Below are 144179 nucleotides of genomic sequence, written 5' to 3'. Positions count from 1 at the left end.
GTGCTTTGATTTTGCCATTTGATTAGGAACTTTCCGTTTTGAATTTTCCTCACAGTTCAGAATTGTTGTGATTTTACTTTTAATAACCTATTTGAACACTCAAATGGTTACATTTACTTCTGCAGCAAGATTCCTTTAACAGAACATTAAATCGTCAAAATTGAGACCTAAACTTTACCCCTTGAAACTGTTGTATTTATATTCATGTACAAATCAAGAAAGCACACCCCGAAAGGACTTATATTCTAAGAATTGCTTCTGTACTGAAACTGTACATAAAGGTCTTACCAACATATCACACAAACTTAACACAACCAATGATCCAAGAAAATTAAGACGTGAAAGATGGACATGTACAAGGTGAAGTGATTCTATACAACACATATAGATAGATATTGTAACTTAAACTGAGTATTCGGGCAATCAGGAAAAGTTGTTTATCAATGACAGTTTAAAAAGGGTAAACGTAGAGAAAAACTGGCCAGACAGTATTGTACACTCAAATCTGAATCAGTTGGCATTTAGCTTATAATGCCACATTAATTAACATTTGGAAATATAAAAATGTTTGTTTGTTTTGTGTGTGTTTTTTTTTCCATATCTTTTATTCTATTAATTTTTTTTGGGGGGGGCATATATAATCAGTAAATTGAAAATAAACAAGAATGTGTCTAAAGTACACGGATGCCCAACTTGCACTATCCTTTTCCATGTTCCATGGACCGTGAAATTGGGTAATAATCTAATTTGGCATTAAAATAAGAAAGCTTATACTATAGGGAACATGTGAACTAAGTTTCAAGTTGATTGGACTTCAATTTTATCAAAAACTACCTTGACCAAAAACTTTAACCTGAAATTCCCACTTTCATTTTCTATGTTCAGTGGACTGTGAAATTGGGGTCAAAAGTCTAATTTGGCTTTAAAATTAGAAAGATCATATCATAAGCAACAAGTGTATTAAGTTTCAAGTTGATTAGACTTCAGCTTCATCAAAAACTACCTTGACCAAAAACTTTAACCTGAAATGGGACAGACGGACAAACGAACAGAGCCACAGATCAGAAAACATAATGCCCCTCTACTATTGTAGGTGGGGGCATAATAAAATGAATTTGTAATGTGCTTGACCTATAAACTTCCAAACCATTTTGAAAATATAACAATTTTATTTTTGAAATGTACATGATCAATGATATACACTGCTCTTACAAAATTACATCTCAATGTATGTGGAATATCACAACCATTTATAGATGTTAAATATTGAGTGAATTTTGTCTATGCAATGAATATTCATTCAAGTTCTTGTCCAATCATATCAGATCTTTATGCGTCTGCTACGATGCTTTGACAGGTGACGTCTGCATTGGTTCTACAACAGCTTTATTTGATTGGTCGTTACTGGCATCACCTGTCTTGTTTGGCTTCTGTTTGATTGGTTTACTGAGTATTTCATAATGATAGCCTTCCTCAAATAATGGATCTTCAGGTGAGATTTCATCTATGACATACCTGTAAATTTCAAACACAATGTATGCATAAAGATTGTTTATTTTGTAACGTACCTGTAAAATTATAGAACAATAAGAATTAAGGTTATTTACCTTGTTACTTTCCTGTTAAATCATGACACAATACTGTAATTTCAGAAAGTTTTTTTCAACGTTCTCCCCATTATCATGAAAATTTATGTGGGATGGTTTTTTCACAAAACTTAAAAGTTGCATTATAATTTTATATGTAACATTTCCTACAATAGTTAAAAAATAAATAATCATTAAAGGTTGTTTACTTACTTCATTGTGCTTTAAAAAAAAACCTTAGCCATTTTGTCATGTTGAAATGTTTCAAGAAACACGACCCACTTTGACATGTTAAATAAGCCCATTTGTCATGTTTAAATGTTGTTGACTTACTTCATTGTGTTTTTAAAGAAACCCTGAGCCACTTTGTTATGTTTAAATGTTGTTAACATCACCTTTGTCATCTCTGTTCTGAAAAAATAAGAATAACAAATATCAATACAGGTTAATGAATCTTAGAAAGTAAGGAGCCTGATTAAATAGGAAATAATTCATAATTTAAAAACAATTGGGTAAAGTTACTCTGCAACAATATCATTGAACAATGAAAGCCCTTAGATGAGATACGGCCAAACACTTCCTTCAGTTTAAATACCATAGCTTATTAATTGCTCTTTTTCAAGGCAACTTTTGTGACTTTAGCTTATGACATCATTGTGTTGTCCTACTTGACTGTAAAAAAATGTTCTCGATTCTTGAGCTGCAAGATATAGATAATTGTCACAATAAAAGGTTAAAGCCAACTGAATTTGTTTTGTCATTTAGGGCCTTTCATTGCTGTATATGGGGTATGGGCTTTGCTCATTGTTGAAGGTCATAGTTACCTATAATTGTTAACTTATGTGTCATTTTTGTCACTTGTAGATAGTTGTCTCATTTGCAATGATACCACATCTTCTTTTTTTATATTACAAAATAGAGATAATAAATATTTCATTGTTAAAGGTGTTTACACTGCATCAAGACATACTAATTATGATGCCTATACCAAGTCATAAACAATATGTAATGCCCAATATTGCCATGCAATGCAATCAAAAAAGATGTATGGTATACTTGAATGACAAAAAAAACTAAAGACATATAAATGTGAATATATTATTTTCAGCAATAGACATAAGTTGTATTTGTATTTAAACTTATTTCTATTTCTATCAAATCTGCATTGTCCTAAGTCCTTTTAAACTAATTTTACTTGAAAATGTTTCCATAGCCTAAAAGTAACAAATACATAGTGAATTTCTCAATACTAACATTATTTAAAGGTAGACAACTCTGAGAATATTGACTCGTGAGAGAAAACTTTTAGAAAATATAAAATTCAAAACAAATATTTTCTAGATGCTTGTTTTTACAAACTCAAACAGCTCTTGGTTTCTTGTCACATTCTAATACTTATACTTACTGATATGCCATTAATTCTAATATCTGTACAATAAATTTCCCTATGCCTTTTCTTCTGACATCATCTATAACTTGGATTTCATAGCTGAAAACATGAGATTCAATTATTAGTATATCATGTATAAACATGTGCATGCTCCTTTAATAGAGAAAAAAAGAAATGTGCTTGTTGAGAAAAAAAAAAGATACTTATGGGCAAAACCCTGCTAAAGGACACATCATTAAGTATTTTTTACCATTCATAATAATTTAGTGTCTAGCTGTACATTAATGAAAAATTCACATGCATTCACCTTAATTACTAAGGGACAAATCCTTCTATTGTTTATGCACAAGTCATATGCCATTAACAATTTAAGATGCTGGAAATGTTTTATGAGAGGTTCTTTTTGATAACATGATTGATTGATTTATAAATTGATTGGTGTTTAACACCACTTTGAGCACTATTGTGCTATTTCATAGCTGTCAGTTGTATTGGTTGAGGATGAGGAAGTCGTAGTACCTGAAGAGAACCACCAAACTGTGTAAGGAAAATGGCAATCCTAGTCTGGAAGATTGGAATCGAGAGTTCCTATGCAGAAAGAACCTCATTCAAGTCATTGCAAGTCTAAATTAAGCTTACTCAAGTAAGAAATGTAGGACTAATAAATCATATTTTGAATAAAATTGAGAATGGAAATGGGGAATGTGTCAAAGAGACAACAACCCGACCAAATAAAAAACAACAGCAGAAGGTCACCAACAGGTCTTCAATGTAGCGAGAAATTCCCACACCCTGAGGCGTCCTTCATGAATAGTATACATTATCCTACATATCCTACATAGATACATAAACAGTAGGCCCAAATTAAAATTAGAATTGTTTGATGTTGTCTACCTTCCACCTTGCTTTTAGGGAACTTGCATTTAATTGTAGCCTGGGATTAAATTTCAGGTTGAAGTACCAGAATTAATTTGAGTTATTCGTCTATTTTGTCATGTGCCAAGTCCAATAACTCTAGAAAGACAATATTGATCCTGATTTTGCAATTAATTGTTGCAAAAAAAGGTTTAGGTGAATCTGAGTTATTGTACAAAGTGTTGACATACATGCATAAAAACTAAATTATATCAGATATGTCCCAAATCAGACAGGCATATACAAAAATAAACTGACAGTATTAGTTCTTACCAATATAGAACTTCTTCATCAATTTCTATATCAAATCTAAAATGTGTAAATGCTACAGGTTTATTACTAGAATCTCTTGCTATCAGATACAGAGCTTTGTCTTCTGTCATTTCTTCTTTCTTGTCCTTATCTTTCCATCCCCATTCACTGTCTTCATATCTGTAAAGAAAGCACAACTTCAGATCAATTGTGGAAATACTCTCGAGCACTTTCCAAGATATAATTGGAGGATTCTTTTGTGCATAAACAATATATGCACCAGTAATACTTATTCTGATTTTTTTGATTTTTTATATCTTTTTCTTAAGTTTCATGTGCTGTCAACTATTCAATGGGGTGCAAATTAAATGTACAAGAGTTGTAATTTGCAGAAAACTTGATTACATTCAAGGCCAACTATTCCATGAATAAGTCATTTGACAATTCGTCCATGTTTTTTTGAAGATCTTGTTATGTTGATTATCTTTGCTATTTGCCATCTAGCACCTATAATTTCAATACTGGAATTCAACTTAAAATGAAAATTTCTAGGGGTACCAACAAAGAAATTGTTTGGTAGATTTTCTGAACATTTTTAAGGTAGATAGAAATTAACCTAATCTATCATATTTAACCGAGCCATGTAAAAACTTTTTCATAAATGATTTGGTTTCAAATATTTGCAATGAAAGATAAAGATGGATGCCAAGTGCTGGTAATAGACAGAATATTATGAAAGCTATATATTTTTTTTTTTGGTCTGCAGTTCAATTTGATTGGATAATAGTCCTTGGTGGAAGATTGACATGACAGAGTCTAAGGAAGATGTAGTGTAAAATAACTTACAATGTTTGCATATTTTTCTTTGTGAGGTCATATGCCCATTGTATTTCTTCTTCACTCATATCGGTTATACGTTTAAACTCAATGGTCAAACTCAATCTGAAAAAAGAAGGTATAATATAATAAATGACCATAACTACCATGACTACAGTGGAAGCAGATTGTGTTGGAATATATCTGAGGAGTTGAATCCTGGATAAGCCAAATACTTTCATTGGCCTTGCTAGGTTTGACTGAACATTATGGTTATTCTTAGTATTCCTAAATATATACCATTTAAAACAAATATTATTAAAATCTTTTTTTTTTTTTTTTTCAAAAGCAGTTTGCAGGAAAATCTGTTCATTTATTCAAAAAACAAGAATACTAGTAGAAATTTTATTTTCAACTGTTTTTGTATACACAGGAATGAAAGGACAAATGAACTCCCGATATTTCTTTTTATTTCTCATTAGGCCAAAAAAAAATATATGTCTGTTTCCTGCTTCCAAGGCCAAAAAATCAGGGTCGGTAGGTCGGGATTTCTTTTTTTTTTTTTTTTTTTTTTTTTTTTTTTTTTTTTTTTTTTTTTTTTTTTTTTTTTTTTTTTTTTTTTTTTTTTGCACTTCCTGTCAGATTTGCAGTCGGTTATATGTCATGTTTGGTTAGGGTCCTGTACCCCTAAATGATTTAATCCCTTTAAAGAAGCTTTAATTGAATAATCCTTCAAGTGCTGACATTTTTTTAACTCGATTATTGTGGCACATTTGTGCTGGGAGCAGCCATTTTTGTTTGGGCATAGTAAAATACGGATCTGGTTTGGACCGGAACCGATTTTTTTCCGGACCGGAACCGATTTTTTTCCGGATTTGAATAAAAAGATTTAGGGTCGAGGGGTTTGAGTTAGGGTCGGTCGGGAAACAGGAAACAGACATATATTTTTTTTTGGCCTTATGAATATAAACAACTGTATTATACATTATATAATTTTCTTTGGAACACTGGCAAAATTTTACTCATTATCAAAGAAAATGGAGTCAATTAAAATTTGGAGTTTCTATGGATTTTATATTTTGTTAGTTTGAATATTCATGCAGGTAAACAATTGTATATTAAATCTTGTTTTTTTTGGGGTATAAATTGTTCAAGTAGCCGGTTTGATTATTTTTCTTTGTAAATGTATGAGTAAAATATAATGTATGCGACATCCCTTCTTAAAATTTCTGAGTTATGAAAAAAAATAAACAAGAATATGTCCAAAGTACAAGGATGCCCCACTTGCACTATTATTTTCCATGTTTCATGGACCGTAAAATTGGATAAAAATCTAATTTGCCATTAAAATTAGAAAGATTATACTATAGGGAACATATGTAATAAGTTATAAGTTGATTAGACTTCCAATTTCATCAAAAACTACCTTGACCAAAAACTTTAACCTGTAACTCCCACGTTTAATTTTCTATGTTTAGTGGACCATGAAATTGTGGTCAAAAGTCTTATTTGACTTTAAAATTAGAAAGATCATATCATAAGTGTACTAAGTTTCAAGTTGATTGCAGGATGACCGGGCGCACAGACGGACGAAGGAACGGACAGACAAAGGAACGGACGAACGAAGCCACAGACCAGAAACCTAATGCCCCTCTACTATCAAAGGTGGGGCATAAAAAAACAAGTTGAGTTCAAAATAAAGACAACAAGTTGTTGGCAAAACTGTGACATGGAATAAGACATTAAAATGAGGCTGAAAACTATCTAAATTGTAAAACAGAAATAAGAAATAAACTTTTGGTGGCTTAATTAAATAGATTAAACATAAATGTGATGCACAAAGTAATGTCTTCAAAAGAAAATTTGTAAGGGTTCCTCGGAACCCAGTGTCTCGCTTACTTTTGCTGTAAATCGCAGGCTCAACAAAAAATGAGGAAAAAAATAAATAAAAAAATTCCTCTTGATACTATCTTTTGATTGTAAGAAGCTTCAAGTTTGGTAAAAATCTAGGATAGTTAATGAATCTATTTAATGTTTGAAAACTGCCGACTGTATGTAATGTTAACTGGAAGAAAATCTAAGTCCATTTAAAAGTAAAATACAGAAAAAACGGAGTTATCTTTTTACAATATTTACTTCTGGATACTATCTTATGGTCATAAATAAGCTTCTGTCCAAGTTTGGTACAAACCCAGGACAGTTTAAGAAAGTTATTAAAATTTAAAAAACTTTAACCACAGAGTGAATGTAATGTTTCCCCGCAGAAAAACTAAGTCCATTTAAAAGTATAATACGGAAAAAATGGATTTATTTTTTTACAAAATTTACTTCTGAATACTATCTTATGATCATAAACAAGCTTCTGTCAAAATTTGGTTCAGACCAAGGATAGTTTAAGAAAGTTATTAAATTCTAAAAACTTTAACCACAGAGTGAATGTAATGTTTCCCCGCAGAAAAAACTAAGTCCATTTATAAGTAAAATACGGAAAAAATGGAATTTTATTTTTACAAAATTTACTTCCGGATACTATCTTATGATCATAAACAAGCTTCTGTCCAAGTTTGGTAGAAATCCAGTATAGTTTAAGAAAGTTATTAAAATTTCAAAAACTTTAACCATAACCACAGAGTGAATATATATTTGTGGACGCCGCCGACGGAAAGTAGGATCGCTTAGTCTCGCTTTTTCGACTAAAGTCGAAGGCTCGACAAAAATAATACAAATCTTTTAGATTAATAAATTTACCCATTTCGTTCAAATTTTCTGAATGGTTTCACAAAATCCATAGGGTCTGGCACCTGAATTAGAAAACAAATATATTTATAAAAACAATTTTATGAATGTAAGAACTACTATAAGATAAAATGTTAAACAACTGAAAAATTCATTTCTAAATTTGGTGTATAAATATTTACATACGCTTAGAGTTATTAGGGATTTCATACATATATATCTTATAATTTTGCGCCTTTTCTCTTGTCAAGAAAAAATCACTGAACAGAAAAACTCATATATTTTGCATTCATAATATGTTTTTGAAAAGAATTATCTCTGTTTCTGATTGAACACTTTTGTATTTGTATATTTCCTACCATTTATTCAGAGCTTTGGAGATTATGATGTACAAAATTGACGTACTTTATAATTTATCTGATGAGTGTAATTTCTCATCTCACATTGCTTTTTGTTTTATTTACCAATCATTAAAACAATCTTTATGTGGATGAACAAAGTGAAAGAGACCATGGTAAAAGGTAATTTGACACCTACACGATATACCTGGTAACTTGAAATTGAGCACACTCTCTCCAAAAACATTAACCAGATGCTTCGCAGGGCGTAGCTTTATACGACCGCAGAGGTTGAACCCTGAACGGTTGGGGCAAGTATGGACACAACATTCAAGCTGGATTCAGCTCTAAATTTGGATTGTGATTAAATAGTTGACACAGCATAGGTTTCTGACACAGAATGAATGTGTTCTAATGAACTTAAAATTGTTGTTTTCTCTTAGAGCAATTCACTATGCTGTTCAATATTAATCCTCTCAAAATAATGTTTGAAGAAATTTTCTTTTTATTTATGAAATTTCAAATGGGAAAAATTGAACCCAATTTTTTAATCACATCCCCCTTTCCCTTATTCCAAAACCAGTGATCGGGAAGGACGTGCGCCCTGCGCCTATAGCGCATATTCACCAGAAATGGCGCATAGAGTGACAAATGTAAGCGCCCACATGGCGCAGGATATTTTTCACATCGTTTCGAAACGTTTAGATATCGTCAAATAGTTTTCCGATCGTGTTCCGTGCCGCCATGTGTGTGTACACAACTGTATAATGTTCCTCCAATCATAGGAGCACCCATATATTTTTAGGACGTCTCGGGTGTTTTCCTATGGTAATAGAACCATGCCGTTTAACGTCTCGGGTGTTTTCCTATGGTAATAATAGAACCATGCGGTTTAACTGATAACCCAAAAAACGCAATAAACCATCATTCATGATATATTTTTTTATAAACAACTTAACATTTGTGAAATTTGGCTATTACAGACGAGATTAAACCCTAATAATAATCTTTTAATTTAGTTAAGCTTGCTATTATTTCGATTGAAAACCCCTGATTCGAAGCCTTTTTATGAATATAGTTTTTGTCTCCATAAAAGGCGCTTAACTGTCCTTGTCATTTTTTGGTCTTTGGCTCGTTTTGACATTTTGTAAACATGACTTCAGTGAATTATTGTTTTGTTCTATCAATTAATGGTACTCTCTACTGTTATTCTTGTCATCTTGATGAAGTAATAATAATAATACAAGAAGTGCAGAGGACGTTCCTGAAATGTCCTCTAATACGGAACATCTGGAATGAGTATGGTATCGACGAAGACCCAAATTTAATGTTAAAAAAAATATGAACATGAACAAGCCAAGGCAACAGTAACAGTTTATACATTGTAAATAAAGGTTTATCTTTAATATTGTCCGTTTTGGAAGAAGTTATTGTATATATTCATTGAAATTACAGAATCACAGGAACAATATTATTTAAAATCATAAAGGTAAACTTGTACCAACACCTCTTTTCCAAAACATGAGAAAATAATGATACTTTTATTTTTTTACAGAAGTCAATTCAAATGGCCCACTCATTTGACAACATGGCCCCATATTTTTTAAAATGGCCCATTGAATTTATTTTTGAGGGGCCCTGGGCCCATAGTGGAAAAAACCTTCCAGATCACTGCAAAACTAATCTCAATTAAAATATTCTAATGGAGTTTGCAACAATAACTACTCATTTAAATACATCATAAAATAAACTGTAAATAAAATGTAAACCAGATGCTCCGCAGGGCGTAGCTTTATACGACCGCAGAGGTTGAACCCTGAACGGTTGGGGCAAGTATGAACACAACATTCAAGCTGGATTCAGCTTTAAATTTGGATTGTGATTAAATAATTGACACAGCATAGATTTCTGACACAGAATGAATGTGTTCTAATGAAATTGAAATTTTTGTTTTCTCTTAGAGCAATTCACTATGCTGTTGAATATTATTCCTCTCAAAAAAATGTTTGAAGAAATTTTCTTTTTATTTATGAAATTTCAAATGAGAAAATTGAACCCAATTTTTTAATCACATCCCCCTTTCCCTTATTCCAAAACTAATCTCAATTAAAATTTCTAATGGAGTTTGCAACAATTACTACTCATTTAAATACATCATAAAATATTAAGATGTAAAAAAACTGCTTGTTATCACTGAATGGTAAAGATTATTTTAATTTATCAGTTGGTAGTAAAAAGTGAATATACATTGTATATTGTATATATAACAAAGATATAAGTTGATTCTGGACAAAGAAAGATAACTCCAAATAAAAAAATTTCTTACAATTAGATATTTCTTGCTTACTATTCTGGACAAAGAAAGATAACTCTAATTAAAAACAAAATTGCTATTTCACAATATTTTGCAATAAGATATTTCTTGCCATTGCACAATACTGTGCAATTGAAAAGACTTGCTATTGCACAAAACTTAATATAATAATTTTAAATCCTGATTTGGACCAACTTGAAAACTGGGCCCATAATCAAAAATCTAAGTACATGTTTGGATTCAGCATATCAAAGAACCCCAAGATTTCAATTTTTGTTAAAATCAAACTAAGTTTAATTTTGGACCCTTTGGACTTTAATGTAGACCAATTTGAAAACAAGACCAAAAATGAGGAATCTACATACACAGTTAGATTTGGCATATCAAAGAACCCCATTTATTCAATTTTTGATGAAATCAAACAAAGTTTAATTTTGGACCCCGATTTGGACTAACTTGAAAACTGGGCTGATAATCAAGAATCTAAGTAATTTTTAGATTCAACATATCAAAGAACCCAACCGATTAATTTTTTGTCAAAATCAAACAAAGTTTAATTTTGGACCCTTTGGACCTTAATGTAGACCAATTTGAAAACGGGACCAAAAGTTAAAAATCTACATACACAGTTAGATTCGGTATATCAAAGAACCCTAATTATTCAATTTTGATGAAATCAAACAAAGTTTAATTTTGGACCCTTTGGGCCCCTTGTTCCTAAACTGTTGGGACCAAAACTCCCAAAATCATTACCAACCTTACTTTTATGGTCATAAACCTTGTGTTTAAATTTCATAGATTTCTATTTACTTATACTAAAGTTATGGTGCGAAAACCAAGAAAAATGCTTATTTGGGTCCCTTTTTGGCCCCTAATACCTAAACTGTTGGGACCTAAACTCCCAAAATCAATACCAACCTTCCTTTTGTGGTCATAAACATTGTGTTTAAATTTCATTATTTTCTATTTACTTAAACTAAAGTTATGGTGCGAAAACCAAGAATAATGCTTATTTGGGCCCTTTTTTGGCCCCTTATTCCTACACTGTTGAAACCAAAACTCCCAAAATCAATCCCAACCTTTCTTTTGTGGTCATAAACCTTGTGTCAAAATTTCATAGATTTCTATTAACTTAAACTAAAGTTATAGTGCGAAGACCAAGAAAATGCTTATTTGGGCCCTTTTTGGCCCCTAATTCCTAAAATGTTGGGACCAAAACTCCCAAAATCAATACCAACCTTCCTTTTGTGGTCATAAACCTTGTGATAAAATTTTATAGATTTCTATTCACTTTTACTAAAGTTAGAGTGCGAAAACTAAAAGTATTCGGACAACGACGACGACGACGCCAACATGATAGCAATATACGACGAAATTTTTTTCAAAATTTGCGGTCGTATAAAAAGGGGTTTACAGTCTAATAATTCAAGTATCAAATCATAGAAGAAAGTAACCTTTCGACCCAAACATGCAGTCTTCAACAATGGATCCTAAATTTCCTATAGTATTTATACAATTTGTAAATAAATTTAATAAATTCAGGATTTTCCAAATTCTATATTATTATCTATATATGTATGTTACTTACTTTATTTGCTTTATCAACTTTTGCCCTTGACACCACCATTTTTGCTGATTCCTGAAAGAAAATCATTATATTACATTGTACAGGAAAATAAAACAATAAGGCCATGGAAAATTAATTGTTGGTTTCCCATAGCATGGGAAAATTTAAAAGACCCAGCAGGTAGAGGAAACCATCATTTATTTTTCCATGGCCTAACAAACATTTCTATACAGATGATTCACTTTCATTTTAAAAAATTATGTTGTGGCTGAAGGCCCTTTTGAAAATCAATTTAACTGCACATCTATATATATGCATTATCTGTGATTTCAGAATTTTTCCTATCACATCTATGTAAAAGTTCTAATTAGCATGGTAAGCATCAAATCTACTGATACAGAAAGGACAACATTTCCGTAAAACCAGATGTTTTTGGCTAAAAAAAATATTATATATTTATTATATGATTATATCAAATATTTATTTCAACATAATTCTGTAAATGAAAAGGTTAAGATATAAGAAAGTTACCTCTTTTCTCTGTTTCTTCTTTTCTTTTGACTTATCTGATTTTCTCTGAAAAAAAATCTTAATATTTTTGACATTGATAAACTCAGCAACAAAATAAAAGCACCACCTACATTATTTTTTTCCATGGCCTAATCTAAGTGAACATTCCTTATTCCTGATATTTCATTTTACAACTTGCAAGAATAGAGTTCACCTTTTGCAGTTTTTCTTCTAAATTAAAAGATATGGCATAATAGAGATGAAAACCTGGCAAAATGACTGTATATCAGAAAAGACAATAACAGACTAACACCCCATAAAACATTGTTAAAAAGCCAATTAAAAAAAAAAAGTGCCATGAAGGTAGCTTACACAGTGCAGGATCCTATTGTTTATATATGCATCTGGTTGGCAAGTTTGAATGAGATACATTGTACATGTCAATTTTTACACAACCAAAGTTCTTGTAACCTATTTTACCATCGTGTACCAAATATTTGTTTAGCATGACTGTTTTATTTATCAGGTTCTATTGAAAACTGAAATTGTTTTACATTTTGAAATTGATCTACTTATATTTTTCTTAAATGTTTTTTTTTAAAGCATCATTTATACTAGGTCTTCAATTGTTCATTTTTTTTTACCCTTGATGTAAATTAAGAATATATAGAACATCATCTCAAGCTTGAACGATCCAAATAATATTGGAAAAGAAAATAAGTTTCTGAATTTTTGTATCCAACATGCATGACATGCTAGTTTTTTAAAAAGTGTAAACATAATGAACACTTTCCTTCTCCTCTTGAGTTTTTGGTTAAGACTTCAGTTACAAATGTAGTTAAGTATGAGTTAGCAAAGCTATGTTGGCGGGCTGCCCTGTCATATGTTTGCCCAAATATTTATGACATCTTGGAAGGCTATATTGTGTACCTGGGTTCCTTTGTGCAGAAAAAATATCCATTCATGACATCTCAATTATTTAGACGATCCTAGTCTATGTGTAACTGTAAGCTTAGTCTTTTTTTTTAATAATAATAGTGTATCTTGACTAAAATTGCTAAATAATTACATGAAAAAGATATGGATACCACTTACACTGGCAGACCTATTTGGCAAATCACCGCGATTTTTGTAAAATATTCGGTGTTTTTTGGCCAATCTCCGCGGAACGGATAATAAATAGAGGTTCATCGTAGATTTTCCGTTTTACAGAATATTTTGCGGTTCTCCGGAGATTTTCCGTGTCTCAGGGAATTATCCGTTTGTCCGATAAAACGGGTGTGTATTGAGTCATTGATAGAACCAGTGATGCGTGAGTGACGGTTATTAAAAGGTCGGTTGTATAATCCGTTATGCGTGAGCGACGTTCAATCATTAATTGATCGTTGTATTATCCGTTAAGTGTGAGGGACGGTTGTATTGAGGTACAGATTGTAATATATGTAGAAGTTTACAGAACTATCATTAATCGATTGAGATATACGGAATTTTCAAAAATTTATCACATAATGTTTCTGTAAATTTAGAGAGAAACAGATTATATATTTCTCGGGGTTAAAGGTTTACTTTTATGATTGAAAAATACATGTGTATGTCTGAGGCCGAAGATCATTTAAACTTCATTGGCAAATAGGAATTTTTAAAACGATCTTGATCACCTGCTGATCCATTAATCTTTCAGAATGAAATGCACATTTATACCTCTTGGGGTTGAAGGCATATATTAGCAACATTAACAATATGCTACGATGAGATAATGACAAGTTGCGAATTTTAGTCCGAATGTGTATATATATGAGCATATGGACATACATTCATCTTTATAATTAATCAGTTCATCTGTCATTTGTTTTATTAAATAACTTTTCAATTGTGGTATAAATACAATTTTATCATTGTGTAAGACGATTTTAGAATAATGCTTTCATCGTAAATACTTCAGAAATTATAATTGATTCAAGAACCGTTTATTGGAACAAAAATAAAATGAACGGCCTATAGGAAGTTCTAACCTTAGTTGATATCAGGGGTCAATTGGTATAGCAGTATGTAACGTAATACAACGATCGTCGATGCATAATATGCATATGTATGTATATAGTATGCATGCAACTGGATTTCGACAACTCGTGGGTCGTCTTTTAGACAAAGAAGTTCCATTTTAAAGATATGAAAGTACGTCAATGCACGTCTTGTAAACTAATCTGTTACTTTTTGAAATATAAATAAGTTATATTTAAAAGATTGAATAGTTATTTCACACGTATTAAAGTTCTTCTGTCATCATTACTGTTTTTCAATTATTTTTTGAGAGTTCGATCTTAAAACTAAGTTCGTCCTGGCATTTATGGAATATTTGCCACTGGAAGTTAAACAACCAACAATCAATCATCTTATTCCAAATTTAAAATATGCCTGAGCGATAATATTGTTTTAAATTTTAATGTGAAAGACAGTTTCTCCATTTATAAGAAGGCACTTCCAGGTCTAAATTTAAGTGTATCTACATTCCGGGACTGAGATATATTTACTATACTAGCAAAAAAAAAGAAAAGAAAAGAAATGATGATACGTTTTTTTTTTAATAATTAAATAATTAACGTTAAAAATATATGTAATTAACTTGATCTAAAACTTGACCTCGCTCATGATAGAGAATGTTAAAAATCAATTGTGTCGACTGCACGGGATTTTCCAACGGCGGGAAATACCCTGTAACTATAAACACAGGTGATGTTATATACTGACCGATTGTGGAATGTCAATTCAGGGTTAAAGTGATGTGTAATGATTGACATTATTGTGCGCTTGAAAGTTGAGGCTCTAGTAGGTTCATTTCAATTGATAATCGAAAATCTAAAATCATTTTTTTTTCAAATCAACGATGAAGTTTTGGATATTATGGAAGGGATTTTTTTAAGGACAACGGAGGTACCTTAAAAGTCTATAGGAAAATATACAAATAAAATAATATAAAACAATTTCGAAGGTCACAACTTGTATCTTATAAATCAATGATAAAGCGACTTCATCAGTATTAACAGTTATAAGATTGCAATCAGATGACTTTTAATTTTGTTTGTGTTTCAGGACTGGGAGTGTATAAGATTACCTTATATTACATTGTATTTACAAATGTTTGTTTATATTGCTTGACCCTTATGGGTGTAATTTTGCAATAAAGATTAAAAATATATACTTAGGATGTTCAATTCTCAGCATTGTTTCTGGTCTGTCTGTTCGTTTGTTCGTTGGTCCATCTGTCAACGTATATTTGTTCCACCTAACAGAAGTTCCAGTGGAAACTTTATTATAAACAATGTCATAATACCTGTACCTGTTGGAACAAATATTCTATACTATTTATTCCGTTAGGAACATCTACTGTAATATTTATTCCTGTGGAAATAATATTCCAGAATAGTTTTTCCATTCGGAACTTATATTATGAAGGAACTTCTATTCCGTGACACGTCTGTCCCGCGTCAGGTTGAAGTTTTTGGTCGAGGTAGTGTTTGATGAAGTTGATATCCAATCAACAATGATCAATTTTAAACTTAGTACACATGTTCACAATGATATGATCTTTCTAAATTTAATGCCAAATTAGAATTACCTCATTTCCTCAGTCCACTCAGGGACCTTCTATACTAAGTAAAGAAAGTCCCAGGTCTGTTAAACATAGAAAATGATAGTGCGGATTGGGCATCCGTGTATACTAGTGACACATTCTTTTTTTTAATTTATTAAACTTGTTTTCAGTGGCAGATCCAGATTTTTTTATACATAAGGAGAGGGGAGACTAACTGATAATTTCATGAGAGGACCAGCTCCAGTCATTCCTAAGTGATTCCCTATATAATCAATATTTATTTTTCAACAAAAGGGGGCGGACACCGTGTCATTCCCCCTTTATAGCCGACTGAGAAACTCAAAGGGCTGTTTAGGCAGTCAATGTCGTCAAAAACTTCTATGTGTTGTATAGCCAGTCATTGAGTCAGTGTCGTTAAAAACTTCCATGTATATCAATCAATCAAATCAAGACTATTAAAAACTCCCATCAACCCCATTCCCCACTAAATCCGGCTCTGGTTCTATTAATTTCATTACTTCTTCAGCATACTAGTATCGGGAGCATGTGAGTATGGTAGCACTCCGTAGATAGGTCTGTAGTTTTGCATGTATGACACTAACAGTTGGCCTAACGTATTAGAAGGCCAGGGTTGGAAGGTTATTAAACATGCTGTGGCTCAATTGTAACTATATTTTCTGTGAAGTGCTACCTAAGCCGTGGCCTGGTGAACCCTACCAATTTTTTCAAAGGATTTTCCAATAGCACATCGAAACACTTCCAGCATTCTATATTTTTTTCACCAAAAAAATTGTACCTCAGCATAATACAGGTCATGAGGTACATTTGTTTGATGAGGGGGTTTCAATTACTGTTTAATTTCCTGTTACTATGAATTTTCTGGATTTTTTTTTCATCAGATTTGCCCTGTTGTCTTTTCTTTTAACTCCGTGTAAACCCTCACACGCGATGTTTACAGAATTATTTGTTTGAAAAATTAAATTTGTTGTATTGCCGCTTTTTTATCAAAATAATATTTAGTTAGCTTTATTAGTGCCTTTTCAAAGTCCAAGCATTGAACATTGCAAACACATATATAGATATTTTCAAATGAATTAGAAAATATCTTCCCAAATCGACAGAACGTACAGAGAGATATTTGCCACTGGTCTTTACCCAGTTAACGATTCACTCTTAAATGCATTTCTCAAAAAAACGATGGGAAACAGAATCAAAGCGCGAAAGCGCTGTAAAGGCAGTTAGTTACAGGTTGTGTGTTTTTCTAGTCCAGTTATATCATTATCTTCCATAGAACAGAGGTGGTTTGTAGAATTTAAGATTTAGAGTTCTTTTGTACCTAGTTCACCTATATCTATAGTCTACTGTTTACAGTATATTTTTTGTGCCTCGCCATGAAATGCATTTTTAGCCATGGCCTTGTCAGTTTGCTTTAAATTTATGAGTTTGACTGTCCCTTTGGTGTCTTTCGTCCCTCTTCTTTAGACATAAAAGAACTTTTCCTTTTCAATATAAATAGACTATTTTTAATTATTGATTGTATACGCATATTCTATGACTCCCATAAAAAATAGTTCACAAAGATTGACTAGTCTCTGTACTGTGTGTATAGCAAGAACATCAAGTAAAATGTAACATAATGGTAAATGTACATAGTAAGATGTCAACTTTTTTGATGACCATACCTGCCAACTGTCAGTATTTGCAGAGTATTTCCCCCATCGAGCTCCAGGCTCCCAAATGGAAATTTTGTATGAGCAATTTTGTGGACTATTTAAAGAAAACAATTAATTCAACAATGGCTATAAGCGTGTTAATGCAAGAAGAAGCCAAAAACCACATTAGAATATATTTGAAGGGAATCCATGACAATCGCCCCATTAGCAAATAGCCCCACTTTTTCACTAACTCGCCCCACTTTAAAAAAAAACTGCCCCAACCTGGATTACCAAATCGCCCCACTTGTGAACTGTGATAAATCCTGTTAATATTACTCCTGCCAACTCGCCCCACCTAATAGAAAACGTTAATATCTAGATAAATATATTATTAACCAGAAAGAATTTAGTAATGCCAACTTGCCCCACTTATGTAAAAAGGTGTTATACCGTTGTATATAAGTTAAATTCTGTTAATATTACTCCTGCCAACTGGTCCCACCTAATGGAAATCGGTGAAATCTAGATAAATATATTATTAACCAGGATGAATTTAGTAAGGGAGCTACCATTTGATTTTTATGGGGGGGCTAGGATGAAAAATTTTGTCCTGCTTTTTTTTTTAGTTGTAATCTCTGTCCTGCCTTTTTATTTTTTACTCTATTCGGTCCTGCCTTTTTTTTTACTAGTTTATCCTGACTTTTTTTACACAAATTGTCATCCTGCCTTTTTTTTTTTACCAAGTTGCTCATCCTGCCTTTTTTTTTTACTCAAAACTCCTATCCTGCCTTTTTTTTTCAAATTTCATCCTAGCTCCCCCATAAAAATCAAATTGTAGCTCCCTAATGCCAACTCGCCCCACGTATGGAAAAAGATGTTATCCCATTGAATATAAGTTCAATTCCTTATATCGCCTTATGATACAATTAACAGGTTTCTTTTCAATTGTTATGCAAATAACTAAGCTTCAAAACTTACATTTATTCTTCAACAATCAGGTTTTTATTAGAATTATAATTTCAGTATATATCAATAATAGTAATTAAATTAATTTTCGGTTTGTTTGTTTTCTGTGTAGATTAGTTTTCATAAAAGTGGTGCGAGTTTTTATTTTTAATTATTTATATATATATTAATCTAAAAATTACCGTTTTTTTATAAGTAGGGCGAGTTGGCAGGAGTAATATTAAACAGGGTTCTCGCTAAGGCAAGTCCATGAGTCCTGGACTCATCCAAATCTGTCTGGACTCACCATTTTCAAAATGGGTGAGTCCACAAATACATCAATATTGAAATATTTTGTATAAACTGAACACAGTTACCATGACTCACCGTGGCCAAAAATGACGAGTCCCTGGACTCGCCTTCAAAAATCCTTAGCGAGAACCCTGATTTAACATGATTTAACCAATTTCACATGTGGGGCGAGTTGGCAGGAGTAATATTTAACATGATTTAACCAATTTCACATGTGGGGCGATTTGATAAATCAGTTTGTGGTGTTTTTTTAAAATGTGGGGCGACTTGTCCTGCTTCCATTTGAAGGCCCCCTTGAAGGTTTTGTATGACTATATGAACCATCTTTCACGTAAAACCCCCATGTGCATTTTGAAAAGTTGGCAGATATGTTTCTAACTCCAGGCAAAATCTACCGGTATGAATGAAAAAAAAGTTTCAATTAAGGCTCTGTGGCCATAACAGCTGTCTCATTAGCATTTCAACCACTTCCCATATTTGCAATTAAAACAATAGAAGAAAATTATTCAACGCAAAAACAAAACTTACTTTGTAAATATGAAATTCTCTTTACGGTATTAGTTTTTCTCATTGTTTGAGATTGTACAGTAGTACCTGTAACTGCTTATACCTATTTCTTATTCACTTTTGCTTGATAAACTCACTAAATATCATATACATTGTACCATATGTATTTTTATATGCATTCCAATAACATGAACAATTGTAATTCAATTCTATATACCAAAGCAAAATGAACTGCACCACTTTCATTCACTAGTATGCATCTTTTGGCAAAATACAAGTTCTTAGATGACACAATTAATATAATATATATTTATTGATAAAAAAATAAAATTTAGTATACAACTCTTTAACAGGTATAAAAAAAAGCACAGCTGTGTCATAAATTGTGAAATCTGTGCTGAAAACATAGACATTGATGGTATTTGAGTAATTCCATATGTGAAGCTCAACATTAGCTCGTCAGTTGGTGGTGGACAGTTATAGTTCCTTTCTGCAGGCTAGGATGAATGACTTTTCAGGAAAACCAATTTCACAAATCAAAACTTTCCTCTAGATTTCTCCTACAATAATCATCCAGTTTAGTTCTTTTGTTTTAATTGGACACCATCCTGATTTTTAATTTTGCAAACCATTCAGTCTCTTGCTTGCAAATGGTGCAAGAAAATAGGATGGGTATGGCAGTAGACAAGTCTCTTTAAAGTGGGTTTGTGCCCTGAAAAAAAGTTTTATAACTTAAGTTTAATTGAAACTTGTGCAACACATATACCTAAATAACTATATAACATAGAAGAGAGCATCATTCGTGTCAATGTTTTGTTCCTGTTTACATTGTCATTGATATTTTTTCAGAAAGCCTGAGGCATAGCTCATGAATTCCTGTCATTAGACATTACATCCTAAATTAACATAATTACTGCTAGAATAATTATCTGTATGATATACGTACACTATCATTGTACAGCCCAAGTCTTCAGTATATATAATTGTTGCATTCATTCACTCCTGTGTTCAGTCGTTCGAAAATATTTAAACATCAACAAATGAACTTTAATAAGGACAAGAAAACACTAGAAAAGATACGTACGCAGCAGTTAGTAATCATCAAAAATCTGATGGATAACTGGATACCATAAGAAGAAGTACATACAACCCGTGTTTAAGTGTATTTGAAAGAGAAATAAATCTGGTTAAACGATGTAAAAAGGAGAAATATATCTGGTTAAACGATGTACGTATAAAGGAGGAAAAAATTGTAGATATTGCATTACGATGCGTTCTACCTAATAGCACGTGGATATGTTTACATATTATTTAGACTTGACCCAGTATGACCCGTACCTTGTAGGTCACCGCCGTCGTTTAACTGTTTAAACACTTGACTACAGTCGTGTATAAGCTAGACAATAAAAAGCTTAAGCCTGTACTATTTGTGTGAAGTAAATGTGTTTGTTCTGTACATTTAAATTGTTTTACCTGATAACAAGGACGTATATCTATCCGTTTCCTTCTCAATTCACTTTGTCAAATTCTTCGAGCTTCTTCAAAACATACGTATTACTGCGCCGGAAGTGAAAAAAATATGAGAAATCCTCGTAAAATAATGCTATTTTCAATTTTGTTGAATCCATTTTGTTATTTTATTATACAAAGATAAAAAAAAAGTTACGATTAATTATGAATTTGCATATCATTATACGGAACGTTTATGGACTATTTTTTAAGTCGGTCATTTTGGCGTGAAATCATGTACACATACACACGTAGATTGGCTGGTACCCGAATGTAATGTTACACATCAAATATATTAAATAGCTAATACCCGGAACGTAGTACAGGGAACCAGGATAATAAGTAGACAACATACATAACTAATACCGAAATTGAAAACGCTTTACGGATTCTCGTTCATAAACCGAATTCCGCTTTGAATTATAGAAGATGCAATATTAATCATGTTCAGTCGACTTTTCATTGTTATATCAACGTCTGAACTAATTAAAGAATCTTTATATGTCAGATAACACTTGAAATTGACCCGACCTCTTTCCTCACGGAATATACAAATAATGATAGTTTGTAGTCAGGTTGACTGCTTATAATGCAAAATACACACTAATAGCAAGTTCTACATAACGAACAATACACACTGATCGTTTCTTTAGTCCCCAATGTAAATGAAAGAAACAAGAACCATATCATACCATAAAAAGAAGAGGAGAAATTCGAACATTTCCGGATCTATTTCTGGCCAAAAGACCCCCAGCAAAGATTGAGTATGAAAAGATGAACCTCATGACTTAAAAGTCAGGCCTTAAAGCACTGCCTTTAAAAAAACCAGACTATATCTTTTGGATAAACAGCCAAGGACATTCCCAGACATGAATATAACTGCATGGACCATCGCTTACAAGTTTTGTGACAGAACAGACTTACAACTTTACTATAGTACATGTACAGTGCTTAGAACTGTCTCATAATTTTACTCCAGTTTACATAGTGCATTCTTTTATGTTTTATGATAACAGAACTGTGTTTTATCAAGGTTTATCATAACTCGTATGGTTTTATGATAACTGATTTCTGAGGAATATGTTTAATACTGCAAACTTTATTTAAAGATACGTTTTTTCCAATTGGCGCTAAAGAAAAGCACCATATGAATATTCATGAACCTACAACGATTGCTCAAAATCGTTATTTAAAAATCCTGTTTGTGAGATGTAGATTCATTTCAATACCGAAATTTCGTCTATATATTAAGTTTCACAAGTGTATAACACGGAGAAGCTATCAGAAGGTACATTACTCCCATTTTGTTTGGGTGTGAACCATCGATGTTTACAGCAATATCAAAGAATAAGTTGATGATGGTAGAAAGAACTATGGGCGTCATGTGGCAAATATTACATGCATATCGGACCATGAGTTGTCAATCTGTATGACAAGATTTCCAATACAACCATATTATTGAGAAGGAATGTTTACATGCTATTCTCTCGTACTAGTATTACAGGGTTCTTGTGTCGTTCACCTTAGACACACATCTTTTTAACGATGTTTAAAAAAAGACAGAACCAATTTAATGTCATATATCCCTATTTTTTAATATAACTATAAAATACCCCTATTTAGCGGACAAGCAGTTTATTCTTGTTTCTGTTATTGAATATTGAATACCAAGAAGGAAAATAAATCCCGAAATTAATTTGAAACTTTGATACTCAATAGTTTTCCAGCAAAATATTCACATCCCTTGGGGATAATTAGTGTTTGTCCAGTGGCATAAATAACATGCATGTCGGAACAGGAAATTTGGCATAATGTACTTTCAGAACCATGTTCACATCATTGCACATTAGGCAGCAACCATTTGATTTTCGGGGGGGGGGGCTATGTTTTTTTTTCTGTACAAACTTTTTTTTTCGCCTGTGGCGAAAAACAAACTATTTTTTTCGCGACAAGTCGAAAACAATTTTTTCTTTCAATTTTAGCATTACATATAGTGGCAGCTGAGGGTGTAACAAGCAATTTATATAATTTTGAATTGCAACTATCTATAGTTCCGTAACTTTCTATCAAGGCGTATAAAAGAATGGTCTATAAGTGCGTATATTTTTGTTAAATCAATATTTCTTGTATGTTTCAAACTGTCCTTCACTTTTGAGAACGAGTACTTACATTTCCCCAAATTTACCCTTGGAAAAAATGTGAAAACAGATTTTTATTTTATCAAATCTTTTTTTTTTTGGAATTATTTAGATTTTTATAAATAATATCCTTTACACCAGAAATGTAATTTATAAACAAGCTTATGCGTTTAGTAATGACTAGTATATCGGACACGCAAGACAGAGATTTATACTATACACCTGATAGTTCAAAATGGAAAGTTTCAAGTTATCGGTCGTATACACTGATCAATACCCTTAGAAGTGAAGCGATGCATGAACTTGCAAGTCCGACAGGAAATCGCTTGAATACCTGAACGTGTCACCTCACAATACATTTGGGAGTAATACCTTTAGCCATGCTGGTGATCAGACCAGGGAAGTTACGAATATTATTACATAAAAGAATTATGAACAAATTAGATTTTCGAAAACAATTTTCACGGAACACTTATTTACGCTCATTTATGACTTTGAACTATGACTTTTTCACCAATTCCCATATAAACAGTTAAAAACGACAGACCTTGGTAATACCACGGTATAGCTGACTTATATTAAACCAAATTTCAGAAATCCTTGTATTGTAGTTCCTGAGAAAAATTTTCAACTTGGCTATCATGTGTAAAATCAATCAAGTGTTCGGTAAACAGGAAGTTGTTGAGTGATTTATCTGAAAACGCATCAAGTACAAAGTATAACTGACTTATATCAAGCCTGAAACCAAATTTCAGAAATCCTGGTAGTGTAGTTCCTGACAAAAAATATTCATGGGACGGACGGACTGACTGACAGACTGACGGACGGATGGACTGACGGACTGACGGAAGGAAGGACAGACAGAGGTAAAACAGTATACCCCCTTTTTTTCAAAGCGGGGGTATAATTAAATATCTTACAATGCAAAGCTAGTTATTTGCGATGTTCGATGATGCGTAGCTGCATGGTAGATTACTACGTGTATTCTGAGACTACTATAACACATACTATATGTGTTATAGTTGTCTCAGGTGTATTAGATCATTTTGATTATCTTTGAATTCACTAACACGTGGCTGTTGACACATTACACACAATATACTTAAAATACCTGGGGCAATTTACACTTCTGGTTTATTGTCCCTTTAACCAGCCAGTGTATCTGTGTATGATGTATTTATCTACTGTGCAAGGGTTGTGTAACCAGTCAAGGTAGTTAAATGTATCTCTAGCTCCATTGACAGACTCCCATAATATATTCGAAAGCGGATCCCGAATTTTGAAAAAAAAAAGAATGTGGAAGGACGTAAAGACAACATTACAAATTGGACTTGTGTACATGCAACATTCAATCTATTTCTTGTGTGACAGTTTACTGACTGTCAAACCCGTGTTCAATTTATTATTTTGATATGGTTCCATCATTCGAAAATAAGTTATTAAAATCTCAGTAGGCTAAAAAAAAACTACTGGATTTTACCCACAGAGTGCAACAAACACAGGTCACGGAAATGGTCTCTACTACTTCAAACTTTGGCAATCTAAAATAAAATCTTATCAGTCAATTTCATAGTATCACTATTTCATGTAAGAGCAGAAGACAGTGCCTTGAAGATAGCTGAGTAAAATAAATATTTTTTAAACAAGATGTATGTAGGGAGCTCTATTTTAACCAACCCGCGCATGAACAGATTCATTTATTCTTGTATTTACTTCCTGAATGACACGACTCTAGAAATGTTTGCCCCTGGACATCAATTTAAAAATTAAATAGAATCAGACAGTCATGCTCGAGCAAATAACATTGAGAACGGAACTTTATAGCAAGATATATACTATAGTGTATACAGATTGTATTTGAACACACACGAGGGTCTTGAATATTGTCTTATAGTTGTAAGTAATTTTTCTGTAGTCTTCATATTTTTCCCCACTATTCTATATTCTTTGTTTTCTTGGTGTCTATTTTATTTACTTTTTTGGCCCTTTGTTGTGCACTTTTTGTCCATATATATTCTCTCTTCTTCTATATAAATCCTATTCAAACCCTTATAAACATACACCATCAAAATGTTCAACTCAAAACCCCAGTTGACTTGTCATCCATGGAGTTTTTCTCAACCGTTGAGAATATAACAAAATCTAAAAGAGTCCGTTTAAAAAAAAGGTGTGGTGTGATTGCCAATGAGAAAAACTCTGGATAAGAGACCATATGCCACAGAAATTAACAACTATACATGTAGGTCACCGTACGGCCTTCAACAATGAGCACAGCCCATACTGCATAGTCGTCTATAAAAGGAGAAAAAGTCTAGGAGTCCATTACTGATATCATATATAATGATATTACATATATATATGATTAATGTATCACGTATACGTCTGATGCTTAATTGTTGGCTCTGCTGGAAGGCAAAATATTTAGCTCTTTACTGACTAGTATTTAACAACTGAAACTAGATAAGTTATGAAAATCAAGGAATCTATACATGATATAACAGCAAATTTGAACGGAACCAAAACGCAAATTAGTAAAATAATAAGTATACAACTTGCATTTCAGCATTTTAATATTGGTAATTATTAATGATGTAATGCGTAAATAAGTTATCCTACACAGTGGAACAAATAGGAAGCCAAAGTACGTTAATGTCTGGATTAATCTTCTGCAAAAACAATGTCATTTTGTTTATTTTATCTGGTTAAATCTTCTGACATCAGACTCGGACTTCTTTAGAACTGAATTTTAAATGTGCGTATTGTTATGCGTTTACTTTTCTACATTGGCTAGAGGTAAAAGGGGGGGTTGAGATCTCATAAACATGTTTAACCCCGCCGCATTTTCCCGCCTGTCCCAAGTCAGGAGCCTCTGGCCTTTGTTAGTCTTGTATTATTCTAATTTTAGTTTCTTGTGTACAATTTGGAAATTAGTATGGCGTTCATATTTGTTTAGGGGCCAGCTGAAGGACGCCTTCGGGCGCGGGAGTTTCTCGCTACATTGAAGACCCGTTGGTGACCTTCTGCTGCTGTTTTTCTATGGTCGGGTTGCTATCTCTTTGACACATTCCCCATTTCCATTTTCAATTTTATTTCAATAAACTGACTTAAATAAAATTTAAGCAAGTTAAACTGTAAGCTTGCCGCCGTTGATACCCCTGCCGAAATATTTCGGTTCACAGGAAGTTGTTGAGAAATGAATCTGAAAACGCACCACACGGTACAACCCTGTAACCAAATTGATAGATACAAAAAAAGATAGATACACAAACAAATTTACTTAAATAAATGTTTAATTTACATGTAATGTATGACGTACTTAAAATCATCTTTGTGTAAAGAAACGTTTGAATTGGCTGATCTTTTTGTAAAGCATGCTATTTTGACGGTTACGGATTCAGACTCATTAACACTGGCAGACCTATTTGGCAAATCACCGCGATTTTTGTAAAATATTCGGTGTTTTTTGGCCAATCTCCGCGGAACGGATAATAAATAGAGGTTCATCGTAGATTTTCCGTTTTACAGAATATTTTGCGGTTCTCCGGAGATTTTCCGTGTCTCAGGGAATTATCCGTTTGTCCGATAAAACGGGTGTGTATTGAGTCATTGATAGAACCAGTGATGCGTGAGTGACGGTTATTAAAAGGTCGGTTGTATAATCCGTTATGCGTGAGCGACGTTCAATCATTAATTGATCGTTGTATTATCCGTTAAGTGTGAGGGACGGTTGTATTGAGGTACAGATTGTAATATATGTAGAAGTTTACAGAACTATCATTAATCGATTGAGATATACGGAATTTTCAAAAATTTATCACATAATGTTTCTGTAAATTTAGAGAGAAACAGATTATATATTTCTCGGGGTTAAAGGTTTACTTTTATGATTGAAAAATACATGTGTATGTCTGAGGCCGAAGATCATTTAAACTTCATTGGCAAATAGGAATTTTTAAAACGATCTTGATCACCTGCTGATCCATTAATCTTTCAGAATGAAATGCACATTTATACCTCTTGGGGTTGAAGGCATATATTAGCAACATTAACAATATGCTACGATGAGATAATGACAAGTTGCGAATTTTAGTCCGAATGTGTATATATATGAGCATATGGACATACATTCATCTTTATAATTAATCAGTTCATCTGTCATTTGTTTTATTAAATAACTTTTCAATTGTGGTATAAATACAATTTTATCATTGTGTAAGACGATTTTAGAATAATGCTTTCATCGTAAATACTTCAGAAATTATAATTGATTCAAGAACCGTTTATTGGAACAAAAATAAAATGAACGGCCTATAGGAAGTTCTAACCTTAGTTGATATCAGGGGTCAATTGGTATAGCAGTATGTAACGTAATACAACGATCGTCGATGCATAATATGCATATGTATGTATATAGTATGCATGCAACTGGATTTCGACAACTCGTGGGTCGTCTTTTAGACAAAGAAGTTCCATTTTAAAGATATGAAAGTACGTCAATGCACGTCTTGTAAACTAATCTGTTACTTTTTGAAATATAAATAAGTTATATTTAAAAGATTGAATAGTTATTTCACACGTATTAAAGTTCTTCTGTCATCATTACTGTTTTTCAATTATTTTTTGAGAGTTCGATCTTAAAACTAAGTTCGTCCTGGCATTTATGGAATATTTGCCACTGGAAGTTAAACAACCAACAATCAATCATCTTATTCCAAATTTAAAATATGCCTGAGCGATAATATTGTTTTAAATTTTAATGTGAAAGACAGTTTCTCCATTTATAAGAAGGCACTTCCAGGTCTAAATTTAAGTGTATCTACATTCCGGGACTGAGATATATTTACTATACTAGCAAAAAAAAAGAAAAGAAAAGAAATGATGATACGTTTTTTTTTTAATAATTAAATAATTAACGTTAAAAATATATGTAATTAACTTGATCTAAAACTTGACCTCGCTCATGATAGAGAATGTTAAAAATCAATTGTGTCGACTGCACGGGATTTTCCAACGGCGGGAAATACCCTGTAACTATAAACACAGGTGATGTTATATACTGACCGATTGTGGAATGTCAATTCAGGGTTAAAGTGATGTGTAATGATTGACATTATTGTGCGCTTGAAAGTTGAGGCTCTAGTAGGTTCATTTCAATTGATAATCGAAAATCTAAAATCATTTTTTTTTCAAATCAACGATGAAGTTTTGGATATTATGGAAGGGATTTTTTTAAGGACAACGGAGGTACCTTAAAAGTCTATAGGAAAATATACAAATAAAATAATATAAAACAATTTCGAAGGTCACAACTTGTATCTTATAAATCAATGATAAAGCGACTTCATCAGTATTAACAGTTATAAGATTGCAATCAGATGACTTTTAATTTTGTTTGTGTTTCAGGACTGGGAGTGTATAAGATTACCTTATATTACATTGTATTTACAAATGTTTGTTTATATTGCTTGACCCTTATGGGTGTAATTTTGCAATAAAGATTAAAAATATATACTTAGGATGTTCAATTCTCAGCATTGTTTCTGGTCTGTCTGTTCGTTTGTTCGTTGGTCCATCTGTCAACGTATATTTGTTCCACCTAACAGAAGTTCCAGTGGAAACTTTATTATAAACAATGTCATAATACCTGTACCTGTTGGAACAAATATTCTATACTATTTATTCCGTTAGGAACATCTACTGTAATATTTATTCCTGTGGAAATAATATTCCAGAATAGTTTTTCCATTCGGAACTTATATTATGAAGGAACTTCTATTCCGTGACACGTCTGTCCCGCGTCAGGTTGAAGTTTTTGGTCGAGGTAGTGTTTGATGAAGTTGATATCCAATCAACAATGATCAATTTTAAACTTAGTACACATGTTCACAATGATATGATCTTTCTAAATTTAATGCCAAATTAGAATTACCTCATTTCCTCAGTCCACTCAGGGACCTTCTATACTAAGTAAAGAAAGTCCCAGGTCTGTTAAACATAGAAAATGATAGTGCGGATTGGGCATCCGTGTATACTAGTGACACATTCTTTTTTTTAATTTATTAAACTTGTTTTCAGTGGCAGATCCAGATTTTTTTATACATAAGGAGAGGGGAGACTAACTGATAATTTCATGAGAGGACCAGCTCCAGTCATTCCTAAGTGATTCCCTATATAATCAATATTTATTTTTCAACAAAAGGGGGCGGACACCGTGTCATTCCCCCTTTATAGCCGACTGAGAAACTCAAAGGGCTGTTTAGGCAGTCAATGTCGTCAAAAACTTCTATGTGTTGTATAGCCAGTCATTGAGTCAGTGTCGTTAAAAACTTCCATGTATATCAATCAATCAAATCAAGACTATTAAAAACTCCCATCAACCCCATTCCCCACTAAATCCGGCTCTGGTTCTATTAATTTCATTACTTCTTCAGCATACTAGTATCGGGAGCATGTGAGTATGGTAGCACTCCGTAGATAGGTCTGTAGTTTTGCATGTATGACACTAACAGTTGGCCTAACGTATTAGAAGGCCAGGGTTGGAAGGTTATTAAACATGCTGTGGCTCAATTGTAACTATATTTTCTGTGAAGTGCTACCTAAGCCGTGGCCTGGTGAACCCTACCAATTTTTTCAAAGGATTTTCCAATAGCACATCGAAACACTTCCAGCATTCTATATTTTTTTCACCAAAAAAATTGTACCTCAGCATAATACAGGTCATGAGGTACATTTGTTTGATGAGGGGGTTTCAATTACTGTTTAATTTCCTGTTACTATGAATTTTCTGGATTTTTTTTTCATCAGATTTGCCCTGTTGTCTTTTCTTTTAACTCCGTGTAAACCCTCACACGCGATGTTTACAGAATTATTTGTTTGAAAAATTAAATTTGTTGTATTGCCGCTTTTTTATCAAAATAATATTTAGTTAGCTTTATTAGTGCCTTTTCAAAGTCCAAGCATTGAACATTGCAAACACATATATAGATATTTTCAAATGAATTAGAAAATATCTTCCCAAATCGACAGAACGTACAGAGAGATATTTGCCACTGGTCTTTACCCAGTTAACGATTCACTCTTAAATGCATTTCTCAAAAAAACGATGGGAAACAGAAAAAAACCAGACTATATCTTTTGGATAAACAGCCAAGGACATTCCCAGACATGAATATAACTGCATGGACCATCGCTTACAAGTTTTGTGACAGAACAGACTTACAACTTTACTATAGTACATGTACAGTGCTTAGAACTGTCTCATAATTTTACTCCAGTTTACATAGTGCATTCTTTTATGTTTTATGATAACAGAACTGTGTTTTATCAAGGTTTATCATAACTCGTATGGTTTTATGATAACTGATTTCTGAGGAATATGTTTAATACTGCAAACTTTATTTAAAGATACGTTTTTTCCAATTGGCGCTAAAGAAAAGCACCATATGAATATTCATGAACCTACAACGATTGCTCAAAATCGTTATTTAAAAATCCTGTTTGTGAGATGTAGATTCATTTCAATACCGAAATTTCGTCTATATATTAAGTTTCACAAGTGTATAACACGGAGAAGCTATCAGAAGGTACATTACTCCCATTTTGTTTGGGTGTGAACCATCGATGTTTACAGCAATATCAAAGAATAAGTTGATGATGGTAGAAAGAACTATGGGCGTCATGTGGCAAATATTACATGCATATCGGACCATGAGTTGTCAATCTGTATGACAAGATTTCCAATACAACCATATTATTGAGAAGGAATGTTTACATGCTATTCTCTCGTACTAGTATTACAGGGTTCTTGTGTCGTTCACCTTAGACACACATCTTTTTAACGATGTTTAAAAAAAGACAGAACCAATTTAATGTCATATATCCCTATTTTTTAATATAACTATAAAATACCCCTATTTAGCGGACAAGCAGTTTATTCTTGTTTCTGTTATTGAATATTGAATACCAAGAAGGAAAATAAATCCCGAAATTAATTTGAAACTTTGATACTCAATAGTTTTCCAGCAAAATATTCACATCCCTTGGGGATAATTAGTGTTTGTCCAGTGGCATAAATAACATGCATGTCGGAACAGGAAATTTGGCATAATGTACTTTCAGAACCATGTTCACATCATTGCACATTAGGCAGCAACCATTTGATTTTCGGGGGGGGGGGCTATGTTTTTTTTTCTGTACAAACTTTTTTTTTCGCCTGTGGCGAAAAACAAACTATTTTTTTCGCGACAAGTCGAAAACAATTTTTTCTTTCAATTTTAGCATTACATATAGTGGCAGCTGAGGGTGTAACAAGCAATTTATATAATTTTGAATTGCAACTATCTATAGTTCCGTAACTTTCTATCAAGGCGTATAAAAGAATGGTCTATAAGTGCGTATATTTTTGTTAAATCAATATTTCTTGTATGTTTCAAACTGTCCTTCACTTTTGAGAACGAGTACTTACATTTCCCCAAATTTACCCTTGGAAAAAATGTGAAAACAGATTTTTATTTTATCAAATCTTTTTTTTTTTGGAATTATTTAGATTTTTATAAATAATATCCTTTACACCAGAAATGTAATTTATAAACAAGCTTATGCGTTTAGTAATGACTAGTATATCGGACACGCAAGACAGAGATTTATACTATACACCTGATAGTTCAAAATGGAAAGTTTCAAGTTATCGGTCGTATACACTGATCAATACCCTTAGAAGTGAAGCGATGCATGAACTTGCAAGTCCGACAGGAAATCGCTTGAATACCTGAACGTGTCACCTCACAATACATTTGGGAGTAATACCTTTAGCCATGCTGGTGATCAGACCAGGGAAGTTACGAATATTATTACATAAAAGAATTATGAACAAATTAGATTTTCGAAAACAATTTTCACGGAACACTTATTTACGCTCATTTATGACTTTGAACTATGACTTTTTCACCAATTCCCATATAAACAGTTAAAAACGACAGACCTTGGTAATACCACGGTATAGCTGACTTATATTAAACCAAATTTCAGAAATCCTTGTATTGTAGTTCCTGAGAAAAATTTTCAACTTGGCTATCATGTGTAAAATCAATCAAGTGTTCGGTAAACAGGAAGTTGTTGAGTGATTTATCTGAAAACGCATCAAGTACAAAGTATAACTGACTTATATCAAGCCTGAAACCAAATTTCAGAAATCCTGGTAGTGTAGTTCCTGACAAAAAATATTCATGGGACGGACGGACTGACTGACAGACTGACGGACGGATGGACTGACGGACTGACGGAAGGAAGGACAGACAGAGGTAAAACAGTATACCCCCTTTTTTTCAAAGCGGGGGTATAATTAAATATCTTACAATGCAAAGCTAGTTATTTGCGATGTTCGATGATGCGTAGCTGCATGGTAGATTACTACGTGTATTCTGAGACTACTATAACACATACTATATGTGTTATAGTTGTCTCAGGTGTATTAGATCATTTTGATTATCTTTGAATTCACTAACACGTGGCTGTTGACACATTACACACAATATACTTAAAATACCTGGGGCAATTTACACTTCTGGTTTATTGTCCCTTTAACCAGCCAGTGTATCTGTGTATGATGTATTTATCTACTGTGCAAGGGTTGTGTAACCAGTCAAGGTAGTTAAATGTATCTCTAGCTCCATTGACAGACTCCCATAATATATTCGAAAGCGGATCCCGAATTTTGAAAAAAAAAAGAATGTGGAAGGACGTAAAGACAACATTACAAATTGGACTTGTGTACATGCAACATTCAATCTATTTCTTGTGTGACAGTTTACTGACTGTCAAACCCGTGTTCAATTTATTATTTTGATATGGTTCCATCATTCGAAAATAAGTTATTAAAATCTCAGTAGGCTAAAAAAAAACTACTGGATTTTACCCACAGAGTGCAACAAACACAGGTCACGGAAATGGTCTCTACTACTTCAAACTTTGGCAATCTAAAATAAAATCTTATCAGTCAATTTCATAGTATCACTATTTCATGTAAGAGCAGAAGACAGTGCCTTGAAGATAGCTGAGTAAAATAAATATTTTTTAAACAAGATGTATGTAGGGAGCTCTATTTTAACCAACCCGCGCATGAACAGATTCATTTATTCTTGTATTTACTTCCTGAATGACACGACTCTAGAAATGTTTGCCCCTGGACATCAATTTAAAAATTAAATAGAATCAGACAGTCATGCTCGAGCAAATAACATTGAGAACGGAACTTTATAGCAAGATATATACTATAGTGTATACAGATTGTATTTGAACACACACGAGGGTCTTGAATATTGTCTTATAGTTGTAAGTAATTTTTCTGTAGTCTTCATATTTTTCCCCACTATTCTATATTCTTTGTTTTCTTGGTGTCTATTTTATTTACTTTTTTGGCCCTTTGTTGTGCACTTTTTGTCCATATATATTCTCTCTTCTTCTATATAAATCCTATTCAAACCCTTATAAACATACACCATCAAAATGTTCAACTCAAAACCCCAGTTGACTTGTCATCCATGGAGTTTTTCTCAACCGTTGAGAATATAACAAAATCTAAAAGAGTCCGTTTAAAAAAAAGGTGTGGTGTGATTGCCAATGAGAAAAACTCTGGATAAGAGACCATATGCCACAGAAATTAACAACTATACATGTAGGTCACCGTACGGCCTTCAACAATGAGCACAGCCCATACTGCATAGTCGTCTATAAAAGGAGAAAAAGTCTAGGAGTCCATTACTGATATCATATATAATGATATTACATATATATATGATTAATGTATCACGTATACGTCTGATGCTTAATTGTTGGCTCTGCTGGAAGGCAAAATATTTAGCTCTTTACTGACTAGTATTTAACAACTGAAACTAGATAAGTTATGAAAATCAAGGAATCTATACATGATATAACAGCAAATTTGAACGGAACCAAAACGCAAATTAGTAAAATAATAAGTATACAACTTGCATTTCAGCATTTTAATATTGGTAATTATTAATGATGTAATGCGTAAATAAGTTATCCTACACAGTGGAACAAATAGGAAGCCAAAGTACGTTAATGTCTGGATTAATCTTCTGCAAAAACAATGTCATTTTGTTTATTTTATCTGGTTAAATCTTCTGACATCAGACTCGGACTTCTTTAGAACTGAATTTTAAATGTGCGTATTGTTATGCGTTTACTTTTCTACATTGGCTAGAGGTAAAAGGGGGGGTTGAGATCTCATAAACATGTTTAACCCCGCCGCATTTTCCCGCCTGTCCCAAGTCAGGAGCCTCTGGCCTTTGTTAGTCTTGTATTATTCTAATTTTAGTTTCTTGTGTACAATTTGGAAATTAGTATGGCGTTCATATTTGTTTAGGGGCCAGCTGAAGGACGCCTTCGGGCGCGGGAGTTTCTCGCTACATTGAAGACCCGTTGGTGACCTTCTGCTGCTGTTTTTCTATGGTCGGGTTGCTATCTCTTTGACACATTCCCCATTTCCATTTTCAATTTTATTTCAATAAACTGACTTAAATAAAATTTAAGCAAGTTAAACTGTAAGCTTGCCGCCGTTGATACCCCTGCCGAAATATTTCGGTTCACAGGAAGTTGTTGAGAAATGAATCTGAAAACGCACCACACGGTACAACCCTGTAACCAAATTGATAGATACAAAAAAAGATAGATACACAAACAAATTTACTTAAATAAATGTTTAATTTACATGTAATGTATGACGTACTTAAAATCATCTTTGTGTAAAGAAACGTTTGAATTGGCTGATCTTTTTGTAAAGCATGCTATTTTGACGGTTACGGATTCAGACTCATTAAAGATGCATTTCTTTCTAACACAAAATATGCAAACGGCTAAGCTCGCACATGTTTTGATCATTTCTTTCAAACATACGTTTGCAAAGTTTACATAAACTTTGACAAACTATGCAAACGCTAAAAATGCTTCTGCAGTTTGTCGTTTGTTAGTACAAACGCTCCATTTGTCTCTAACTTCAACCTGATTAAACGAAGTATTCAAGTTGTTTCTACGTTTGTAAAAAAGTCTGATTACCAACAACATGTGCATGCATTATTGAAAATTCAAACAGGGTCATTAAAGATTTATCAAACGATGTATTTGTTTCTACTCGTGTATCGTTTAGAAAACAGTAACACACGCGACACAACGTTTACAAAATTCTTGTTAGAAAGAAATGCGGCCTGAGAAAAATCTTATTAGAATCACAAGAATTTCTGACAGGTCGTAAAATAAACTTCCCATCACTTTATTCTTTTCACATGTCAATTTTAAAAAAAATAAATTCGCAACGATGTCATAATTGAAAGCACGAGGAAGGCTGACCAAAATGTTCAACTTGCGGCTAGTGATTGACAGGTATGATTATATCTTGGGGCTCTTGTGGGGAGCGTGGTGTTGGACGGAAAAAAGATTTCCAGTATTCATATATATATAAATGTCGATCTGATGTGGAAAATTGGGAGGTTTTTTTTAATAGCACAAAGAAAAAGACGTTAGAAGAGTAACAATGTGTAACTATAAACGAATTACTCGTTTATAATCTATGAGACTGATCAGATCGAAGTTTGATAAAAAAAAAAAAAAAAAAAAAAAGCATTCAATATCAAACCTTGGAATAAACATGTTCAATGTATACCTGCAAATATGTCTGAATAAATTATATTGTGTATTTAAATTATCTCCATTGAATACAATATAATTTATTAAATGTATCTATGATATCCTCCATAAATAAATATCTATACAGGTAAAGTTAAATTCGGATCAACAGATTGAGTTATGACCTTCCGCTTGTCCATGTTGTATTGCAAAAATATCACAGCAGGTGTTACTCACACTAGACAAGTGTCAAATCAGTATGACATTATGTCGGATTACGGCATCTGCAGTAATTAAGACCCTGTTTTTACTGTTTTTACAGGAACTGATTTATCTTAACATGACAATAAAGAAGAATTTTGTAAGGTGAACATATTTGTAGTATTGCAAAGTTACCACGTGCATTTTCCTGTTCATTGGTCACATTTAAATAGATTATTCTTTATTGAACTAAATTCGATATTTAAATTGCAAGTAACTTTAATATCAAAACCACCGATTTTTATTTCTCGACTGAAAAGGGTAATAAGACGGTTATTTTTATCTGACTGTAAACAGTGTATATAATCACAACGATCTATTAATAACCGCTGCTCACAGATAACGGATTATACAACGATCTATTAATAACCGTCGCTCACGCATCACTGGTTCTATCACTGACTCAATACACACCAGTTTAATCGGACAAACGGATAATTCCCTGAGACACGGAAAATCTCCGGAGAACCGCAAACTATTCTGTAAAACGGAAAATTTACGATAAACCCCTATTTTTTATCCGTTCCGCGGAGATTTGCCAAAAATCGCGGTCATTTGCCAAATAGGTCTACCAGTGTAAAGATGCATTTCTTTCTAACACAAAATATGCAAACGGCTAAGCTCGCACATGTTTTGATCATTTCTTTCAAACATACGTTTGCAAAGTTTACATAAACTTTGACAAACTATGCAAACGCTAAAAATGCTTCTGCAGTTTGTCGTTTGTTAGTACAAACGCTCCATTTGTCTCTAACTTCAACCTGATTAAACGAAGTATTCAAGTTGTTTCTACGTTTGTAAAAAAGTCTGATTACCAACAACATGTGCATGCATTATTGAAAATTCAAACAGGGTCATTAAAGATTTATCAAACGATGTATTTGTTTCTACTCGTGTATCGTTTAGAAAACAGTAACACACGCGACACAACGTTTACAAAATTCTTGTTAGAAAGAAATGCGGCCTGAGAAAAATCTTATTAGAATCACAAGAATTTCTGACAGGTCGTAAAATAAACTTCCCATCACTTTATTCTTTTCACATGTCAATTTTAAAAAAAATAAATTCGCAACGATGTCATAATTGAAAGCACGAGGAAGGCTGACCAAAATGTTCAACTTGCGGCTAGTGATTGACAGGTATGATTATATCTTGGGGCTCTTGTGGGGAGCGTGGTGTTGGACGGAAAAAAGATTTCCAGTATTCATATATATATAAATGTCGATCTGATGTGGAAAATTGGGAGGTTTTTTTTAATAGCACAAAGAAAAAGACGTTAGAAGAGTAACAATGTGTAACTATAAACGAATTACTCGTTTATAATCTATGAGACTGATCAGATCGAAGTTTGATAAAAAAAAAAAAAAAAAAAAAAAGCATTCAATATCAAACCTTGGAATAAACATGTTCAATGTATACCTGCAAATATGTCTGAATAAATTATATTGTGTATTTAAATTATCTCCATTGAATACAATATAATTTATTAAATGTATCTATGATATCCTCCATAAATAAATATCTATACAGGTAAAGTTAAATTCGGATCAACAGATTGAGTTATGACCTTCCGCTTGTCCATGTTGTATTGCAAAAATATCACAGCAGGTGTTACTCACACTAGACAAGTGTCAAATCAGTATGACATTATGTCGGATTACGGCATCTGCAGTAATTAAGACCCTGTTTTTACTGTTTTTACAGGAACTGATTTATCTTAACATGACAATAAAGAAGAATTTTGTAAGGTGAACATATTTGTAGTATTGCAAAGTTACCACGTGCATTTTCCTGTTCATTGGTCACATTTAAATAGATTATTCTTTATTGAACTAAATTCGATATTTAAATTGCAAGTAACTTTAATATCAAAACCACCGATTTTTATTTCTCGACTGAAAAGGGTAATAAGACGGTTATTTTTATCTGACTGTAAACAGTGTATATAATCACAACGATCTATTAATAACCGCTGCTCACAGATAACGGATTATACAACGATCTATTAATAACCGTCGCTCACGCATCACTGGTTCTATCACTGACTCAATACACACCAGTTTAATCGGACAAACGGATAATTCCCTGAGACACGGAAAATCTCCGGAGAACCGCAAACTATTTTGTAAAACGGAAAATTTACGATAAACCCCTATTTTTTATCCGTTCCGCGGAGATTTGCCAAAAATCGCGGTCATTTGCCAAATAGGTCTACCAGTGTTACCTGTAAGAGGGTCTACCTAATATTTTTAAGAAGGGAACCTTACACCTGGGTCAAGTATAATAGAGGGGGATAGGACCTTTATCGAGACTACGGGATCGGGTGTTTTTAAGCTCGGGATTTCGGGATTGATCCTTTCAGGATCCGGGAATTGTTGTTTTCGAATTTCGGGACGTCGGGATTTACTTTATTTAAATTCGGGACCTCGGGATTTCGTGTTTTAAAGCCCGGGATTTCGGGATCAGGACCCCTCCTATCCCCCCGCATAATAGTACTAGTCCAAGCCTAAACATGCGATGGCTGAATAGAAGAAAACCTATTTTTTTGTTTCACTTTGGGTGTCCACACTTTCTACTTCTAGTGCTACAAGGAAGAAGAATGAACTGTTTTCAAAGAAGCCAACATTATTGCATATCAAAAAAGTGTGAAACAAAAATAATTACTAAACTTACACCCATTTTTTAGCGTGTTACAAAGTTTGTAAACTGGCACTGTGATTTCCCGCAAATTTTGTTGTACAAGGGGAGATAATATTCCCTTTTCTAGTATCCGGAACAAAACTGGAAATAAGCAAGGTTTTTTTCCACGGAATTCGAGGAGGTTTTTATCATTTTTTTTTACAGATTTTATTAAGTCTTGAACGGCCAAGGCATCATAGTTTCGCGCTTATACTATGCTATAAATATTTTGTCAAATTTGAAAATTTCCCTGCTTTTAATAAAGTTCAGTTTCATCAGATAAAATGTTCTTATAATATACTTAGTCATAGATGTCAAACCCAAATCAGTCTATGGGTATTACACGTCTATAACTTAGTCAACATGTAGATTTTTCACTATGTTTTTTCTTCTTAAAAAAAAATGTTCAAAATTACCCAATGATTTTGTAATAAAATATGAGATGATAGATTTTTATATATATTTTTTGGAAAATAAGAAAAAAACTGAAAATGTTTCGTCGCTGACTTCAGATGTTCTCTTGCTACAAGTCACTGAGAAAAAAACTTGATAAGATTTTTTTTTTAAACCAATGATTTGTATAGTATATACAATTCCTTGTAAAAGAAACCTTTATAAAATATTCACTTTAATAGTAAATCAATCTAATTAAAATATTGATCTCTGATTACGTTATACTACATGTGAGCTCATATGTAGTATAACGTAATCAGAGATCAATATTTTTTTTTAAATTAGATTGATAGTAAATGACTTATGGTTAAAAAATGATACAAACACTGAACCACAAATATTTGTCATTTCTAGTGAATCACAATTAAAGACGAAGAAAAGATCATTGATTATCAAAGAGTTACGGTCAATTTCTCTTGTATGCGTTTCGCTGTGCGGAACATGATCATTATAAGCTGGACATATCAAAATAGAAAATAGGAGAAGTTAAAGTTATTGGAATTTTGTATCATACAGATTCAGTACATAGTTCGTCATATCAAGTTCAACAATTGAACAGACATATTGTCATAATATTCAAATGTTCTGAAACATTTCTTGAAATTGGATTTATTCTAATACATATCAAAAATTGTCAAATGTCACAAGTTATGGAAAAAAATTGCATCTGCAGGTTTTTTTTATGTACAGAATTTGTTAACGATACTGTCCTCAAATATGTCACCATCTATCAAATTCGCTATCTTCATATTAGATCATATTAACTTCATAATTTTGTTATCTGTTTATTGCTATATGTGTTTCTTTATTCTACATTGGCTAGTATAGCTATAGGGTAGGGTTGAACAAGATCTCACAAAACATGTTTAACCCGTCTTATTTTTGCGCTTGTCCCAAGTCAGAAGCCTCTGATTTTGAAATTCATGTTAGTCTTGTATGGTTTTTGATTTAAAATTGAGAATGGAAATGGGGAATGTGTCAAAGAGACAACAACCCGACCAAATAAAAAAACAACAGCAGAAGGTCACCAACAGGTCTTCAATGTAGCGAGAAATTCCCGCACCCGGAGGCGTCCTTCAGCTGGCCCCTAAACAAATATATACTAGTTCAGTGATAATGAACGCCATACTAATTTCCAAATTGTACACAAAAACTAGAATTAAAATAATACAAGACTAACAAAGGCCAGAGGCTCCTGACTTGGGACAGGCGCAAAAATGCGGCGGGGTTAAACATGTTTGTGAGTAAACGCATAACAATACGCACATTAAAATTCAGTTCAAGAGAAGTCCGAGACTGATGTCAGAAGATGTAACCAAAGAAAATAAACAAAATGACAATAATACATAAATAACAATAGACTACTAGCAGTTAACTGACATGCCAGCTCCAGACTTCAATTTAACTGACTGAAAGATTATGATTACATCATATGAACATCAGGCACAATCCTTCCCGTTAGGGGTTTAGTATCATACCATCATAACATATACGAGAAGAACATAACCCGTGCCATGCCAACAACTGTTTTTAGAACAAATGTGTTTAGTTCCGACGCAAAGACCTTATCAGTGACTCAATATTAACGCCAAAATATGCAATCTTTAATGACTTGACAACAGTATCGTAATTATATCCCTTCAAAGTCTATTCAAAGGTTTTGTAAGTTTATGAGGTGAATACTGACACCGTTGTGCTTTATAAAGAATATTTCCATAAAAAATGGGATGTTAAATACCTGAACGTATAAGAAGTCTGCATGTTGAGCTATATTTACGAATGATGTCTTTATACCGATGATAAAATTTAGTAAATGTTTTGACTAGTTTGTGATATCGAAAACCCTGGTGTAATAATTTTTCAGTAATACATAAATTTCTCTCGTTAAAATCTAAAACATTGTTACATACACGAACGAATCGTACAAGTTGATATATATAAACACCGTAAGATGGTGACAAGGGAACGTCACCATCTAAAAACGGATAATTAACGATAGGAAATGAAAAATCTTCCTTTTTATCATAAATTTTAGTATTCAGCTTTCCGTTAGTGATATAGATGTCAAGATCGAGGAGAGGGCAGTGGTCATTGTTAGCATTAGCTTTATTTAAAGTAAGTTCACCAGGATAAATTTCATTAATATACATACTGAAGTCGTCATTATTGAAAGCCAAAATGTCATCCAAATATCTAAAAGTATTATTAAATTTGTTTATTAGATGTTGTTTTGATGGGTCTTTGCTTATTTTTGTCATAAATTGTAACTCATAACAATACAAAAAGAGGTCCGCGATAAGTGGTGCACAGTTAGTCCCCATTGGAATTCCGATAATCTGACGATATACGGAATCCCCAAAGCGAACAAAAATGTTATCTAGTAAAAATTCAAGGGCATATATATTATCAAAGCATGTCCAATTAACATAGTTTTTTTGTTTATTGCTACTAAAAAATTACCTAAAAGAGTTTGAACATATATATTCACATTCTGATTTTTTGAATGCCCACTTAATTAGGTGTGTGAATTTTTTCTTAATGAGAATGTGAGGCAATGTGGTATACAGGGTAGAAAAATCAAAACTTTGAACAGATTCAAAATCACCAATATAAGCATGCAATTTATCAAGTACTTCCAACGAGTTCTTGACACTCCAAAAGTAATTTATTCCACTATTTTCGAAGGCCTTATTTGAACAATTTATTATAAGGTTTTTAATTGTACCAAGTGTGCTGGTAAGAAGAATAGACAATTTAGTAGTTGAACAATGGCTTGAAGACGAAATAAATCTATATTTGTAAGGGGTTTTGTGTAGCTTCGGAAGCCAATACATAGTTGGGACTTTCATTGTATTTGGCTCTGCTTGTAAAGCGGTGGCTAAAAGTTACAGATTTCGTTTTCTGAAAATGGAGTCAGTTGGAATGTTGGTGAATTGGTGATTTCCTTTTTCAGAATCTCAGTTCATTTATATGTTTTGGAGTTTAGTGTGACGTCCATTTTCAATGAAATAGTACACAATTTTATAAAGGTGCCAGCTGAGGTGAGGACCACATCTGGGTGCGGGATTTTCTCTTAAAGTTTGTGTTGGAGACCCATTGGTGGCCTTCGGCTGTTAATTGTCACTCTTTGGTCGGGTGGTTGTCTCTTTGACATATTTCCGATTCCTATTCCCAATATTATTAGAAATAAGCCGTGCTGTGCGTTTAGATAAAGATTAAGTGAAACTTTTACATACGGGAAACACAATCTTGTTAAAACCCCGAGCTCTCATAGCTACCGTTTTCTGGTATGTCGCGTGAACAAGAGCGTCGAGAAATCGTTTGGGATTAGATTGGTGGTAACATTTCTTTATCAACACTTTGTTTGATCCAAAAATTAGTGCAACAAATCTTATGAACCGAAAACTGGTGCGGCTTTATATGCACATCGATTCCAAAGTTACTAATCTACTTCTTGAGCCAAGTTCTGCATTTGGGAAATGATCAATAAATTTAAGCACTCCATGCATATCCGATTCAAATTAATCCCTTTAACCGTTTATTAACACTTGTTCATTTAAGTATTTTGTAATTAATGTGTGCAAGATATTAGATAAAAAGAACAATTCTTTTATCCAGTTGTCATCGCCAGTCTTTTAACTAGCCTTGTTGGTGGTAACAAGTGTTTTTGAGATATGTGCTATAGCCATGGGGAGGGGAAAAAATCGAATGCAAAGGTTGATGGACACAATGAAATGGTCAAGGTAAGCTAAAAAAATATTTGCGAATCTGCTTTTTAATTAATTCAATATTAAGAAGTATGTCCGCTGAAAAAAAAATTCGTCTAACTGACAATCTGACTGTGATCTCGAAAACTAGTTTAACTGAGTCATATGTCATTTACATGTCCTAAGTTCTGGACTTCTTAAGTGGCCACCTTTGCAGTATTTGTGTGCAAATGTCATTTAAGCATTTGATATTGATGACATATCAACATTGTCAAATATATAAACAAAAGATACATCGGGTTTTTTTACTGAACGATTTAGAGCTCGATATATTGTTTATATACGAGGGCCCTCATGGGGTTTTTGATTATGTGATTACTTGGCCGTTTTTTTAATGATTATTTGATTATTAAGCCAAATATTTCATGATTATTTGATTACCTAGGACTGTATTTTTAGTTTATGATTATTTGATTACTAAAGATAAGCAAATATCTAATGATTATGTGATTATATTGGCAAAAAAAATGGTGATTATGTGATTACTAGCCCCCCCCCCCCCCCCCATGAGGGGCCTCATATACACATGCCTATTACTGAAGCACAGACACTTAATTGTCTCTGAAAAGCATACCAATAAAAGTTATATTAAAGTAATGTATATAGGTATTGAAGACCCTATGTTGACCTCTATAGATGCTAAATGACTTTTTTGTTCTTGTATCATGTCTTCTGTCGTCTCTATATTAACTGTACATACTTATCAACTGACGTTTAAAGCAGGAATGCTAACTGTCGCTTCCGATGCTTATGTAGTCAAGTTTAGTTTATTCTGTAGTGTTTTGTAGATTGGTTTTGTAACTCGTATTTATAATCTTTTTGTGTTTGTCTCACGATTGTATTGGTCTCCCTTTGATATCCTCTGACTATTTTTCTACTCAGTCTCGGGGACATTATAGCGCCGTTATACAACAATGTTTACAGCAAGCACTTGTCAATCGTAGATTGGTTATGTTCTGATGTTGGGTTGCGGTCGCCGTTATACAACAATGTTTACAGCAAGCACTTGCCAATCGTAGATACAGTAAGGTATGGCGATCGTTTGGTTATGTTCTGATGTTGGGTTGCGGTCTTATTGATATTGTCCAACAACAACCCTCGATACTATCTTCGTTATAAATTTAACACATGTTTGCAAGGAAGTAAAACTCAATGCAGGTGAACTGAAATCTAATAAATGCAACTCAACGTGAGGTTTAGGAAATTACAATTGTAAGGTGTTTATAAGATTAAAAATAATGCATAAGTAGGCCAAGTTTTGTATTGTAAATGACTCACAGAAGGTTCAAACTTGTTCAAAGAAAAATAATCCAAATAGGAGAGAAACGACGTAAACATAAAAAGTTACTAAGTTCAAATATCTAGCTTTTCAGAGTATAAAAAAAAATCAAAATCCTGTGAAGATGCCCACATCTTTTATATGTGTAGAAACCTTCTATACAAAGTATCAAAGTAATGACTAAAACTATGTCGCAGGAGATAGCCGGACAAACCATGGTCTCTTTAGCAGCTAGTATCAGTCAAATGCTTTTTAAATGTGTAGGATAAATCGCTTCCAAGAACTGACTATTTTAATAAGTTGTATTGTGTACCAGGAGACAGGAGATGAACAGTTTTAACCATACGATTTAATGTTATAAAATATCAAAACGCTATTTATAGTGTGTGCCGACATAGAAAATGCATAGCCAGTCTCGACCACAATTATGGGAATGAGGTGTTCGGTGTTGTATTTTCTCGTTTTACTATTCTCATTTTACGCAAAAGTCGAAAGATACGAAAGGGATGGTCAAACTCATAAGTCAAAACAAACTGACAATGCCATGGCCAACAATAAACACGACAAACAGACAAACAACAGTTCACAGAACACAACACAGAAAAGTAAAGACTGAACAACACGAACCCTATCCCCCGCCTTAAAAAACGGGGTTGATCTCAAGGGTTCAGGAATGGTGAAAAAACCCTGCTCCACACATGTGGCACCCGTCATGTACTCAAAATGAGAATATATGAAACAAGGAGACCAATTTTCAAAAATATTTGACAGAATATTGGTTAATTGGTTCCATAAAAGTTGTTTCATAATTTAATTTCAAGTTTTTAGTGTAATCGGGTGTTTGAATGTGTACATTCCACCCTCTTTGTACTGTTGTTTAATCCGAGTCTACGTAAAGGACCACCAGACAAATAGACTTAATATGATAATCCCTTGTAATAAAAATTAATCTCTTTTTTCATGTGTGCGTGGTGCATATGTATGTTGCACCTAATTAATAGCAAGAGGAACGGTCGGAGATTAACCGTAAAAAGGTTTAAGCTAGCTTTTGTAATACCCGCTTGAATACCTTTCAATAACGGTAGTTAAGATCTATTGAAATTTAATCTAAGGTAAAATGGAGTCGTATTCAAGATTAATATTTACTAAATTGAACCAAAAATTAAATTCAAATTTGTCAATTTTTCCGGTAGTTTGTCATTTATTGATAAAATAAACACCAATATATCAATAAGGTATTCTTCTTCGCTTTAATCATTGTCCTAGTAACTTTTATCCGGTCTCAAAGCCCCCTAAAATTAATAAACTGGCCCAAATTATCGTATATTTCTACTTGATAGTATAGAGAACTATGAATAATCTGGGAGGTTTAAATTGTGTTGATAAATTCAACTAAAAATCTACAACAATAAAAGGTATATTTATGATATAAGAAGAAAACTTTCACTGGACAAATGATAAACGTCGAAGCGTGAAGATCGATTGAAAACATTGGATATTAATTGAAATTAAACTCGCATTTGACAACACAGAACTTAAAAAAGATGGCAGGACAAATTCGACGACCATATACTTCATATGAAATGAGAGGCTATGATATGTAAGTTCGTTTTACTGTTATAAGATCATAATTTTATCTAACATATAAATATATCATATACACAGTTAGTGCACGTTTTATATGTGGAACATGCAATGTACGGCATCTAAAGAACAAAATAGAAGGACTATTGAACGGAAAGCTGAGACTACTATAACACGTAGTGTCTCAGGGGTATGATAGTGCTAGTCTTAGATATATAGTGACTTGATTCATGGGAGAGTGTTTATGGTAGAAGTACAAGCCGATGGCTTGGTTTATGGGGTGGGTTTTTGAGTATGAGTACGAAATAATTATTTGATATGTGGAATATTATTTTTAGTAGAAGTACAAGTGGTAACTTGGTATCTTGAATGAGGTTCCTGGTATAGGATTGTCAACATATATATTTGTTTCGCCTTACAGGAGTTCCCCTGGAACATATGTTTGGAAGGTGTTTAAGGTGATGTGGAATTGGGACGTACTATCCTAAATTTAATCGTTCAAAAAGAAGACCTCGTAAACTATCTTACGAAGTCTATTCTTAAATCAAAACTTTTGTCTTACTCGTTGCAATGTTTTCATGATTTGTTCATATAAGTTAAGTTATGATTTTGTCGTACGGGGAAACGAATTGTTAGATGTACGAAATAGTTATAACGTATTATGTGCATGATAAAGCAGTGTGAAATGTATGGTGTATGGGGTTTGAGTATAGGGACTTGTTGGTTTAAGGGAATCTTTTGGCTGAATAATTATTAAATTGTAGACAGTATGTGAATCTGATGTATTTTGGTAGGATTATCATGCAGAAAATAGACAGTCAATTGGTCGTAACTACATTTACAAGTCTCCGGCTTAGACTCATTGTACTAATACAAGACTCATCTTTCTTGATCTCAATATTTTGATTAAAGAAAGTAGAACGTACTATACAATTGTCCAATGGTTTATCCAGTGGGGGGGGGGGGGGGGGGGGGGGTACGTTGGTTGAAATCCCTTTTTTTGTGGACGATCAACGCATTTAAATGGAGACATACTGTTTGAACCCCCATTTTATCCTTGGAACACCCGGGCTTTTATATAAGTATTACAAACGAAAAACACTTGTAAAACAATACTTTATTAAAGAATGCTCATGACAACTCACTGAACGTACTTGATCTGTTGCTATAAAAATCATGCCTACAACGTAATGTATGTTCGCAAATATACAACTCATTTATATATATATGCAGTATTGTCTGCAATATTTGTCCTGTGCAGAAATCTGCATTATTATGACTATCTGAAAAGATTCAAGAAATGATTGAAAGAATCGTAACCCAGAAAAACCCCACTTTCATGCTACATTCGGAAAAGATCAAAGATATATAAAACTAATTAAAGTTCCAATGATATTATACAATATATTTCACCTATACTTTTCATGGTACAGCAATTACAAGTAAAAAAATAAACTTTTTTACTATTCAACACTTGATAGAGTTTACAAAGCAATTTTAATTTATATAATTCAAAAAGAAAACTTTTGAATAAACACTTATCAGACTGTATAGCTGTTTAATGGATCGGAAGTATTCAATATACTTGAAAAAAAACTTCAGACACTTTTCTAGTACAGTTTATATGTATGGAAAGTAAAATTTACATTTGCTGTATGCATGTTAAGCGCTATATAAACACTTCAAATAACATATTATTCAACATTTTGTTTCTGATGACGTGTTAAATTGATTGGACAAGTCTATTATCCATAATCACGTTCTAAAGATCAATTTTATAGACTAAAATATCAATTTTTACATTCAATATTTACACAATGGGTTGTGTATTCGTTTTTTCCCAATTTAAAGCATGCAATATATCAAATATTTGTTTTAACTCGAGGAATAGCGTATTTGGTATGTTCGTTTCAGCCGTCTGCTACACAGATGAAAATGTACTGCCCAAAAAGGGTTTGAAGCAGGAGCAATCATATAACTCGTTTAGTAGAATCAGATTGGAACGTTAAACTGTCAACGTCGGTCGCAATGTTATATAAAAATGTACAATACAAAAAGCAAAATCAAAATGTTTTTCTGTGCGTGTTGGCGTGGCCGCACGCACATTGACACAACCTCTTGCATATATGCAGTCCGAACTAAACCACGGTTCATATAGTACATTTGAAAGCTTAAATAATAAGAGTCAAATAGAAGTCAGTGCATATATGTAGATTTTTTACTTTGTTATTTAATATGCGTCATGAAACTCCTCAGAAGTGTTCGTATGTGATATCTTACGGCTTTTCATTATTTGCACAATTGGGTGTCGGCAGCAGATATTTAAATTGATTGTTTCTGTTAAATTGATCCACATTTTTATTTATCAATTCGGAGAGATTTTCAGCTTTAATAGCATATTTTGTACACTCCTGTGTTTTATTGAAGACTGAAGGTTGCCCTAACTCTTGATCCCTAGTTTTCCTTAGGCTGTTCTCTCATTGGACGTTACCCCGCATTTCCTTTTATTTCTGTATAAGAAATGAAAAAGAGATCTATATATTTCTTTTGATTCAATTCGGGACGATTTACGGATGTTATAGCTTAGCTGTATACGCTCTTGTGTTTTATTGAAAACCTTAGGTGTCCCTAGCTGTCGGCGGCTATGTTTTCTAAGATTGTTCTCTCATTGAACTATACCCAACAGCTTCTTTTATTTCAGTATAACAAATCAAAAAGTGGTTTATATATTTCTTTTATTAAAACACCTGTGTGATAAATCAAACAATTAGTTTTATTTCTCATTTAAAATTATTTCAATAGTGTATATTAAAGTTCGTCTAAAAGTTTATAATAGTTTTAATTTAATTGCATGCCTCGAGTTAAAGATCTAACATAGGTTCAGACTTTGATACGCTATAATTATCCATATTCCCTAAGCAACGCCATAAATAACAGACATTTGGTGTTAAAAATTGTAGCATATTAAAACTACCTTGTTAGTTTATGTTAATAAGCAGGCACGTGTACCGTGCCTCTGAAAATATTGCAAATTATTACAGCAACACTTGAGACGAAAGTTGGCAACATTCCATATGCAAACTCATAAATAATCAAGACTATATACATAGTGTTAAAATTGTAGCATATTAATAGTTATCAAAAGTACCAGGATTATAATTTTATACGCCAGACGCGCGTTTCGTCTACATAAGACTCATCAGTGACGCTCAGATCAAAATAGTTAAGAAGCCAAATAAATACAACTGTCATGTTTATTTATGTTAACCAGGAGGGACCGTGCCTCTTAAAACTCTTTCAATGTTATGTAATTGTAGGACACAACACACATGAATAGACCGTTCTTAATAAGATTGTAATGAATATTCATATAAATTCGAAATCGAGGCTAAGCTAGGCAATTATTTGTAAACAATATGGCAGCATCAACAACAAACGGTACCTCATCAAAAGATCTTTCACATTTACCAGATATATCATTTGCTTTTGTGGAAGAATTTATAAGAAAACACAGCCAGAGTTCAGGAAAAGAACAAATGACAAAAGGATTCAAATACTACAGCGAGGAATACGTACATTCTGTGTCGGGTAAGGTCACTTGTTATGTTTGTTTACGAGGTGCACGTGAGAAATATTGTCTTTACACAAACCATTATTTTACCAGCAATTTATAACTTTTGACCATTATTTGTGCAGTAGAAATCATTATTCATATTCTTATTGTTTTAGTCTGCAGACTGCTGATTTATTTAGATAATTAACTCCGTATCTTGATCTGATAATCACGTATAAATCAGCTGAATATAAGTGAAGGGTAGCAATCATGCATGAACCCTCTTTGACAGAAAGTATATTATTATAAGTAACAGATAATTAAACTTGTTTACATAGTTTTATATGTTAAATTTTATAGGTGTTTAGTATAAAAAAGATGTATTTTTTTACAGTGCATCCTGATGATACTGGGTGTTTGGTCAAAGGAAAATGTTTTAGATCTCAAAGAAAAAACGAGTCTCCACATGATGTCAAGGTAGGCATACATTTTATTTCACTTGTTGTACTAAACATAGAATATAAATATTAACTTTATATCCTCCTAAAAAAATATTTTGCAAATAAACAATTTCATACAATAATAAAGAACTTTACATATTAATCAATACATGCATATGAATATAATAAAATTATTAACAAAATATTAAACTAATACATCTCAAATTCTTTCACAGATCATGCTAAATGGAGGGCAGATTGAATATTCATTCTGTACATGTACAATTGGACAAAGTGGTTACTGTGGACATGTGTCAGCCCTTCTTTACCAACTTGCACACTACAAATCCCTGAAAATGAAGTTAATTCCAACAGATATTGCTAAAACATCTTTACCACAGACGTGGCATGTTCCACGAGGCCAGAAATTACATGGTGAAAAGGCTGATAACATCGTTGTGCAGGGTTATGACCGTGAGGATCCCCAACGAGCTACAAAGGGAATAAAGTCTACCCTATATAATCCTATTCCTGGGAACGAAGCTATCAATGTCAATGACTTATTGGGCCAGGTTAAAGATATGGACATTTTGTTTGACACTGTGGTGACAGAACACAGGACAGAACTAGTTCAAACTGAATTTGGTAAATTCCCTAAAGGAAGCATTCTCAGTTATCAACAAAAAATGGCAAGTGACTACCTCCTCAACTTAATGGATAATAATTCATTTCCAGAATTACCATTGAAAAATGTCATGATTAACAATTTTGAAACTGTTCTCATGAAAGACCAGTTAAAAAAGTATGACTCCTTGAAGGTTACACTGCTGGAAAGTAAAGAGATTGAGGAAGGAACACGTCTTCAATCGAATGATCCTAAATGGCATAAAATTAGACGTGACCGTATCACAGCATCACATGCAGGAGAAATAGCCAAGAGAAGAGCTGATGGGGCTAAACTTGCTGAACGCTTGCAGTCAACTAGACATGTTCAGACAGCAGCTATGAAACGTGGCATAGAATGTGAGGTTACTGCAGCACAAGCCTATAGCAAGGTGATGAATGACAATGTAAACTTGTATCCATGTGGTGTGATTGTAAATCCTTGGTGTCACTGGCTTGCAGCTACCCCAGACAGAAAAGTATATGCACCTGATAGAAATCAACCACATGGTTTGTTGGAAATAAAGTGTCCAAACACTGACCAATTATCAAGCGTCAAATGTCTTCATTTAATCGACGGGGAGCTAAAATTGAAAAAAAATGATAACTATCATTATCAAATACAAATGCAAATGGCCGTGACAGGATTAGACTGGTGTGACTGTTTTGTTTGGCTTGAAAATGATTCACACTTGGAAACAGTTTATTTTGATAGTGAATTTTGGGAAGCTACAAAAGACAAACTTGATTTGTTTTTCAACACTTATTTTTTGAACTAAATTATGTCAATGTATGCATGTATAAATGAAACACTATGCCAACTTTTAATTAGTGATGATTTAGTTTTTTTGCTTAATTAATGGTCTTCTGAACAGAGTCAATAGATTAGCAACAGTCCATAACTGATTCACAGATCCAGCTAATGAAAGTGGGACTGTATACTGTAAAAGTCTATATTCTTTAGCCCGCTTTATATGCCGCTCAACATGTATTCTTAAGGATGCAATTTTTTGATTGTCCTCAATTTGTGACGGTGTAAACTGTCCATCACTGCAAAGGAAGTGTGGCGTAGCTATTGACACACCTGTATCTTTAAGTAATTTATTTAAAATAAACCCTTTATCCGCCATTATTTGGTCTCCTGGTTCTAATAAGTCAATAAGTCCACTATGCTTCGTAATTTCTATGTCGGACATACATCCAGAATATAATGCAGAAATGAAAGTGATAGCACCATGTGGCGATATTCCGACCAGTCCTTTCCAGGTGTTGTGACTTTTGTATGATGAAAAGGTTTTTGACGCCAAGGCTAAAGAAGAAGGTCTTTCTGTAAAAATTTCGGTACAGTCTATTATCACACGCGTGTTAGGGTACAGAAGTTTGAAGTCCTGTGGCATATGCTCCATTATTTTACCCCTACTAGGCCAGATATTAATGCCACCCAATATGAAATATAAATAATTTGTCCAAGTTATTATTTTTCTGCTTACTGTTGATGCATGAATGTTAAATCTTACTGACAAGTCCTCAGTCAGAAAACCACATCTTAACCTACATAAAAACATAAACAGTTCATCAATAGGATCCATTGACTTTGGACGTCCTCTATTGCTGGGTTCCTCAGAAGACTTATAATACACAGTTTTCATTCTTGTTGCAGTAGGCTTGATAGCAGAATAGAAAATTAAAAATAAATCAAAAGTTGGAAATCCAGTATAAAACTCTATCATTTCATGGTCGTAAGAAAATCTTGTTACTCCGAACCGTTCCATTTGTAATTTCTGGTTTAAACTTGCGAGCTCATAGGTCTTGTCTTTAAGTTCAGAGTCCTTTTGCTGTACCACATGTTCCAGTTTCTCAATTTTCTCAAGACAGTAAGCATGAATGTTAGAATCACAACTCCTGTCAATATAAAATAAATGTATTAAGTAATGGTATAATCTCCTTAACATTAAAAAGGGGGAAGTAGTTTTAAAGAACACTGTGTTTCCTTTTGATTTTATAAAATATTTTTATGTTTTCTTTTCAATTATTTTGAAAATAATTATATACATAAAAAAAACATGCAAGTTTAGTTTAAATTTGGGTTTGTACATTTAATATTTTTTTATTTTGAATTAATACATTCTGATAACTAAACTTACATGTCATTTTCATGATCAACACTTTGTGAATTGTGAACTTCACAGACACTATCCTCTACAACCATTTCATCTTCATCTTCACGATCGTCAACTTTCATCTTTTTGAAAAGGGACTGTCTTGATGTGGGGGCCTTTCTGCTGCTTTCATTTAATTTCCAATCAAAGACAGATGGAACAGCTTCTGGTTTGAGACATTTTCTGTTAGGAGTCCAGCGGTAATCTTCCTTCTTGAAATGTTTGGAACATACCACTGTATTTCCTCCAATCTGAAAACAAATACAAATTAATAGGTTTCGTTCTTGTATTTATATAACATTGTTCTTAAGTTATCATATTTATAATGTAGACCAGTAACATATTTATGAAAAAAATAAGAAGTTTATTCTTTTTATTATTAAATAAAAGTATTTGCAATTTACAAATGTGTTTATAGGTAAATTATAATTTTAAAAGAATGTTGAGAATGAAATTGTCGGTGTTGTTTACGAATACATCACATTATTTTCATTCTCTATGACCATGACGACAGACGTGTTTGAAGTTCAAAATGCATATTATATTTATAACTGTCTCATACACACAGTGATAAAAACAACATGGGATAAATTAATTACACATATCTACAGATATGCGGATGAAGGAAAATCGCTATCAACATGTGGTAACAGTTTGACATGTAACACTTAAACAGATGTTTTACGGCTAAAATAAAAGTATTGTTAAAGAAAAATATTGTTGAACATAATCTTATAGTCTGTCTGAAATTAATTATTGAAAATTGGGACAGGTATTACATAGAAAACAACATTATCGGCTTCTATGAAAAGTGTAAACAAATGCACGTGTTTCTAGTATTTACCTTGAAAAATTCACCTTCATCTCTACGGATTGCAACAATCCACTGTTTTCTTGTTAGGATTTTCTTTTCTGATGGTATATGATGAAAACTCAACTCTTTATTAGTTCTGGCATTGCCATTACAAAATGGCACACAACAGTATTCATCTCTTTGTTTACTTGTTGATGCTGCTGGAGAAGCCATTATTGATAATACCGGTGCCTAGCTTAGCCTCATTTTCGAAAATTGAACTCTGGGTCAATGCATACATGAATAACTTTTAAGAACCGTCTATAAAGCTATGCAGAGTCGTGGCTTTTGTTTAACTTTGCGTCTGGAAATTCTTTCAATGCTATATATGATTGTATCGACAACACTTGGGACGCAATAAAGCTATGCAGAATCGAGGCTTGATATATCAGGCTTTTGTATGACTTGGTAAAAACACGTACCGAATTCTGTATTTGGATTAATTCCGAATTTGGAAGTAGGTGTTGACAGATTTATCAAATCTATATGACTGACTGTCGGTTAGGTAGCCGACCTTCTGTCCCTAGATATAACATGGAAAATCAATCTTTTGTGCTCGTGCCTACCAACTGTACAAACATCATTGAAAATTAATCCGTATTAATGGACACCCGACTATTATGTCATGGCGGGTTATCTGTGTTCTATTTGTACAATCTTACAACAGTGACAATACCATATCTTTTGTAATTATTGTTCCAAAATATTAAAGAATGCGACAATGATACGTGTAAATGATAAATTTAAAGTACAAAAACACAGGGTTCCTACTATGTAAATACTCTTAAAGATTTAATCTCAAACATTAATTTATTGAGGGCTGGGTGATAAATTCATAAAAATAAATACCTAAGATATTGTTTATTTACATTTAGGCAACAACAATATTTTTCTAGCTGTTTTGTTTAAAAAAGGGGGCGGGATTTTTTTGGATACAAATAACATGCATGGGATAAGATTTAATATGTGTTTCCCCTTAGTTTAAGGAATATCTGTGATGAGGAGTAGCTTTGAAAACACCAACAATAGTGATCATGGTGATTTCATGCATAGATCAGAGTTTATAAAAAAAAGTCGGATAATAGAGTGTCGTGTCAAGAGAACAAGAAATAAAATTACAGAGATCTTCTTCGAAACAAAACAAAAACAACAGAAGTGCATTGTTCCATAATTGGAAACCACATTTTTATGGCCTTTTATGACCTTATTGAAAATTTTGAGTTCGAGGACTTGGAATGGTGGATCTTGTCAAACGAGTAAGACATCCGTCTTTTTTAACGCTCTAAGAATAAGATTTTTGTGGCTCTGTTTTTTTATATTAATTTGGCCTTATTTATATAAAGTGATCAATGACAGTTTATTTGACCCTCTTGTGAAATGATCACCTGGTGTGGCATTATTTATGTTATTCTAACAATGTATATATATTAAAAAAATCCAAACTGCGAGTTGTCAAGTGAGAAACACTTGATATTTGGTATTCGGAAAAATCGTCGCTGAATCAGGTCACAAGAGAGGGAGATCGCATTTCTGTTATTTCAAAACGTTAGTTCAAGTTGTTACCGATAGCCCCATGCAAATGCACTATCAAAAGAAGTATGTAGCTCATAAAGTTGTTCCGTGTACAATTTTGTTTAGGACCATAATTAGGACCATAATTAACCAATAATGATTTTTGTCTTAAATAGAATAAGAGCCAGACATTATCATATGTAGGTGACGATATAACAGTTAGTCCAGGTATTCCCTGGTGTATTCCGTATTACGAAACCTAATAATTAACAAGCTATTGGTATAAATAAGTAATCAGACATGCTATACAGAACAGATATCGACAAGGGGATATATATCAAAAGTACGAATACTTCTTAAATCTGATAGAGATGATGGGATATGACCCAATACACAGGGCTAGTTCCGTTACCTACCAAACGACTGGTACATTCAGGTAGGGTTTAATTTCTTACCAAAAAAACGCTTCTACTTGAGGGAGTTTTTTTTTCGACAACTGGCTGTGGTAAAAAGTGAAGTGGTTATCATTTTCGGAACATGTTTGCTTCCTTCCGCATATTTGTATATCAAATGTTCTTTTCGGAAATTTCGTTAGTGTTCCTCCTTGTAACGACATATTTTATTTCATTAATAGTTCAATGCCAGTCTGATGTTTGGTTCTCTATGATGACATATCATTGGAATATATATTCCCGACCTGCCTTCTGTCGGGGCCATTTAAGCTTTCTTGCGACGGAGGGCATGCCCATAATAGTTGATGTTGCAAGTCCAGTCTGGAGACTTTTATAACAGTATTTTTCTTGCAAATTTAGAAGTAGCTAGAATAATACTTTTTCAGGATTAAAAGGTTAAAAATTGGCGGATTTCTCGTTCTGAACTGCCCTGTGGTAGTTGCACTCAAAACTAGTGCATCACTAAAATACTTACGCGGATATAAAATTGCATAGCATTAAACACAAAGACTCATGATCAAATTCAAAATATCTGTTACAGATATCCATCTGATGTATATGAAGAAGACCCGTACAGAGATGTCAATTGTCCGTCACCCCCTCCAAACCCTACAGGCAGATATGGTGCTTATACTCCCGGTCGTGTTACCCCAGGGAGACCGGGATCAAGGATTAACAACGCAACACAGGTAATATAATAATTTAATGATTGAATTAACGTTTAAAAAGTTACTGAATGTTTGATTTTAAAAATGTGTCATGATTTCTCGATCTTGAGACTTGACATCGTCCTTGACACATTCCCCATTTCCATTCTCAATTTTATCGTTTATTTTATATACTGTATTTGGCTTTTTTAAAACTTTTTTGGATTCGAGCGTCACTGATGAGTCTTTTGTAGACGAAACGCGCGTCTGGCGTATATATAAAAGTTAGTCCTGGTATCTATGATGAGTTTATTTATATACATATCTATGTATTTACTATTTTGGTTAAAGTTGGAATGTCTATGTTATAAAATTAGCTTTTCTGCACCTGATGTGCATGTTGACAATCAATGTCTCTTCAGTGATGCTCGAGACCAAACTATTTGAAAATCGAAAGCTTATTAAAAAAATCAAGAGCTATATATATGTGTGTCTGTTTTCTATGAAAATATGTCTTGTTTCAGGATTATCAAGATCAGGTATGTGCCTTGTGAATTTTTGGTATTTAGTGGTCAAGTTAATGTGTGGACTTTAATTTGCAGCTAAAACATAAGTCAATTATACTTTATTTTCATCTTCGAAAAAGCCCACGCAAGAAAGTCAGATACATGTATTAATTATTGCAATCTATATAGAAAAAAGGAGATATAGAACTGTGAATTTATGGTATTGCTTCAATTTCTACCCACTCTGTTCTGGTGAAAACGTTTTCTCATCTTTTATCAGTCATCTTAAAGATGACTGATAAAAGATGAGAAAACGTTTAATAGGTTGTGGTTTCACTATACTTAGCACCTGCATTGGAAAAACAATGAATGCCTATTTCAGCCATTACCAATCTACTACAGTTAAAACTTTTAAAAAGGCATATTATGCAGTGGAATATGTATAAATATTAAGCCTATCATTTTTAGCCTAAATGGGACATAAAGCTATACTAAAGTATTTTGATTTGTATACCGGATAACTACTTTCTGTCATTGGACGTTCACGTCGTGATGAGAGCTTGATTCAGTTAAATACCATTACGTTTTAATAAGATAGAACTACAATTGTAATGCAATTATTTTGTAACAATTGTTCTGATTGGATGACAGCAAGCGTAAAATTCTCTATCTCCTTGTCTGTAACTAGGGAAGCCGACATTTTGAATTTCGGAATGTATCGACATGCTATTTCTACAATAATAAACAAAAACACTCACTTGTTGCGCCTAAAAATCTCCTTTTTATCAAATTTTATTACATTTTGAAGCGGCACAGTAGCCATAAAACGCCCGGTGTTTATGTTTGACGCCGGAAGCATAACTATGACGTCACCTTGTGTAGGGACCAAAGAAGATAACATTTTTTCGCGGAATTTTCTTTAATGAAGATTTTACACTGAAATAATGATTGAAATTTAATAATGAACTTGTTTTGCATTAGAATAGAGATAACTGTATTGTATTTGAAGCTTTGCGGACGTCCATCGGTAGTTTTACTGTCGCAAATACCCGTTTACCTGTCTCCGCTTCGCGTCGCCAGGTAAACTAAATTTGCGACAGTAAAACTACCGATGGACGTCCTTAAAGCTTCAAATACAATACAGTTATCTCTTAATTTGAGCGTTGTCTAAGAGAACGATTAAAAATATTCGTTGAAGCTTTATGCCAGAGACTTAGGCTATGGCTCTATAACGCATTATATAAACTCTTTATTGTATATCTCTTTTAAACCATTTCAAGCCCTTTCGCCATATTTTAAGTTTAACTTCATATCTAAGTGTTGTTTGGTTGCGGTCTTGTCACCTTTAATTGGTATTACTCATTAAACATTCATAACGATCTATAACACGTATATATGCATGAATTTTTAATATCAACACGTCTAAATGACTGATCACAACTATTGTACAAGATTTTTGCTGCAGCAGCTAGTACAGTGTTATTTCCGTTGAAATAATTATTTTTGTTATTTCACAAAAACAACGACATGTAACTGTATAATATGTGAACTACTTATGTAAGCAACTTTTAAATGGTATTTACAAAATATTTTAGTCTAATGTGCACCTCATACACTTGGTGATGGTATGTTTTATTAATGGACAAAATCTGGGAAAAAAAACTCGAGAAACAAAATGAAAATGGCAGTGGCTATTTGACCGGCACCTGCTAAATAGCAAATTTGCTATTTGACCGGCACCGGCAAAATATCAAATTTGCTATTTAACCGGCACTGAATAAAACTGTTCATTGATGTGATTAGTAGAGAGTAAATAAGCTTTATGATAATTTAAAATCATTTTATCACAATATCAAGCATTAAAAATACACGGAGTACAATACAAAAAAATTATTGAAGATGTTCATAAATAAATAATTTATAACTTTATAAAAGCATGAAAATATATTTGTATATACATTACTAAATTTATGCTTTTCTAAAATATTTATAGATTTGTGATACATCATTACTCCACATTACCACCAAATATTGCTGAACACTTTCTGATTGCCTTATTTTTTTTTGCGAACAGAACGAGACCTATAGAGACAAGTGGTATATTTCAAAAGAGGACTGTTTCAGTATTCTCGAATGATTCACCTGAATATAAATATCAAGAGTTGGTGACACTATATGCTTGGGCATATATCCTGAAACAGTTTTCACTAGGGTCTGAAGTAAAACTGGAGCAGAAAGAGAGTAGTGATAGAGAAATTATATGGACAACTACAACTAACTATCATCGGTCTTCCAAAAAAGAGTACATGAAAGAGCAATTGTGGACCATTTCACGAGAAGAGTTCCAAAGAAATCGAATTTCTTTTTTGTTTGCTGCTAATAACAACATTTTAATAACCGAGGAACAAGTTGAAGCAAGACCTGAACTTTTAACTGCCTCTTGTTTTTTGACTCAATTGTAAACATTTAATTAATCAAAAAGTATTGTCAAAAAGATGCATGAGAAGCTATTAAGAGGGTTTATGAAGAGAAATAAAAGAACCCTATATGCACATATGATGTAGCTCTAAAGGAAGCTATATGTAATAAGTAGTTCCTGTTTGGAGTGGCAACATTTATTTTGTGCTAGATTAAAACAACTTTCAAAGGCAAAGAAATTGTTTTGTAACAATTGCAAATGTTAAATCCTGTGTCCTTTTGAAATTCGTAGCAAACAAGTTTTAATATTGTCTTTTTTTAAGATGTACATAGTTTCACATAACACTATTTTTATAGCATGGCAGGATATTTAAACCGGCATAGATTTTGCACAGATTTCGGCATCAACTTTTTTATAAATATTTTAGAAAAAAATATATTTAAAAATGTATATACAAATGTGTTTCAAGTCATGCTTTTATTACTAAAGTTATAAATTATTTATTTATGAACATCTTCAACAATTATATTTTTATTGTACTCAGTGTATTTTTAATGCTTGATATTGCGATAAAATGATTTAAAATTATCATTTATATTTATATGAGCTTATTTATTCTCTACTAATCACATCAATGAACAGTTTTATTCAGTGCCGGCTAAATAGCAAATTTGCTATTTTGCCGGTGCCGGTCAAATGGAAAATTTGCTATTTAGCCGGTGCCGGTCAAATAGCCACTGCCAATGAAATTCGCAATTATTATAACATTGTCGAAACCTCATGGTCAATGCTCAATCCTATGTGTATTGAATATCAACATCAATTTGCACATCCGATCATGTTAGACTTGACGAGTATGAGTTATTATTTTAACTGATAAGGTTGTTCGTTTTCTGATAGCTACTTTGTATTGCTTCACCTTTTGTTATCTCGAGGCTTTGTACTAGTTGTTTATGTTTTTTACGATATTGGGTTTGTCTTTAGTTCTTTGTACTCTGTTGAATAGTTGTCTCATTGTCAAACAAAACATATAGCCTATACTGTTCATTTTTTTACATAAATAATGCCGTTAGTTTTCTCGCTTGAATTGTTTTACATTGTCATATTGGGGCCTTTTATAGCTGACTATATGCGGTATGGGCTTTGCTCATTGTTGAAGACCGTACGGTGACCTATAATTGTTAATGTTTGTGTCATTTTGGTCTTTTGTGGATAGTTGTCTCATTGGCAATCATACCACATCTTCTTTTTTATATACTAGTTTGCAGTGCAAGGACTATTTTTTTTTATGCAATATGGTGTTAATAATTGCTCGCCGTTGTTATAAAGTGTGTTATGGTGACCCCAAATGCATTTTTCGGTAAACTGGTTCCCCTTGCCAAGTTGGTCGCTGTGTCACTGCACTGCCACCAAATTCTACTTTAATTTACTCGCGTATACATATAAACTTTGAATATTTATATTACAGACAGAATCCAGATTAGGATATAATAACGACTTCCGGTATTCGTCCCCACCCCCAATGAGACTACAGAGAGAGATGACCATGCCTGCCAGGACGGAGGAACCACTAGATCCAATCACAAGACAGTATTACAATCGGCTGTTTCACAGATCTCAAAGTCCAGACATGTAATGACTCTGTTGTTTTTCATTGCTATAAATGATTCTGGTATTAGAGATTTCTCGATAAGAGACATACCATATTTTTTTCTATACATAAATAGATTAATTATAAGTAAGTTGAAAAAAACCTCACCAAAGATACTAGGTTTGTAATTTTGTACACCAGACGCGCTTTTCGTTGGCAAAACGCTCCTTATTGACGCACGAATGAAAAAAAGTTGTTGCTTACCCTTTTTCAACCACGTGTATTTTGACGAATATGTGTGACATCCAACATAAACAAAAAGTTATCTTATATTGCCGTTATCTTTTATACTGTGGAAGAACATGTATACGGACTAATTTATTTTGTTTATAGCGCTTTTCAAGCTAGATAGTTGAACTAAAACTAGACATGTATAGATCAAAAGTCACAATTTTTCGTAACGCAAATAGTACTTGATAAAAATATATGTACATGTATATTGGTGTATAATAAAAAATGCTTAATTATTGAAAATTGTACTTCCGTTTTAGGAATCTTAACCGAATGGGACGAGCTGGTGGCAGATGGCGTCATATAACTTCTTGTTTTGCAAACACAGGATCGCATATGTCTTTTGTAGAAGGTAAGCACATTTTAAAATTCAAACACAGTACATCATTTACCCTATTAATCATTAAAACATAAATGGTAGCAATATTGCCAGTTTTCAACCAAAATATATATGTTTTTTTAATCAAACCATTGATTACTGTTAAAGTAAGGCAAATGTACCATTTTTGGCTACGCTATAATAAATATCACCACACTTAAACTTTCGATAGACAAGTCTTTTAACTTTGAATTTTACACTACCACTATAATTACTAATATGTTATAAACATTATTTTCCAGGTACAGTTAAACAAGTAGATAACAATTTTATGTTACCAAAGAGACAACCAGCTCAAAAAATAAGTTTTTCAAATAGCATGGCTAATCCAAGGACAATGTACAGAGCTCCATCCGCCACGAAACGGAAACCAAAATACAATTCTACTTACTATGATCATGCCAAAAATGGATTTAAATATTGGTATCAAGAGCAAAATAAGCCAATGGATCGTAAGTCTTTTTAACAAACAAGTTTTATTTCACTGAAATCTCATGATAATACCCTTAAATTTACCAGCTAGTGAGTAATTTGTTTGAGAAATTGTTCTCGCCTTCGTTGTGTTAATCCCGATTATGTTAGAATGTTAGGGCTGGACGAACAAATTTTTACTCCTTTTTCATTGGTGACTACTGTTTTTATAAGTTTTTGTTTAAAAGTTACGTTAAAAAAATACCAGTGAAAAGCCGTTATCGGATTGTAATTATCGTATTGTTGGCTACTTGTTCTCAAGTTCAGATTGAACGAACTTTTTCTCAAGGTCACATTGAACGGCTTCTAGTTCTGTAGCTCTCATCGAACGGCTCTTTGTTCTTGCGTTCAGATTGTGTGGCTTCTAGTTCTCAAAGTCACATTGAACAGCTTCTTGTTCTCAAGGTCACATTAAACGGCTTATTGTTTTATAGGTCACATTGAACGGCTTTTTGTTCTCGCGATCATATTGTGTGGCTTCATGTTCTCAATGTCATATTGAACAGGAACTTGTTCACAATGTCAGATTGAGTGGGATCTTGATCTCAAGGTCAGATTGAATGGCTATTTGTTCTCAAGGTCAGATTGATCAGCAACTTGTTATAAGGGTCAGATTGAACGGCAACTTGTTCATAGGGTCAGATTGAACGGCAACTTGTTCACAAGGTCAGATTGAACGGCAACTTGTTCACAATGTCCAATTGACCTTATTTGTTCTCGAAGTCAAATTTAACGAACTTGTGTATATAGCTTATTTGTGAAGGCGAGAATATTTTTTCTTCCTTTAATTCCAATATTTTGATTGAGAGAGCTCAGACAATCCAATGACGGTATTTTGTTTTATTTTTCCCATGCTTTTCCCTACTTGATGATATAGAATTTGAATTCATTTGAATACACGCACAACCTATAAACATTTTAACTTCGATGAACCTATTATAGTAGTTACTGTGAGTTTATTATGTATTTGTGTGCATTTTTCTTTGCACCTTTTATTAGATCAAATGGTATATTACTCTTTCAGTAATTAAGAACTGTCACAAACCAAATATTTATTTATTATTTTATCATTTTAAAACAGGTCGCACTAGAGCCCCATTATTATACTCCTGTTAACCAGTCAGGTACATCCCACTTTGTAGATAATTGTATATTGTTCACCGTATTTGTGGAACGTTATCACGGGAAAGGACTGTAGATTAGAACTACCTTAATATTTCTCACATTATCTTGTGGGACGTTATCACGGGAAAGGACTGTAGATTAGAACTGGGAGAGGTGTTGGTCTCACAGCATGCATTCAATTTATTTGCACTTTCCTATTTTTTTAATAATGTGTGCCAATTACAACAAGGAAGGGATTTTTGTTTGATTTCTTAGAAAATATATGAATAATATTTATTTGGATGAGAATAAAGCTAAGGAATAAAGCTTTAAATTCATAAGACTTTCTCCTACAAATACAACCACAATTCAAATTCCTGGATTGCAAAGATGTGACTCCTTAAATTTAAAAAAAAACAATTATCATTATTAGTCCTTGAAGTTCTGAAATTACTTTCTTTGAGTTCTACTTGACACACAGTACAATTTTTATCAGATTTTTTTTATGTCCTCAAATGTCACCGTTTATTTAGTAGCATTTTAGTATGTATTTTTAATTGTACAAACTAGGCCACTGTAGACGGTTTTAGACATGATTGATGTACGGAAAAACCAATAGTGGGAAGAAATGTTTCTTGAAAAAAGAAAAATAATTGGAAAAATGATTTTTGGGGGTAAATATTTACATAAGAAAAAAGTTAAAATTATTTGAACTAGCTGCACTAACAGCAGAGCTCAGCATCAGAGACATCTAATACATATTAAATGTCTCCCTCTGCAATCAGAAATAAAATAAAGTAAGATCTAGATTGTATTGAATTAAATAATTGAAAATTGAAAATCTTGAAATTTTAGCGGAATGGGACGAAACCTTACTAGATAGTTTAGTTAATGATAGATACATAACGGTAGTATTTAGTTAGAGAGGCAATGTTGATTGGTTGTATTTATGGTATAATTCATTTGATTGGCTATTAACAGTTGGATTAAGGAAATCTATTGGAGCCAAAGGTACCTGGCTGGGAGTGGCTGGAACACTCCCTAATCCTCTTTCTGGATTGAACTGATTTTGGTAAAGGGAATGTTTGATGTGTTTTATCAACTAACATATAAACAAGTAAATTTTAATATCCGAGAATTATATGTGTATATCAGTATATACAGGAATGTTTTGCTAGCTAACAATGAAATGAATTGCGTAAGGACGAATTTATTTGTAAGAAACCTGACTGCATGGTGTGTTCTATTATTTATTGCATGTATAATATCATCTTTATGTCATATGTCAAGGAAATAACAGATTTTCACATGCATTGAAACTGCAGTTTTTATTTTTTTTAACTTGCTATGCATGTATACTTGATCATAATGAAATTTCCAGAACAGGTGATTTTGAAAGGTTGTATATATAACAGTCCTCTTCAGGCGACCAATCATTTTCGATTTCGATTTCATTTTATATTTTTAATGGATTTAAATTAAAAAGATATAAAAATTATTTTTTTCACTGAATATGTTATGTTTTGTTAGCTTGCAGATTGTCAAGTGCAAGAAGAATAAGACATACTTTTGTTAAATTTCACTCCAAAAGTCGCAAAGTTCATTATAACTCCCAATTTTGTGGGGAAAACATGACGAAAATAAAAAAAAATAATTGACAAACCTTTGATACATTTACAAAAACGGTCCAAATAAAAAAGTATGTTCAAGCTTTAAAACTTCATAGGTTATATCGGCATATAGTACTGTAATCCATATATTTGTGGAAGAAATTTGAGTAAGAAAAATTCAGACAAAACACAAACTTTACACATATATTAAAAATAGTTTACCCCAAAAAAGCTTAAAAACAACATGATGAGCTGGGTCAATCTATGTATATGTGTCGTACATGTGGACGAAAGGACATTAAGCAAAACCAACCGCCGGTAGTGGTATATATAAATGGACGTTATACCATTAAACTTTTATTTTTTTTACATACCTACATATTATTATTTATATAAGACTCGATGGAGCAATCTTTGATTTTTTTTTTACTGTTTCACAGGAGAAACGGAAATTTCAACATTATGTACTAGTATTGTCGATATTTTTATGCGATTTAACCCTCAGTAATGCAATGAATTGTTCAAAGTAATGAATCATTAGTCCACACTATTATTACTATTTTTACATATTGGAAAAAGCAGTATTGAATTTTAAAGAACCATCAAGAGTTAAAAAAGATACGTTGGAAACATTTTCCACAAAATTATGCTAGTATATATTTAAGCTGTTTTCTGTACATCTATTGCGATTTAGGTTAAACATGACTGATGCATAAACATACTTGCTTTTATTATTTTTCTTTATTGTTTTTTTCTTCAGTTAAACCGTTGCCTTTGTTGATAATAACATTTTTAAAAGTATATGTATCAAACTGTTGATGATCTATTTTCACAAATTTATCATTCCAATATTATGCAGTGGCACCCAGTCTTTGGATAACAGGACGAGCCATGCCTAATATAGTTGATAATAACATTTTAAAAAGTACATGTATCAAACTGCTTATGATCTATTTTCACAAATTTATCATTCCAATATTTTTCAGTGGCACCCAGTCTTTGGATAACAGGACGAGCCATGCCTAATATAGTTGATAATAACATTTTAAAAAGTACATGTATCAAACTGCTTATGATCTATTTTCACAAATTTATCATTCCAATATTTTTCAGTGGCACCCAGTCTTTGGATAACAGGACGAGCCAGTGAAGAAATTTATTAAACTACGTCAATAATTTATTTAGAAAAAAAACAACAACAAGGCAATTGTAAAATTGTCATATTTGCTCAGAAGAACGATCTGACCAGGACCAATTTTAAAGAACTTTTTGTATAAAGCTATGTTATTTATTAAATTATATAGAAGACCCTAGTCAATCTCAAAATATTCTGTGATATTGCTCCGCTCTGTGACATTTGCTTGTTCGGATTCTAAGTTATTTATACACACTGGTAAATAAAATATTTAAATACTAAATTGTTCGTTCATTGTTGGTATCATTGCCTTATATAACAAGAGTGCACACGCTGAAATGTCTTGCCTTCTTTGCCAATCATTGATATTAAGATGATAGTCCTAAATATAAAGCTTTTCTACAACTATCAAATGAGCCTAATATGATCAAAGAAAATGAGGTCAAGGGCATAGCAACCGAACAAAAAATACATGTACACCTTATAATCATTCAATACATTAAATATACATGTAGGTGACCTATTGCTTATAGTTTTTAAGAAACAGACTTAATAAAAAAAAATCAACATTGAGCAATGAACCATGTCAGGCAGATATGTACAGATTGCAATCCTTCCATACAACTAATATAGTTGACCCATTGCTTATGGTTTAATAAAAACAGACCAAAACAAAAAAAATTAACACTGAAAAATGCCAGAACAGTGAAAATGATGTCAAAATAAACTAAAAAAACCTGCGAGACTGCATGACCTGTACAGCATAAAATATTTCCATACACCAAATATAGTTGACCTATTGCAAATAGTATTAGAAACAAAGACCAAGACTACAAAACTTATCTTTGACCTATGTAGTTCTGAAACATGAAAATGAGGTTGAGGTCAGATGACATCGCCAGCTAGACATGTACACCTTTCAATCATTCCATATACCAAATATAATAGACCTATAACATACAATATAAGAAATATTTCTCAAATATTGAATCGAACACACAAGACTCTGTTCAAGTGACTAGATGTGTCAGAATCACACAAATAGCCGTCTCAAAAAACAGATCAAAAACACAAAAACGTTACAATAACCACTGAACCACGAAAACGAGGACAAGTTTAGATGACACCTGCCAGTTGGACATGTACATAATCTTAGTCCTTCCATACACCGAATATACTAGACCTATATTGCTTATAGTATCTGAGATATGGTCTTGACCATCCAAACATAAACCTTGTTCACTGATCCATGTAACAAGGTCGAGGTCCTGTGGATACTGTCTGACGGGCATGAGGACATTGCAAGGTAAGCACATACCAAATTTAGTTATCCTATTTCTCAATTTAAGAAATAAAGTAATATTACAAAAAAATCTTAACTTTTTTCAAGTAGTCATTGAACCATGAAAATGAGGTCAAGGACGATAGACATGTGATAGATTGAAACTTCGTACACAAGGGACCTATATACAAAATATGAAGCATCCAGGTTTTCCACCTTCTACAATAAAAAAGCTTAAGAAGTTAGCTCCAAAAGTAGATTGGTATGTAAATATATAAAATATTATATATATATGACCATAACCCCCAAAATCAATACCAACCTTCCTTTTGTGGATATAAATTTGTGTTTAAATTTCATAAATAACTATTTCTTTTTATTTACTTATACTTAAGTTATTGTATAAAAACCAAATATCATAGACCTGCGACAACGTGATACAAAATATTTGTAGTCGTATAAATACATAATATGCAATATAGTCGCTCTAGCGCAAAGGCAGTGTATTGTATTTAGGTTTTCTGCATACCTTTAAACATTCTTTCATGTAATCTAGTGCATCTCAATTCTCAAATATTGAATCGAATACACAAGACTCTGTTCAAGTGACTAGATAAGTCCGAATCACACAAATAGCCGTCTCAAAAAGCTGTACATTTGCAACTTCAAAAACATGTGGGCACAAAAATGCAAGGATAGTAGTATCCAACTCTCAAGACCATCACTATTTGATGAAAAATTTCCCTGATCAAGGAAGAGATAAATTTCGAACTATCAACAAACAAGAAGTGGATGTACTGAATATCTTACAAGATATGTCGAACCACACGACCATCATCAGCATAGTTGAAAGAAACATAAACTTGACCTGCAACTCATAATTTTACTGTGTTTTTCAACAATTATTATATACCGAAACCAGTAATTTCTTCAATAATCAGCAGACCAGAAATAAACTTGAACTAGATATGCAACACATCATGGTCAACTCAGTCACATACCAGAAATCAGCCTAATATCTTAAAGCATTTACAAAACCAGGTGATCCGCAGGGCGCAGCTTTATACGACCGCAGAAGTCGAACCCTGAACCGTTGGGCAAGTATAGACACAATATTCAAGCTTGATTCAGCTCTAAATTTGGATTGTGATAAAATTTTTGACATACGAGTTTCTGACACGAAAGAAATTTTATAAATAGAAATTGAAAACAACTGTAACCCCCCATTTTATTGCAAGTAGTCCAAAACCTGACATTTGTTTATGAATAATATACAAGTAGTGTAAGGGAGGTAAATTAGAACATACCCAACATTGTATGTTAAACGTTTTAGAATTAACTCCCTTACACTGCTTTTAAATTGTCATAATTGTCCATTGACCAGAAATACCTCGTATCCCCCCCCCCAAATTCTAAAACATTTTTAACCCCTTAAAATAAATCCCAACCTTCTACTTATGATATTGTGGTAAAATTTCAGAACAATTGAAATACTAATGCACATCTTTTTGTCCTGTAGATAAATGCTTTTATTGGCCCTGTTGGGGACCATAAACCCCAAAATTCCTTTTGAGGTTATAAACATTGTGTTCAAATTTTATTGATTTTTATTTACTTAATTCAAAAGTTATTATCTGGAAACAATCTGTCTTACGACGATGACGTAATACCAATATACCATCTATTTTTTTTTAAATTTTTGTGGTCGTATAAAAAATGCATAAAATTGCTTGTTGCAAATACAGATATGGCCCCAATACCTTTGTTGAGGTGCCATAAAAAAGACAATAATAACCTGTCTTACATTGTCTAATGCGGATCAAAGCTTCCAATGGCATTCCAAAAAGCCAGTCTCTATCATCTGGATACCAAAATTATGACCAACATGAGGATTCTAATATATCCCCAACTCTATTGAGCAGGATAATGAAATGTAAAATTGGTAATTAAGAAAAGAAACAAGAATGTGTCCATAGAACAGGGATGTCCCACTCGCACTGTAATATCCCATGTTGAGTGGACCTGAAATTGGGGTCAAAACTTTAATTTGGAATTAAAATTAGAAAGATCATATCAAAGGGAACATGTGTACAAAGTTCCAAGTAGATGTGACTTTAACTTCATGAAAAACTACCTTGACCAAAAACTTTAACCTGAACTTTGCACTATCATTTTCTATTTTCAGTGGACCATGAAATTGGGGTCAAAACTTTAATTTGACATTAAAATTAGAAAGATCATATCATGAGGAACATGTGCACTAAGTTTCAAGTGGATTTGACCTCAACATCATCAAAAACTGCCTTGACCAAAAACTTTAACCTGAAGTAGGACAAATGAACGGAGGCACAGATCAAAAAACATTATGCATAAATTTTTAAATTATTATTTTGTTAGAAGGCATAATTTCAGAATGGCTCGAGCAAACTAGAATATCCATAATTTAATTTTCAAAGCATGTCAATTTTTTGAAATCCCTAGTTGGCTTGTAAATTTTTGTAAGTTTACAAAAACAAAGAAGCAAGAAACACTGCCCAATTCAAAATGCTTCATTTTCATGATGTCATTACTTATGAGCAGTATACTTGTAAGATGGATGATTTAAGTCAATGATGTGTATTCTACTATAGTAGTCCTTTGTTAATTCATGTACATGATGTCTTGTCATTTTGCTTAGTTTCTTTTGTTACATATTTTGACATCGGACTAGGTATTTTTTTTTACATGGTGTTTTTACTGTGCATATTGCTGTTATTAAAAGTGTTTGTTTATCATACATTGGCTAGTGATATAAGGGGAGGGGGAGATCTCACAAAATATGTTTAACCCTGCCAAGTCAGGAGCCTCTGGCCTTTCTTAATCTTGTAGTTTAGTATAACACCCATTAGCACTGAACAAGTACACATTTTTGTTTAAGGAGCCAGATGAAGCCAGACACTGGGTGTGGGTTTTTCTTGCTGTGTTGAAGACCCATCTGCTCTTTGATCAGGCTGTCTCTTTGTGTGACATATTCCACACTTCAATTCTTAATTGATATGTGTACTATAAATGTAAATAAAATCATTTTCTCATGACAACATGTTTATTAGTATAAAATGAACATTTGCTAATGTACATATAAAATAATGACCTTGAATGAATGAAAATGACTGAATGTAAAAATTACTTTGTTTTAGATGTTTTGTTGGTGTCATAGAATCTAAATCATGATTGAACAAGTCACTTCTATTCAGATCTGATGAAACAAACCAAAACTATTTTGAACAATGTTCTTGCTTTGATAAGACATTTAACTTTTGTTTAAGAATCCACAAGTCTGACAGATAACATAGTAAATACTGCATCTTCATGATCTTTGCAGTCCTGTTTTTTACAATACCAAATATTCTGATTTCACATGGAACACCACTATATTTTTTTATTTGCTGGTAGCCATTGGATTCCTGAGAACCAAGATAACGGAATCTCCTCGTAAGAACATTTTTGAGATATATCTGTCTTTGTTCACTGGCTTGGATTTCTTCTTTCCTTTTCCTGTTTTAGGGGTCTCTGTCCACATTTCCTTTACATTTTCCAATACCATATTGCAATGTCTGAAATGATTATAGACATCAGATGTAAATTGAGGCAGATGTTACATGATGAGCTTCTAAAGCTTATTGATATTGGTATTTGGGTTCAGATGTTAATTGAAGCAGATGTTACATGATGTGCTTCTAAAGCTTATTGATATTGGTATTTGGGTTCAGATGTCAATTGAAGCAGATGTTACATGATGAGCTTCTAAAGCTTATTGATATTGGTATTTGGGTTCAGATGTTACATGATGCGCTTCTAAAGCTTATTGATATTGGTATTTGGTTTCAGATGTAAATTGAAGCAGATGTTACATGATGAGCTTCTAAAGCTTATTGATATTGGTATTTGGGTTCAGATGTTAATTGAAGCAGATGTTACATGATGAGCTTCTAAAGCTTATTGATATTGGTATTTGGTTTCAGATGTAAATTGAGGTAGATGTTACATGATGCACTTCTAAAGCTTATTGATATTGGTATTTGGTTTCAGATGTAAATTAAGGCAGATGTTACATGATGCACTTCTAAAGCTTATTGATATTGGTATTTGGGTTCAGATGTAAATTGAGGCAGATGTTATGTACATGATGCGCTTCTAAAGCTTATTGATATTGGTATTTGGGTTCAGGTGTAAATTGAGGCAGATGTTACATGATGAGCTTCTAAAGCTTATTGATATTGGTATTTGGGTTCAGATGTCAATTGAAGCAGATGTTACATGATGAGCTTCTAAAGCTTACTGATATTGGTATTTGGGTTCAGATGTAAAATGAGGCAGATGTTACATGATGAGCTTCTAAAGCTTATTGATATTGGTATTTGGGTTCAGATGTAAATTGAGGCAGATGTCACATGATGAGCTTCTAAAGCTTATTGATATTGGTATTTGGGTTCAGATGTCAATTGAAGCAGATGTTACATGATGGGCTTCTAAAGCTTACTGATATTGGTATTTGGGTTCAGATGTCAATTGAGGCAGATGTTACATGATGAGCTTCTAAAGCTTATTGATATTGGTATTTGGGTTCAGATGTCAATTGAAGCAGATGTTACATGATGGGCTTCTAAAGCTTATTGATATTGGTATTTGGGTTCAGATGTCAATTGAGGCAGATGTTACATGATGCACTTCTAAAGCTTACTGATATTGGTATTTGGGTTCAGATGTCAATTGAGGCAGATGTTACATGATGAGCTTCTAAAGCTTATTGATATTGGTATTTGGGTTCAGATTTCAATTGAAGCAGATGTTACATGATGAGCTTCTAAAGCTTATTGATATTGGTATTTGGGTTCAGATGTAAATTGAGGCAGATGTTACATGATGAGCTTCAAAAGCTTATTGATATTGGTATTTGGGTTCAGATGTAAATTGAGGCAGATGTTACATGATGCGCTTCTAAAGCTTATTGATATTGGTATTTGGGTTCAGATGTTACATGATGCGCTTCTAAAGCTTATTGAAATTGGTATTTGGGTTCAGATGTTACATGATGCGCTTCTAAAGCTTATTGATATTGGTATTTGGGTTCAGATTTAAATTGAGGTAGATGTTACATGATGAGCTTCTAAAGCTTATTGATATTGGTATTTGGGTTCAGATGTAAATTGAAGCAGATGTTACATGATGAGCTTCTAAAGCTTATTGATATTGGTATTTGGGTTCAGATGTCAATTGAAGCAGATGTTACATGATGAGCTTCTAAAGCTTATTGATATTGGTATTTGGAATCAGATGTCAATTGAGGCAGATGTTACATGATGAGCTTCTAAAGCTTATTGATATTGGTATTTGGGTTCAGATGTCAATTGAAGCAGATGTTACATGATGGGCTTTTAAAGCTTATTGATATTGGTATTTGGGTTCAGATGTCAATTGAAGCAGATGTTACATGATGCGCTTCTAAAGCTTACTGATATTGGTATTTGGGTTCAGATGTCAATTGAAGCAGATGTTACATGATGAGCTTCTAAAGCTTATTGATATTGGTATTTGGGTTCAGATGTTAATTGAGGCAGATGTTACATGATGCGCTTCTAAAGCTTACTGATATTGGTATTTGGGTTCAGATGTCAATTGAAGCAGATGTTACATGATGAGCTTCTAAAGCTTACTGATATTGGTATTTGGGTTCAGATGTCAATTGAAGCAGATGTCACATGATGAGCTTCTAAAGCTTATTGATATTGGTATTTGGGTTCTGCATGTTTTTTTTAACTTGCCCTTAGACATTTTGCTTTAATAAATATACACAAATTTTCATAAAATTTAATGCTCCTTTAGAGTATTTGGTTTTTTTTTGAAAAAAAGAATATCCATGAGAGATATTTAAAGATGTAAAAGATAACATGACTAATTCATATCTATAGTTATGCTTACATGTATATAATTATAAAAATGGTCAGATAACATTTATTGTTTGTGATGGTTCTGATTAGTTTACAAATGCATCATGATATATGAATACAAAGTTCAGTCTTGCTGATAAACCCACCCACCTATCAAATGCTTTCACTCTGGCCAACAATTTCTTGTTGTTTCTGCAGTTGATAAGGACTTGTGTGTTGTTCTTTACTGACTGCGTCAAGACAGACAGGGGACCAGTATTAAACTCTTCTTGTTCCCTACTGGACAACTCTTCTGGAGTCATCTCACTTTTGGGTTTTTGTAATAATGCACTGAAAAATAAAATAAAACATCAATTAACTATAAAAAAAATCATGATCATACAATATTTGATCTGTGTTTTGTGGTAATAAGCTTTGTGTATAAGTTTTAAGTATAAGCTTTTGGTTAAGGCAAACTAAACATGCTAATGTAATTAGAGAAAGGAAACCGTCTTTGAGAAGTATCAATAGACAAGGGTATTAAAACTAAATGCCCCCTTTGCTACAGAGGGGGCATCAATATATAGAATCTATAAATAAAATCAATGGTTACTATTATGACGATTATAGCAAATACATAAATCACTACTTTATTTTGAATTAATAATGCATGTGTTCATACAAATAGTATTCTTCAATTACAAAATGTATCCACTATAATTTCTGAAATCATGTACAATTGTACCCTTTTGAACATGTAACAGACTTCTAACAGTTGCAAAGAATGAGTAAATTTACCATGTTCCATTTGTAATGGGTTACAAATGTAAACAATGGGGATATTTAGCACTAATTTCTTGACAAAAGTATGTAAATTGCATTACACATAATAAAATAATCGATGCATTACCGGAGACCAATCACATTTCTTGACAAATATGTTAACAGTGAGCTCCCAGTATTGACTTTTCAAGCCATGTACATTACGGGAATACATGTCCATTTGCACCCTTTTAATTTCACATTCTTTATGTTAGCACTATTTTTTTTATTGGTTTTGTGTTTAATAACTTGTAATGAGTTTTGGTAAGTGTATTGCTATTTTCTTGCATGCATAACACTCACGGGACATTTGAGAACTCTATAAACATGGGTTACCCTAATTTAGATCAGTGTATTCCTATAACTATATATAAATTGGGCACAAACGTGTAGGGTGGAAAAGTATATTGCCTATTGGGTGCAAACAGACCCGATACCATGAATCCCAAATTTGATCATGTGTCAACTGTGAATAGAAGTTATTTACATAGTTAGTTACTTGTCCTTATGTATATAGTTGTTCCACTGGCAATCATTTACACATCTCATACATTTATAAACTGAAAGTGAAACAAGGAAGGTCCTTCTCAAGTTCTGTTCACTAGTATGTTTATAACGCCAAATTTCGGTGGTATTTATTGGATTTCTATAACAACTATCTTGAATTCTCGACAATATTATCCACTTTTATGCTTCAAGATATTGGTGTTAGGAAGTATGATGAGGCCTCAGGGATGAAGATCTTTAAAATAGTGAACCGTGCAAAAGATATTTGTAAACAAACACTTGTGGGGGTCAATACAACACCAAAATTCATGTAATTATGGACGAGAATAATGAAAATTGAGATACAAACATAAGCAAATATGCATGATTAAGTTATTAAGGATATTAAACTGTGCTTACGACATGATGATGAATTGATGCAAATAGATTATTTGCAGTTACAAAATATTTGGCTTGTGCCGCCGCTTTAACCGGAAGTTGATAGTATAACGTTTGCACTGGTTCCCGATATGTGATTGCATGTACTGGTTAAAATACCCCAAAGAAACCAGATATAATTTTGGATAATTCTTAAAATCATCTTTGTGTTTGCTTGATAACAGTATTTATCATGATAAGAAAGATCAAACATAACACTGATCAACTGACCGGCGAACGAAGAAAGATACGACACGTCAGTAATTCACACAGCACAAACAAGACAAGTAAGCTAAATTACCTTTAAAGATTTGCGTTTTTGTGAAATTCACAATTGATGGAAATGATGGCAAGAGTTAGAATGCTCAAGGTCTCAAGTGGCAGTGGCACTGTTGTGGCACTGTTGTTTGTAATGTTAGAGTTTTGAGTGAGCTTGTTTACACTTGCAGTCTCAAATTGAAAACATAATTTTTTACTTTATTACAAAATGCAAAATGCTGAGTACTGGAACTTAAAAAACTACAGTCCAGAAGAACAAGCTAAAGACTGGTAATACTGATCCCAAAATCCCAGGTTTAAAAACACAAAATCACAAAATCCTAGGCTTAAAAATACGTAAATTTTTATCCCGAGGTCCGGACATTCATAAAAAAGAATTCCCAGATCCTAATAGGATCAATCCTGAAATCCCGTGCTTAAAAACACCTGGCAGTGGCGGATCCAGAGGGGGGGTTCCGGGGGTGGGCACCCCCCCTTTATTTTTGCCGATCAATGCATTTGTATCGGGACATATGTTTTGCACCCCCCCCTTTGCCCTGGGTAGCACCCCCCCTTTCGAAAATTCCTGCATCTGCCCCTGCCTGGAGTCCCGATATAGGTCCTTCCCCCCTCATCAAACCTGACAAATTTTTGGTAAAAAGCAAAACCAAAAGGAAAATCAAACCGACACGGTTTGTGGACTATGAGAGCACAAACATAGTTAATAACTCAGTAAAAACCAACTCATAGGCAATGAAACTAATATGAGGCAGGCATAAGCTGTGAATACACCTTATCGCTATTATAATCCCGGCTGACCCGGCCGCTTGAACTTTTGACGTCATGCACAATCACTTTTCCATTGTGGCGTCAGACATTTTGTTTTTATATGACATCAAAATTTTACGGGAACCTGTGTGATATCCTGTAATGGCGAACAAATAGCGATTAGGTGTATGGGGAAGAAGTCTGTATGCATTATTTTTTTTAATTCAAACCAGGGACGTATATAAGTCCTTGTCCAGGCCATGGAAAATTAATTGTTTGTTTCCCCTAACATGGGAAAATTTAAAAGACCCGGCAGGCAGGCTTTTTTTTTTTTTTTTTTTTTTTTTTTGTAACCATGCATAATTTTATATCTATATGTATTGTTTCTACAGCAGAACTTTAATCTTGCATACTTCCAACACACATTTAGTTGTCTCTGCAAAAAAAATTTTTTTTTTTTTTAATATTTTTTTTTTTCTCTCAAAAAAATTGAATGACCCGGCGGTAAAACAGTGACCCGGTCGGGTTAGGGGAAACCATGAATTATTTTCCCATGGCCTCAAACATATTGATAAAAAAAAACAACGGAAAAACAAAAATACCCTAACTTTTGTTCTGTTGTTAGGGATCTAGCTGTGAAGTTCTTTAAGTTATGACGTCATATTCAATGTAAACAAAAGAAACCCTTTCATCAGGTAAATTTTTTTTCATATCAAACAATTATTAAAAATGAATTTGTATCGAGTTCCAATCTAATATTTTACTAGACTGATAAATATATATTTTATTCAAAGTCTCGTGCAAACAAAACCAGAAAAGGAAGTAGATTTCTGTGCAAATGCAGGGAAAACTGGAACAGGAAGTAGATCTGTGAAAAAAGTTAATGTCTGTCAGATTTTGAGTTCATTAGTACATGTAGTAAAAATGAAAAATTTCGGGAAATTTTCCCGATTTTTTTATTTTTTTTTAATCAAGACTGTGATTCACTGGAACCAACTGGAGGAAGACATAGTGTGCACTTAGTCAATTGACAAAAAAAAAAAATGATTGAGACCTTCAAAATAGCTGTCCAAAACAGTCAATAGGCGCTCTCTCTCCCGTCGAGTAAAAGCCAGTAATGGTACCTTTCGACGTAACGATACAGATACAGACAGATTACAATCACAGAAACAAATTCTTTCACAAACTCAAAGTCAAAATATTTTATAGGCCTTTATTTGTGAAACTAATTTGCTCATTTATTTTTTTACCTCAGTCTGGCTAGGCTGCAGGACATTGAAATTATATGAATAGTCTAATTTAGAGTGTTTTTTCATGAACTACAGTTGTAGTTAAAAATGTATGCAGACCAACCAAATGCTGCAGCAATACACTTTTTTTGTTTGCCATACAATGTACAATGTAACTGGACATTTAAAAGCTTAAGGTTCACATAAAATTTTGACAAATAGAAAATATCTGTTCAACAACACAATGGAAAAGTGCAAACAAATTCTGTCTGCTGATGACCCGTATGTAATTAGAGTGGACAATGTCATATTGAATTGTACACAGAAGAAAAAAAAGTGACAGAATGTTATTTTTTCCTAATCCACCAATCCCCCACCTGTTTCTTGTTTCATTGAATATGAAAAATTTGGTTGATTATATAGGGAATCACTAAAGCATGACTGGGGAGACCCCCTTACAATGTAAGTCAGTCAACGGGCCATCCCTTAATATAAAAAGTTCTGGATCTGCCACTCTGATTAAATATGATGAACACCAAAAGAAATCTAGAGTACAACATACTGTTTTTGATGATAATTACGTATTCCATAGACAAATGTTTGTACATACAGTACAATGTGTGTTGAGCACAAAATAAAGTTGATAAACTCTACAGCTAGCATGGCTAGTCAAGATAAATGAGAAAAAATTGAACACAATCAACCATCTTCAAACTTCAATTGGGGTCTCAATCTACTGCATCACTAGTATGTGAGCAGTAATTTTTTGAGATTAAGAACATGACAGGTTCTTTGTACTTCAATTTTTATAGACCACTTTCTGTTTCCGGAAAAAAACTATGTCCTCCTTTATGACTTCATTTACCAGGTAGAGAGGATTGGTTGTATCCCTGCACTATTTACATTCATCAAGTGTCTTAGTGATTGTCATTGTGCAGGATAAACTAGAAATAATATTTGTTTTGTACATACTTCATCACAACTCCTGCATGACAGCAGTGCAGATTGTCAATTATGAGAATTTGATTTGCCGAAAAATTTGTGAAAAAACATGAAAAAGGTATTATAGTTTTCCAAACACTTGCTCAACATTGGAACGGGAGTGACGATGCCCCTTAACACACAAAAGATGTTCAATAAAACCAGAGTTTTTGAAGGAAATGCATCAAACTTGAAAGTTGCCTATTGATCAGTTATCCTATCAAATTTCTATTGTTTTCTCAAGGCACTCTGGATACTCCCACTTATATAAACTCGCCATCATGAAATTACCAATAGAACTTAAATTGGTTGTATAAAACAAAGCATACATGTATAACCACCTCTTATCACTGAATTACATATGCAGGGCTCATGCTACCAGGTGACTTGTGCGAAGAAGTCGCTTTCCCGACCATCACTTCGCTTTTCCCGACCCCCAAAAGCGAAGACAAGTTGCCCTGTTGTTTACGATACTCCCTTTTAGTCGCTTCCGTCATCGAACATTTTCAATTTTTACCAAGTTGATGAAACATGATATGTAGTCAATCAAACCTATAAACATGATAAATGTTCTGTCATGATAGAGCGGTTGTCATTAAGAAGTATAAATAACAAATGTATGTTGTTTCAGAATGAGGATAAGCTGGGTTGTAAATGGTCTGTTGATGCTGTGTATGGTTGTACAAGCTTGGGCTGGAGAGGAAGAGAAAAAGAAGAAATTACAGATTGGTGTGAAGAAAAGGGTAGACAACTGTACAGTCAAATCTAGAAAGGGAGATACACTACACATGCATTATACTGTAAGTGTATAATACACATGTACATCTAAAAGAACAAAAATTATTACCAATACATACGTCATGAACATATTTTATATACTGTATAATTAATAGTTATCAAAGGTACCATATAATTTACTACACCTTTGGTCTACATAACTTTAGACTTATCACTGACGCTCAGATCAAAATAGTTATAAAGCCAAACAAGCAAAAAGCCGAAGAGCTATGAGGACCCAAACTTCAAAAATGGTGCCAAATACAGCTAAGGTAATCTTTGCATGGGATAAGAAAATCCTTATCTTTTTCGAAAAATAAACAATTTCTTTATTATGATCATACATGTAAGGAGAAACTCTACACATATAGGGTTTGCTCACATTGAGTATTTGAAGGCATTTTAAAACAAAATAAACATGTTAAACAGCTTCCTAATTTTCCTGTTTATGCGATGTATCAATTCATGTACAATGTCTGACATTATACACTTAAAAAAAACACCATATTTGTCAGTGTTGAATGTATAAAAATCAGTTGAGATTTGAACACAAATTTAAGAAAAAATAACAAGAAAGAAAACTACATTCCAAAAATAGATTAAAATAATTACTAAAAATATGTATGTCACTATGTTGGCAGGATAAAATCTTTAATAAGATTTTTTTTTAAATTTCTTTTTTTAAAGTACAGTGTATTATAATATTAAACTAATATCATTCCAGTATAAGAGCACTTGATGCATTAAAAATTATTCTTTTACCAAAAGTTTAATTTGTTTCATAAATGCTCTGTATATTTTGTTTTTTTGTGGTTCTATTAGTTAGCTGTTCATCCATGTGTTATCACGTCATGCATAGAATCAGAAAATGTTTTAATAAATTTCAGGGTAAATTAGAAGATGGTACAGAATTTGACAGCAGTATACCAAGGAAAGAACCATTTGTATTTACATTAGGAGCTGGACAAGTTATTAAAGGATGGGATCAAGGTTTACTTGGGTAAGTTGTTAAAGGTTGGGATCAAGGTTTACTGGGGTGAGTTGTTAAAGGGTGGGATCAAGGTTTACTGGGATAAGTTGTTAAAGGATGGGATCAAGGTTTACTGGGGTAAGTTGTTAAAGGGTGGGATCAATGTTTACTGGGGTAAGTTACTGGGGTAAGTTGTTAAAGGATGGGATCAAGGTTTACTGGGGTAAGTTGTTAAAGGTTGGGATCAAGGTTTACTGGGGTAAGTTGTTAAAGGATGGGATCAAGGTTTACTGGGGTAAGTTGTTAAAGGATGGGATCAAGGTTTACTGGGGTAAGTTGTTAAAGGATAGGATCAAGGTTTACTGGGGTAAGTTGTTAAAGGATGGGATCAAGGTTTACTGGGGTAAGTTGTTAAAGGATTTTAATATCAGGAAAGACTATCATTAAAGTTTTACAGGCATTAGTCGTACAGTATGGGGTTGTTGTATGTATTGGGATAAGTTTAAAAAGGTTATACATGTATAAAGATTTACTGTAAAGCTTGGTATTTTTTTTTTTAAATAAATGTTGGAATTAAAAGATAATTTGTTGTGTCAGTGTATTAAATAAGAAAAAAATAAAGTGAAAAGTCTGTCATAAATATTAAGAAAGATATCAGCTTTGAAAATTTGCTACTGATGCTTATATCTGTATATCAATAATGAATTAGTTAATGTTTGATTCCTATGCATTTTGTTCTTTATACATTATATTTATATTGCAATTGTCAATCAATTTAGTTCGTACAAACAAATTACATCTTGACATACTTTACTATAGATGTGAAGGATAAATGAAGAGTTGTGTCCCTTGAACAAATGTTGAATAGACATGTATCTGGTTTTTGGAATATTATGAATAAGATAGAGATACAATTTTTCACTATCGTTTTCTTTTTAGAATGTGTGTTGGTGAAAAAAGGAAATTAGTCATTCCTTCAGATATGGGATATGGTGATAGAGGAGCTCCACCAAAAATTCCAGGTAATTTTATTAGGTGGAGAAAACAACATATAAAGTACAAACATTGAAATTGATAAGTCAATCATGTTTATAGAGGGGGCAATATAGGGGGTCTGTTAACAGGTTAACAACACCTCAATTTTGGCAAAAACAGTTAACAAAAAATGCAAAAATGATGATAAAAGTTTAACAAACAGGGTTGAAAACAGTTAACAACTTAAATTGATTTCAGATAACAGTTAACAACACCTTGAAAAGGGCCATTACAGGTTAACACAAAAAGGTATTGCCCCCCCCCCCTTATATGATAACTTTATTTTCCATCTGATGAACACCAATCACTCAAAGATAGAAAATGTGACAAATAAATACAATTTAGGTGTCATACCAACATTTCAGACAACTATTTTCTGTCTTTATATTTATTGTCTTTTATAAAATTTGCAATATTACATTTTTCAAACTTAATTTTTATTGTTGCATGTAGATATACATAAATCCGTTATATATAATGTATGCTATTTTGTGTCATTTTAGGTGGTGCAACACTTATATTTGAGGTAGAATTGTTGGATATAAAGAGACAAGATGAGCTGTAGTGATATTTCTAGTCAAATGTTGTTTCTTTTTTTCTTTCATTATGTGCAGGAAAATTGATGTATAGTGCTGAACAATTTATTATAATTTCTCTTGGTTTTCTTGATGTTTAAGCTTTATAATGCAGTATAGATATCTTAAAAAACACAATAAATGTATCCCGACTTGTTAAAGGAATAATCAAGGCAATTTCAGCTTAAAAAATTATTGTTGAAAAAGTTTTGTTTCATTGTTATTGGCTTTTATGTTCAGTGGAATGGTTTCATTGGTCTTTATACCAAATATTTATGTATTTTCTATTAATGCTTTATTTGTAAATCTTTTGATAAAAATTTGTATACAATTGTAATTTTTTTAAGGTCATATTTTTAGTATGGAAATGAAAAGTCAAAAGAGAGTTCATTAAAAAAAAAAAAAGAATCGGTGTGGAATGGCCTATTTAGTGTGGATGCAGAAATCCATATGAGGAATAATCTGTTTTATTCCAAGTGTATGCTTGTGTTTATACATCATGTCATTAAACTTACAAATTTGCCTTCATTTATAAATAAATTTTATACAATTAAAGAGAGACATAAATCAGATGTTTTCATCTCCATTTCTTTTATAACATGTTTGCATTGTATTATTCCAAGGAAAATAAAATTACAAAATAAACATCTTATTCAACATAAAAAGACACCAAGATAAAAATTGAGAATGGATATGGGGAATGTGTCAAAGAGACTACAACCGGACCAAACCAAACAGCCATGGACACAAATGAGTCCTCAACACAGCAGGAACACCTGGTTACATGCTTCTACTGGCCACTATCTATCTACATATGGTCTTCATTAATAATACACCAGTTCACAATCATTTATCAACCTTCAATTATCACAAGCCTCATCTAGAACAGGCAAAATCACATGTATTTGTATGTGGTGGGTAAACTAGATCAGGTTTGTTTGCCGAGTTTTGAGGAATAAAAACACTTATTACTAGCCATATTAATCTTTATGATGAATGCTGCAATTTCAATTGTTCATAGCTTCTTTGTTGTTGTACAAATAAAGTCAGTCATTTCATGTCAAAACTACACTTTTTCCTCACTTGTGCTAAAAAGTTTAACATACTCCCACTGATTCCTGGTAGTTTGAAAGTATAAAAACAGGTACATCTGATTTTAGCTACAGGACAAATATGACGACATATTTTGTGCTATAATTGCACACAATTGTCAATTATTCAAAATAAACTTCTAACAAGGTTTCTACAGATATCCCAAGGTCCCATATCTACTTATTGACAAAGTTACTAAAGCTGTAGGAACTTAATTGTTTAAAATATTTTTGCTTTCTTGTATGTTCTTTCTGGCCAGGCCTGAATTAGTGGTTCAATGCCTTGGAAAAACTCTTATACTTCAACCTGCAACAGAAAATTAAAGCTGGCAATACTTGCCTAAGAAAGTCAAAGTTGAACACACTTTCCAATATAAGGGGTTTGAACTGGTCTTCAAGTTGACAGACTGGTTATCACTGTAGATGGACTATGACATGGCGAATAATTCCTGCAGTTACTAAAATTGAGCTCAAAGTTCTTATTCTGCTTCTATAAAAATCAAGACCAGGTACACTTATATATTCTATTGGACATCCAAGTTAACCTCTTTCACCAATATCAGCAACACTGAACAAAGGTATGCTGACATTTGGATTTCAATATTAGTTATTATACAGATCTTTTATGCCCCTGCAGTTGTGGAGGAGGCATTAAGTTTTACCCTTGTCCATCTGTGCTTCCTTTGTCTTGAAATTGGTTTAAGTTCTATGACTTAAGTTTGCCACAACTAAATGGTATGAAAACTACCAGTTATACACCATACTATTACCACAAAACACAAAGTTTGAATTTAAGTGGCATTACTTTTCCTATTCTGTAGTTATGCCCTATTACAATCCTGCAAGTGGCAGGTGCACTTGACTCAAATCTTAATTGACTAGGATTGGTAGTTTTCCTAATGAAGGTTGTGGTTCTCTAATGGTGCTCAGGCTTCCTCCACCAATAAAAAACTGACCACCACAAAATAGCACAATAGTGTTAAAGAATGCATTTAACACCAACTAGTCAACCAATCAATCACCACAATCGTGAGGGTTTTTAAGTACTGTGGATTCATTTATTTTCGTGGGTATCAATTTTCGTGGATTGCTGAAAACTTGCATATTAGTTGATATTTGATTTTGATGATTTTACAATCTTTGTATACAACATCCATTGAAAATATGTATTTCGTTGAACATTTGATTTCATGGTTTGCCTGTTCCCACAAAAACCATGAAAATTGAAATCTAACGAATAATAATGAATCCACAGTAATATGTGATATTGTACAAGCATATTCAATAACATTTGGTGATCCTTCAGCTTTTTAAACCCAATGTTGAAGACTTAGCCTGACTAGATAATGAAATGTTAGGGTCCGACTATTTTGTCATTTTAAGTCTTTTGTTTGGACTAAGGTGGAAAGATATCTCATTGGCAATCATACCATGTCTCAGCTTTATATGTATCAACATGTTGCTATGTTAATTTATCATCTGAACATATCATGTTAAAACAGAAGCAAAGCTTTTACTACAGTACTTTTTTCAATTAATCTTGCCTTGTTTACAGTTTAAATAATGACAAAGAATTTAATATCATGTACTTTCACTTAGCTAGAGCCAAATTATTCTAAGACTTCTAATGATGTGTTCATAATTAAAGATTGGTGAAATAGTTAAATGATTTTGTTATCATAATGTTACAAGACTGATAACTAACCTGTCACTATAGTGTAAATTGTAGATTATGCCAAACTACCAGTAGTTAAAGCAACACCTTTGAAAATTAAGACTATGGCTAAGTTAGTCATCTTAATTGATGCCAACATTGAAACTGTAGAAAAATAACACTAAATTAATTACCCTCTGGTTTAAGGGTTTCTGAATAGAAACAACTTTGACCTTCAAAATTCATAAGCTATATTTTGAAATTTGGGTCATTTAGTAATTCCCATAATGCATGGGAGGAACTAAAGTTTATAAACAATAATAGCATTTATTGTATAAAATGGTTTTATTGTTATATGAATGAAAAGTGCAATCAGAAACATGTACAAAGTAAAAGTTGTCAAATTCTATCAAAGGTGTTGTACTGTGTCTATGAAGGAGGTATATAGGTTATCCTGTCAAATTATTGTAGTTAAATGTTTTGATAGGAAAATTTTTCTTATTTCATAAATTGATGATAAAACACAATTCTGACATCATATTCCTTTATTTTCAGAGAAATTATTTACTGAAATTATAATGCTGTTCTTTTAATTATTCATAGCAAATTTGTTAGTAATTCTATAGAACAGGTTTGAGTTTTATAATTATTCATCCCCTATCAAATTGAATCATAATTTCTGAAATAGTTATGATAATGGGTTTTATTGTTGCCTATTTTTCAGCTTACAATGAAATTGATTCTTAGGGTTCAAGATACAGATACACTTTTAAATGAAAGTTTAAATTTCAAAATTATAGTTCTGGAAAGTTAAGAACACTGCTGACAATAATATCAGAAATATATTTTTTTCTTTTTATCTCTCAATAGAACCTCCTTCATATACATTTTGTACTTAAATTATTTCAAACGAACTCCTATGTTCTATACTAAATGAAAAACATAAGACTGAAACCAGCTCATTGAAAAGTAAGTAGATGTGGTAAATTTTACAGCATTAACAATTATATACTTGTTTTTACCAATTTTCTTGCAACTCAAGACTCAATACAGTTCCTATTTTATCAAGAGATGTTTTGTAAACCCTGGGAAAGCACTTTAAAATCTAAAATATGCATGCAGTGGCAGATTCAAAAGTTGGATTGGAACCCCCCATTTATCAATGCATTTCAATGGGAATATATTGTTGGGCCCCCCTTTTATCCTTGGTTGGGAATTCACCTTTTCAAAATGGCTGAAATGGCCCCTGGGATGGGTGATTTTGTTCAGTGAAAGTGTCAGAGAAATTATAAATTTGCCTGTATAGATGGCTACCCTTTTTTCAAAGTGCCACCAATTGGTAACATTTATGTTTTGATGGAACATCCTGCAGCAAATCATGTATTTTTAACATACCAAATACATATTGAAATCAATTTTGCTTTCAAGACCTGACATTATGAATTATTATTTAAAAAACATTTACAAGAAAATTGGTTAACACAGGCATGTTTTATGTTGTAACCATTTCACAATTACAAGAATGATACATATGATATGAAAAAAATATGATTAAAAGGCATGCTTATACATCTGATGAGAAAATATGAAATACGCAAGGTTAATTTAATGATCTGTATGATTATAAAACATTTGACAACAGACATTTATAATTCTTATATAAATCTACAAATCATTTGCCAGACATCATGAAATGTGTCAAAATAGATGATGAGAAAAAATAGGCTATTTGTTGGTCTCTTTTTCTTAATCATTAATATATATGTATATCATATATAAACATTGTTATATATCATAGAATAATAGAAAACTCTTTATACATAAATATCAAATTATTGAAAAGTCTTTACTTGTTTTCTACTTAAAACCAAACACTGTGGACTTTTTACAGTATTTTATAACCAGTAATTTTTTTCACTGTTTATTGCTTCATTTTGTTTCTACAATATATAAAATGAAAAAAAAAATGCCATATGAAAATCAAAGTTAAATAAACAAATTATTGTTGTTTTAAGGTACACAATATGTGTTTCTGAATCAACTTTTTTCAGGTACACTGAAGACCTGCAAATCTTGGAAGCCAAAAACACAAAATGTATTTGGGAGGATCTAAGCCAAAAAAGAAGGATTAAGCAATTGCATTTAAATAATTGACTCTTTTTCTATTTCAATACTGGCCACTTCAATCTTCGATTTTCCATTTTCAAATATCTTGGATCCTGGCCATGCAAACACGTCAAAAAACTAAGCTTGCAATAGAAAAATCATGGATTAACCTGCATCCTTAGTTTTTGAAAATTATATCAGCTGACATTTTATGAAAACCATGTGACAGGTCATGTGACAGATCATGTGCAATGTTTACATCAGAGGTATATGGTATTACATGTTATAATTCTATGATACTGGTACTCAGTAGGTTCTATACAAATGGAAACATAAACATGCAAAAACTAAAATAAAAACTCAATCAAACATGCGAAAAATGACAAATAAATATATATAGATATGTTAGTACTCTTTTGTATAAAATATCACAAACTCAACAAATGGGTGCTGTTATATTCTTCTACAGCTTTTTCTACTCCAAACTCAAAATATAAGAAAAAAAATATGCAAAAGACGCAGGCGGTTTAAGAAATAAATTTATATTGGATCAGGAGACAATTTTTGTCTATGCATAAAACTGTTTTGTTATTTTAAATCATAGTAAGCACTTATGTTCAAATACAATCACCTACTATTAAATTGCCAAATGTTGTTTGAGACTTTATTTTAAATGTATATTTAACTTTGAAAAATAAATATCTTCAGAAAATATTACCAAACATGCGGTCAGTGTATAATTTGATATGTAACAAGTTTTAACCTAGCACTATATTGAAACTGAAACTGTACAAATAGAACCCTGCACATTTCTTCAATAGCAAAATTGTCTCCCCTGCTCCTTGTATTTTCTTACCTACATTCTATTTAAATAAATGAGTAACACACATACAAAATAAAAATATCTAATCTACTATACCCGATTTTCAACATACTGATGAAATGACAAAATGATATTGTCTTTTCTAACTACAGAGAATTCAAAGAACAACTTATAAAAAGGGTTTGTTAAAACTTTGGCAAACCAAGCTTGGATTAGTAACAGCTTAATACAGGTAAATAGTGTTCAAAATATTTGGAAAGCAACTTATACCTTAAGCTTTTCTTTCCCCAATATAAAGAAAATGCTTCTTAAATTAAGCATAAAATACTTCAACACACAATCATTTACAAGAGTACACACACAGGATTCCAGCTGCTGTTTTAATATACACCAAGTTCAAAAATACCTTGAAAGTTGATTATTATATGATTAAATGAACTACATTGTTCTTTATGTAAGATATTTTGAGTTTTTGTGTGCAGTTGATTAATAGATGTTCAATATTGAGTCATGTGACTTAGAGATGGATTAAACATCTGTCATTCATTTCAATGCTATTTTTAAACAAATTGTAACACTGCATAGTTTCTCTGTGGTTGGAAAATACTATGTAAATGATCATTCATATCAAAGCATCACATTCACAGATACAATTTATTCACATATAAAAATGTATGCATTTTCATTCTGACATATATTTTACAATACTTTTACATGAACAATAAAATATTAAAACATTTATATATTGCTCTTACAAGTGATACTATCGAATGAAGTATATGCATAACTTAAATGTCTTTATTGAACAGATATGAAATGTGATAACCGATGCATATATTTAAATGTATAGAAGTAATTCCTGGATTCTTTGAATTGCTTTCTTTTCTAAAGCTCTTAGAAATAAGAGCAGATAAAGGATGATAATATTAAAAGAATTGAGATGCACATCTTGTAATTTCATTACAATTGATAATTAAATTATATCTACATGACCTATATATACTTGATGCTATTGTTTATAAGAAGATCCCTCTGTAAAAGGAGCACCCCTTGAGAGCTGCTAGTTAGTACAATCCATGTATATGAATCAGAAAATAAATTTATTAATAAATGCAAGATACTTTTAACTATAAAAAAAATGTTCCAAAAGTTTTTCTCTTCATTTGTTTTTTTTTCTTCGTTAGTTTAATAGTATAAAATACCAAATTTTTAAAACAATTTAGTGTCTACACTATATTTCTTATAAAATTGCCAACCGACCCGTTCACATTCATTTTTGGAACAGCCATCACAAGACTTGAAAATGCAACACAATGAAAAGCACTAAAAGCGAAACAGTCTTCACAATGAGGTTAAAATAAGGTACATTTTGTATTCTGATGAATGATTGTCCTTTGAATTTAGCATTAGGGAATTTGACATTAATTTCTGGGACATGTTGAGGAGTGAATTTCACTTGACTGGTATGCTACATATTAAATTTAGTTCCCTTTTCCCAATCCCTCCAAGTCACAGGCATCCTATATTAGCAGACTTTATTATCTTGAAAAGAGTTTGTTTTAGCAAAAACATGTAAATTAAAATTAAGAGATGTTGTATGATTGCAAATGAAACAAATATCAACTAGAGACCAGAGCTGTTAGCTAAAGATCATATACTTAAGGTGTTTGTTTTAGACAAGAATATTTTCAAATATGTAATACTTGATCAAAAGACTTCTTTTGAGATTAAGATCATGTACATAAATAAAGCATATCAAGTATTTATAGACAAACAAGAATTCATAGCACCAGAAATAGATACATGTGTCTGATGATCTGTGTATGGCGATTGATATGAAATTTAAATAGGGCTATTCCATTAAAATGTATGAGGGAGGAAAGGAAGGGAAGTTTAATTATTGAATGTGGGTCATGGGTCTTTTTTAAATATGCATCAATTACCAATATGCTAAATTATCTAAAAAATAGTTTTTAGTTGTAAGGATATTTTAAAGTCCCTTCCTACCCTCCCACATACATTTCAATGGAATAGCCCTCAACAGCAAATGTTAACTATAGATGTAATTACACAATACATGTGTTCATATAAATAAACAAATACACCAATGATTCAACTCAATGCTAAAAATGTACATACTGATGAGAAAGGATATTTTCGTGAATTTTTTATAAATTGGCTGCTTTGATCTCCAGTTTTTTTACAGTTCTGTCTCGCATTTGCTGTGTAAATGCATAAATTTTCAGACACATGACATCTTGCTTGTATGTTATGAAAATATAGAAGTCACGATTATTTCCCAGTTTACCGTATTTTTAGCAGTCATTGGTCAATGTGTCCTTCTAATGACAGACAAAGAAAATAGTATAAATAGTTCAGTGTACTACTACTCTTTCAAATATTCACCATCAAAGAAATCACACCCCTAGCATATTTTATTACACAGCATCAACATTCTACATAAAATGGGTTAAATAGCTGTGCAACAGACAAAAAAACTTCAAATTCAAATTTTCATGCATAACAGTAGAAGTATTTTTCACACTTCCGTGAAATATTAAATTATTGTCATTATCAATTTTTTGTTGGAAGCAGTTTGCATATCAAGTTGCATTTGTTAACGGTTTTTGCAGTCCTTCAGGTATCAGTATCAAGACGTTTGAATGATGTTCCTAGATGTCTGACTGGTTTGACCATTTTTTCTCGTGCCTCTCGTCGGCCATCTTCTTTGTGGTCAAAATCACAATTATGTAACTCTGGAAGTCTATGTAATGCACAGAATACATTGTCTGAAATAGACATAATTTTGTAATTTTAATTTTAGAACACATTCTGTTGATATTGTTTTCCATTTTGGTTAGAGTTATTCCCCCTTTTCATTTCAAATGTTGTTCAATGACAAAAAAAGACTAAAAAATATCCTGTATTCCCAGTATTTGTGTCTTCTATGTAATATACAATTTTCATATGTTGGATATTATTTTCTTGATGTCTATAAAAAGGCAGCAATCATAAATGAAAGTTAACAAATAATAAATGCAGAGAGACCTTAAATAATGCACAATCTATAAATGGAAGTTCTAAATGTGTAGTTGGTAGGTTGCAACATAGTCAAATACTTGACAATTTTGGTAAGCGGAAATAATTCTTTAAAATCGGGAATGCGTTTGTGATAATCACTTTCAAATGCTTCTAAAGCATACATGAGGGTCATAATGGGGGTACCTTCATGATGAATAGTACATGTAGTAAAAATTCTTGCCAATGCAAAATGACGTTAAATATCCTCCCCAAAAAACGTTTACTATAATTATTTGAGACCTCTGACAAATCATGATTGGGATATTTTGACAAATCACAGTAACCAATTTGACCCTAATGATAGCAAATGACTGTTTGGCGCCTGACGATAATGGGCATTCCTACCCTCGTACATGTGACAGATAACTAAAATAATCTGTGAAACTTTGAAACTTAGAATACCACAAACATTCCAGTGATAATTGAGAAAGATGTGACCACTTACCACATTTACATCTTCCAATCTGGCGTTGTGCCAATTCTAGTTTACATTTACATTGAAAACACCTTTTCTTCACTTTCTGACTTTGTTTTTCTGGGGTTGATTCAGGTGTGGAATCTGCTTCAACATTTGATATATCCCTAAAATAAATAATTATTAGACACTGAAATATACAATACATTATTATTATTTAAATTTGATACATATCTATACATTTTCTATACCCAATACTTCATGGCTTTTTTTTATGTCACACTAGTTTGTCAAAAGTTTCTGTAAAGTCAATTATTCATATATGAAGCTTAAGGATTTATCTAGCACTTTAGTATAATATGTTATTTTATTTGTGTTTATGATATGAAGACTTTAAGAATTGTTTCAAATTTAAGACATTTCTAATACTTCCTTGCTTGTTTTAGTCAACATTCTACTACCTATTTTTGGTATCCACATGTTGTGGCCATTCACTTTAGCTTATGATATTGTAAGTCTTTTCCAAGTTTTCAACTATTTAAATCATAAAATGTTTAATGTATATGTATATTCCTTATTTTCAGCTTTGGATACCCCTTTGGAACCTCTTTATAAAGGTCTTTGTCACATGACTTCATATTACCTTTTACTGCCTTTCTTTTCTGGTGACAGTCCTGCATTTTCATTTGAGGTACTACATGTAGGTGAAGGTGAATCGTTCCCATTTGTATTTTTATCATTTGTGTTAATCACAGTCCCATTTGTACTATTATTAGTACCACATATATTATTTAATTGTACTTTATCACTAATATCTTCCTTTGAGCTGCTTGCTTCTGGAAATGTGGAACTGACTGACACACAAGCTGGCTCTGAAAATCAAAGAATTGAATTTTAAATGTGCGTATTGTTCTGCATTTACTTTTCTACATTGGCTACAGGTATAGGGGGAGGTTTGAGATCTCATAAACATGTTTAACCCTGCCCCATTTTTGAACCTGTCCTAAGTCAGGAGCCTCTGGCATTTGTTAGTCTTGAATTTTTTTAATTTTAGTTTCTTGTGTACAATTTGGAAATTAGTATGGCGTTCATTATCACTGAACTAGTATATATTTGTTTAGGGGCCAGCTGAAGGATGCCTCCGGGTGTGGGAATTTTTTGCTACATTGAAGACCTGTTGGTGACCTCTGCTGTTGTTTTTTCTATGGTCGGGTTGTTGTATCTTTGACACATTCCCCATTTCCTTTCTCAATTCTTTATTCATCTTAAGCATCTGAACTATAATAAAAGTTTTCATTTTTGTGCACAGCATACTTTCACAAAAACCTACAAGGTGTCCTGTGACTTGGTTAAAATAATCATTGATGTTTAATTTTCTCAGTGAATTGTTGATGATTGTAAGTGATTCACTCTGTAATACTGTAGATTCATTATTACATGTATATGTTAAATACCAGTTTTCTTAGATTTCCTTCGATAATCACTCATGAAATGTTATTTTTTTCCCATCCAGCCTGTATTATTTCCTGCATACATGTACTTTTAACCTGTAGGTTTTTTCATCTAAATGATCAGGGTTTAAAAAAGGGTCCACTGAAAAAGTGTGTTGTAGCACTAAGAATTTTTGTCAGATGAATCAAAAGACTTAAAATATCTAGTCACCCTTCCTGATGTCTACAGATCATAGATACCTTTGCAGTCTTCTGATTTGAATAAGATTTGGGATTTTATCTGCTGATTGGTAACAGATACTTTAGATTTTATAGGACATTGAATCATCATTTTGTCGAATATGCAGGAGCTCCACTTGTATTTTCAGTACAATGTGAGAAAATGGACTAAAACTTTGTCAGACAATTGATTGTTAGGCCATTTTCTCACATTTCAGCTAGAAAATTTTAAGAAAAATACAAACCACTTGTTGGAATCATGTGATCTGGTGCACTTTTCATTACATCTTTTGACTTTTCTGAAAAGAATAAATTCAATTAAATATGCATATCAATTGAAAAGAAAGGATGAAGCTAGGGTATTCATCAAGACATAAAATCAATGTATGCATAGCAAAAAACACAAAAGAACAGCACAATTATTGCTGTTTTTTTTGTCTCAAAGTCAAAGTAAGGCCATTTTATCATAATTTAAGATACTCATCAAAATTGACAGAAACCTAAAATTAGAGTCAACAAATTTGATCACACAGTTTTTTTGTAAATAAAACCCTTCCGTTTAACAATGTATTTACTTCCCCGTTTGTACTGCACCCTATAGCTATATCAACACAATATGAGAAGATACATGTACATATACATGTTGTTTTATGTGAGATATACACTGTGTACATGTATCACCTCTGTTGGTCTCAGCTTGTCTATGTGTGAAAATAACGGAATTATTTTAATAAATACCATCTATTAATAATTATGTGGGAAACATTTACCAGGTGAAAATTAAATTTAAGATATTAATATCAAAGTTCACATAGTAGTAATCAACTTTTAATTTTTCCTGAAACAATTGGTTTTCTCGTTTGAACATGTTGAATGGTTTTACATTAGTAATTTTTCAGGCCCTTTAAAGCTTGCTGTGTGGTGTGATCTAAGGCTCTGTGTTGAAGTCTGTACTTTGACCTATAATGATTTATTTTTTAAAATTATGACTTGGATGGAGAGTTGTCTCATTGGCACTCATACCACATCTTCTTAAGGTTGTCAAAAATCCAGGAAAAATAACTAGTAATGACTGGGCTAGTGGTCAATACTGACACAAACAGATCAATACTGGTAAAATACCATTCTTAAATGGTTAATGTAATGTCCGACAAAGGAATAGTTATAAGTCTATTCATTTGATTTTCAAATGTCCCTAAAATCTGATTATAACTTTGTACACTGAATACTACATTTGAAATAAACGTAAAAATACTTTACACTCATTCACTATCATTTTCTCAGAAAAAAACCAGTAAGTGTTGCACTAGTGTCTTTCTCAGAGTATACATCTAGTCTTAACGCATGATTTTTTATTTGTTGTTAGTGGCTTTGAACTAGCTGTCAGTAACTTCGAGTACTCTCAGATCTGTTCTTAGTGTCTTTTGTTGTTGGGATATATAAGTACGTGGCCACATCTACTCTGTGTAATTTTAAAGTTTGTTTTTATGTTGTACTGTTTTATTATTGTCCCAGGTTAGGGGGGGGATTGGAATCCCGCTAACATGTTTAACTCAGCCACATTCTGTATGTATATCATGTATATGCCTGTAATTCAGTGGTTGTCGTTTGTTTATCATGCGTTACATATTTGTATTTTGTTCATTTTTTTGTACATAAATTAGGCAGTAAGTTTTCTTGTTTGAATTCTTTTACATTGTCATTTCGGGCCTTTTATAGCTGACTATGAGGAATGGGCTTTGCTATTGTTGAAGGCAGTACAACTACGGTGACCTATAGTTGTTAATTTATTTGTCATTGGTCTCTTTTGGAGAACTGTCTCATTGGAAATCATACCACATCTTCTTTTTTTATATGTATATGAATTCAGTACAATATTTTTTTTGGAAAATAAAGTTCGACATGTGCTTTTTCATGTTTTTAAAATATTCAGAATGCAAAACATTTGAAAAATTTGCAATATATTCATTTTTCATTTATTCTTATAGACGTCTTCAGAAAGACACTCATGAACTATTGAGATCTTTATACATTATGTAAATGTATGTGTTTTTTAATAAAAACAAACTAAATTTGTTTAAGTTCCATAAATAATCTTTATCCAAAACATCTACTTGTACTATAATTTCAATAAACAGCTGCACCATGAGCGCATGATACGCCCAACGTCTTGTGTGGAAGTTTTATGCAATAATCATAAATAGTTTCTGAGAAAGTTTTAAGCAATTACCATTTATTGCTTTTGAGACACGGGGGGACCTGTGAAACCCCCCACCCTGTTTTTTTTTTACTAATATCACTAAAATAAAATTTTGATCAAACCAAAAAGTATACAGATCTTTAGATTAATATATCAAAGAAGTGTGTACAATAAAATTTTGAATCAAACCAAAAAGTATACAGATCTTTAGATTAATATATCAAAGAAGTGTGTACAATAAAATTTTGAATCAAACCAAAAAGTATACAGATCTTTAGATTAATATAACAAAGAAGTGTGTACAGTTTCAAGCAATAATCATAAATTGTTTTTGAGATACAGCGCAACATGTAAAAAAAACCCTCCCCTTTTTTACAAAATACTCAATAACTCAAAAATAAAATTTTTAGTCATCACCAAAAAGTATACAGATCTTAAGATTAATATAACAAAGAAGTGTGTACAGTTTTAAGCAATAAACATAAATCGTTTTTGAGATACGGCACGACATGTAAAAAACCCCTCCCCCTTTTTTACAAAATACTCAATAACTCAAAAATGAAATTTTGAATCATCACCAAAAAGTATACAGATCTTTAGATTAATAAACAAAGAAGTGTGTAAAGTTTTAAGCAATAATCATAAATCGTTTTTGAGGTACGGCGCGACATGTAAAAAAAAACTCCCCCTTTTTTACAAAATACTCAATAACTCAAAAATGAAATTTTGAATCATCACCAAAAAGTATACAGATATTAAGATTAGTATAAGTAAGAAGTGTGTAAAGTTTTATGCAATAATCAAGAATTGTTTTTGAGATATGGTGCGACATGTGAAAAAAAAAAACACACCCCTGTTTTAGTTACAAAGTGCTGTAACTCAAAAAGTTTAAATCTTATTTTCACCAAAAAGTTTACAGATCATTTGACCATCATAAATAACAACTATATTAAGTTTCATGAAATTTAGATAAGTCGTTCTCAAGTTACGGTGCGACATGTTTACGCCGGACAGACAGTCGGACATTTGTTTACCATAATACGTCCTGTCAAAATTTTGACGGGCGTATAAAAAGGACTTTTACATATACTGATTCAATAATTTAATACTGTACAAATTTTGAAAATAATTTAAGTAAGGCCAAATAAATTAGTATGTTTGGTTCCAGTTACATATATATATTTAAAAAAAGTTAGGGTAGGCAGGTCATGTACATGTACATTTGTCGGTAGGGATTTTTTTTTCTTGCATTGAGTCTATGGGAGCAACATTCTGACTTGAACAGCCCTTAATAAAATATGACAACAAAATTAAGTGTGGCTATTTTTGAGACTAAAAGGTAGCTATATAGGTCACAGGGAACCACACAAATAAATTTTTAAGTGGCATAATAGTAGGTTAGTAATCCAAATCATGGCACATGTAAGCTGGCACATGTAAGCTGACTGCATGCGCTCGTTACACATTTGATAGGAATGTGTAGAAGTATTAATTAGATATAGGAAGATGTGGTATGAGAGCCAATGAGACAACTCTGAGCTCTCCATCCAAGTCACAATAATCTACATGTAAACTTACCTTTGTAGCATTTTGAACAGAGTCCCATGGTCTTTGCTGATCTACAAAAAGCAAAAACATCAATAATTACCGGTATACATGTTTTACCATAATAATCATAATAATTGAAACAGAAAGAAGGTCACAAACTAATGACTTTGCTTCAGAATCATAGGGAGAAATGACTCCTCTTTTAGAAACTAATAAGGGAGAAATGTTGAGATTGGAAATAGAAGTGCTTGTTCATTAATGTTCTATGAGTCTTTTATCATGTACATGTATATGCCAGTCATGTATCTGTACTGTAGATATCATATTAAGAATACTGATTTTGGTCATAGCTGGTCTGCCTCCCATGAATCTCACACAAACATTTCAAATTTTCAATGTCGGACAGACAAAGAAAATATATGAAAATAAATAATGTTTGACAAGAGCTTTGATAAGGAAATTGAATATGACGCTTCTAATTAATAAATGGATTAAACATTAACCAGGGCAATTTTAATCATGTTCTAACGAAACAAAAACTTATTTTGCCCAAATCAGTATGTTTTGATGTACACTCTCAAGAAGCATGTTCCAATATTAAGACATTTTTCTCATGCGTCTTAACAAAGTTTTGCCAACGGCTTGAAACGCTCATCAGTCCAGAATAAAATTTACTAGTCTACGGCATGGGACTAGTGTCCATCAGGACAATCTGTTAAGTTATGGAATATTTTTTCCGTTTTGAACTCAGTTTACATGTATGAATTAACTTTCATTTCATGACTAGTATGAGGGGGGATAGGCTGTTTTTAACCTCGGGATTTCGGGATTGCCCCTTTCAGGATCCGGGAATTGTTTTTGGATTTCAGGATTTACTTTATTTAATTTCGGGACCTCGGGATTTAGTGTTTTTAAGCCCAGGATTTCGGGATCAGGACCCTCCTATCCCCCCTCTAGTATGACAATGCAAAATTTGGCAGCCTCTAACAATCCCAAGTGACCATATTACCAATATGTTCTTTTTCATTGACCTTAATATGCTGAAACCAGCATTATTTATCAAGCTGAACCATTATGCTGGTCACTTCTTGTCCCAACAAATGTAATTTGTAATCTTATGCTCATAAATAGCTAATCTTAATCTTCTATAATCAAGATAATTGCAATTTAAAATCACTTTTAAGTTATAATTGTCTCTTCAAGGGGCCATAGAATTGTTACCCATTAACATTATGGTGAGAATCAATTGTGTTTGAACGAATGGGAATAATCATGCTGTTATCTGCTTAAGATTTACAGATGTTGACATGCGATGATGCGTCAACACTTGTCAACAAATGAACGGGTCTGAACAATTAATGAAAGAAAAATCGGTTTATTTCCCACCGATCTTCTTTATTCTTACCCGTAAAACCCACACGGACATAATAGCTGGTCACTACTCTTTGAATCCTCCATTTTTGCAATGAAACTGTAGTTTCCAGGGCAAAATAGATGGTTCCTGGCGACTGACGGATTGACAATCGCCAGCGATTAATTCGACCTGCCAATAGAGGGCGTCTTGAGTGCTTCCGGGGTCAAAAGGCAACATACAAAGTGAACTTCTTAGATAGAGTTATCTTTCTTCGAACAAAAAATCTAGTCAAAATATTAGAATATCAGTACTCTTCTTCTTCTTTTGGTTTCTAGCGATCCTTCAATTATTGAAGATTATTCGCCGGGCGTCGACTATAAAATTTATAATTTACACTAATTTAGCAACAAAAAATCAAAAATAACAAAATCAAAAAATCAACATAACGTATGTACATTTGAAAAAATAAATTGTGATAAAACTATATACATTTGATAACAGAATAGTTAGGGATAGAATATGGGGATTAGAGCAGATTCTGAGATCATACTCTTGAATCCCTCTACCGTACTGCATGATACTATTTGTTGTGGCAGATGATTCCAATTTATAACTGTTCGTGGATAAAATGAATATTTATAACTGTCTTTAGATGTTTGTATTTGCCTAAATGAGTGTGGATTGCTATGTCTGGTTCTATTGTCAAGTGGGATCAAAAGATTATGTGTAGGAACTGCAACAATTTCATGAATAATTTTGTAAAAGAAAACAAGTCTGTATCGTAAACGCCTAATTTCGAGTGGGTACCAATTTAGGTCTGTCATCATTTCAGTAACTGAGCTGGTGTTATGGAAGCGGTTGCATGCGAAGCGTGCTGCTCTTCTCTGAACTTTTTCAATTTGTAAATTTTGTTGTTTTTGATGTGGGTCCCAAATTGTTGAGCAGTACTCTAATTTTGGTCGGACAAGAGCTTTATATGCATGAGCTTTAACTTTCGGTGATGCTATTTTTAGGTTTCTACGAATAAATCCAAGGGACTGGTTTGCTTTTGATGTCATGTTATCTATATGTTTGTCCCATTTTAAATTTGATTGAAGAGTGAGGCCTAAATATTTTGTAGAGTCAACTTTTTCTAAAGAGTGATTGTGTAATTTATAGGTAAAGTCTAAAGGTTTGCGTTTTTGAGTTACACTGAGAATTTTGCACTTGTCAGGGTGGAAATGCATGAGCCAGTCCTGCTCCCACCTGCCGGCCGCTTCTAAGTCAGACTGTAATTTAAGTGTGTCATCTGGTTTTTTAATTTCCCTATAAATAATGCTGTCATCTGCAAACAATCTTAATGTACTGTGTTCAATATATTCTGCCAAATCATTGATGAAGATTAAAAATAAAATTGGACCAAGCACTGTGCCTTTGGGTACCCCAGATGTTACAGGAATTTTATTTGATGTTTCACCTTCAAGGACTACTGTTTGTGTTCTGTTTGTTAAGAAATCTTGAATCCATAATATGCATTACAATTTATACCATAGAAACCAATTTTATACATGAGGTGGTGGTGTGAAACTTTATCAAATGCTTTTGCAAAATCCATTATTATGATGTCTATTTGGATGTTTTTATTATTTGAATTTGCAAGATCTTGAATAAATGATATTAGCTGAGTTTCACAGGAGCGGGAGGATCGAAAACCATGTTGTAAGTCATATAGTATTTTATTTTTTTCCAGATGTTTCATAATGCTACTAGCTACAACATGTTCTAATAGTTTGCAGCAGATGCAAGTCAATGATATTGGACGATAGTTTATAGGATCGTGTTTGTCACCTTTTTTGAATGCTGGACATACACTTGCGTGACGCCAGTCATCTGGGATCTTTCCAGAGTTCAGTGATGTTTGAAATATGATTGATAAGATGGGAGAGATAGATGATTTACACTCTTTTAAAATTTTACCATGGATGAGATCAGGCCCAGCAGCTTTGTTGATGTTGATATTATTTAGGAGTTTTTCAATGCCTTGTTTTTGTATCTTAATATCAGGCATCTGCGGATGTTTACTGACGCCCTTGTCTGGTATTGGGTCATCTGTTACAGGTGTAAATGCTTTTTTGAACTGTTCATTTAAAATATTAGCTTTTGCTTTTGAGTCAGATGTTAGTGAGCCCTCTTTTCGGAGTGGTGGTATGTTAGAGCTTTCAGACTTTTGTGTTTTTATGTAACTGAACAGATTTTTTGGGAAACTCTTTGATATAGTAGTAGGGTTTTCATCAACTGGTATCCCACATATCATATTTTCAATATAATTCCAATAAGATGTTCTTTGTTGTTTTTGTATATCATGTTTTAATTTTTTAAGTTGGTCTAGTTTCCCTTTTCCTTTTAATTTGTACTTTTGATACTTTTTCTTGTACTTTTTCATTTGCCGTCTAATACTGTCTGTTATCCAAGGTAAATTTTTACTATTTCTCATCATTTTCTGTGGTATGTTCTCAGTGATAGTGTTTTGTAATGAGTTTTTGAATATTAACCAAAGTGTGTTTGTATCTTCACTATCTTTTTTATGTATGATCTTTTGATATATGCCGTCTATATCCTCTTTTATTTTTTGCCAGTTTGCATTTTTATATTTATATACTTTTCGTGGCTTGGTTTGGCATCTTTTTAGTGATAGTAAACATTCTAAATATACAATATCATGGTCTGCCTCACCTAGTGGTGGTATGGTTTCAGTTTTTTCAATGATGGCTGGATAATTTGTTAACACAAGATCTAAAATTTTATCATTTCGAGTTGGTATGTTTACAACTTGTGCTAATGAATGGTCATTTATCATATCTAAAAATTGTTGATGTTGTTTTTGGTTTGGTTTTCCAGGGATGACACTTGTTGTTTCCCAATTGATGTTTCCTAAATTAAAGTCCCCACCAATAATTATGGCTGACTTTGTGTTTACATTTATTCTACTTATGGATTCATTTAGTAAATCTAAAGATGTATCATCATCTGGCTGGGGTCGATAATAAGCACATATATAACATTTACGTGCATTTGATATCGATAATTCTACCCATATCATTTCACATCCTGTGTCTAGTTCTTTGATTTCTGTACATAAATAATTATTTGATATAGCTATGAGTACACCTCCATGACATTGTCCTTTTTTATTTGGTGGTCTATCTTTTCTAAATAATGTGTAATGATCTTTTGAAAAATATTCATAAGATGATGTTTTTGAGTCTAACCAGGTTTCAGTACCAATTATAATATCAGGCTGTGTGGTATCAATCAAAATATCTACTTCTGGTTTTTTGTTCTTAATAGACTGGAAGTTAATATTTACTATTTTTAAAGGTCTGAGTAACTTATTTTGGGTATTTATACCTTTTTTGTTTTGTTTTCTGATGTCCTTGTGTGATATTGGTGATGAACAAGCATGTGGCTGTCCAGGACTACCAATATCGCTTAACAATGAAAAAGAATTGTTTGTGACTGATGATGATATATCAGTTTGGTTGAAAAATGAACTACTAAAGTTTGGAAGTCCACATTTAATACAATTCCAGGACAGGTTACTGTTGTCCATTATGTTATACATTGTTGTTACCACCCTACCACCAGGTGTCAAATTGCAATATTCGGCAACCGATGTAGTCATTTCAGCACCCATGTTAAATATGTTGAATATGAATAATTTTTTTAGTATTTTAAGGTGGCCTCTGTATTACTCAAACTAATATATTATTTCGTGCAAATCTGAGCTAAACAGCACTATAGGGCACATTTTGGATATAGACGGTTCCAAGGCCAGGTAATTGTTCATTAATGAAAACGAATAGACACTGTTAGAGTTGCCATCAACTGAGACATAGATCTAGCTTTAAACTTTTGGTCATTACAAAATGACGGTTTTCATAGAAACTGAATTAAATCATATATTTGTTTTCAAAATACTAAATTAATAGTCCCAGCTTTTAACAAGTAGATATCCGCCTAACAAATGGAAGTTATTAACGACCTTGACTTGCTATACACAGCCCTTGCACGGTCGGCCTGTAGGTCATATTCAGTTTATATAGTTTAAACAATATTTATTCAGATAAATCAACATTAAACATATTATACAATGAAATAATATTAGGGATTCAGAAACAAGCAATTTGCTTTTACAAATCTGTCTCCCTTTACAGACATAATACACTTATTGAACAATACATAAATATAAATACTGGCATGCTCTGTAATAAATATATGAATATGAAAAAGGTGAAAAAGGAAGAAAAAAAAATTCATGAGAAAAATAAAATAAAAATAATAATAAATAAACGTGAATAATTGTAATTTATACAGTGTGAAATGCTTGGGTTCCTATTGAGCGATGAGGCATTAACATCAAGGGTTAAAACGTTTACTTTTAATAATATATTTTTGCACCAAACTGAATAAAATACTATTTTGCTCATCTAAGAGTACCGTTGATCCAAAAAGCAAAGTTTTTGTGTTTACTTGGACAGGAAGAACTGAAATAGAATCTAATAGTTCATGTCTTAAATTAATGTATATAGGACAAGATAACAGAAAGTGAGTATTTGTTTCTACATCACCACAACGACAATTTGGAGAGTCTACTAAATTACGAACGAAAAGGAAGAAATAATATTAGGGATTCAGAAACAAGCAATTTGCTTTTACAAATCTGTCTCCCTTTACAGACATAATACACTTATTGAACAATACATAAATATAAATACTGGCATGCTCTGTAATAAATATATGAATATGAAAAAGGTGAAAAAGGAAGAAAAAAAAATTCATGAGAAAAATAAAATAAAAATAATAATAAATAAACGTGAATAATTGTAATTTATACAGTGTGAAATGCTTGGGTTCCTATTGAGCGATGAGGCATTAACATCAAGGGTTAAAACGTTTACTTTTAATAATATATTTTTGCACCAAACTGAATAAAATACTATTTTGCTCATCTAAGAGTACCGTTGATCCAAAAAGCAAAGTTTTTGTGTTTACTTGGACAGGAAGAACTGAAATAGAATCTAATAGTTCATGTCTTAAATTAATGTATATAGGACAAGATAACAGAAAGTGAGTATTTGTTTCTACATCACCACAACGACAATTTGGAGAGTCTACTAAATTACGAACGAAAAGGTGAGAGTTCAAAGAACTTGATTCCATTCTTAAGCGAGCATGAAGAATTTGACCAAGACGATGTCCTATATAATAATACGTTGGGACCTTACTATTTTGGGTACTAATTTGTTTTTTGAATAATGATAGAGATTCACATTTTCTTATGTTCAAGTTAAGAGTGTTCCATAGTTTTGTTGTTGCAGGGATGAAATATTCAGAATATAAACGGGCCCGTGTGTTGACTTGGGTAATATTATTTCTTTGTCTTGTATTATGATCATGCCTACTTCCTACTGAATCAGGCAATAAGTCTCTTAAATACTCTGGAGTTTTATTATTCAAAATTTTGTGATAATGAATTAGTCTATGATTGCGTCGTCTTTCAGATAATTTTTCCCATCGAGTTTCAATATATAAATTGTTTATACTGGTAAGTTTAGTACCCCCCGTGACGATACGCGCTGCGTCAAGCTGGATATTTTCAAGTTTAGCAATCAAATTCTGATTTTGGGAGTCCCAAACGACATCGGCATATTCGAGAATCGGCCGAACAAATGATATATAAACTTTTTCAAGTGAAAATCTATCAAGAACATTTTTCATTTTTCTCATTATATTTATTCTTTTGTAAGCTTTAGAAACTATATATTCAATATGGTCGTTCCAGGATCCGTTATTAGAAAAAAAGACACCTAGATGTTTGTGTTTGCTAACTGTTTGTAGCTCTTGGGTATTCATATTTAATGGAGGATGAAAGGGTCTATTTACTTTTTTTGAAATGATCATACATTCAGTTTATATATGTAATGAACTGGGAAGACATCAGATGACGTCAGCATCAACAAACAGATACTTATTTGTGAAATCGGGGACCGATATAATATGACCATGATGACGTACAACAAATATTTTATTTGACTTTATAATATAATCTTCCTTGTTATATATATGCGGAAAAAACTTTTGATGTGTTAATTGAGATATGATTGGAATTTTCTATTTTGTTGTTACTTTTTAAAATTATAAGTCAGCTCTAGCTGTAACTGATTCTTCGTTTTCTTAATCTATATATAAACGAAAATTCATTAAACATTTGAAATATTGCTTTCCGACACATGATTTTATGAAAATGTATTAAAGTTAAAAATATAATACTTGTTTCCTTAATTACTTATCGTCTTAAAATGTGTTTTCACCTTTTTATTATTTTTTAAATGAAGATGAAAATAATAATCACAACTATACTAGTTTAGTTTAGAGTCAAGGAGGACTTCATGAATAAATGAACCCTTAAAGCTGTCAGTTGTTGTTTGGTATTTCGGATGATGGATGTGTATTTTATTCGTTGATTCATTGGCAAAAGAATGATAATTAAAACTGTCTTTGTTTCATTGAAGTTGTATTTATGTTTGTTGATCTCGGTTTAGATTGGCCTTGAGTAAGCATATTATGTATTCATTGTTTGTAACTTTATGAAACAGTTTTCAGTGTTCGTTCTTTTAAGGTTTATCAGTTGATACACGACTTTGATTAGGTTGACACAAAGATGGTTTAACCCCAGAAATATAATATTCGTCGAGACCAACGACCGAGGGTTAATAAATCATTGATTTTCTAGTATGAGATCATGACAAGTCATCTAGCTCGTCCTCGTCCTCGTTTCTATATTGACGTTTAGTATATTTTCGGCTTTGTAGTTGTTAAATTTAATATAAAGTGGAATTATTAGTAGTAAGTACACTATTCTAAAACACAAATTAAAAAAAAAAAAAAAAAAAAAAATTGAAAAAAAAAGAAGAAAAAAAGAAGAAGAAAGACTAGAATGTGAATGCCGTTATAAATCTTCGTAATTGACGTTGCTCAGGAGAACAACTATTTTGATATTGGCTTGACATTACGAAGAATTGCAAATTTAACAAAGACTTATAACGGAACATCAATGGTGGTATTACACCTTACCGAACATTGAAAAAACAAGTGTAACAAACTCCGCGACTGTCATACTCTGAATCGTAAAACATATTCGTGAAAGAAATGACAGTCTAACATTGAGATCGTATCGTGAAATATCTGGTATCGAAACATGAATGCAATTCAATACAACTGAACTTAAAAAATCTACGAAAAAAATAAGCTTTTATTATCAAATAGCTTAATAAAACCAGGAAAAGATATATGTTTGTCCCAAAAAGAATTCCTCCATTTTGAATTATATGCACTTAGAGTAAGATGAAGAGAAAATGTAGAACCTAATACGAAAATATGAGAGGCGACACATAAACCTATGCGAATCATTCAACAAAACACGTTTTGAATCGTGTATGATTTTATTCCAATAAATTGTGATAAACTAGATCTATTGTATGTCAGATAGTGCAATAACATGGAGTTGATATTTATTTTCCAATGTTCAGAGTATTGTTTAAAAAGAATGTTTTGTAATTATTTTTTATAAAACTGATCATTTAAAACCAGGAAACGCGACACTACGCGACACTTCGCGAAAACAATGCGTGACCGAAATAAACTGTACAAGTTTTGCTCATTGTTGAAGGTGTTACTGCGACGTATATATAGATGATTTAATCTACGTTATTCGATCTCTGGTGATTAGTTGTCTTTTGGCAAGTATACAAGATCTACTTATATTCCATTTAACAATTCGATTTCGTTTCCTCGACCCTGTGCTTAATTTGAAGCCTATGATATCTATACAAGATTGTAAGTGAATTGTTTTATTTACATATGTTTTTGGTGTAGTTGACTCCACATAATTTTCTACAAAACCATTTGAAAAATTCAATTGTAACTGACATTATAATATTTATATGCAGGCACATGAAGTACTTATTTGGTCGTTTACAGCCTTTGTTATTACGAAATGGTTGGGACGACCCTAACATCTTACCTTATAGTTCATGCCATTACTTTAACCACGCAGTATTAGTTATACCACTGTCTCGCTCTTTATTAAAATCATATGATCACCTTTAAGGATACAATTATTGGAAACTTTTTTGAATAACAATGCCAATCGTTCATTTCAATATTAAATGTCACGATAGTCTTGGACACAGGAAACACGTTAAGCAACATTCACATTCCACTTAAATTATTACTAGTATATCTCTATAATGCAAAACTTTGATTCCTTGCACTGTTTAGGATATACCTTTTTGCACTTTTTAAGCTTTAATTTGTATTTTATAAGTGTTGGATTTTCAAATATTTCGGCCTTGAGTATTTAATGTCGAAATGCGTAGCAGGTGCAGGCAATTGGTATCGTTAATATTATAATAAACGGTTTTAAATGAACATCACTGAAAAAAACCCCAAAAGTTAACATAAGGGACAGAAAAATCGCCAATCATTTTTGTATGGAGATGTAAGCGTATGTAAAACTGAAATATCAAAATGCAGAAAAGGACACTTTTGTGATGTTTGAATATATTTACTTTGAATGAGTTATCTTGAATAAATTACTGCATTATAAGTCAAAAATGATTTGCATTTTAGTAATAAGCCGTATTCTCTTTTATTTATGTATAAAAAGAAGATGTGGTATGATTGCCAATTGCTAATTGCATTTAGATGCATATTCACCAATTACATAAACATATGAAAAAGTATAGTTGAAAGAGATAACTCTTTGTGCCCATAGGATAACATCTAACCTGGCCTAAGTAGATGCAGTATGATTGCCAATGAAACAAAAACCATTTAATTGTTATAAGTGACATCGACTATGGATGTGCAATGTTTTTTAAAATGACTCCGATGTCAACCACGGACATGCCTGCCGTCGTGGTTGTTTGTTTTGATAACTATCATCTTGCTCAAATTCGTGTTTTGGTACAGTACAATGTCCACAGTACGCACTATACGAATTTCTACCTTACGTACTAAATTGTCAGCACTAGGGAATGTTTTAGTGACTATTCCCATTGGCCAACTTAAGCGATTAACTTGATTGTCCTTGAGCAACACGACATCTCCTTCTTGAATGTTTTCTCTTTCTTGAGTCCATTTCTGTCGAATTTGTAAAGTTTGCAAGTATTCCACTCGCCAACGTTTCCAGAAAACGTTCGAAAGGTATTGTACACGCTTCCACTGTGCATAATACATGTCTTTACAATCGAATGACACATCCTTTGGAATTAATACACTAGGCTTTTGAGTGATGATAAGATTAGGTGTTAGAGGTAATGGGTCATCAGAGTCCGTAGGTACACATGTTAACGGCCTGGAGTTAATTATCGCAGACACTTCCGCTAACAATGTTACTAACACTTCATGTGATAGTTCTTTTCCAGGAAGTTCTGATAACATAGAGTCCAGGATTGATCGCGTTGTTTTTATCATTCTTTCCCATATACCTCCCATATGAGATGAATGAGGTGAATTAAAATGCCACTCTATGCCATTATCATATAAATGTTCCTTTATTGGTCCATCTTCTACATTGATACTATCAATACCAAGTTGGTCAGTGGCTCCGACGAAATTAGTACCTCTGTCAGACCTAATTAGTTTTACTTCCCCTCGAATAGCTATGAAACGTTTGAAGGCGTTAATAAACGACGAGGAAGTCATTTCCTCCACTACTTCTAGGTGAACACCTCTTGTGACTAGACATGTAAAAATGACGGCCCAACGCTTTGAATTCGCAACGCCACCTCTAGTGCGTCGGCTTATGACGGACCAAGGTCCAAATGTGTCAATCCCTATAGATGTAAATGGTGTTTCAGGGATCACACGGTCTTCAGGCAAGTCAGCCATTTTTTGTTGTTCGGTATGCCTTCGAAGCTTGCGGCAAGTTATACACTTGTAAATTATTGATGAAACAAGACGCTTTTCACCTAATATCCAGTATCCTCCTGTTCGTATTGCTCCTGATGTAAATTGTCTTCCTTGGTGTTTTATCTTTTTATGAAAGTACCGAATTATCAAGGTTGCAATCCAATGTCTACTAGGTATTAAGATTGGATTCCTTTCATCGGGTCGTACATTTGCCATTTTGATACGTCCACCAACACGCAGAATGCCTTCACTGTCGATAAATGGACTTAACTGCAACAGTGCACTATTTCCACGGAGTGGCTTGCCATTTTTAATACAATGGATTTCGTCTGAAAAGATCTCGTTTTGCACAACTCTGACAACGAACATCTCTGCATCCCTGAATTGACACCTAGTTTCTTTTGAGATTCTATTAACAAGAAAGTTCTTTATCAGCGCAATTGATCTAACAAGTGACTTCCAGTTTCCAAATCTTTCGAATCGTTGCGATCCTAAGGAGAGTTTCTCAAGACTCGTTGTTTTTCTAGTTGTTATGTCAGGACGTATTTCGTTATCGGTGTCGGGATTGATCAGAGAAAATTTTTCAATAGTTTGATCGGCATCATTTTTTATCACCGGACCAGATAGCCATATACTATTTTCTAATTTCGAAGGAATAATTGATCGAGTTGCCAGATCGGCTGGGTTGCCATCTGTATGCACATAAGACCATTGCTCGGAATTTGACACTGTGTGGATTTTCGCAACACGGTTTGACACATAATTGTAAAATCGTCGTGATGAATTGAAGATGTACCCTAGTACAACTTTACTATCGGTATAATACTGAATATCAGACAAAGGTATATCTAACTGGTCGGATATTGTTTGTCCTATTTCTGTTGCTAGCAAAGCTCCACATAGTTCTAAGCGTGGAATCGTATGACTGTGACTGGGTGCAACCTTTGCCTTTCCCATAATAAAACCAAAATTCTTATCGTCATCTAGTTGTATGTAACCAACTGCGGCTATTGCCTTCTCTGATGCGTCTGAATAAATGTGTATCTTCCTTGTTTTCGCTAAAGTAAATGAAGTAGGTACAAACATCCTTTTGAATTTTACTGTTTCCAAATCAAAGAGTGACGTTCTCCAAGATTCCCACTCGTTGTAAACCTCTTCCGGTAACGGTTCATCCCACATGATCTGTCCTGTCATAACTGATCTGAGCAGTAATTTTCCTTTAATAGTTACTGGCGCTAAGTATCCAAGAGGATCAAATATACTGTTTATTGTTGACAATAATCCTCGACGAGTATACGGTTTGACATCTCTATCGATGTAGTACATGAAAGTATCAGTTTCAAGGTCCCAGTTCATACCAAGGCTATGTTGTATTGGAAGAATATCGGAACTAAGGTCGAGATCCTTAAGACTCTTTGCAAGATCTTCATTATCAAACGAATGCATAACTTCCTCAACATTTGAAGATATCTTGTGTAGTCGAATGTTACCAATAGATTTTAAAGCTGACTTAGTTCTCTTCATGAGATCAATTGCTTCGGCGCTAGAAGGTTTCGAAGTTAAACCATCATCAACGTAGAAATCTCTAGTGACAAAATCAAGCATATCGGAGCCAAACTCATTTTCTCCTTCCATGGCAGTTTTTCTAAGTCCGTATGACGCAATAGCAGGACTAGGACTATTGCCGAATACGTGCACACACATGCGATACACTGTTAGAGGTTTGTCAAAATCATTGTCGGTGTACCAGAAAAATCGTAGATAGTCTCTGTGTTTTTCATCAACTTTAAAACTGTAAAACATTTGTTCTATATCGCCCATGATGGCCACTTGCTCCCTACGGAAGCGGAGCAAAACACCGATTAGATTATTCGTCAAATCTGGTCCACTAAGCAACACATTGTTAAGAGACACGCCATCAAATTGTGCAGAGGAATCAAACACAGCACGAAGTTTCCCAGGTTTCTTGGGGTGATAAACCCCGAATATTGGCAAATACCATTGTTCCTGATCATCGTTGATATGTGGGGCCTTCTCAGCGTGACCCTTTTCTAGAATTGTATTCATGAAAGTGAAGAAATGTTCACGCTTCTGAAGATCTTTGCGAAGATTTGCATCTAGACCTTTGGCTCTTTTCCATGCTAGATTTCTGTTATTTGGTAGAACTTGACGATCTTGTCGAAACGGTAATGGGGCGGACCAATTACCACTTGAGTCCTTCCAAAAGTTTGTATCCATAGATTCTATAAATTCTCTGTCATCACGAGACAGTCCAGGTTTATCATCATCAGGACGGCGAATAAACACATCTTTGCCAATGTTGTCGTATGCACTTTCATTAACTTCAAGTGTACGCACTTCATCAATTTTAAGTTCACTTGTACACGGTGGAAATATCGATATTCTATCGGAAGAAAGTAAGTATGTCTTTTTAACACGAGTTTCGTCTGGATAGTGCAGTTTTCCGAGACAAGTTTCACCAATAACTGTCCATCCCAGAGGAAGTTTTTGTGCATAAGGCGCATTCCCAGATCCAATTCTTTGATCAAGCACGTGATGAGCAGAAATGAGATCACGTCCAATTAAGAGCAAGATTTCGGACTCTTCGTCAAGAGGTTCGATAAATTCCACGAGATCACTGAGATGATTATGAAACAAAACAACTTCTTGAGTAGGTATTTCGTCTTTAGAATCTGGAATGAGGTTACACTCTAAAATGTCAGGCACATGTAATTGAGTTTGTTTATCTAATGACTCGACGACTAAACCACTAAGCTTTCGACCAGATGCTTGAGATTTTCCGGAACATGTTGACAAGGTAAAATCGGAGACACTCGTTGATCCAAAGTAATCGAAGAGTTCCGATTTTCCTAAAGTCCTATTCGATTGATCGTCCATTAAAGCATATACTTTTAGCCTTCTATCAGGATTGGCACTACGATACACTTCTACCGGTATTATCTTTGCGCATGATTTGCCACCAAATTTATCCATGCAAATCTGTGTGCATGCTGATTGTATGGGTGTTTGAACTTCATGTTCCACATCAACAGGCTCCCCGCCATGACCTGATGGCTCTGTAGACTGTTGATCTCGATTTTTTATGTGCAGTGCTGTAGGGTGATCTGTTTTTCCACACTCCCCACATTTAATTGCGTTAGGACAGTTCCGTTTAAAATGTGATGCTGACAAGCAACATCCGAAACATAATTTGTTCAACTTCAAAAATTGTCTACGTTCTTGTATTGGCTTTGACTTGAATGTTCTACAATCATTAAGTGTATGGTTTGTACCATGAATCAAACATTTCTCACGAGGATTGACACTTTGACTCCTCTCATTTTTTGTTTCAGCGAAGTCTGTTTTCCTGGTACGAACGTCATTAAGTTTCCCTTTTGTTGTTGGTAGTTTATCCTTAAAACCAGTGTTTGCCTGTTGACTGTCATATAAAAAACTTGGATTGTTCTTTACCTTACTTTGTTGCTGAATAAACTGAGCAAATACATGAAATGGTGGATATATTGTTTTGTTTTTATCGTTATAATTAACGGCCATACTAGTCCATCGTTCCTGAAGCTGATATGGAAGCTTAGCTACGATTGGCGTTACACCAACTGATGAGTCAAAATAGGAAAATATAACCTTGTAATTGTCATTTTCTTTCACAGATGATATCTCTGACAAGATGTCTGACAGATCATACAACTTAAAATAATCTTTGTTTGTAATGCACGGAAAAGCTGCTAGTTTTGTCTTGAGTGCACTATCGATAAGCTCTGGGCTACCATACCTTTCATTTAATCTCTCCCAGATTAGTTTAAGAGCTCTTGACGGATTGTTAGTATTCGCAGCTTTGATACTTTGAACTTGTGTTTTAGAACTAGGACCAGTCCACTTTAACAATAGGTCTATTTCCTCACTTGAATCTGCATCAATCTCTTTGACTATTTTCATGAAACTGTCCTTCCAAGATGGATAATACTCGGGTTTGTCATTAAAAATATTGAACCTTGACATTAAGAGATCACGTTTAAGCAAGAAACGTGTGAAATCAGTAGCAAGAGTTCTATCACTCGGATAAGGATGATTATCTGACACATGCGTATCTGCAATATTATTTTTTCTTGGAATGAACGAGTTGGCGTGTGGGTCAAATGTTCCACTGACATGTGTGTTTTCTTGATCGATATGAGTTGAATGTTTGTTTTCTTTATCGATATGAAATGCATCAGTGTTTTCTTTGTCGATCTCAATTGAACTAATTTGTTTCTGAACATGATTAATATATGCGGCAGTTTTTGATTTCGAATCAAGCGGTGGTTGATCAGGCAACACTTGTGACATATTTTCATCGCATTCATTTTGCAAAGCATTAGCCTCCGCTTCAACTGCTGCTGCTTCCTTCTGTCGAGAAAGCAGGTCTAAATCGGCTTCAATGTCGGCCTTCTTGCGTTCTACTTTTGCTGATTCTATCGACCTTTTCTCTTCTATAAGAGCCTTCTCCTTCAATAATAAAGTTTCTTTCTCTGCAAAATGAACTTTAACCTTTGCAGCTTCAGCTTTGGCCCTTGCTCTTGCAAGAACTGATGAAGAGGAGGAACTATGTGTTTTTCTGGATGAGTGGCTTCTCCTAGAACTTCTGCTAGCTAAGGAATTCTCTCTCTCTATAGCACGTAACTCATTAATGAATGTGTTCATTCGTTTACTTTCTGTTTCCACAAATTGCGTAAAATCTTGCATTTCACCTGATAGTTTATTAACTTCATCCATGCCTTCAGCAGTGTTAGTCCTCGAAAGAAAATCTAAGTATTCTTTACAAATTGTGTCATAACGTACAGTTCCACTCATGAATTCTGTTTTTAACTCCTGTAATGATGTTAACTCATTTGAATACGGTTCAATGTTTCTTGCTAAAAGCTGAAGGTCACTTTTTACGATTTGCATTCTTAACAGAAATTTTCTTTGTTTGTTTTCAAAAAGTTCTTTACCACTCTCAGTAAGTGTGCGTAATCTTTTATCGGTATCCGCAGTGTTGATCATCTCGGATGTAGTACTTGACACAGAGTCAATATTGTCTTCTATACCAGCCATCTTGAATGCCGGGTAAGTTATATCACTAGCCAAATAAATCTCCTTAGTCTTTTTACTGTAATGACTCCCATCTATTCTTTGCGGGCATTAAATAATGGACTTCATTAAAGATAACCGTTTTATTTATTGTCATATAATCCACTCTATTAACACAATGTAGCATGAATAACAAAGGTATGCTGGTGCTCAATGAATGATTACAAATGTTGACAGGTAAGAATAACTCCAAACTGAACGTGAACATCAAACGGTAAAAAGACTGTGCCGGAATCTGGCAGATATATCAATAAATGATGCTGAATCATCAACGTGAGCATGTAAATATGGGGAAATTACAAAAGAGGGGAAAGTAACGAAGAAGATAGTAAATGTAAGTCAACTTTCGGAAACATCATGAAATAATTACGGACGAGTCAGTACAGGGGCCTTTTATAGCTGACTATATGCGGTATGGGCTTTGCTAATTGTTGAAGGCCGTACGGTGACCTATAATTGTTAATGTTTGTGTCATTTTGGTCTTTTGTGAATAGTTGTCTCATTGGCAATCATACCACATCTTCTTTTTTATACTGTCTACTTTTATTTATAATTTTTAAGAATCACAAAGAATCCAGAATATTTTCAAGTAAAGCAACACAAACAAAACCAAATCTAAAATTTGTTAGGTGAAGTATGTTCTTGAAATTCTACCCAGCAGGAATAATCTGAATTAGCTGATGAAAAATCTATATCAGTTTCGTCCGATAAACTTCTCTGAATCACCGACTCGGTCTTGACATGGTGACCCAAATGTTTAGATTTTGAGCTTTCTGTTAAAAGTCTGCCATAGTCCGTACTGTGTGGTTTAAACACAACCCATGTACATTCAATGTTAGCAATATAGTGATCGTATCGCCCTTTTACTACAATTCCTCGGAAAGAATGAAAATAACCTCTTTTTTGCGAGGGAGATGAAGATGAGGGATAACCAGCATCACTACCATACGGGCCATATGTACGACCATAATTCGTTTCAAAAGATATGCTATCTAAAAGAATCCCTGTTCTAAGATCGATGTTTGTTATGACTTCATCCTCATCGAGTTCGAATTCATGCTCTGATAATATGGAGTGGTTAGTTTTTGGTCGGATGCCATGAAGTACAATCGTTTTACTCTTATACTCCATTCTTATTCCTCCAATTACAGTAAATCCTTCCCATCGTGTAATCCATAATCCAACTTTTCTAGGTCGATCACTTATATCTGAAATTTCCTCGAAAAATCTCACCAACTTAAATTGATTTGGTATTTTGTGATGAGGATTTTTTGCATAAGCTTTTGAATTTTCTAAACGTTTCAGAACCTTTGAAAAATTTCTTTTTGGAAGAACATTGTTCTTCAAATTTGAAAAAGCGGATTCATCCATAGTCTGAAAAGCAGGATAATTATTATATAAATCACCCAGATTTATTATTGGTATTTCTGAAAACCGAATAACACTGAGAATATCTTTCACAAATGATCTATCATTGACTTGATTGGCTGTTAATGTTTTACCAATAGCCTCGATGATATGAAGTTCAGGATTGTCGACTGGAATCCCTTTACGAAAAACGGAAAGATTTTTGTTCATAAATAGAAACTTGAGGTCATCATTAGAAAGACTACACAACGCATTTTGATCAACACATGTTTCAAAATTTTCCGATAAACGCAGGATTATAGCACTGATCAAATTGGTAAGGTCAAAACGAAATGCAAAGGGAAGAAGAAACATAAAACTGGAGTTATCGACGATGTTTATCAATCCTTTTTCACATGCGTCCAAAACAAGTGTGACTTGGAGATATGAGGCTGTTGCAATGATGTCTTGCAGTCTTTCAGTACCAATTTCGAGTATTCCAGTATATGCAAAGTTTATGACATCGATTAACGCATCAGGGGAAACAATTCCTTCTTTAAGACAAATATTGCTCTCATGGTTGTTAAATTTTTTATTTGCTTTAAAGTAATCAGAAACATTTGACAAAACTTCATTATGCGCATAGGTTGTAAATTTACCGCACGTTATTTTTATATCACAGTTCTTTTGTTCTTCCCATTCTCTTACTTTCTCCGCTTTGACGGTAACATTAAGACGTGTTTTGAAGACATCACATTTATTACCTGGCTCTCTGTTAGAAAAAAAGAGGAATAATAGTGAATTAATTACTGAAAAGTAATACAACCTTGTACGGATCGATGGATTTTTCTTGCTGTAAGTAAAGCGAAAAATATTTCAAAACTCTCAAGGACTAAAACAAAGAGAACAATAATGCAGATACCTTTAACAAGTTTAACCTCGCCACATTCTGTAAGTGTCTGTCTCAAGCCTACAACTCAGTGGTTGTAGTTGCGTCATCTCTCTTATTTGTATATTTGTCAATGGAATTGAATTAACAAGGCCGCATGCTATTGTTCATTTCTAGATTTTACGGTGTTTTTTTTCTCATTACTGGAGTCCATACGGTAACATATAAGCTACGTCATTTGAACTCTGATAGTTACGTTCGGATGACAGACTGTCGGTATTCCAATGGGAACAAACTGTGCCCCTCTTCTTGCCAACTTCTTTCTTTATTATTATGAGGCTGACTTTATACAGAAACTTCTTAGGAAGAAAGATAAGAAGTTAGCAATATCATTTAACTCTACTTTCCGCTGTATAGATGATGTTCTTACACTAAATAAACAAAAAATTGGTGACTATATTGAACGTAGAGTGCACCATATCACTCAAAACAATTAAAGGTTGCATGCCTTGTGCTATAGTAGTATCTTTATGATTTATTGAATTTTATAATATTGAAAAAGTACAAAGAATCTAAGATGAATGAAAAACATGGAAAGTGTTCCACAAATTAGGACACACACATTTAAATTACTGTCGCACTGAACTAGTTTAAAGATTTGCAGCTTGACGATGAACAGCAATTTATGGATTCAACAATGAAATAACCCTTCTAAACAAACGAATCCATTACTCGCTTTTTTTTTTCTAAAACATTGTTATGATTTAACTAGAATTAGAAGTATTATCACTTATTATATGACATTTATTTTGTACCACGATTTAGTTTGTATCAAATGGATTCATAATACCAAATAACTCAAAAATAAAGTTGGCTTTTAACCTTCTTTGTATACCAAAAGATATCATCTACGAAAAACTTACCAATGACACACGAATAAAAATAGTGCAACGAACAAATTGAGTTAAGGTACTAACTGAAGCGAATTCAGGACCTAAAATTTGAAAGGTTTACCAAACACAACTAAGATAATCAATACCTAGGGTCGAACATTCTTAGTATTTCGACCAAATCAAAGTTTTGTGACCCAATAAATCATATAAATATTGTTCATTGATAAAGATACTTTGTAATTAATTTGTGAAGACAATGTACCATAATACGCTCAACCTATCGCATTTCCTTGTTTAATTTGCAGCTAAATTTGGAAGCAACCATACTTTGTCATATATTCTAAAAAGTTCACAATGACCGTGTGTATTAAGTGTCAATATGAATTGACCGCATCGTGATGGTAAATTTCCTAAAACTATAGCTTTAATTTATCTATTCGTCTATTATTAATGAATAGAATACGATATAAACTGTTTGATTTAAGATTCCATTACTTATTTTTCAACAGTGCAAATGAACCGTTTTGATTTTATTCTATTCAAAGGCAAAATCGTTTTGCTAGTAAATAGCGATTTAAAAAAAAGTTAAAGCATATACTTGAATGGCTGAAGAGAAAAAACTGCTGTAATAGATGTTACTAGGAGGAAATAATTGGGCTTACATCTCATTTGTGTGGATTGGTTCAAACATCAAGTCTTCGTTTTGATGTGTTGTATCTGTGACAGTGTTCAAGCTGTCTGAGAAAGAAATGAGTTGACTGTCCTTATTCCTTATATATATAGGCAATTCACAATCCCTCGAATGTTGTCTAAAGAATGCTAGAAATAAAACAATTCATTTTGTAAATAAATATATAACTTAAATGAAATTTCATAAACAATAACGTACAATTACAATAATAATAATACAAAGACAATTTCAGAACTAAAACAAAATCCCGTCCACCGCGAATAGCTACTTAGAACTGAATATTTATATATTTTGTATGTCATGATGTGAGATTTGTTTGCAAATTTGATTAATTATTTTTCGACTCAAATATACATTGAATAATAGATTGGAAACAACTCAAATTACGAATGTTGCAGTAGTATCCATACGTTCAGACATCTTATACTTTCATGTATCTTACATCCTATCTATTATAATGGTAATATTCTTTACAAAACACAAAAATGTCGACATTCACCTCAAACCAAACCTTTAAACATACTTATTTGAAATGGGATATAGTTACGATACTGTTGTCAGGTCATGAAGGACTACATATTTTGGTTTTGATATTGATTCACTTATAGGATCTTTGCATCAGAAATAAACATATGTATTCTAAAAACCAGGTCTGGGCATGATACGGGCTATGTTCTTTTCATACATTCTATGATGGTATGATACTTAACTACTAACAGGAGGGGATGTACTTGATTTTCATATGATGAAGGCATTAATATTTCAATCAGTTCAAATGAGGTCAGGAGCTGTCATGTCAGTAACTGCTAGTAGTCTTTTGTTAATGTATGATCATTGTCATTTTGCTTAGTTTCTTTTGTTATATGTTCCGACATTCGGCTTGGACTTTTTTTTAAACCAAATTGTACTGTGCGTATTTTTATGTGTTTCTTTATTTTTATTGGCTAGAGGTAAAGAGGGGGGATTGAGAACACACAATACATTCTAAACCCCGCCGCATTTTTGCATCTGTCCCAAGTCAATAGCTTCGAGACTTTGTTAGTTGTGTATGTTTTTTTTTCAATTTTAGCTCATTATATGTTTTGGAGTTTAGTATGACGTCCATTGCCACCTAACTAGTACATCAATTTAGTTAGAAGCCATTAACGATACCAATTTTCCTGCACTAGATGCGCATTTCGACAATACATGACTCTTCAGTGATGCTCGTGGCCAGAATAATTGAAATGTAAAGCTTATATAAAAGGTGAAGAATCTATAATCCTAAAGGTCGAAAAGTATAACCGAATCCATGAAAGGAATCAGAGCTTTGCATGAAAGAGACACTTTCCTTAATTTATAATAATTTCTAACATTTTGTGACAGCTAATTTTTATTTTAAAAAAATCGTTTTTTTCATGCCAGTACCCAGGATTTTCGCACAGCATTGAAGACCCATGAGTTTCCTTCGACTGTTATCTGCTCGTTGGTCGGGTTGTCTCTTTGACATATTTCCCATTTTCATTCTCAATTTTATTGAGATGCTCTGATAAGTTGGAAAAATAGTTTTTTTTCAATTGCACATAAAGTTCCGATTGTTATACTGAATGGCTTTTGAAATGGCAATCCATAAAATCGTAAATAAAGGCAACAGTAGTATACCGCTGTTTGAAATTTATGAATCGATTGGAAAAAAATGCAGGTTACAAATTAAACCTGAAGGAACGCGTCAAATATAAGAGGTGAACTACGACACATCAGAAACACAACATTTAAATGTAACACACAAAGAAACGAACTATATTATAACAATGACTACACATTTATTGTTAATGAAAAAGGAGAGGATGTTCAATACGGTTCGTAATGTCCGGAACTTGGTTTTGTCCGCTTTTGCTTAATGTCCGTTGATTTTGCTTTTTGTCCGACACTTTTGTTTTTTATCCGTTATTTTCGGTCCGTTTTGTTTTTTTCCGATTATTTTGCTTTTGGTCCAACACTTTTGTTTTTTGTCCGTTTTTTTGGTCCGTTTTTCTTCTGTTCAAAAGTTTTGCTTGTCCGTTGCTTTTTGTACAACAATTTTGCTTCTTGTCCGATTGGCTGTCTTTATATCCATTTTCAAATGTGCATAACTTGTGGGTTTCGTTTAAATCTCAATGACATATTTGAAATAAAAACAAACGTTAATCTTTTCCATAAAGAGTAGAACATGGCGTATCTGTTTTTTATAAGTCTGATCAATATGGTTTGAATTTACCGCTGGTAAAGCCAAATATGCTTTAATAAACCGTTCGCTTCGGATTAAAATTGTTATCCTTTCGTTAGATGTGTTTGAGCTGTTGATTTCACAATTTGATAAGGGATTTTCCGTTCGGAGATCTGCATTTTTGTTTTTCTTCATATTCCTAACTTGGTACAAGCATTTCCATACATGTTTGACAGTCGTCTAAAATTCCAATATATTGATAACAATGAGTGAACAAACAAACAGACAAGATAGTCGATATTCTTTTTGTTATTTTAATATTAACTTGCTATAGTAACTATACTATAGTGTTTCATGATCTACATTTCTTTCTAAATATTTTATCTAGTGTGAACTGTCTTTACTCCTGATCAAGGAACTATGTCTATTTTGGACGCATACGTTAACATACCTATAAAATTATTTTTTTGTACCTTATATATTTTTTTCCGTCTTAATTTAATACCATCGGGCCGGAATACCTACAGCTCCTAGGATTGTAATATCACTGTATATCTAGCCTAACTGGATATGGATGTAATGAATTTCAGCATTGGTAACAACTGTAGCGTAGCATGTATCTATTTATTCGCATGCAATTTTTTGCTTCTAAAGTAAAACACCTGTTTTACGACTTTAAGTAACTAGGGGATTTTTTCTTAAAGGCACTTAGATAAGTAAGGGAAACGGAGAGGTTTTAAGGTATACATGCTTTATGCGTACTACTTTCGTCTCAAAAGAACACTAAAAACGTAAACACAGTTCCGTCAACGTAAATGGAAAGAAATGACAATGATAATAATGCCAGCACTACGGGTAATTCCATACAATCACATGAGACAGAGGTGAAGGTCAAATTGAATCGGTTATGGCTCCTTTTGAAGTGAATGCAATTCTCTCCTAATTTTTCTTACTTTGATTTGTAACTTCCAAATCGATTTATGAAATTTATGAAAATATAAAGGCAACAGTAGTATACCGCTGTTCAAAACTCATAAATCCAGGGACATTAAAAAAAATAGGGGTAACAAACTAAAACCGAGGGTTGCGAATTAAATATAAGAGAAGAACAACGACACAACACTAAAATGTAACACACAGAAACGTACTAAGCATCAGACAAATCCCACAAGAATAACAAAAATAACATCAAAACCAAATACTAGTACACGAATTTGGGATAGACAAGTACCGTGACACGTCTTTGAGACATACATGAGATTATGATGTCTTCCAGTTACAACTACTACTGCTCGAATTACAATTTTTGAGAATCATTACAATTGAAAAATTCCGATGCCTTATTTCAAAATTTTAAATCCACTTTCACTTTCTAAATATTATGAAGAATACGGAAAGATGATAAATCAGTGGAAATTCTGTTGAAGATACATTTTCTTAGATTATTTAAATTTATTTACTTAGATTTTAAAGATACATTCACTTAAAATACAAATACATATAAATCTTCGACATAATACAATCAAATTACCTTCGAGGCAACTTCCCATTTCAAAATCCTGATCTTATTACGGGTTTGTCCTACGATGCCTTTTCGGTGTAAAATCTCATCTTTTTGATATGTACGATTATTCATAAAATTTGATCATTAATATGAGTACTCAGGGAAAAAGTAGACTATTTGACCTAAATGACAGTACGTTTATAATAACGCATAAAGAAATAAGCATATAAGTAGACACAGATATATAAAAAAAAATCAAGTACAAATAATTAATAAGGTAATCCGCTTAAACGCTGAGACAAGTAAACAATGCAAGTAGCTAATCAAAACAATCTAGACTAAATGATTTTAATAAAACTAACTGACATAGAATGTCATAACGTTTATCAACTACAAATCGTATTACGTATTAAACAAAAGAAATAAATCTTCTTATATATAATATATAGCTTATACCTCGAATTTGACATGCTAAGTCATCTCAGTACCAGAATCTACGACAAACGAGACGATTTAAATTTTGTAATTATTAATTTCTCCCACTTTTGTAGCAATTTACTAACTTCCCCTCCATATGGGATATACATTTCCCAACTTATTTGTTGTTAAAGAGGTTGCAGCTTCTGTTCAGACTTTAAAAAATGTCACCAGTGTCTAAGCTGAAAGTTGATGAACCAGGGGTATGTCAAAGAACGTCTCGTCCTTGTTCTAAAAAAAAAGTTCAACGGAAGATACGAAGACCGTGTTGGTATATATTCAGCATTAACTTTTAAAATTTAATACACGATGGTCTTGTAGTAGACATTCTTGGAATATATGTTGTTTATCGTCTTAATAACATGTTATATTATTATTTGACTTATCTGGCTTTACTAATATCAGTTTTACTGTGCAGTCTATTTTTGGTGATATCGATTTCCCCCGCTATTGTGTTTATGTTCTATGAAATGTTGGTATTCTTGTCTTTCATTTTTGTGCTTTGTCAATATGCCTTTTTGTGTTATTGTGCTATTGTATTTTTTTGTTATTCTTGTCTTTCATTTTTTTCTAATGTGTTTTGTCTATTTGCCTTTTCATGCTTCGCTGTTACATATTTGTTTGATTTTATAGGTATAAAAGATAATAACACAATTTTGACTGCTTTAACCTTATTGAAACCATTTTTACATATAAGTCTGTTTGTTTTGTTCACACTTTGTTGTCAATATAATGAAATTTGATGTGAGTTTTTGGTGGAGTTTGTGTTGTGTGTTCTTTAGTTTTCTATGTCGTGTCATGTGTACTATTGTTTGTCTGTTTGTTTTTTTATTTTTAGCCATGGCGTTGTCAGTTTATTTTAAATTTATGAGTTTAACTGTCCCTTTGGTATCTTTCGTTTCTCTCTCTTTTATACAAGTGTGAGATTTAGCTAGCTTTAAAACTAGGTTTAATTCATCCTTGTCTACCAAAAAAAATACATGTTCTATGTCCATTCGATTGATGTGTTTGAATTATTTTTTTTAGAGACATTCCTATATGAATTTTCCTCGAAGTTCAGTATTTTTGTGATTTTACTTTTTAGTAAGACAAAAGTTTAACTTTACTGGGAGATACCTGTTTTGTGCTTAAATCTATGAAATTCATATGACTTTAACGTTATCACCTGTGTTACTATTTTTGTCGTTAAATCTAAAATTCACTGTACACTTTATTCGCGTTATTATGAATTACAATTTTTTAGACAGGTATATTTTAATTGTATAATCCGTAAGAAAACTTAACTGAGATTATGCATTAATAGCAAATTACGATAAGATTTGTTTGACAAATTTAAGCTAACATATTACAAAAAGCAAAAAGACAAATGTACCTTGAATGCAACCTCCCATCTTCAGTTCTATATTGTGAGATTTACTTGTGTTTCTATTTTGGTTGTGAAATCTAAGGCCGTGTTTAAATTTACCTATACCTGGTGTTATGTTAGTGAACTCACGCATAAACTGAACATAGTTACGTTCCCATTGATAAAACTCTATGTTTACATGTAATTTAAATCATGTTTTGTCTACATGCAGTCGATAGTCGATGAAGGCCTTGTGTAGGTTAGGTGTACACAAAAACTAGACATTCAGAACTTTAATTTCCCCATGTATATTTAAAAGAGAAACATTTTTTTTTATATAAAATTGATCCTTATAACACTAGTTAATAAAGTTCTTTAAAGAAATATTTGTCTAAATTTGATATACTTATTTGTTATAAAACACTGTATATAGCCTTATTGACCCCTAATCTAGACTCATCCATCATCATTGCCGAACACATAATTCAGTTGTAAAGGTCTTCCCGAATCGAATGGACGTACACACTGACAGAAATATTTGTCACTGGTCTTTATACTCAAACAACGATTCACTCATAAATTCATTACTGAAAAAGGGTGAGATTATTTTTTTGTTTGTGAAGTATCTCAGATCCGTTAACTTTTAATTAGAAATACAAAAACATTACCCCCTCCCTTTGTCAAATACTCCTTGGAGAAAAAAATACCATTTGCAACACACAGCAAAGATAGAAATGTAGTGATCCTTAACATAGCAATTTTTTTCTTCGTCTGTAAGCACGCTGATGTCGTGCCTACATTTTAAATGCGTAATTGAGACATCTTTAAACTACTTCAAATCATTGAAAATGATTTTCTTAAAGGAGAATTCACTTTACTTCAACAAAAGCGGGGTGTTTCTAAGTCAGATTTTTTTTCTCATGCGAAAGTTTACTAATTTTTTTCGATGATACCAATAGAATATTTAAACTATAATGTATGGGGAAACTTTGGAATTCAGAATATTTATTCATTCTAATCATCTGAATGACCTAATTTGTTTTTAAATCAAATTGTGGAAAAATCCATCCCCCTTTTTAAAAGTCAAATGGTTGTTCCTTACTGCTAGAACAGTTGTTCGAAAATTTGAATTCGGTTCTACGTCATGAACATTTTTATGACATATAGTTTACAAGTGTGAACAAATCCTATGTACAGGTAGCTAAACAAGGTGTATAGATGTGAACAAAATTAATGTGAAACTAGGGCCGTGTTCACACCAAACGCCGTGTAGAGTAAAAATGTTTACAATTAGGTTAGTGTAGTGTACACTGGTTTCACATTACATTTGTTCACATCTATACACCTTGTTTAGCTACCTGTACATAAGATTTGTTCCCACTTGTAAACTATATGTCATTTAAATGTTTATTACGTAGAACTGAATTTAAAATTTTTGGAAAATTTTTCTAGCGGTAAGGGAACAACCATTTGACTTCAAAAGGGGGGTGGGGGGATGGGAATGGAAATATTCCGATCCCCAATTTGATAAAAAAAAAAAATGGTCATACAGATGATAAAAAAAATTATTCTGAATCAAGAGTTTCCCTATACATTATAGTGTTAAATTTTGAAAAAAAAGTATTTGAACACCAGCATCGAAAAAAAGGAATAAAAACGTACGCTCAAAAAATCTGACTCAGATACAAAAAAAATAACCCTCCCCCTTTTTTTAAGTTAAGTGGTTGCTACTTTATGAAAGCCATTTTTATAATTTCGATAGTTTGAATATACTAGAGATGTCTTGATAACGCATTAGAAAACGTTGGCTGCAACAGTGTGCTTACAGCCGAAAAAAAAGAGGATTGAGATATTAGGGATCACTACATTTTTATCTTGTCTGTTAGTTTCAAATGGTATTTTTTTCTCCAAGGAGTATTTGGTAAAGGAATAGGGTAACGTTTTTTTTAAATTTATTTTACGTGTTATTTAACGGAACTGAGATACTAGACAAACATATCATTTACCTCACACTCTTTTGAGTCATGCATTTATGCGTGAATCGTTTTTTGAGTAAAGACCAGTGGCGAATATTTCTGTGTACGTAAAGTCGATTCGGGAAGACCTTTTCAAATGAATTAGGCAACAACTTCATTTTTTGTGAAGGGGGAGGGGGGCGTGAGCTGTTGATTTTTTTCAGGACAAATTTTGGTGACAAGTCGGAATCAATTTTAGCATTATATATAGTGGCAGATGAGAGTGAAAAAAAAATAAAAAAATTCAGGGCCAAAAACTGGAAACATTTTTTGTTTCCAAAACAAAATCCAGAGCTCACCACCCCCACCCCTTGCCTTTATGTTTTATACTCGACTATAATAGCCCCCCCTGAAAATCAATTGGTTGCTGCCTTATGGGTTCGGAAATGATGCTGCTTTGAGTCTTGATTAGGGGTTAATAAAGTACGTTAATTGTTAAAAAAAAAATCTGTAAAATTTAGACAACTAATAATAAAAATATCAATTTTACTCAAAAATAGTTTCCTTCTTAAATAAATACACGATAAAACTAATGTCCTAAATGCCTAGTTTTGTATACACTTAACCTACACAAGGCCTACATTGACTATCGACTGTGTGTAGGTAAAACATGATTTAAACTACATGTAAACATTGAGTTTTATCAATGGGAACGCAATTGTGTTTAGTTTACGTGTGAGTTACACTAACACAACACCGAATTTAGGTCAATGTGAATACGGCCTAGTATACATTACATTTAACCAAATGTAAACATGTAAACTGTACACAGTGTTTGGTGTGAACACGGACTTAATCTTCTATGTTCATTGCATTATGAAATACATAACACATTGAATTTATATTGAAATAGTTTTTTAACAGCTACTATTTGTATATGCTTGGCTCAAATCAAGAGCCTCTAATTCAGTGGTTATCGTTTGTTCCTGTGTTAAATATTTTTTAGTTTATTGCTTTGTGCTTGATTCAGGCCATTAGTTTTCTTTTAGAGTTAGAGTTGTTTCCTTGACAATCATATCACATCTTTTCATGTATTAACTGAAGTCCATCGTTAATAGCAAGTTACAATGACATTTGTATGACAACGTCATTTAATCCCTTTTTTCATTTAACCCAATATGAAAAAAAGTAACTTTTTAAAAAAATCTGCTGCAAATGAAGGGCATAAACATATTTTTAAATGTAAATTAGTGTACACATATTGCATGAGTTCTGTAATGATTTTATCTTATTTTTTAGATGCTCCTGTTCAAAACCAATCAAGCAGTACCTACGTATTCAACAACAAAAAGGTTTTAAAGCTTTTGGTTTGATCATTTATTCCGAGCCAAGGTAAAGACAGGAAAGCGTTAGGAGCGCTCGAAATTTATGAAGTGCTTTTTTTTGGCAACATTAATATAATATTGATTCCACTGATGGTGGCCTGTTTGTCACCTAGGGTATCATTAATTTTCAACAAATTCTTACGTTCCTGGCTTTCCTGGCTTTCAAACTTCGACTTTGTGCGTTCTGGGTGAAGGTAAATTCAGAAAAACTCTTTGATCGAATCAAGTTTATAACGTGTTGTAGTCATATATTTTAAATGTTTAGACTTTGTGTTTCGAATGAAGTTAATCCAAGGAAACCACTTTTTGTTTTTTCCTGCACTGAATTAAGCTATTATCTCAGTTGGTTGACTGTTAACCGTCCTGATCGTTTTGAATGTTTTGTTTAATTTTGAGTTTGTTACAAGTTTTTCTCTCGCATCAGTTTCAGCATTTTACATAGTCATTCAGCTCTAAAAAAAGAAATAGAGACAACAACAAAAAGCATCCAAAAACAAAACAAAAACAAAACAAAACATCAAATTATGTTCCTCAATTTCTGTCAACAACCATACACACTTAACATGTATAGTGCTTTTTAATTTGCAGTAATATAACAACAATCGTTCAACAATGTTGGAAAATGTAAAAATATTCATTATTGATAAAAACAGTAAAACCACAAAAATACTGCACTTGGTTTATAAAGGTTTGAAAATTGTATGTCTCTATCTCTCTCTCTCTCGTTCTCTCTCGGTGTGTGTGTTAAACTGACATTACATATATCTTCATGATTTTTCGTTATCGCAAATTAAAGAATGACAACAATTGATAACGAATGAATAAAAAATATTGATGTTCAAATGTTTTTTTTATTATTATTATTTATTTCAACTGATAATCACTGGTCTTCACACCTCAGACGTTCTCTGCCAACTAATGCTTGGTTTCTGAAAAAAAGATAATTATTCGTATAAATGCATTACATTATGAAATAATTAGAGTAATCACCCTCGTATATTTTTCTAAACCAATAAAATCGCAGATCAAATTTATACTAAAGATATGAACAATGACATTTTCACAGGATATCATACTCACTCACACCTTCTTAAGTCAAAATGAAAGTTACAGTAATAATTAAGTACATAACTTGAAAAACATAACCTGAAAAGAACACCAACACAATGGACTTGTGTTCCAATTTTGGAGACATTTAACCTAAAAACTTCATGACAGCTATGCATGAAGGGGGGGGGGGGAGGGTTCTTGTTGACGATGTTGGTGCTTGATAAATTTCAATTCACCAATACTCACAGAAGGTTGAATTAACATGAAACGATTTCATTTACTTAAAGTACAGTACAACTTACTAGAAATACAGCAGGTTTGTCCATGAGAACAGTGGAGAGACGTATCTGAACGGTATTTATAAGGACAATGTCCAGATACGCATTTTCTTCCATCACCAACACAGTTGTGGCTTGGTGCAGGTGCAGGTGCAGGTGCAGGAACATGTCCACCTATAAGATTAAAATGAATGTGGCAAGTTTAAAAAAACAACTAGTTGAGATACATTTTGATCTGCATATTTCTTATTTCGACTGAATGATTGTCACTGAAATATTAAGATTTAATCAGAATGATGCGAAGATGGAGTCAGTTCATCCAATTTATCTAACTAATAGAATCTTATTTCACATTTTAAAGTGAAGTGCTACGACCATAATTCGATCTGTTTGTATTTCAGGTGACAACAAAAGGCAAAACAAATCAACTTCACTAGGTGTTTTTTTAAGTAAACTACAACAAATGAAATATAAAAAAATGTAAAATGATAATATGCATATTATATCGATACAATTGTAATATTTGATTTTGTCTTGAAGATGACATGACTATATTTAACAACTGTTTTTAGGTAATCAAAATAATAGATTACTGTTTAACAATTTTTTTTAGACATTTAGACAAATAAATACTCGAACACATTTGAAAAAAAAGTAAGATGGTGCGGTATAATAATTATCCACCAAAACCCAAATAATGAGGGTATAAACTATATCAAAATTAAATGTGATAGACTCTCTAAGTTTATATTTATTAACCTTTAAATTGTCCAATGTGCTTACTAAAAAAATTCAACATACTTGACGAAACAGAGGTGTTTATTTGATTTCGCAAAACTAGATTTTTGATTACACATTTTATACTGAGCATCAATTAGTATAACATATTTTTCCGTTGCAATCCTAGCATCAAATATGGGTTCTAAATTATTTGAAATTAAAGAAAGGTAAGATTTCCCACATTTACTTTCCGAAATTGATATTGGCATACCATTTGAAATAGATTTATAATTAATTATACCTATTAACATATTAGGCATAACAACTGTTCAACATTATATTTACGTCTTATCGTACATTTATGTACGTTCGCATTTTCTGTATAAAAAGGTAATTCTCATTTATATTTTGGTTTTAAATATAACCAATTTCGCCCTAACATAAACTGACAGTTTTCAACAATTTTTTTTTTTACATTTTATGCTAAATTACTGCAAAATTACATTGGTGTATACTGTACAACCCTTTCAACACATAATAAAACCGAACAAGTAAAAATACTAAAAAATGCGCAACATTCTGAAATAAAATAAAACTCAGAAGTACAAAATTAGATAAAGTCAACAGCAATATACTCGAGAAGGTGGTTGTTATATTAAAATAATAATAAAATGATTTAAACTAATTTACCTGCGTTGCACATCGTAGTGAGTGCTGAGGCTGTAAGCAACAATATCAGGATAGTATTCATCTTGCAATGGTGAAAACATGCACAATGAAGCTGCTTTAAATATGAAAATAAAACATTCATCATACAGACGTGTCACAAATCATACGGAACATTTTGTTACAAGTATTTGACTACGGATTAAAATTTGTTGTAATCAATTAAACAACTGTTGCTTTTGAAAATAGAAAAATAAAATAATCTGTTTTTAATAGCAAGCAATTTAGAAAACAATGCACCATAAAAAAGATTAAAACAAAATAACGTTTTAAAGAGATTTGTTTTTCCAAAACATTAAAGAAACAAGATTTAAGACATAATACGTAGTATAATTATACATGGTTAGTTAAATTTATTACGTTTAAATATCACTAAAACGTGAAACTTAGTTCTAAATACCTATCAAATATCAGATATGCACATTCAGCATAATGTGTTTAATTCTGGGCAAACATCTGCAGATTAATTTTGAACTGCTATATTTATTTGACTGTCCCTTTGGTGTCTTTCGTCCCTCTTTTATCCATAAATTATAAGTAAGATCAACAATTAGCCCACTTCAAAACAAAGGCAAAAGATGTTTGGGGTTTCTTCTGAAAAATGAATACTAGAAACAACATTTTTATGGGAAAGTCACGATTACGCAATGACAAAAGCAAACTAAAAAAATTACATTACTTTTCGTTATAAATATAGATATAGGAAGATGTGGTGTGAGTGCCAATGAGACAACTCTCCATCCAAATAACAATTTAAAAATTAAACCATTATAGGTTAAAGTACGGCCTTCAACACGGAGCCTTGGCTCACACCGAACAACAAGCTATAAAGGGCCCCAAAATTACTAGTGTAAAACCATTCAAACGGGAAAACCAACGGTCTAATCTATATAAACAAAACGAGAAACGAGAAACACGTATATATTACATAAACAAACGACAACTACTGTACATCAGATTCCTGACTTAGGACAGGTGCAAACATTTGCAGCGGGATTAAACGTTTTAATGGGCCCAAACCTTCTCCCTTTTTCTGAAACAATAGCATAACATCACAACATATAAAAACATACGATAAAATATCAATTAGCAGACTTAACTCAATCAAAAAACGTATGATTACACAAAGAACGAATAAATTTGATCTGCGATATCTGAATACAAATGCACAGTTAATTAAATATTAGAGACAAACAGTCATGACCAAAAGGCTATCAAACAAATTCAAACACACTGAGAAATATTTAACCAATCAATGTTCACTTTAGAAAAAAACCGGTTTTTTATAATCTTGAAGTTTATACAAATGTTGTAAGAATAAGTGAAAAATTGAAGATATTACAAATAATCAAAGCTGGTATACAGCCAAGATCCATATAAATAAAAAATGACAAAAAAGCATTATAAACAGCATCAACAGGTCGAATTAACAAGAAAATACGATTTGAGAGTACTCGCAGTTACTGACAGCTAGTTAAAAGCCAAAACCAATTAATAGTAAAAAATCATGCATCAGAGACTAAAATCGACTAAAACACATCACAGGGATTTAGTATTTTAACGTCATTAATAGTCAAAGAAGACATGACGTGTGCAATGCCAAAAATAAATGTATCGACAGGTAGTAGTATAGTGAAGAGCGACTTCTATAGAAATAAAAGTTAACGTGGCTGTGTCCCCTATACATCTCGCCTCAAAAGATAATGAAATTTAGTTATGTTTTAATTTGTTAATGACAAAATCAATATTAGTGCCAATGTGAACTATATTCAGAGATCTAATTACAATATTGGTACGATAACCCTTACTTATAAGTTTGTTTAAAGGTTCGATGAGTTTACAAGGATCACATAGTGATTTCCTCGCTTTAAGTACAATATTACCATAAAATTTAGGATGAGAAATACCATTTTTAATAAGCTTTCTACAGGTATAGCCAAATTTACTAATCAAATCTTTGTATCTATGAAAGAATTTAGTAAAAGTTTTAAGTAATTTATGGTATCGAAATCCCTGACACAGCATAAAGTACGCAACTGGACGGTAAAATAGATTATACTAACAATGAGCACTGTCCTTTCCCGCTGGATCTTGATATCTATATCTGTAACGGGAAGCTTAATACCAAAATGTTTAGTTTTTCATTTTCTATTGTTAATTAATTATTTTTAGATGGTGACGTTATCTTGTCACACAATGTCTGATTTCAACTAAAAGAAATCTCTGTATTACTGAAAAATTATTATACCAGGGTTTTCGATATCACAAACTAGTTCAAACATTTACTTAATTTTAATCATCGATACAAAGACATCATTCGTTAATATCAATTAATATGCAGACATCTAATTATGCATTCAGATATTTCACATCCAATCTTTTATAGTAGTATTCGTAACAATGAACGAAAATGTGGGCATATATCTCAAAAGCCAAACCTATGAATTTCATTTTTACTGTTGGATTGTTTTACGTGATATCCATTTGGCATGGCTCGGTACTTATACATCCCGTCAATGTGTTTGTTTTGTCTACCATTTTTTGCTGGTGTGTTTTTTATTTACCACTTTTTATATTTCTTTGGTTCTAATAAAGTGACTCCGTTCTTTAAAAGATTCCTCCAGTATGATATTGTTCTATCTTATGTCATTATGAGATATTTCTATTATGAATTACAAAATACGTTGAACCACAAACGTCAAAATCATTCAATCTCGTAGTTGAATTATCTATTTGTGAATTCTTATAAATTCTATATAACTTTTGGACTATTTTGAATATCGGTCTATTTCTAAACATTGGCAACAGTAGTATACCGCTGTTCAAAACTCGCAAATCCATGGACAAAAAACACAAAATCGGGGATACAGGCTAAAACTGAGGGAAACGCTTAAAATAGAAGAGGACAACAACACAACATTAAAATGTAACACACACAGAAACAGACTAAGCATTAGACAAAATCCGATGAGAATAACAAATATAACATCTAAATCAAATACACGAATTTGGGATAGAAAAGTACCGTGACACGTCTTATAGTAATGTGAATTCACACTCAAACACAAGAGAAACAAAACGACACAATGGAAACACAACGTTAAAATGTAACACACACAGAAACGAACTATATAACAATGCCCATATACCTGACTTGGTACAAGACATTTTTAAAGACATGCCAAACCTCGAACTTTCATGGCAATGTTAGATATAACATTAAAATGACAACATAATATTACAGTAACTCAATACTAATAAATAGGAGAACATATTAGACAAAGAAACCCTTTTATTCTTACATACTTTTGATTTTTTTTAACCCTGTATGCTAACATTGCCTATTTGAAATTTTTAAATTGTTTGTATGTACATTGAACGACATATATATGTGACGTATAAAATTTTCTGACGTCAGACACGCGCATCAATGAATGTGTTTGTAGATAGATGTTGAATTGTTCCTCTAAAAATTGTTACACGATGATGACTGTTGTACCCATATTTTGACTATTTTATTGATTTTGTATGTTTAGTTAACGCATCATTGTACATATACTGGAATTTGAGGCTGTCATCAAAGTGAAATGGTAAGCGCTATAAAACCAAGATCACTCCACCATTTTCTATATTTGAAAATGCCAGTACCAAGTCAGAAATATGACAGTTCTTGTCTATTTGTTTTTGATGTGTTTTGTTATTTGATTTTGCCATGTGATTATGAATTTTCCGAATTGATTTTCCACTGAGATCAGTATTTTTGTCATTTAATATTTAAACAGACTTTTTGGAAGGAATATAGTTATATTACTTTTGTCAAATCATTAAGGATTGCAATTTTTGGTATCAGTAATGATTCACTCAGAGTATTTGCATCGCAAAAAAAAACACATTTATTTTAAAACAAGTTGTTAGCATGATACGGGTCTCCATCAAATGTTGTACTGACTTTCTGTGCTGTGTCTGATGACTTTTAGCGCCTGGTGAAAACAAGAGAAAGTTCTAGTAAATATAGATGTTTATTGCTTGAAATCAGTAATCAAAGTGCTACAGATTTTACACAATAAAATAGCAAGTCTCACTTGATAATCAATTTAGAATTTCACAAATAAAATAAATTAAGGGACATAACTCTATGCAAATTTTAACTAATCAAATAAAACTTGCCCAAACTCTAATTAATCAAGTGAAACCGATTTACACACCTAACGTACAGGTTAATGCATAATACAATATGTTAAATAAACCAAATCATTTCAACTAAAAAAGAATACTTAATTTCAGATGTATAATAACTTGTTGCTATGGAAACAATTAGCTATCAAGATTAATAAAATCTTTGCCAAACTATCTCTATATTCAATCGTATAAAATCTTATACCAAATACAATTTATTTCTTGCTGGGCAATTAGTACCGCAAAACATACCACAATTTCGACATGAACCATCATCTTGTTGTTGTTGTTGCTGGTGGTGATATGGATTCTGTACTGCTGCTGGCATTGGTTGGCTGTACTGTTGTCCGTTATACATTGGCTGTTGTTGAATATATTGTTGTTGCGGTACAAAAGCATGTTGTTGTTGGTAACCATGTCCTTGTCTATAGTTTGGTCTTTGTCAGTTGTACCTGGTTTTGTTCTGTTGTTGAGGCTAGTTTGGTTTTGCCATGTTAATCGAGGTATGCAGTCTTCTGATTTCCCCCAATGGCTCCTGCATCTTGGCCTCCAGTATTGCTGCAATCGTATCAGCAGTTATTGACGATGCTGGTACAAGTTGTTCTGATTTTTCTGCATTTTCTGCAATTGCCCGTACCTGTTCCAAAGTAGTTGGCTTAGTGAAAGTGTTGTTGACTGTTTTCCCTATCTCCCCTCTGAAACCTTGAATAGCAATACCTATTTTTATGTTGTCAGAAATGTCCTGTCCAATGGGTTTTTCCTGTAATCTCGCCATAAACTCATCACTCTTTCGTTTTTGCCTTGTTTTAATTGGAGAATATTAACATCAAAAATTCCTTGGGATTTTCCAAAAAGTTTCAAAAATTCATCCTTTAATAGCTGTAATGAATTTTGCACAGTTTCTGAAAGTGTAGCAACCATTGTTTTGGAATACCATCTGCCATAAAGAATGGGAAGGAATAACATCGTTGTTGTTGCACATTTTTTGAATGAGGGTCCAACGTATAAAATATCCCCACCATTGTGATGCGAATGATTTCCCATCATAATTGTTGAGGTTGATTCCTGAAGGCATATTAACACTTACTTCTCTTATTACTTGGACTACTGCAGGTGTTGATGCTGTTAATGCAGTTGATACTCTTGATGTTGCTGATGTTGTTGATGCAGTTGATTTTTGTTGATGTAGGTGTGGTCACGGTTGATGTGTTTTCTGTTAATAGGACAGGTACTGTTGATGTTGAAGTCGAAGCTGTTGTCTCTGTTGCTTGTTGATGCACTCTTGCTTCTGGTCTTATTGTATCTTGACTTCGGAGAAGGAAGCTATTCAGTGGTGCTGGCATTTGTATGTTGCTGATGTTGTCTTCTTACTTGTTTGGGACTAGCTTTGGATCTTTCGGTCTCTCCACCAAATGTTGTTTTTCTTTATTTCTTGCTTCTTCTTTTCGTATATTCAATGATGGTATGATACTAAACCCCTAACGGGATGGAATGTATTCGATTTTTCATATGATGAAGACATAGTCCTTCAATCAGTTTATATAAGGGTTGGTAGTTGCTTGTAGTCCTTGTTAATTTATGTATCATTGTTTTTTTTGCTTAGTTTCTTTTGTTAAGTTTTCTGACATCGGACTCAGACTTCTTTTAAACTGAGTATTACTTTGCGTATAACTATGTGTTTTTATTCTACATAGGCATAGAGTTGAGATATCACGAAACAAGTCTAACCCCGTCGCATATTTGCGTCGTCCCAAGTCAGGAGCCTTTGTCTTTAGTTAGTCTTGCATGTTGTCTTTTTTAGTTTATTTATGTCTTGAAGTTGAGTGTGACGTCCATTGTTTTCTGAACTTGACTGGTACAAAATTTATTTAGTGACCAACTGAGGACCACCTGCGGTTACGGAATTTTATCGCAGCGTTGAGTAATATTTTGAATTTTTGACGAATACATTTCTTTTAAATTCATAACTACTATCATCAACATAATAATAATATATACAGGTTATATTATAATATTTATTATTTTTAAGAAATTGGATTTTGAATAAAAAAGAATATTTACCGGAGAAAATTTGCATTCACTTCGTCGAACGTCACGCGCTACTATGTAGAACGTTGATGAACCAGGGGTATGTAAATGAACGTCTCGTCTTTTCATAAAGAGCTCATTGGAAGATACCACAACTTTGTTGATAAATATTCTATATCTGCTGCACAAATTATACACGATGTAGTTGAAGTATTGATTCTGGGTATTGGTAAATTTTAAGGATGTCCTCTTCTCGTTTGAAAAATAACAAGCTGTTTAAACGACTTTTAAAAATCAATAGGGAACGCGACTTTATATTTGTGATAAAATCAATTAATTATTTGGCGGGAAATGATTCTCTCTAGATTTTTCATATATTTAACAACTTACATTTTTTTCCCTTATTTTAAGCATTGAAAAAATAACAAGGACTTTAAAATAATTTAATAAATGCCTAGCTAAACTATGTCATATAACAATTAGCTGAATATTAGAGATTTTGGAGATTTTTTATCAATGATACTACATCGATAAAACTAGAGAATTTCGAATATTTAAGAAAAAGTAAAAAAAAGAAGAACATTCTTCATGTTCTTGATAATGTGCTAAAGTGTTCTTGTTAAAAGTTGTAAATTATTAGTTTTTTTGTTTAGTTTTTTTTTTTGAAATGGCAGATGTTATTTAATAGTTAGTTTCTGTATGTGTTGCATTATCGTTTTATTCTTTTGTTGCACTTCGTTGTTTCTGTTGTTTCGTTGTTTTCCTCTAAAAGTTGATTTGTTAACATCAGTGTCAGTTTGTAACCCATAGTTGTTTTCTATATACCACTGTTGCCTTTATTTGGTAATATCTATGTGTTGGGGGCAGAACTTACGTTTTGTTATTGTGACAATGATATTTGTATTCTTGCCGTTAGTTTTATGTCATGTGCTTTGTCTGCATGCATTTTTATTTAACTTTGTTGACATATTGTTTGTTTTATAGTGATTGATATAAAATCAAAATGTTGACTGCTGCGCTCCCATTGATGACATGATTTCCCTATCACTCGTATGTCTGTTTGTTACGTTCACACATTGTTGACAATATATAAGAATTGTGTGCAACTGTCTAACAAGTGAGAGGTCTAGCAAGCTTTAGAGACAAGTTTAAACAACCATTTTCTACATAAGAAAATGTCTGTACCAAGTCAATATTACAATTCACGTTACACACGATCATGCGCGGCAGATCATTTGATCAATTGATAGCGTTGGGTAAATTTAAAGTATAAATTAATGCTAAAGTAGAGTACATTGGACCTTTATAAGAACTTATACTTTCGAACAGAGAAAAATCCAAAACGAAAAGTCCAAAATAAAATGGCAAAATCAAAAGATCAAACACATTAAACGAATGGATAACAACTGTCACCGACCGTAATACATGTGTGATATAAATGATGCGTGCATAGCACTACTTTCTGAGCTCTTGCAGTTTCTTCAGATTGTGTTTTTCTCTTTTTTTAATGGATTGTTTGATTTTAGTGTTTTTGGGGGTTTCGGTGTTTGAGGTGGACTCTTCATGATCTATGAGGATTCGTCCACTGTTAGTTTTTTTTATATAAATAATTCGAAGTGATGTGGAGCTAGACATGTTTCGGTGACTTCTGTCGTTTTTTTTTAACCATTTGGTTATTTATGATTGGTTTTTTTATCTCAATTATTTCATTACATGCACAGCTTCATTCCCTTAGATCTTTATTTCCACAGCATATTAAACCAAGTTTAATATACAATAGACATAAGACAATATTTACATGAACAATACATTTACATGACATATAGTATACAACAATTGAGACAATAAATTGACAATAATTGAATTAGAGTGACAGTGGTATTCACACGAGTACAAGACACAAGTTCCATAATTTTGGTCGATTATAATAAATAAGCTATGTCACAGATTTTGGTTAATTCAACCAGGGGAAAAGCTAAACATTTAAATTGGAGAGAGATAGACTAAATCAAGGCAAAACAATCGTATAAATAGATTCAAAGACCATAAACAATAATACAACCATCAACACTAAAGATAAAACATCTCTTTAGAATATATTGCTTGATAAAAACAATAATCGTCATTATAAAAATGTTTGTATCTATTTTTTACCCGCTGCAAATAGGAGAAAAGTACAATAAGCTTCGTTTTTGTTTGTGGTGCTCAAAATGGTTTAGAATGTTAAATTTGTCAATCTTCAATTTCATTCATTCATTCAGATCAGAGACGTATTGTATTTCTGGTTATTTAACGATAAAAAAAGTGTTGGTGTACAAACAGACAAAAAACTAGTCATAAATTTAATGTTTTTTTTATTTTATTTATTAAAAACAATAATATATCCTCGTCGTTTATACTATAACTTCCCTCATTCAAGTCTTAACCAATGACATCTGAAAAAATATATAAATATCTTGTAATTGCATTCTATTATGAAACGGTTCGTATAAAATATTTTAGCATTTTGGTCTTTACCAGTAAATTTCATTTTAACCCTATAAAATATGACAAAAAATAAAAGTTAATGATGAAGATAATGATTGCCGACTGTTTCACATCCAGAGACAATCTAAATGCATATTCAAGACGCGCAAAAAATTAACATCACAAAAAAACAGAACACCGAGGAAGATTCAAAACGGAAAGTCCCTAATCAAATGGCAAATCAAACGCTTAAACACATCAAACGAATGGATAACAACTGTCATATTCTTGACTTGGCACAGGTATTTTCTTATGTATAAAATGATGGATTGAAACTGGTTTTATAGCAAGCTGAATATAAAATAAAAATATGAATACAAAGAAAGGTAGACGTCCATGAAACAGTAATGATCTACAAAACACCACAAAAAAAACAAAACACACTACGTTGGAGGTCAACAAAAGTAAACGCGTCTGGCGTATTAAAAATTATAAATCTGGTATATTAGATAACTATTGTATACCTTTGATGAACTAAACAATAAAATTTAGTCCATTTCAATATACATATATCTACAGAACTGTACTGATATAAGTTGTCCGTTTATGATATCTTTATTGCGAAACTTATCATAGTTTTCCATAGATTCACCTGCAAGTTACCTGTCCATTTAAACTTTTGTAAGTTTTATTGTCCCATTGAACAACTACAACAGGTAAAGTTCTCTGTATAGTTTATTTGATGGGACCTTTAAATTTCTTGCAAGAGAAATCCATCACTCATTGATTAATTTACCTGAGTAAAAAAAAATCTTCCAAATAAATGAAAATACACTTGTAATTGTTCAATATACCCTGGTTGTTGTTTTTTATTTTTCATTCAAAACTGATTTTTTTTTATATTCATGAAAGGATGTCAATAGTGTATTTATTAGGACAGAAATCAATATAATAGATGCCCAAGGTGTATGAATGTGTGTTTTTTGTATATTTTTAAAATTCTGTAAACCAACTTATCTTCACAAATACTTATTCATCTTGACTTATTCCTTTTATGTTGTTTTCTTAGCTATGTCTTTGATTAGATTAATAATTTTCTTGCTCTTATAATAATAAGACACAACACCACAAAATTGCTTGCAAAAATTAGTTGGTTTTAATGTTTGCATCTTTTTTTCTATCTGTATTTCTTTCAGCTGAATTGCAATAAATAAATAGGGGTAAACGCAGTGTAAAATTAAGAATCATTTATTAATAAGTGATTCCGAATCTTCAAACACTTTATGGAAGTTTTGCCATCGTAATAATGGATTTAAATTTCTATTAAGTTATTGTGTACAGATTGATAATTTAGTCTTAGATGCATGATTATTTTTATTAGTTGTTAGAGCCTTTGAACTGGCTGTCAGATAACTGCTAGTACTCTCAGATCTGTTCTTAGTGTCTTCTTGTGGTGTGGGTGTACAAGTACCAGGCCACACCCACTCGTATTTTTGTTAATCTGATGAGTTAAGCCTTTTCAACTGATTTTAATAGTTTGTTCTTATGTTGTACTGTTATACCACTACCACAGGTTAGGGGATCCTGCTAACATGTTTAACCCCGCCACATTATCTATGTATGTGTCTGTCCTAAGTAAGGAGCCTGTAATTCAGTGGTTGTTGTTTGATTATGTGTTACATATTTGTTCTTCGTTCATTTTTTTTATATAAATGAGGCCAGTTGTTTTATCGTTTGAATTAATTTACATTGTCATATCAAGGTTTTTTTTAGCAGACTATGCAATATGGGCTTTTCTCATTGTTGAAGGCTGTATGGTTACTTATAATGGATAATTTCTGTGTCATGTTGGTCTCTTATGGTGAGTTGCCTCATTGGCAATCACACCACATCTTCTTTTTTTATATTATTAATAGTGGAAGCAGTTTAGCAATAATTCAGCAGAGTAATGTGGAGTTTTCCCCTAGTTTTGTTGCATTGGATATTGTCATATGCTTACTTTTACCTCTTATTTATAGTTAAATAAAAGAAAATATATGAATATAAAACCAATATAGCAAACAAATTTATTAACTTTATAATAACTTTTTATGTGTCACTTAGAGTGTTGAATGCATGTCACTTAGCAAAGTCTACTGCGGTATATATCAAACTTTTTACTTGATCATTTAAACTTCCTAAATATTTTCCACTGAAATTTTCATCAGAATCACTGAAGCTAGATATATAAAGTGTTTCAAGTTACTATAATCCACAGGTATTTATAAACGTTTTTAGTATATCCACAAAGTGCAAATTAGCATTATATAATTCTTACAAACTAATGAATATGTCTTCGTTTGTTGACAGCTAACAAGCACTATTTTAACAAAATGACTTAGAGTTATCTCCACTTAGAATTATCACTAAAATTTTTACATCAAACTTCTGTTGAATAAAAGTCAAACTTTGTATAAAACAAATAAAAGTTACATAGGTGGTGATCATTTATGTAGTGGTGGATTGGTTGGTGGTGGTGAAGTTGGCATTTGAGGTTGTTGTTGAGGCTGTTGAGGCTGTTGGGGATACTGATATTGATAATAAGGATTGTAGTAGCCCATTTGAGGATATCCGTATGGCATAAATGAATACATATAATTTGGTTGATACAAACTAGATTGTGCAGACATTGCTTGATCAGATGAAACTGGACGGGTTATGGTACAAGTGGTAACTGGAATTTCTATATCAGTTGTTTTTTTCTTAGTACTTTCACATCTGGATTTAGCAGATGCATGTGTGGCATTACTATTATCATCAAAAATGTTATATGATGACCTTCTTTTGAGTGTGCTGAATATTCCAAGTGCTTTAGGAAGTTCCACATTATCCTCTGTTGGGTCATGTTGTGGGATTTTACAGTTGTAAAATTCTTTAAGTGTTATTAAATCTCTCATCAATAAGTTTGTGCACAGGGAATACTTCATTGGATTGATGGCTTTCAACCTAAGTTTCATTAGGTGCATAAACGATGACTGAGACCTCTCTGCAAATATATCCATTTGCTCTTTTTCATTTTTGACCTCTGTTATGTCACGATTTAATTCTTTGATTTCTTTTTCCATCTCTTTTTTCATTCTACTGACCTCTGGTTTGTGTTTGTCTCTTCTTCCGCAATACTCCCATGAGGTACATGGTTCCTTCATACAATGGGATCTGTCCTTATTTCCATCTGACTTATGACCGCGAACATGACAAATTGAACAGGTCTGGGTTTTATAAGGCCCTTCAGGCTCAGGTAAGGGGATGAATTTTTCAATTTCTTTCTGAGCTGCAACAACTTTCCCCAACTTGTCATTTAATTCTTTCAGTTTATCGACCTGTTTCCCTTGAATCTTTGATAGACTTTCTTTCTCTTCATCTCCTCTGCATGGTTCTTTGTAATTATCATAGGGTTTTGTGCTGGTAGCAGTTTTCAAATTTTTAACGGCAGCTTCAATTTTCTCCTATGACCTAGGGGCATACTATCATGTGGGAACATGGTTAACAGATCTTCTTTGGTCTCCATTGTGCAGATAGTTTCAACATCTGTAAATCCATGATCATTAAATGTGGCAGAGTACTTCTTATAATCAGGACCAAGTTGTAAGAAAAAGTCTTCAGACGTCATTTCGAAACTCATAATTGCCAAAAATGGCTCTTACTTTCCAAGAGAACAAATTTACTAATGCCAATATTTTGTTTAGACTTGGTATATTAAAAATAAACTGGAAGAATCAAATGTAAGATGGGGGTGTTTTCATAGCATGTGTATGTATAGATTCTTATGAAGGTAAATGATTTTTACCTATCTTCACCTGTAAAATGGAACAAACTTTAGAACAGGTTGACAATACCATCATCTTCTTCTACTAAACACAATCAGTTAAAATTAATGCTACTTGCATGAAATTTAAGAATGGATTTTAAAGAAAAACAAGAGAGGCCATATGTAGGGAAAAAATACCTGTAATTGAAATAGCTAAAATTAAAAGAATGCATCAATCTGGATTAACCTTTTCTGCTATTTCCAAGCAGACTGGTATATGTCAAAAAACTATTAGTAAATACATTTGTGGTGTTGAAAATAATCATAAAGTAAAACAGCCTAAAAGAGACATCATGACCGAAGAAGTGTTAAAAAGTGTTTGAATTTTTTTAAATATTCAAAACCATCTTTAACTTATTCTGAAATAAGGAAAAAACTGGTGGTAAATGGTATTTGCAATCAACAGAATGTGCCAACTGCTAAATATCTTTCTCATTCTTGTGTACATGAACTTGGATACTCATATAAAAAATTGGAGACTTTACCTGTTAAAACTCAAAAAGATGATATCCAGCTTCAATTTGATAACTTTGTTGAATTTATAAGCCAGAAAAATCCAAGTACTTTACATTTTTTTTGATGAAAGTGGTGTAATAAAAACATCTGGCAATAGAAATTATGGAACTTCAGTCAAAGGTTCTAGAGCATTTGAATTACAAAGATATGCTTCTAATGCAAACTATACAATTAATCTGTTGCATTCAAGATTTTGTGTGGACTATTTCAATGTTATTGATGGATCATCTAATAGTTTGGAACTTATTAATTTTTTTGTTGAGGCTATTGATACCAATAACGATAAACTAGCTAATGGTCATCAACCACTGTTTGTGCCTGGAGACACAATCATTATGGACAATTGTGCTTTTCATCATTCACGTATAGTCAACACTAACTTACCTCATCTGCTAAGACCAGCTGGAATTACCTTGAAATACCAACCCCCTTACCACCCTCAACTTAATACTTGTGAATATTGCTTTTACATAATAAAGCAAATATTAAGGTCAAACAGTGATTATACTTTTGACCATACAAGAGCTGCAATATGTGATGCAGTTATAGATGGAATAACGCTTGAAAAATCTGAGAACATTTTTAAACACTGTGGATATATTCATTGAAATTATCTCCCCTGGTTATTGTTGAGTCTGATGGTTCATTTATTATGTAGTTCTTTTCAAACATTAAAGATTCATACAAAGTGAACATTTTGCGTTTGATACATTATTTACATGTTACATCAATTTAGATAAAAATATATTTTAAGAATTACATGAGTAATTTGATTTTAGAAAATGCTTTAATTTTGCATCTTGAATAATTTTGAAATCTTGAAAATGACTTTAAATTTTATTTTGCAAACTAACCCATCTAAATAATCAATAAGCAATGCACACATGGCTGAGATTCATTTTACTTTCATAAATACTGAAGTATGAACAATGAATCCCCCTTAGACAAGCTAACCCTCCTATAGGTAGGTAAATTATACAAAAGTTTGATCAGAAATCAACTTTTAATTTTTGAATCAGTGTTTATATTAAAACCATTAAAAATATATTATTGATATTGAATAAATAAAATGCCACATACAGTTTTCCAGGAGTTCTTATTTAGTATTTTGTACATGTATTTTTATCATTGACAGTTCAATATTTTGTTCAGGTAAATTAATCAATGAGTGATAGACTTCTCTTGTAAGAAATTTAAAGGTCCCATCAAATAAACTATACAGAGAACTTTACCTGTTGTATTTGTTCAATGGGACAATAGAACTTACAAAAGTTTAAATGGACAGGTAACTTGCAGGTGAATCTATGGAAAACTATGATAGGTTTCGCAATAAATTTTCTAGAAACTAAGGCTCCAACTCACTATACAAAGTTAACCTTAAAAGTATTTAGGTTTCCTCTGTATCTACTTTTTGTAAAAAAAATCTCATTAACTCATCCAACCTTGTGTGTAAACATAAAATCTCTGTGGAGTGATATTAGACATCTTTTTTTTATTTTCAACAAGTGACTAAGCTTAACCATTTGTTTTGAAGAAGAGGAACATATAATAAATGTGTAAAAAATATGGAGTAATTAAATGTATTCAAAGCATTGAATTTTCAAAAAACAAATTGTGTGAAAAAGAGATTTTGTACCACAAGGAACTGCAACACTGAACGATTTACGAGTTTTACCTATAAATACGGAAAAATGATTCTCACTCCGTATCCAAAATAATAAATCACATAAATTATGTGAAAAAAATCTCAGCTTCGAAACGACCGTCATACAAATCTAAGTTTACGATATGAACTGAGCTACAGAAGAAAATGTAACCCGCACAGCCTATGGAAAATTACTTGCGAATATTGACCCAACCGGTTCGATTCTGATTAACTCTTTCTTTTAACTATTCGACGCTGATTCTTGTTGATAAAGATGAATAAAAAAAAGTCTTTTGAATGCATGGAATTATAAAGCAATCTTTTTATTTTTTTAAAGAATTTAAAAATACAACAAATAAATGAACGGAATTGTTGAAAACAGTTGATAATGTAGTTTTGTCTCAATAAAAGTTTATGTTGTTGGTCGGAGTTCTGCTCGTTTCCATACATAATAATAACCGAAAAGATCAAACTCAACTAAAACATAATTACGCACCGATTATTTAAAAATCAAAAATCAAATAACGAAGTATATCGGTTAAAAACAAAGAAAATCTACCGAAAGTGACAAATATCAGTCATTGTCCTGAACTCAAAGAATTACTGATGTCATAGGCGTCTTAGCTTTCGTGTTAAAACATTGTTGTGACGTCATTCTATTGTTGTACTCGTTTTTATTTCAGTGATTGGAATATCATTTACATGTAAGAAACCATTATTTTACCTTTAGCTGTCCAATATTTTTTAAGAATAGCCCTACTCTTTCTTAAACATATTGTCCAGCTGAAGGTAGCATAACTGATTCTTACAGGTGTAATACCACCATTGATTTCCCCCTATTAGTCTTTGTTAAATTTGCACTTTTCAAAAAATTGTGCAGAATTTATCTTTGTTTCAAATAAAGAAATACTTGGCATGAGTAAAGTTTTATCCTGTCCAGTTCTATAGAAAAAGTTTCACATGACATTTCATTGTATATAAGAAAATAACCATCATTGGAAGTTAACCAATCAAATTTCTCCCCATATTCTATCTGTGTACAAGGTTTAGTCACCATGTAAGCTCAAGATTACAAATTTTCTTTAGAAATCACAAATAAAAAATAATGGTGTTTTGAAATACCCAAGACATATGTTTATGACACAGAAATAGTTTTACTGCAATAAAATGTAGAATTAATTACCTACAACTGTCAAATTCAAGGGAATATTATGTTAGACCTACTTTCGTATGCAACCGGATGTGACGTACCATGATTTGGTGGTATTACACCTAAAGAAGACCTTTTTGTTCAATAAACTGAATGTGACTTTTTGCCTTTGTAATACTGGTTATTTCAAGCATTTCTGTCAAGTTTTGTCATAATCAGTTCAATAGTTTGAGAAAAATCTAGTATAATGAAAGACGAGATCTACAGCGATTCTTGCAAAATTTCTTCGACAAATCCAAACCAAGCCGCATGAAGTTAGAATTGAGTGTGGACCAATAAATGATCAAATATCTATCTTATCTGCCTACAAACAGTTGACAATGATACACAAGATGATTTTAGGAAGATAAAATACCACTAATAAAACTCTTTGTCTTCTTTATAAGGTGTCTTGGGGTCAATTTATACCTCACATTTCCTCAAAATTTCAACTTTTCAGGCCAATAAATAAAAATATTGGGGTAACTTTCACTAATTAATGGTAGAAATGTTATAAGAAATGAGAAATTGAAGCATTTTAGCAGAATGAACAATCCATATAAAAGTTTACTGTCTCCAAGGAGGTTTCAATAAGTCCTTACATAAAAATTAAATTTACGCCGCGTTCCAAAAAGCGACATAAAAGGCTTCTCTTTGAGTGAATAACTTGTCGTTACAACATTAAAAATAATTTCATCTACTTATAACTATATATTTATTTAAGTATTACCTAGGAACATTTTATATCATAGCAAAATATAAGAAATAAGGAGAAAAAGCCCACC

At 32.5% G+C, this 144179-nt stretch overlaps 9 protein-coding genes across 21 annotated transcripts; 3 read left to right on the top strand and 6 right to left on the bottom strand.

Moving 5' to 3' along the window:
- Positions 1–1149: 1149 nt before the first annotated feature.
- Positions 1150–12540, bottom strand: LOC134701360 (N-alpha-acetyltransferase 40-like). Its single transcript, XM_063562495.1, has 8 exons — positions 12446–12540; positions 11936–11986; positions 7708–7760; positions 4990–5085; positions 4165–4323; positions 2992–3075; positions 1920–1997; positions 1150–1515 (listed from the first exon to the last, which is right to left on the bottom strand). The coding sequence occupies exons 2-8, from the start codon at positions 11972–11974 to the stop codon at positions 1341–1343; spliced, it is 684 nt and encodes a 227-aa protein (XP_063418565.1). The 5' UTR covers positions 11975–11986; positions 12446–12540; the 3' UTR covers positions 1150–1340.
- A 30184-nt stretch (positions 12541–42724) lies between these two features.
- Positions 42725–65815, top strand: LOC134701380 (uncharacterized). 12 transcript variants are annotated; one of them, XM_063562527.1, is made up of 8 exons: positions 55111–55363; positions 55921–56068; positions 56551–56565; positions 60420–60583; positions 61094–61185; positions 61455–61664; positions 63769–63859; positions 65511–65632. In XM_063562527.1, exons 1-7 carry the CDS (start codon positions 55299–55301, stop codon positions 63852–63854), a joined length of 780 nt encoding a protein of 259 aa, XP_063418597.1. In that variant the 5' UTR covers positions 55111–55298; the 3' UTR covers positions 63855–63859; positions 65511–65632. The 12 variants fall into 12 exon arrangements, with proteins under 12 accessions (XP_063418593.1, XP_063418592.1, XP_063418595.1 ...); XM_063562526.1 differs by lacking the exon at positions 65511–65632 and adding an exon at positions 65257–65276; XM_063562529.1 differs by lacking the exon at positions 63769–63859 and adding an exon at positions 63643–63695 and having other exon boundaries at positions 55112–55363; positions 65511–65815.
- LOC134701457 (uncharacterized) lies at positions 49689–51189 on the top strand. Its single transcript, XM_063562612.1, has 2 exons — positions 49689–49777; positions 49977–51189. The coding sequence occupies exon 2, from the start codon at positions 49980–49982 to the stop codon at positions 51180–51182; it is 1203 nt and encodes a 400-aa protein (XP_063418682.1). The 5' UTR covers positions 49689–49777; positions 49977–49979; the 3' UTR covers positions 51183–51189.
- LOC134701458 (uncharacterized) lies at positions 51243–52646 on the bottom strand. The gene is made up of 2 exons (XM_063562613.1): positions 52548–52646; positions 51243–52305 (listed from the first exon to the last, which is right to left on the bottom strand). Exons 1-2 carry the CDS (start codon positions 52643–52645, stop codon positions 51243–51245), a joined length of 1161 nt encoding a protein of 386 aa, XP_063418683.1. The 5' UTR covers position 52646.
- Positions 65816–70162: 4347 nt separating the features above from the next.
- Positions 70163–74583, bottom strand: LOC134701378 (small nuclear ribonucleoprotein Sm D2). The gene is made up of 3 exons (XM_063562519.1): positions 74449–74583; positions 72892–73071; positions 70163–70407 (listed from the first exon to the last, which is right to left on the bottom strand). Exons 1-3 carry the CDS (start codon positions 74451–74453, stop codon positions 70233–70235), a joined length of 360 nt encoding a protein of 119 aa, XP_063418589.1. The 5' UTR covers positions 74454–74583; the 3' UTR covers positions 70163–70232.
- On the top strand, positions 74514–81631 carry LOC134701377 (peptidyl-prolyl cis-trans isomerase FKBP2-like). 2 transcript variants are annotated; one of them, XM_063562517.1, is made up of 5 exons: positions 74514–74753; positions 78334–78502; positions 79367–79479; positions 80389–80471; positions 80988–81631. In XM_063562517.1, the coding sequence occupies exons 2-5, from the start codon at positions 78335–78337 to the stop codon at positions 81047–81049; spliced, it is 426 nt and encodes a 141-aa protein (XP_063418587.1). In that variant the 5' UTR covers positions 74514–74753; position 78334; the 3' UTR covers positions 81050–81631. The 2 variants fall into 2 exon arrangements, with proteins under 2 accessions (XP_063418587.1, XP_063418588.1); XM_063562518.1 differs by lacking the exon at positions 74514–74753 and adding an exon at positions 75579–75695.
- Positions 81632–89002: 7371 nt separating this feature from the next.
- LOC134701479 (AN1-type zinc finger protein 3 homolog) lies at positions 89003–97211 on the bottom strand. Its single transcript, XM_063562632.1, has 6 exons — positions 97053–97211; positions 95678–95718; positions 92145–92198; positions 90873–91101; positions 90260–90396; positions 89003–89522 (listed from the first exon to the last, which is right to left on the bottom strand). The coding sequence occupies exons 1-6, from the start codon at positions 97103–97105 to the stop codon at positions 89371–89373; spliced, it is 666 nt and encodes a 221-aa protein (XP_063418702.1). The 5' UTR covers positions 97106–97211; the 3' UTR covers positions 89003–89370.
- An 8724-nt stretch (positions 97212–105935) lies between these two features.
- Positions 105936–112046, bottom strand: LOC134701507 (uncharacterized). Its single transcript, XM_063562657.1, has one exon. The coding sequence runs from the start codon at positions 112044–112046 to the stop codon at positions 105936–105938; it is 6111 nt and encodes a 2036-aa protein (XP_063418727.1).
- A 651-nt stretch (positions 112047–112697) lies between these two features.
- Positions 112698–132061, bottom strand: LOC134701506 (uncharacterized). The gene is made up of 4 exons (XM_063562656.1): positions 131956–132061; positions 126106–126255; positions 115874–116030; positions 112698–114201 (listed from the first exon to the last, which is right to left on the bottom strand). Exons 1-4 carry the CDS (start codon positions 132059–132061, stop codon positions 112698–112700), a joined length of 1917 nt encoding a protein of 638 aa, XP_063418726.1.
- Between the last annotated feature and the right edge of the window lie 12118 nt (positions 132062–144179).

This window comes from Mytilus trossulus, unplaced genomic scaffold (genome assembly GCF_036588685.1).
Source record: "Mytilus trossulus isolate FHL-02 unplaced genomic scaffold, PNRI_Mtr1.1.1.hap1 h1tg000244l__unscaffolded, whole genome shotgun sequence".
NCBI classification, from domain to species: Eukaryota; Metazoa; Mollusca; class Bivalvia; order Mytilida; family Mytilidae; genus Mytilus; species Mytilus trossulus.
Note: the sequence above shows the minus strand (reverse complement) of the source record. Positions and strands in the feature narration are given on the sequence as shown.

Coding starts and splice junctions, on each gene's coding strand:
- LOC134701378 (XM_063562519.1), bottom strand. Junction 70,408..72,891: donor AGAGTGAAAGCATTTGATAG/GTGGGTGGGTTT, acceptor TAATCATTTCAG/ACATTGCAATATGGTATTGG.
- LOC134701458 (XM_063562613.1), bottom strand. CDS start 52,645: ATGAAAGTTGACGATCGTGAAGATGAAGATGAAATGGTTGTAGAGGAT. Junction 52,306..52,547: donor GTTGATCATGAAAATGACAT/GTAAGTTTAGTT, acceptor TTATATTGACAG/GAGTTGTGATTCTAACATTC.
- LOC134701507 (XM_063562657.1), bottom strand. CDS start 112,046: ATGGCTGGTATAGAAGACAATATTGACTCTGTGTCAAGTACTACATCC.
- LOC134701479 (XM_063562632.1), bottom strand. CDS start 97,105: ATGGAGGATTCAAAGAGTAGTGACCAGCTATTATGTCCGTGTGGGTTT. Junction 92,199..95,677: donor CTGTTCAAAATGCTACAAAG/GTAAGTTTACAT, acceptor TATTCTTTTCAG/AAAAGTCAAAAGATGTAATG. Junction 89,523..90,259: donor GATTGGAAGATGTAAATGTG/GTAAGTGGTCAC, acceptor TGTCTATTTCAG/ACAATGTATTCTGTGCATTA.
- LOC134701377 (XM_063562517.1), top strand. CDS start 78,335: ATGAGGATAAGCTGGGTTGTAAATGGTCTGTTGATGCTGTGTATGGTT. Junction 78,503..79,366: donor CACTACACATGCATTATACT/GTAAGTGTATAA, acceptor AATAAATTTCAG/GGTAAATTAGAAGATGGTAC. Junction 80,472..80,987: donor AGCTCCACCAAAAATTCCAG/GTAATTTTATTA, acceptor GTGTCATTTTAG/GTGGTGCAACACTTATATTT.
- LOC134701506 (XM_063562656.1), bottom strand. CDS start 132,061: ATGTATAACGGACAACAGTACAGCCAACCAATGCCAGCAGCAGTACAG. Junction 126,256..131,955: donor TGGTTCATGTCGAAATTGTG/GTATGTTTTGCG, acceptor TTAATCTTATAG/GTGGACATGTTCCTGCACCT. Junction 114,202..115,873: donor CCAATCCACACAAATGAGAT/GTAAGCCCAATT, acceptor TTTTTCTAACAG/AGAGCCAGGTAATAAATGTG.
- LOC134701360 (XM_063562495.1), bottom strand. CDS start 11,974: ATGGTGGTGTCAAGGGCAAAAGTTGATAAAGCAAATAAA. Junction 3,076..4,164: donor GATGAAGAAGTTCTATATTG/GTAAGAACTAAT, acceptor TCATGTTTTCAG/CTATGAAATCCAAGTTATAG. Junction 1,998..2,991: donor TTAGAATTAATGGCATATCA/GTAAGTATAAGT, acceptor TTATTTTTTCAG/AACAGAGATGACAAAGGTGA.
- LOC134701457 (XM_063562612.1), top strand. CDS start 49,980: ATGCTAAATGGAGGGCAGATTGAATATTCATTCTGTACATGTACAATT.
- LOC134701380 (XM_063562521.1), top strand. CDS start 55,299: ATGATGGGATATGACCCAATACACAGGGCTAGTTCCGTTACCTACCAA. Junction 55,364..55,920: donor CAAACGACTGGTACATTCAG/GTAGGGTTTAAT, acceptor TATCTGTTACAG/ATATCCATCTGATGTATATG. Junction 61,665..65,256: donor GCAAAATAAGCCAATGGATC/GTAAGTCTTTTT, acceptor AATATTATGCAG/TGGCACCCAGTCTTTGGATA.